This window comes from Ostrea edulis, chromosome 9, assembly GCF_947568905.1.
Source record: "Ostrea edulis chromosome 9, xbOstEdul1.1, whole genome shotgun sequence".
Lineage (NCBI taxonomy): Eukaryota > Metazoa > Mollusca > Bivalvia > Ostreida > Ostreidae > Ostrea > Ostrea edulis.
Genome location: NC_079172.1, coordinates 64,387,464 through 64,500,473, shown reverse-complemented (window position 1 = coordinate 64,500,473; position 113,010 = coordinate 64,387,464). Strand labels below are relative to the sequence as shown.

The window sequence follows — 113,010 nt, the reverse complement described above, 5'->3', positions numbered from 1 at the left end:
TTTAGGATATCACAAATTCGCTATCAAACAGAAAATTTTGGGATATCACAAACTTAATATAGAAGAGAAAGTTTTAGGATTGCACAACCTCGCTATCAAACAGAAAGTTTTAGGATATCACAACGTCACTATCAAACAAAGTTTTAGGATATTACAACCTAACTATCAAACTGAAAGTTTTAGGATATCATCACCTCACTATCAGACAGAAAGTTTTAGGATATTACGCCTTACTATCAAACAGAAAGTTTTAGGATATTACAACCTCGCTATCAAACACTATCAAACAGAAAGTTTTAGGATAGCACAACCTCGCTATCAAATAGAAAGTTTTAGGATATCACAACCTAACTGTCAAACAGAAAGTTTTAGGATATCACAACCTCACTATCAAACAGAAAATTTTGGGATATCACAAACTTAATATAGAAGAGAAAGCTTTAGGATAGCACAACCTCGCTATGAAACAGAAAGTTTTAGGATATCTCAACGTCACTATCAAACAGAAAGTTTTAGGATATCATAACTTCGCTATCAAACAGAAAGTTTTAGGATTGCACAAACTCGCTATCAAACAAAAAGTTGATAGCACAACCTCGCTATCAGACAAAAAGTTTTAGGATATTACAACCTCACTATCAAACAGAAAGTTTTAGGATATCACAACCTCACTATCAGACAGAAAGATTTAGGATATTACGACTTACTATCAAACAGAAAGTTTTGGAATATCATAAACTCACTATCAAACAGAAAGTTTTAGGATATTACAACCTCGCTATCAAACAAAAAGTTTTAGGATATTACAACTTTACTATCAAACAGAAAGTTTTTGGATATCACAACCCTACTATGAAACAGAAAGGTTTAGGATGTCAGAACCTCACTATCAAACAAAGTGTTAGGATATCACAAACTCGCTATCAAACTGAAAGATTTAGGATATCACAACGTCACTATCACACTGAAAGTTTTAGGATATCACAAACTCGCAATAAAACAGAAAATTTTGGACATCACAAACTTAATTTAGAAGAGAAAGTTTTAGGATAAAACAAAACCTCGCTATTAAACAGAAAATTTTAGGATATCATAACTTCGCTATCAAACAGAAAGTTTTAGGATTGCACAAACTCGCTATCAAACAAAAAGTTGATAGCACAACCTCGCTATCAGACAATTTTTTTTAGGATATTACAACCTCACTATCAAACATAAAGTTTTAGGATATCACAACCTCACTATCAAACATAAAGTTTTAGGATATGACAAACTCACTATCAAACTGAACGTTTTAGGATAACACAACTTTACTATTGTAGTATATAAAGGAGAGGAGAAAATCTTTGGTTGGACCGGGAATCGAACCCGGGACCCCTGCATTACTAGTCAGGTGCTCTAACCACCCTGATTTTACGCACAAGTACTCTGAAGTTGATGTTAGAAAGATGCTGGAGTTCCTCAATGACAATATCTTCATAGTCTTTGGTGATCAGGTCTTCCAACAGTCCGTTGGAAATCCCATGGGAAACAATTGTGCTCCTTTATTAACTGACCTGTATTTATATTATTACGAGGCAGACTTTATTTAAAAGCTTTTACACAAGAAGAAAAAATCTATTGCTGTGGCATTCAACCTGACATTTAGATATATCGACAATGTTTTATCCATTAACAATAATCATTTTCATTCAATGGTCGATTCGACATATCTCAATGAACTCAAAATAAAAGACATCACAGAGTCCTCTATATCAGCTTCATACTTAGATATTTTGTCAACAGCAAACTAATAAATCAGCTTTATGAAAAATGGGATGATTTCAGCTTCTCCATCGTTAACTTCCCACATCTGTGTAGCAATATTCCATTATCACCTGTATATGGTCTATGCCTCTAAACTGATTCAGTACACAAGAACATGTTCTGTGTATGATCAATATCTAAATCGAGACAGGCTATTGACAAATAAGTTGATGCTTCAGGGATATCGACATTTTCGTTGAAAGTTAGCATTTTGCAAATTCTATGGTCGTTATAATGATCCAGTTTGCAAATACAAGCTATCACTTGGTCGAATGCTGTCTGACGCGTTTCATACCAATTAATAGACCGTTCTTTACATATTGATTTTGACTAGGGATTACTCCGTTTACCTTCTCAAGATATAGGGCTCATGGCGGGTGTGGTCGTTCAACAGGGGATACTTGCTTCTCCCAAGCACCTGAGCTGGTCCGTGTTTTGCCCTTTTCTTAATTTTGTATTCTTTTGGGAATTTATGAGATTGATCACTGTTTGTTATCTTTCCTTGTTCCGTGCATAAGTTGACAGAATCGAATTTCTTTGAAATTTGATACATTTGACAATAAGGAAATGGTGGCACTTGGAGCACGGTAATTAGAAATGACACCACTTGTAGGATAGTAATGCGAAATGATGACACCACTAGTATTTGTAGGATAGCAATGAGAAATGATGGTACCACTAGTATTTGTAGGATAGTAATGCGAAATGGTACTATTTGGAGGTGGATTTCTGAAGTGACGATCTACGACTTTTGAGCATCTTGGTCATCTGTCGCCGATTAGCAGGTAAGATGTTATTTCCATCATGTCAACAGAAAGACCAAAATATCCACAGAGCCCCATCTCTAAAATATTTGAAAATCGGTAACATCCACGTTTAGCAATTACAGCATTTGAAAGGAATCCACAAGTTCTGACTATGATATACTGTGGGGACATCCTTGTGGCATGCGAAAGAGATCAGCTCTCGCGTCACCCCGAGACACCCGAAATAACACGTTATATAACGAGGAGGAGACGCGCTTAGCGCTCATGTTTATTCATGTTCTATAACATCACCATCCTCATCGGACATTGGTTATAGCATCATCGATTATCGTCCGATCATCGTAATAATAACTTATGTCCTTCGGAAGGTTAAATAAACAAATCGTGTCACATCAAATAAAAAATACATGATGTACATTTCATATGAAAGGTGAAGATAACAGTGATCAATCTCATAACTTCTTTATCATGTAAAACTTATACGGTACCAATTTTGATGCACCAGATGCGCATTTCGACAAATAATGTCTCTTGAGCAAATAATGCTCAACCGAAATGTTTAAAATCCGAAATGACAATAAAGTTTTAGAGCTATTACAGGGAAAAACAGTGTGCCAAAAAAGTGGAGTCAAATTCGTCTAAGGATAAGGGCTATGCGTGAGGGAGATAATCCTTAATTTTGAAATAAATTTCTAAATTTTATAACAACAATTAAATATACATCCGTATTTTCAAGCTAGTATTTCATATCAAAGAAAATAATGCAAATTCTTTACACGCAGTCCCAGTCTAAATCGAAAAAAGAGATGTAAAAGAAAAACATTACGCGTTCACTGATTGAGCGCAAACACGTCGAATGATTAATGCTCGTTTATTACCCATGACCCAAATGAGAGAATAATTCTATCCTAATTCATTAATTCAAACGAATTATGACTCTTGGATGTCAAGCGGAATTGGACAGGTTCAATGATAATCAGAGTCAGATTTGGGTTTTATTTTGCACGGGCTCCCAATCTCGTGTATTTGGATATACTTTTAATTTTTGTAACTGAGATGATCTTAACACAAGATACATTAAAGGACTGGTTTGTGGTGACAAGGTTTTCGCCAACCTCGCGAAACAGCTTATAAGACATAAGACGCACACAAATTAATTTTGGGAATAAGTGCTGTACAATTTGATGAACAAAAGTTTTATGTCCAAACGTCGTATGGTACCCGTCTAACGGGAAGGAATATCCTTTTGAGAGAAAATGTATTTGGACCCCTTTGCATAATATCCCTCCGTAAAACTTTGAACCAATAGCACGACTTTGCATTTTTATTTTACAAACTGTGACTCATTCTTTATATTTAGCAGTGAGGTTCTTCAATCTTCACTTGCTCCACGAAACAGTCCCGTGTGGATACGGGTTAGAATAGGTCCGCAGTACCCCTTGCTTGTCGTAAGAGGCGACCAAATGGGGCGGTCCTTCGGATGAGACCGCAAAAACCGAGGTCCCGTGTCACAACAGGTGTGGTACGATAAAGATCCCTCCCTGCTCAAATGTCATAAGCGCCGAGCATACACTGTATGCCTAAATTTTGCAGCCCTTCACCGGTAATGGTGACGTCTCCATATGAGTGAAATATTCTCGAGAGGGACGTTAAACAATGTACAATCAATCTCCCCAAAACATGTCTCTCACAAGTCCCCTTCACTCAAACGTCATGCTAATCCTTGTTTTAGAATATAGTAGAAACTGAATTCATAAACAGTCCTCATAAATTATCACAATTGCAAAGTTACAGCATGGTACAGAAAATCGGAAACTTGTTTTCTTTCCAAAAACCAACGCGTCTTGAACAGAGACATTTTGTCCTAAACATCTGATGTTTCATTACAAACGTATGAGAACAATCAAAATGGCAGTATCAAACTCCATTTTATTTTATGCAGAAAATCACATTGATACAAGTAATTGGCTTTACCAAAAAAACCAAAATGCAAGGTGTCTTGGGCAACTTTTGACACTTGGTAGAGTAAGAGAAACTAAACAGACAAATGGAGGAGACAAAACAAAATGATTCCCCAGGAAGAGGTACCTTTAGCACTACAGTCAGATTCACTCGCTACATTGTAACCGGAAATATAACGCAAAGGGAAATAACTTTTACTTGTCAACATAGCCTGGATTTCTGTTTCGGTTTAACCGAATTGTTAATGGTGTGTTTGCTAGGAGAAGGATGCTGTGTTTTAGGCACAGCATGTAAAAAATATACAATACTTGTCAATATTGGCAGTATTATAGGATTTCCTGATGTTTTGGAGGCCAGAGGGCGTCCTAATGCGAGACTGAGAGTTAATTTACCGTCAGCAAGAATGTCTGTACTGTGATAAATTATTAATATGACAGTTTTCATTGGAAGCATTAATTAATAGTGTTTATCAGCGACCATGATGCACTTCATCAGTGAAGTGTGATATATCTTACACAAGTACTCCGCATAGAAAATTGTGAAGTGTGATATATCTTACACAAATACTCCGTATAGAAAATTGCCATTTGAACATTTTCAACCCCACCATTAAAGAAATGCTATATCCACTCAAGCGATACATGTACCTCAGACATTGTGAGCCTTAAAGGGAAAAATTCTGCAGCCTACAGCACTAGGAATTGGCACACAGACACGAATCATTTCCCTTTGATGAAAGGCGAAGATAACGAACAATGATCAATCTCAGAACTCATATATATTAAGCAATTAAAGGACACAACGCATTTTTCTAAACTTTTTCATTTTTTCAGCAAAATTAACTCTTTTTATGCCTAAAACTACTTTAAATGTGTTTTAAATGAAATATTTTGCGTAGTTTTCGAGTTTGAAAGCGATGAAATTCAAATTTTGCGATATGCATATTTTCTTTCGCTAGTTTACGCGCCATTTTGTGTGACGTCATATGCGCCCTCGGGTTTGAAAACATCTATTAGCCATTTCATAAACAGATTAGATTTAATCGACAAAAAACCAATTGTCACGTTAACGGCTTGTAAATAATAATGCATTAAGATGTTTTGTGCCGTGCTCAGGTGTACTAGTTGTCGGTAGAAAGGATTTAGACTGAGTATTTTTCAATTTTTCGAAGGAAGGTACGAGAAAAAAGACGTGGATAATTTTTTTGTTGGAGGAAGAACTTTACCTTAAAAAACACACCCAGTCACCTTTTCAAACATCGCTTGGACAGAGACCCTGATAAACTGCGAGAAAATGGATATATCGAAGCTATAAGCACTGGTAGGCCTATAGCATACATTCTGTTTTGCTCTTCAAATTCAATACACACTCGGATCAACTGACCTTCACCTTGTAACAACATATATCGACGATACAATGTAACTTCTGCCAACTGGTAGATTTACAACAACAAAAAATAAAGATACAAAATAATTGAACTTTAAATTATACAAATAATAGAATATTGTATTTCCTAACTTTAAATTGAATTATAAAATTATTTCTTTATTGAACTCGTAGCATCTTGAGTGCGTCAGTAGGCTATAACACCGTGCTCCCACTTCGTACTTCCTAAAGACGTGCAGATCACCATTCAAAAATAGTAATAAGATTGCTTTATCAAAATAAAATAATGTGATTACCACTTTAAATTTGAATATTTTTATTGATTTGTGTGTGTGTTGTCTTTTTCTTTCTTTCCGAAATGCACGCGTGACAATAGCAAATAGTAAGTTGGGGGCAGTTTACGCATTTTAAACCGCAAAGCGGTATATAAAATTGCGTAAACTGTGCAAACTTCCTTTATATCGTATAAAACAAATAAAAAATTACTTTCATTCCTTATCATAATTTAATTTAGTAACCGCGTTTGATGTTATTTGATGGATAATTCTAAAGAAAATATAAATTTTATATGATGCGGACCAATATCGCCGTAGAAACAAATTGGAAACTGAACGGCCAAACGTAATATGACGTCATTCCTATAACGTCATATAGCGGAGTTCAAGGGCAACATTGTTTATACGATATCAAGCATACTGATAAAGTGGAATGAACTAATCAAATTGAGTGTAACAAGTAAAATTAATTACATTGTACTACAATATAGAGAGTAAACATGGACCCTGGACACACCAGAGGTGGAATCAGGTATACCTAAGAGAAATAAGCGTCCCCTGTCAACCGGATACACCCACCGTGAGCCCTATATCTTGATCAGGTAAACGGAGTCATCCATAGTCAAATTCGGTGTGCCACGAACGGCCTAACAAACAGTATGAAACACGTCAGACAGCATTTATCCTAATGATAGGTTGTATAAATTGGCAAACTAGATCGTTATAACGACCACGGAATTTGCGAAATGCTGACTTTAAATGAGACTGTTGAAACCCCTGTAACATCAACTTGTTTGTCAGTCTCCTGCCCCGATTTAAAAACGGACCATACGCAAAACAAGAGAAGATCTTGTGTATCGAATCAGTTGAGAAATTTAAACACCATTATGTAGGTGATAATAGAATATTGTTACATATAAAGGTGGGAAGTTAACGATGAAAAAAGTGAAATCATCCCGTTTGTCATACAGTTGAGTTGTTAGGTTGCCGTTAATATCTAAGTATGAAGCAGAAGTGGACGACCGTGGTGTCTTTTATTTCGAGTTCACAGGAATATATCGAATCAACTTATGATTGAAAATTATTATTGTCAATAGATAATAATACGTTGTGGATATATCTAAATGACGAATCGAAGGCCACAACAAGAGATGTTTTCTTCTCATGTAGAAGTTTTTGAATAAATTGTGCTTCATAAGCAAATAAAAACAGGTCAGCTAACAAAGGAGCACATTTCGTATCTGCCTCTTTAGAATAACCAATTAATGGGACTCAGATCATTTTTATGCCCCTGTCATGAAATGGTCAGATCATATACTACTGTATATTATTCCTTTCTGTCCGCCAATCCATCATAGCTTTCAAGCTTTATATTTTACTGTGCTTGTACATAATGAGCTGGTTTTTATAGTACCATATTAATGGATTCTTTGCTGTACCTGTATATAATGAGCTGGTTTTTATAGTACCATACTCTAGAATTCTTTGCTGTGCCTGTATGTAATGAGTTGATGTTTGGAATGTCTCACTATTTTGCTTACTTCCAGATTAAGTTAGAGCTTCATATTGATTGTCATTTTGTTCCATAGTTTTTACCCTTAATGTTTGAAAACGTTTAATTATCGTCTGTTTTCTGACTGTTGTTTCTCCCACTGTGCTTGTAGATAATGATCTGATATTTAGTACATGTCTTAGCATTGATAACTTACAGCTAGAGTTCCAGTTTCCTATCGATTGACATATTTTTCCAGTATAGTCATTGCCTGTACTCATTCAAAGTTCTCATTCTTTTCCGATTATTTTATTGCTTTTACTTCTGTTTGTATTTGCTCTGCTTCTAGTTAATGAACAAAATCTTTGAATGTCTCTTTCCATTGATGATATGCAGATGAAAAAGTGAAAATAATTCCAGCCACTCGCCGTTTTCCAGACTTTATTTTTTGTGATGGTTTCCAGATCAAATTCGAGTTTCAAATTGATGTACATTCTACTTTCATTTTACTAAACTCATTACCCTTGGAGTTTGAAAATTGATTATTAGCTGTTTTCTAGGTTGGTATTTTGTTTCCGCAGATAATGAGGTACAATGTAATATTTGGTATATTTCTTTTAAATTGATGACTACAGATTAAGGTCGAGTTTCATATCGATTGATGTATTTTCACTAAAGATAGTGCTCGTTATTGCCTGTAGACTTTGCAAATTTTCTCATTATTCGTCTTTTCTCCCCGATTTTTATGTTTTACTATACCTACAATGTATTAAAATGGCTTTCAGTTGTTTTGTTTTTTTATAGATTGAATGAGATTATATACCTCGATAGATGAACATGTTTATCATGTCATATACTTTGAAAAACTGAAAGGCATTTGTTGTATTGGCATTTTGATTACAATTTATACCCATGGGATCAGACTACCCGTACTTTGGTTTCAGTTAGTAAGAATGGTAATTGAAAAACACAGTGAGTTTAAATGTTTTTGATTGGCCTATTTTCACCCAGATGATTGCTTTCAGACTTTAAACATTTTTTACGGAGTTTTCTCCATCATCATCATTGTGGTTTTAGATGACCAGCGTATTTTTTAAAATGTTTAATAATGAGCTGAGTTTTGAAATGTCTCTTTATATTGCTTAAAGTCAGCATTTCACAAATTCTATGGCCGTTATAACGACCTCGTTTGCCAATACAACCTGCTGTAGGGTCAAATGCTGTCTGGCGTGCACATATGTATCATACCGATTGTTAAAGCGTTCTTAACAATGATTTTGATAAGGATTACTCCCTTTACCCGAACAAGATACATTGTATATGACTCACGGTGGGTATGACCGGTCGACAGGAGATGCTTTCACTACTTCTAGACTTCTGATCACACCTCTGGTATGTCCAGGGGTCCGTATTTGCCAACTTTTTTTTAATTCTTTATGGGATTTATGAGATTGATCACTGTTCTTTATCTTCACCTTTTCATTGATGACTTGGGGGGGGGGGGGGGGGGGGGGGTTCTTGTCATTCATGTTTTGGTTTACCAAAGTTATTGCTCTTAGACTGTGAGAATCTTTAAATTGATATTTGAGAGATCTTGTTCAAGTTTCCTTTTATTTAACTTATTTTCACCAAAGTTATTGCTGGTAGACTTTGAAAATTTCTATTTTCCCCCCGTTTTCAGAACTTGTTTTCTCTTTGCTGTGCCTAATAAAGGAACATGTATGACAATCCCTCGATCTGAGTATGAAAACATGAAGATAACGAACATTTATCAATCTCATAACTCCTATAAAGAATGCAAAATTAAGAGTAGGGCAAACACGACCCCATTTATACACTAGGGGGTAGGATTAGAGAAGTACATGTAAGCCTTCACCTATTGACCGGTCACATCCGCTGTGAGCCTTATATCTTGATAAGGAAAATGGAGTAATTCGTCGTCAAAATCAGTATAGAAAGAACGGTCTAACAATTGGAATAAGAGGCGTAAGTATATCATATATACCGGTATGTATGAACAGTGTGGAATTGAGCCAGTCTGAATTTATTGAATTTGTTAACCAATATCTGGATTGTAGAATTCAACACGAGGGCAAGGAAATAATAAGAATTTGACCGAGACAAGAACTTGAATTCTAATTTTATTGCAGTGTGTAAGATAAAAGAAGAAACATCCCCAGAAAGTTTAGTGAAAGTACATTCTATCATTACTTATTTCTAAGGCTAAAATCATTAAAAACTGTTTGTGTGATGTTGTCTGACCAACCTATCAAAACCTCTCCTACACAATCATTTTAAGGACAGTTTTGTGAAAACAAAAGATCATTTTGGTAAAAGTCTTAAATTTCAGTGTTGACACGATCAAAAGAAAGATGAAGATAATGAATAGTAATCAATCTCATAACTCCTATATGCAATACAAAGTAGAAAGTTGGACAAACACGGACCCCTGAATATACCAGAGGTGGGATCATGTGTCTAAAAGGATTAAGTATCCCCTGTCGACCGGTCACACCCGCCATGAGCCCTACATGTATATCTAGAAATAAAAAGACCTACCTACATACCCACCTTAAATGTTAGGGATTAGAGTAGATCAAATAAATATATTTTTAAGGATGGCCTTTTAAAATGATCTTAGTTCAGGTTTATAAGATGGATTTAAAAAGTTTAATTTGCATTTAAAGGTTCATAAAATTGTACAAACTAATGACAAGTCAATTTTTAAAGCAGTACTTTATGCAAGTTTGTCTTGGAAGTACAAATTAAAGTTATTTATTTTGCAAGATGTCCTTCAGAACGTTGCAATACAGTTTGTTATATTCTAAAGTTTTATTTGTCCCATCTTCATCTAGATAACGAGGACACACATGGTGAGATACTGAGAGGAACAGGTGGTCAATTGTAATTCCTTTTGTCTGATAAAAGCATATCAGCACTTTGAAGTTGTGACAAAAGCATGTTACCATCGCCTGTACAATATGACGATCTAATGTGTGCTTACCCAATACTCGTGGCACAAATATTACTAAAACACTGGGTGCAACTCATAGTTCTAAAATTGAAATACTTTGGATGTGTTGTGGTGTTGTTTTCACTCCAGGTAAAAAAATGTACTATCAAATTACTTGGTTGTTTTTTTTTTTTAATTTCATATGCTTCAATCACAATTCTCATGGTTTGTATATCCATTAATTCCTTCGGGAGATTCGCCAAAATTTGTTTTCTCGTCACCCACGGTATAAACCCTTTGTAGTGGTCATAAAGAAAATTTATCCAAGTATTTGAAATTCTTGAAACACATGTTGCTTACTCCTCCTAGGAACTTGATACCACCTCTGGTATATCCAAGGATTCGTGTTTGCCCAACTCTCTATTTTGTATCACTTGTATATGAGTTATGAGATTGATCACTGTTCGTTATTTCCACCTTTGTGAACCGATACAAAATTCCCATGTCTAGATTTACTATATGTTCTTAATTTTGAGTAGTCCTGGTAAAAATTAAAGCTCTCCTTACATACATTCAATTGATTTGATGATGATTAATAATATCTATACTTACTACTACGGATTACTTCATCTACCGATCAAGATATAGGGCTCACGGCAGGTGTGATCGGTCAACAGGGGATGCTCACTCCTCCAAGACATCTGATCTCACCTCTGGTATATCCAGGGATCCGTGTTTGCCCAACTATCTATTTTGTATTTCATATAAAGGTTATGCGATAGATTGCTGTTTGTTATCCTTACCCCTACTTGTATTTAATTGACTTAATGATCATGAATGATATCTACGTTTGGTGATAATGAATGTTTTTATACAATGGAATAATTTCGAACTTTTTCATTGAGAAGCTAAAATAGAAGGTTATGAATGTCATATTCAGGTGAATATAACATCGGATGTTCACAACGCTGGACCGAAAATAGATTCGAATTCCTAAAATTGATACAATTAATCATCATTTTTGGTTATTTAATGAAAACTCGCTTTTTTACCAACACGAAACGTACGCTGTAGCTGTAGAGAACATGTGACTTCTATCACTGTGGTAACAATTGTTGAGAATTACTAACATCGAACCCGATATGAATATGACTGATCAGGTATTGCTTGGTAAGCTTTGGTGCTTTAAATTACTCAATAATACAATGTACAAGAACACTCTCTTCGAATCACTTTCGACACGGCGTTGCACTTTAGATGTAAACAAAGATGACGAACGTTTCGATGGCTCTAATAGCCAATTCTGAATGTTTCAGATTATTCAATCACATGATAAACAATCATTGACTTTTTCTCGACTAATGTGATATTTTATCTACTCTTCAGATAAGAGAAAAATGGCAAGTCATAAGAGAGTAAATCTACATATTCTTAGATACATAGATAGTGACCTGTATATAAAGCTCTCTAAACTGCAGGGCACGTATATATCGGTAGATTCATTGCTTATCTCACACATCAGAAAATCGCTAGAGGACAAAGAAATATTCCCTACAGACTCTTGATTCAAATACATGGATACTGATTGCCGCATCTACTTTGTGACCTCCTTAATTTAGTGTTCCATTGAAGAAGGCATTTGGTTACAGGAGATCCATAGAGAGGCTTCCAATACCATGTAAATGAGCGTTCTAATGGCATGGATAAATCAGATCAGCCCGATCACTCTGGATCGGATTATCGGACCATATTGTTTGACAATGCCGTGGAGATTCGGGTCTCGGAATTTATTTTAACCCTGGTCATTCAATCTCGTTTAGAGACAAGAAGAATGCAGAATTCTTATGAAAGCGATTCTACGTGCGAGATAATTACACTGTACACAACGAATTTAGCAGACTTAGATGTATATTTGAGATATGAAATTCAATGCTTATATTGATGATTTATGGAACATTACAGTAAGATTTTAGCACATTTGCAAGCAGTCCTTTAGAAGAAGATATCGAATATGTCCTGTAAAAATCGGGAATCAAAATTATGTCATTTAAATCAAATGTGCCTCATGGCAACACTTCTGTACAGCTTTTTTCATGGACATACCATGACACAAGATTAGTGAGTTTGAGGTCGTGACCTGTTCAGAACATATCGTGACAAGGTTAGTGAGTTTGTGTCCCGTTCAGAACATGTCATGACAAGGTTAGTGATTTTGAGTTTGTATCCTGTTTAGAATATATGGTGACAAAATTAGTTTGAGTTTGCGTTCTGTTCAGAATATATTATAAAAAGGTTAGTGAGTTTGAGGTCGTGACTTGTTCAGAACATATTGTGACAAGGTTAGTGATTTTGAGTTTGCGTTCTGTTAAGAACATATGGTGACAAGATTAGTTTGAGTTTGTGCCCTGTTCAGAACATATTACAAAAGGATTAGTGAGTTTGAGGTTATGCTCTGTTCAGGAGGAGTGGGTTCAAATCGCCGACAGAGACTTTCCCAGGAATCATGGGATGGACTGATTCGTCATCGGATGTCGAAAACATCATCAGATTCGATAACATCCTAAAACACATAGCGTTATATCCAAAATTCACAGTGGTTTCAACCTGTGTAATCAAGTTTACCTGTGTAATTAGATGACCACAGTTTACCTGTGTTGTCAGATTACCTCAATTTATCTGTGTAATCAAATTATTTAGTTTACCTGTGTAATCAGATGACCTCAATTTACCTGTGAAATCAGATTACCTCAGTTTATCTGTGTAATCAGATGACTTAGTCTACCCGTGTAATGAGATGACTATAGTTTACCTATGTAATCAGATGACCTCAGTTTACCTGTGTAATCAGATCACCACATTTTACCTGTGTAATCAGATGACCACAGTTTACCTATATAATCAGATGACCCCAGTTTACCTCTGTAATCAGATGACCACTGCTTACGTATGTAATCAGATTACCTAGTTTGCATGTGTAATCAGGTGACCTCAGTTTACTTGTGTAATCAAATGACCACTGTTTACCTATGTAATCAGACGACCTCAGTTTACCTCTGTAATCAGATGACCACTGCTTACGTATGTAATCAGATTACCTAGTTTGCATGTGTAATCAGGTGACCTCAGTTTACTTGTGTAATCAAATGACCACTGTTTACCTATGTAATCAGACGACCTCAGTTTACCTCTGTAATCAGATGACCACGGTTGACCTGTGTAATCAGATGACCTCAGTTGACCTGTGTAATCAGATGACGTAGTTTGCCTGTGTATTCAGATGACCTCAGTTGACCGAGTAATCACATGACCACAGTTTACCTATATAATCAGATGTCCACAGTTTACCTGTATAATCAGATGATCACAGTTTACCTGTATAATCAGATGACCACACTTTACCTGTGTAATTAGATGATCACAGTTTACCTGTGTAATCAGATGATCACAGTTTACTCGGGAAATCAGATGACCTAGTTTACCTGTATAATGAGATGTCCACAGTTTACCTGTATAATCAGATGATCACAGTTTACCTGTATAATCAGATGACCACACTTTACCTGTGTAATTAGATGATCACAGTTTACCTGTGTAATCAGATGATCACAGTTTACTCGGGAAATCAGATGACCTAGTTTACCTGTATAATGAGATGACCACAGTTTACCTGTGTAATCAGATTACCTAGTATACCTGTGTAATCAGATGACAATAGTTTACCTGTGTAATTAGATGATTACAGTTTACCTGTGTAATCAGACGACCTAGTTTACCTGTTTAATCAGGTGACTATGGTTTACATATGTATTCAGTTGACCCCAGTTTACCTTTGTAATCAGATGACCACAGCTTACATGTGTAAAGAGATGATTTTGTTTACCTGTGGAATCAGATGACCACAGTTTATTTGTGTAATTAGATGACATCAGTTTACCTGTGTAATCAGATGACCTAGTTTAACCTGCGTAATCAGATGACCTAGTTTTACCTGCGTAATCAGATGACTATAGTTTACCTGTGTAATCAGATGACCACATTTTACCTGTGTAATCAGATGATCACAGTTTATCTGTGTAATCAGATGATCATAGTTTACCTATATAATCAGATGACTATATTTTACCTGTGTAATCAAATGACCTCAGTTTACCTGAGTAATCAGTTGATCAGAGTTTACCTGTGTAATCAGATGACCTAGTTTTACCTGAGTAATCAGGTGACTATAGTTTACCTGTATAATCAGATGACCACATTTTATCTGTGTAATCAGTTGATCAGAGTTCACCTGTGTAATCAGATTATTACAGTTTACCTGTGTAATCAGATGACCTCAATTTACCTGTGTAATAAGATGACCATAGTTTCACCTGTTTTAAATTTCTCACACACTCTCTCATTTCCGGTTTAGAAGATAGCGGTCATGGTTTAGGTGATGCGTCTCACAATTATTTTGCCGACTGAGTTCAGATGACGAAAGATGCAGGACATTGCTGTTCTCCAAAACATCAACACTCTAATTCTAACACTAGAAAAGCATGTAATATGTAGTACTGTGGGTGCCTTTATTCCTGTTTATAATGACACCACAGAGACCCCAGATGCATATTATACAGAAATACTGGTAAAGCCAATTGATTAATGTTGACCTATATGTACATAATTCTGTGCTTTGGTCCCATACGATCCCGCTGTTATTTTTCTATACCAATTTATTGAAATACAAACTACTCGGATATTATGTAATGTAAATTAAATAGATGACGGTGTTTGTCTTCTTGCAAATCAGAAAATACCAATCATATTATCGAAACCACCACTGAATCACAGATAGCGATGAACAATCTGTTGCACTGCCTAATGACACTCGGTGTTAGTTTTAATGTTTTTTTTTCAAGAGTGCTCTCAAAGTTAATACAAGGACCGTCACACTGCAGGAGGGTACACCACAGTTTATTGTGTGCTAGATGGAAAACGCTATTTCCGACAAATCAGCTCTTCTGTGATTGAGATACGTTTGGTATTTCATTAAACGCATAGAAGAGTGCAAAATGTCTATATATAGCATAAGCTGTTTACCTAGATAACGATGAAAGTTAATGCTGTCTGACGTGTTTCATACCGATTGTTAGGCCGTTCTTGGCACACTGATTTTGACTACGGATGACTTCCTTTGCCTGATCAGGATATAGGGCTCACGGCGGGTGTGACCGGTCGACAGGGGATGCTTACTCCTCCTAGGCACCTGATCCCACCTCTGGTGCGTCCAGGGGTCCGTGTTTGCCCAATTATCTATTTTGTGTTGCTTGTGGGAGTTATGAGATTGATCACTGTTCGTTATCTTCACCTTTCATATCAGCCATTCATATACATATAACTGACCATGTCAAGAATAATATTTTTGATTAGGCAATTAAATTATGAAATTATTGTTTACTTCCTCATTGAGTGGTACTTTCGTCAAAGAATGATGGCAATTATCGATTTTTGTTTGAATGAAAGGTGAAGATAAGGAAAAGTGATCAATCTCATAACTCCTATAAGCAACTATTTTATTATCAAATGCTCATAAATTTGTACTCACACGCATGTGTACAAAAACATATTTTGTGTCTCGCTGTGCGAAAAGTTCATCAAAGGGAAACAACTCCAGGCAAACTAGGAAAAATGTATATTCGTTGAACTTTAGAAGTATGTCAATAGGATACAAGGCTGTTTATTGTTTGTTAGATGGAAATCATTGAGCGTTAGAATACTTTCTCTGATAACAACCCTTTACGTCAGCTTGTATGACGGAATTTCAATCACTATTTACATTTATTTATTGATTCAAGATTTAGAAACCACACGCTAAGTTGAAAACAAAACAAAACACAGATACATCACATACACACGAAACTGAAATGAATATACTTGGGCATTAGTGAAGTATTTATACATCCAAGACAACTTAGGTTCTGATATCAAATTGTGAAAACGACCATGGCCTGCTTGTTGTCGTTCGGAACCTCTCATCACTCTTGACAATGAGTGGGGTTGATTAGATTTTGTGCGAGAAGTTTGATTTGAGTCAATAGTTCTTCACAATTTTCTCTGAATTTGCTGACCGAGCTGAAAGAAAAGCAGCCGAGAGCTTACAGATCTACCGGACTTCTATTGGAAAACTCTGTATAGGCTGAAGCGCGTTATATTGTTTACGACAAGAACCCATCGAATTCTGCTGACGGACCTAAAGTCAAAACGTACTGTTTATTCATAGTCAAAAGGTATACTGTGAGTCTTGTACAGTTTATTCATAGTCAAAAGGTATACTTTGAGTCTTGTACAGTTTATTCATAGTCAAAAGGTATATTGTGAGTCTTGTACAGTTTATTCATAGTCAAAAGGTATACTGTGAGTCTTGTACAGTTTATTCATAGTCAAAACGTATACTGTGAGTCTTGTACAGTTTATTTATATTCAAAAGGTATTCTGTGAGTTTTGTACAGTTTACATGTATTTATAGTCAAAAGGAGTCTTCTACAGTTTATTTTTAAAGTCAAAATATATTTTGTGAGTCTTGTACAACTTACAGTGTAATTATAAAGTCAAAAGGTATTCTGTTAATCTTGTAGAGGTTTTTTTTTTTATAAAGTGAAAATGTATATTGTGAGTCTTGTACGATGTTGTGATATTATTGTGAGTATTGACAATGACTCCACCTTCTCCACACCTCCGAAGTTCACGTTCAGCTCAACCCTCTCCACACCTCCGAAGTTCAGGGTCAGCTCCACCCTCCCTACATCTCCGAAGGTTAGGGTTAGCTCCACCCTCTCCGCATCTCTGAAGTTCAGCTCCACCCTCTTCACACCTCCGAAGTTCAGGGTCAACTCCATCCTCTTCACATCTCCAAAGTTCAAGGTCAACTCCACTCTCTCCACATATCCGAAGTTTAGGGTCAGCTTTTTACATTTACCCAAATTGATGCATATTTTAAAACTATTGAAGGAGTAAATACCCAAACGTTGACCTGAGAAATTCAATACTATAATCACATTTCTCGTGAAGCATATTGTCAAGAACACAAATCATGCCGATTTCCTGTATCTATTTTAGCAGTCACTGAGTGAAAAAAGATCAACTTTTCCCCCAGACAGAAAATTCAAGTAAATATATCGAGATCTCGTGCAGCTACGTTCTGCTGTCATAACGCAGATGTAAATGGTATATATCATGTTGTAAAATTGCGGGGAATAGAGGTAATATCCTAAAAGAAATAACAACTATACCAAACATGTTATCCTTCCATTGCATCAATAATAATCTTTGCATATGAATTTTTCATAAAATTAATGAAGACCATCGGGAGTTTTGTTAATTAGTTTTGCAGGTTTGTGGCGCTTTTTGTTTCAGAGCAGACGGGATAAATATTTTGACTAATTGTCTGCAGCTGTCGTCTGATGGCGATCGTGTCCAAGCTCTGTTGTTTATCATCAGACTCTTCTGTTCTGATTTCCGATGGGAGAAACGTTTAGTGTTCAGTGATTTGCAGTGACTTGATCCAATTTTTCAAAAACGTGTTCTGTAATTATGGATGAGATTACATTTTTTATGTTATTCATAATCATCCTAATATGTTGTGCCATTTGGATAGCATTAGAAAAATAAATTTCATCATTAAAAGATTGCATAAACCTACTTTCGACGGATCGTTTTAAAGATTGGGTACATCTAGATAATATATTAAAAACAGGATTAGACCGATTGAATGCATGGCTTGAATGATTAAATGCGGGTATGACAGCATATTCCTCCTAGGAACTTGATTCCACCTCTGTTGTACCCAGGGGTCCGTACTGCCCAACTCTATTTTGTATTCCTTATAGGAGCAATGAGATTGATCACTGTTCGTTATCTTTACCTTTCATTGAACCATTTAAACAATTTACATTTTTTAAAATCGTTTGTACTATTGATAAATCATTGTGTATGAGATGTTGACCACCATTATTTTCAAATTTTAATCAAAGAGTGCATTACAAAAGAAACGTTTGAGACACATTAAAGAGTAAGTGAATTTTAAAGGCGAGCCCTGAAATGGGGAGCGGGCAGTAAGCCAAGTCCATCATTACGGTCAGAATCGAAGTCTTAAAAGTACGAACAACGACAACTTAGCTGGGCTGCAGGACATTTCTGGAATGACCTTCAAGATAAAATCAAGACGTCAACATGTCTTGAAATTTAAAAAAAAATGTCTTAAAATTTATTTTAATCAATTAGCTTTTAAGATTCTTACCTGTATAAACTGTGACTGTTTTTGATTATCAAACACCAAAAAAGCTATCGATCTTAATCATAGTGTTTTATTTTGATGATTTTAAAGAGATATATGATCGTATGCCATACTGTCATTTAATTCCATTTAATTGTGTTTTATCGTTGCATTACTCTTCTTATCCTTGTAAAATGTGTTTAAGTAATTTGTTTGATATAAGGCGCTATATACATGAAAGGTGAAGATAACGAACAGTGATCAATCTCATAATTCCCCATAATATACATGTATATAAATTTTATTATCTAGGTAATGATTGATAAATGGTCATTAGGAATTATCTAATCGTTTAAATGATCTATAAATCATCTGTACATGTACAATATGATCATCAGTATAAGTTAGCAACGCATTTTTATCCAAATTTCTAAGACATGAGGCTTGCTGAGCTCTGTGTAAGGCATGAATGTTTCTGATACTCTCCTTTCTTGGGCTCGATCTGTTTCAGATACTCTTCTTTGTCGGGGTCGTTCCGTTTCAGATACCTTTCTTTGTCGGGCTCGTTCTGTGTTAGATACTCTTATTTGTCGGGCTCGTTCTGTTTCAAATACTCTTCTATGTCGGGCTCGTTCTGTTTCAGATACTCTTCTTTGTCGGGCTCGATCCGTTTCAGATACCCTTCTTTGTCGGGCTCGTTCTGTTTCAGATACTCTTCTTTGTCGGGCTCGTTCTGTTTCAGATACTCTCCTCTGGTCATGGATTTTATAATATGATAAACGATACACAGGAGAGCAAGAGAAACTGCCATGGTATCTTTCATCTCGAAGCTGAATAAAGCGCACTCGTTGTTTATGCATCTTGATAAAGAAATCAATGACAATCCTTCAGTAAATTTGACTTGAACTGACTTTACTAATTACTATTCTAAGTTTTGAGAGAAATCTGTTCATATACATGTATTATGATGCTGCGCAAATTTGGAGGGAATTTGTAATAAACCAACCTATATATATATATTTGCACCTGATTCCACCTCTGGTATGTCCAGGGGGTACGTGTTTGCCCAACTCTTTATTTATCAGAGGTGGATCAGGAGCCTAGGAGGAGTAAGCATCCCCTGTCGTCCAGTCACACCCGCCGTGATTCCTATGTCTTGATCAGGTAAACAGAGTAATCTGTCAAAATCAGTGTGTCAAGAAGGGCCTAATAATCAGTATGAAACATGTCAGACAGTATTTGAACCAGTGACAGGTTGTATTTATAAATGAGATCGTTATAACGACCATAAAATTTATGAAATGCTGGCTTTAAACGAGACTGTCGAAGCCCCTGTGTCATGAACTTTTTGTCAGTATCCTGCCTGGATTTCAAAACTGAGAAGCTTTTGTATATCGAATCAGGTAAGACATATAAACATCACATGCAGGTGATAATGGAATATTGCTACATAAATATGGGAATTTGACGATGAAGAAATTGAAATCATACATCAAAATTGAAATAAACATGACCTCACATTTACATCACTTGTACGATTCAAAGATGGGTGTTCCATGAAAAAGTGAAAATAACGTACAGTGATCAATCTTAAATTTCTTTAGATAATACAAAGCTAAGAGCAGGGCAAATACGGACCTCTGGGTACAGCTTAAGGCGGGATTAGGCGCCCAGGTGGAGAAAGCATCCCCAGTTGACCGGCTACACCCGCCGTGGGTCCTATATCTCGATCAGGCAAACGGAAATAAGTATGTATTGAACGACCTTACGAACAGAATAACATCCGTTCTATCAAGCATATAGATCCATGATGTAATTTTCGAAAAGAAGAAAGTCCACCGAGATTTGGTAACGGAGATAGTAATGATTTTTTTTACGTAAGGAACGAAATAAAGAGTAATGTGCACGTATTATTATGATAAGACGCTCATTTTATGAGAAACGAGGCGTCAACATTTTCGGATGCATTTAATTTTATCAATAGAGAATCTGCAATATGGCCACATAGAGGTGCTTGTCATCGTATTAATGATATCTTTAATTCCGTTAAAATCAATCGAGCGTGTCTCGTTACGATGTTATATGAATGATTTAGCACATAGTCTGAAACATCCAGTGACATATGGTCTAATGGGTTGATGTAATGAAGATTAATGTTTTCATCTTGATCCAAGGATGGTTCCAAAAAAATGCAAAGCTGAAAGGGCTGTGACCCTAACCTTGTACTTTCTCGACCCAAAAGGGCTGGGTGGCGTTTGAAACTTTTAAATCTGCCATTGTGATCTCATGTGCAAATTTCGAGCCCGTGTATTACATTGTTGATCAGTTACATGTAGGACTGTTCGTTATCTTCACTATTTACATCGTATGAAATATGGCTACCGGTAAAATGGAAATTTCCATTTAGCTTTATATAAACAGCGGTGTTTTCTGCACCTCGATTGATACAGAAATAGTGTTTTGTCGTCAACGGACATCAAAGCAAGCGGCTGGTGATTATTGTCCCGATAATTACTCTTGTGACGTAAATGCATTGCTATACGAACCATCCCAAATGCAACTCCAGTACAGAGAAATTCACTCCCTACATGCAGGGATATCCACTTCCACCTGTAGCCAGAGTTGAACTCACGACGGAGCCAAATATCCTAGCAGCGTGTGATCAGCAGCACCCTAGACCGCTCAACCATCTAGACAAATCATAAACTTAAATTCGATGACGATGGAATTTTGGCCACGCTGTCATACGTTAAACGGTCACTGAGAAAGGAAATAAGATACATTCATTTGACTGCTTCACAAACAAAACCTCCAAAAAACAAAACAAAACAAAACACAAAAAAAAAAACAACAACAACAAACAAACAAAACCCACACACAAATCTCGACATATCGACATCATTTTATCTATTAACAATCATTATTTTTATCACATCTGGTATGTCCTGGGACCCATGTTGCCCAACACTTTATTTTGTATTTCTTATAGAAGCTATGAGATTGATTACTGTTCATTATCTTCATCTTTCTTTCATTTGTTGAGTCGGCTTCATACCTGGATATTTCAATCAACATGTTAACTGGCGGCATATTAAGACCTCAATCTATGACAAACAGGGTAATTTCAGCCTCTCCATCGTCAACTTTCCATATTTATGTAGCAATATTCCATTATCATCTGTATTTGGTGTTCATGTCTTACAACTGATTCTATACACAAGATCATGTTCTGCGTATGAGCAATTTTTAAGACAAATACATGTAAGTTGATGTTGCAGGGGTTTCAACAGTCTTGTTCAAAGTCATAATTTCTCAAATTCAATAGTCGTTATCAATGACTAATTTGCCATCGCAACCTGCCATTGGGTCAAATGCTGTCTGGAGTTTTTCATATCAATTGTTAGTCTTTTCTTTACATACTGATTTTGACTACGGATTACTCCGGTTACCAGATCAAGATAGAGGGTTTACGGTGGGTGTGACCGGTCAACAGGGGATGCTTACTCCTCCCAGACACCTGATCCCACTATTAGCATGTCCAGGTGTCCGCATTTGTCCTAGTCTTCATTTTGTATTCTTTACAGGCGTTATGAGATTGATCACTTTTCGTTATCTTGATCTTTTTTCTTTCAAAATACACACTGTATTTGAAATATTTTATAAAGCAAAGAGATTGCAAAGAGGTCATTGCAAGAAACATGATCAATATGGAGCTGCTTGATGGTTATTTGACTACCTAATCCTTTGTTTCAACAGAGTTGATTTTGCATCATTAATTAACTCGTCCTCCTTGAGAATAATCACATCATTCATTATCACTTTTCGCACTTTGGATGAATGAAAGATGAAGATGACGAACAGGGATCAATCTCATAACTCCTATAGGACGTGTAAGAAAACATATTGATTAGTATGCCAAAAACAATAAACATGAAATTTGCAGTGTATATACGCTTGTAGATTCAGAACTAGCTTATTTTGTATATATTTCACTAACTTTATTCATCCTGTGTAAAAGTTTCCCGCTTGTCTTGAGGAAGTGGAAGATAGTATCTAAATTTGACAATCTAGTTTGTTCATGTCATTGGACATTTTAGTGTTTTTTGTTTGTGGGGCTTGTATTCACATTGCGGATCACACACTTATAGGTATCACGTCTTTTTTGGAATCTAGTGCTTTACATATAAGTTTGCACGGGCTAAAGAGTGGTTCATAATGAAACCGCTTCTTTGACAATCTGATTGTTCATGTCGTTGGTCTTTTTAGTGCTTTGGGTACTTTTTGTATTTGACTTCTTACGGTTTACGACAATTGGATAACTTTATCTATACCAGAGATTATCAATGAAAGTATACAATAGAATTAACTGGGTAGCTTTATTTACCAGATGTCATTAACGAAAGTGTACGATAGAATTCATTTTTATGATTTTTATAAAAGTTGTCAAAACTTTTATCTATTTTTACGAGTTTTGTATTTAAAAAAAAAGATTATTGATGAACTTCATCATCAATATTTTTTAAAAAACTGATGAGGGACTGGAATTTGGCAATTTAAACAGAATTATATACATTTATTGCATGATAGTGAGGGAGATATGAAGATTTATTCACCCAAGAAAAATCATATTCCCCGAGGGCAACGCCTAGTATAGATGAGCGGACTCCAATCTCAAATGCAAATTTTGTGGTTTTGCTTTGTTTCGGTATAATAAACAATTTATTGCATGAATGTTCGGGAGATATGAAAATTTATTCACCCAAGAAAAATCATATTCCCCGAGGGCAACATATGATTTTTCTTGGGTGAATAAATTTTCATATCTCCCTCACTATAATGCAATAAATGTATATCATTATACCCCAGTATGAGAATTCTATGTAACGAGTAATCTGATTGGTTTAGACAGTCACGTGCCAGGGATGACAAAACTTCATATCTCCCTCTTTTAAACATCATATCTCCCTATCATATTTTATCTCTTGGGCAGCCTCGTACATTTTCCATAAATTCAACGTCAAAAACGATGAAGTGTATTATGACATCACAATAAGTCTAAGGCATTAGTTTTTGAACCACTGAATAGAATTCATGTACTGAAAGACTCTCAAGGCACACAATTTGCACGTCTGATAAACAGTTTAATCGCCTGGTTTCGGTTGGTACAAAAACAAGGTAGTAATTCAGCATTCAAGGAGAATGGAAATACAGGTTAGCATATCACTGTATTTCGCTGTCTATGCCTACTAATATGTTGACGGCGAGGTGTTACTAGTAGTCGTCGCACTCTTTCTCTAACAACTTAAAAGATCGGTCACAAACTGGTCAAGGGTTTCTCTATTTATGTGATATCTACTATCGTTGAGTTCTTTGTGGAGTTTTACGAAGAGGCTGACTTTTACAATTTAAAGGGACCAACTCCAGATATGAAAATATTGGAAGTGGTATTTGCAAAATTCAAAGACTTTACCGCATTCAGATGTTGTATTTATTGTTTAACGTTCCACTCGATACTTTTTCACTCATATGAAGTCGCGGCAGCTCAGTAGTAGAGCGTTCGCTTTGTAACCGGGAGGTCGTGAGTTGGAGCCCCGCTCGGGCCATGGCCGCGTCAAGCCTAAGATTAATTGATTTAATATTGTTGAACGTCCCTCTCAATAATTTTTCACTCATATGGCAAACCTAAGGCGTTGAAATAGGTAGTGATTGCTCTTTGTCAAACGCTCGGCATTTAGAAGTGAGAATCACGGGTCGTTCATGTATGACATGCGTTGTTACGATAAAGAACCCTCACTACTACGGCGCTGAGCGCTAAACATAGGCCGAGTCTACATTTGTGTTACTTCACCTATAGATGGCGACCTCTCAATATGAGTGAGAAATCAAGGAAAGGACGTAAAGAAAAATCAACCAATCAATCATACGGAGACGTCACTATTGCTGGTGAAGGGCTGCAAAATGTACGCATATGCTCGGCGCTTACGGCCTTTGTGGGATGGATCTTTATCATGCCACACCTGTTGTGACAGGGGACCTCCGTTTTCCCGGTCTTATTCGAAGGATCGCTCTATTTAGTCGCATCTTACGACAAGCAAGGGGTATTAGAAAGGACCTTTTATAACCCGGATATATACGGGGTACGGTATTTCTAAAGGACAAGCACATGTCAAATGTTTTTATCAATAATGTATAGAATATACTAGTATACTAGGGAGTAATCGATTTTCATATGGGCCAATTTTCATGAGTCATTACCACAAACTCTGTTGATATACATGTATACAATTATACATCACTTATTGGTTGCCGTTAATTTTTTTTTTTTCAAAATGAGAGAGGGGCTATGAAAAAATGTTTCTCGACAAGCCTATTCCCTCGATGTTTTGGTCTAGTATAGAGCTGTCTTTCAAAGTTATGTATGTGGGTGGGTAGGGGTTGCTTTGTTCCTGGGGAGCCAGCATCCAAGAAGATGTGAGGTATAGAGAACATTTAAGCTTTCAGGGCTGATGACACATTATTTAGAAATGTCAGGATAACTAGAGTCCGCCTGCTTACAATGAGCGCGCTGTGGTACATGATATACAGTAAAGCTTAAAAACACACTTTTCTTTTAATGGCAATTTTCTGGGTCCCTTCATGCATTTCTCAGCTCATCATTCGCAGTTAATAAATTACATGTACATTTGAATATCGATACATTTAACTTAATGAAATATTAAAACGAGTAGTCAATTGTGAAAGTGTCGAACAAATCTAGAAAGAATAAGAGTTGCTAAAGAGTTTACAATATTCTTGTAATAAACACAATTGTCGGTTTTGGTGTTTTTACTGAAGCAGTCTGTATATTTATTTCGGTCCAATTTCTGTTGTTGGAGTTGATCCCTTTAAACTGTAAAAGTCAGCCGTCGATTGTAAAAGTAAGTCTCTTCTTAAAACTCCGTTAGGACGATCTCAGCTACATACATGTACAATATATAGATGAGCGGACTCCCAATTTCAAATGCAATTTTGTAGTCTTGCTTTGTTTCGGTGTAATAAACAATTTATTGCATGAATGTTCGGGAGATATTCCCCGAGGGCAAAATGATTTTTCTTGGATGAATAAATCTTCGTATCTCCCTCATTATCATGCAATAATTGTATAAAGAGGTACAATAAAACCATACATTATCCGTAACACTCACACAGAAAGCGAGGAATGCTTTAACTGCATTGTCATATCGTGTGTTATCGTGACATTTCATTGATATATCTGAATATCAATTTTGAATATTGAATGGAGTAAAGTGTGGGGAAATATACGTTCTGTATCCTCTGCTTGATATTATCTATTACCATTATTATTTGTATTGCCAATACAACCTATTGTTGAGTCAAATGCTGTCGGATTTGTTTCATACCGATTGTTGGGCCGTTCTTGGCACATTCATTTTGACTACGGATAACTCCGTTTACCTGATCAAAATATAGGGCTCAGGGCGGGTGTGGCCGGTCGACAAGGAATGCTTACTTCTCCTAGGCACATGATCCCACCTCTGGTATAACCAGGGGTTCGTGTTTGCCCAACTCTCTATTTTGTATTGCTTATAAGAGTTATGAGATTGATCACTGTTCGTTATCATCACCTTTCTTTCATCTATAACATTAACATGTATATAAAAAAGACAAAATGAAGAATAAACAATATTTTATAATCCGGATGAATAGATCTATACACACGTATTTCAGACATATTTTATAATCCGGAGATATGTTTTTATACAGTCAGAATTTGTCGGACTTGCAGCTGCAGTTGTGAGATTAAGTAATTAGCTATTTCCAATATTGTAATGTTTTCCTAAATTGAAGCTTAGACGAGGAAATTGCTGAATAAATGATCGATTATCCAATTGAAACGAGAGCATTTTAAGTGGAAAAACAATATTAGCTCTTCCATTTTGAACAACTATCATCTCTTCATAATCACACCACCCACAACAATGACATGTCCATTACTCTATCGATGGTACGGCATACGACATAGAATTCGTTTAAAAGCATGTCTAAAATCCCGATTAAACACGGTATAGATTATGGGATTTAATGCCGAGTTACAGTAACCGGCCCAGAAGAAAACGTTGAACGCAATGTCAGGAATACAGCTACATAGCGCTTTGATGACGTAGAGGGTGAAAAATGGAGCCCAGCAAACAATAAAAGTCGCCATCACTATTCCAAGAACAATGGTAGCCCGTCTTTCCCGCGCTTTGGCTATTTTGCGTTTTTGTCTTTCTATATCTTTGATGGTCTCGTTATTGTAAGAGAAGTCCTGTTTATTTTCTCCTTGATTTGACGTTAGGTGGGCCGTGCCTGTGATATTCGATTTTGTTGATTCCTTTTCGTCATTTCCGTCGTCTATGATGTCACGATTTTGATCAATGCATCCATTTCCCGTTTCTAACAAATTTCCTGATTCTTCCTCATTGGTAGTTTGTTTTTGATACATAGGCCAAGTACTTTCATCATCCGTCAAAGTCATACTGTTGACCTTGGCAGGCATATTTATACATTCTTGTTCCACGACTGCGATCTTCTCAGTTATTAATCCGTTCTTCTCTTTTTCGGATTTTTTCTCTTTTTTCTTCGGCTTTTTCTCGTTTTTGGTTTGTTTTCTTGCACGTTCGGTTGCTGCTACGTATATTTTGTAATAAACAACCACCATGATAACCCCTGGTATGTAAAACGAACCCATGCAGGAGCTAATGATGTACCCTACTTCACTGCTGAGTAAACAAAGTGGATAGTCCGTAACCGAAAGTGGATTTTTCCATCCGATCAGTGGAGGTACACAAATGATTAAGGACAATATCCACACGGCGGCGATCATGAGGGCCGCGCGGGTTGCTGTTCGTTGTCTTGGATACGTCAAGGCCTTGGTGATGCACCAGTATCTATCCAAACTGATAAGGCAGATGCTGAGGATGGAGGCAGTGCAGAGAAGGACGTCAATCGCTTTCCATAGATCACACCAGATGGAGCCGAAATACCAGTACCCCATCACTTCATTCGCCAGACTAAATGGCATGATTACCAAACCAAGCAGAAAATCCGCCAGGGCCAACGAAGCGATGAACCAGTTCTGTTTTGATTTTAGATTTTTATCTGTGTAGGTTGCAATCACAACAAGTAAATTTCCGACAATAATGAGTAGAATGATCACCGATACAATTACGACCGTCATGATGAGATGAATCATGCTATATCCGGGCGGAAGTTCTGTCCCCAACACCGAGCCCGATGTCGTGTTCGGAAGTTCTGTCCCCGACACCGAGCCCGAGGTCGTGTTCGAAGTATTACTCGGTATCAAAGACATGTTTAAAATCTACATGGCATGTTCCTCCGAGGGGGATTTGAAATCAATCTGAATATAAGACGAATGTCATTACTGAACCTGCAAGCAATGCTCATTCAGCTAACAAGAAAGAGAACAGGACTCGGGAGCAATATCAAGTAGTCTGAAGTGCACAATTAGACGAAAAATCCCCAGGGTTCCATTTCATAGTCCAACGATGAAACGGCTATAATGAGCGAAAAATAAGGAAACGGAACTTCATCATTATTCAACATGGCCTTAATCTCCCTGCTAGTTTGACTTATTCACCAGACATGATGAGGAGAGCGGGACCCTGCTCGTAACCATCAAAGCTCCACAAGCACCTGCAAAAGGAATAGGCAATTGGTAACTGTTAAACATAATAGACTGTCAATATATTGATCTTAATAGAGATTTCAACTGCGTCTACGTGTTCACTGCATGTCTCGTAATTCACGCATACAGACAATTTAAACATTGTTATTTCCGAGTGTCCAGCATGATTTGTAGTCTCCAAGGATCATAAACATTTTAAATGTTTATAATCAGTAGCCATATTTCAGCTTCAACATTAAGATGTATGGCACATAGTGGGATTAGCATATGACAAAGTGTAGACACAGTAGAATAACGAGGCCCGTCATCCCGTGCTGTTACAGGAGACTTACATTATGGTTCATTTATAACAGATTTCGGCACGGGAGATTCACTAAAAAGTCATATTTCATTCTCCTTATGCCGTTTGTTTCCGATTCGCTGTACATACTGGGCTTTTCGCACTCACAATTTCATGTGAATTTCACAATGATCTGCTTCTTGGTTAATTTAAATCAACGGAAAGAGGCCAATTTTAGCATTATTGAATTTACCCACGTAGGAGTAAATTTGTCGTCCTTCATCACTTCGGTAACTGGAACCCCCTGTACCGACGTAATCCGAGATAATTGTAGATATCTGCCTTTTTAGCGTATGTACTGTTATCATTGATGGTTGATTGACGGAAATATCAAATGTATTTTGTTACATTTCAAGCGTAAAACCCGATCCATTTACAGGTGTGTTGTGCATCGTCACCTGCATTCAGTAATCACAGATTGCTTACATGTTTACCCATGTTTTCATAACGGTCTATTGAATTATTAAATGTTAACGAAATTATAAACTGTGCACGTGTTTATTTTGATAATGATATGCTTAAATCGTGCAATTATATAGCTTGATTGATCACACATGTTAAGAGAGAGAGATGGCAGTTACATTGTATTAGTGTTATTTTAAGAGGAATGTGCTTCTTTTGCAGTATTGTACGTGGACTCTCTCTCTCTCTCTCTCCTGAAGAGGCTGGGTACCTAACAAAGCGCCTGCCATTTTAAATTTTTTGTGTGGTTCCCGTGCAGTATGGGGCATCGCTCGCAATGATTTATCTTCTTGTAAGCCGATAGATTTAACATAAAAATCAGCCAAAATAACGAGTTTATAGAAATCAGTAGTGTATTTGAAATATCCATCATTACATATTTACTTTTCGTATGTTTTTGCCTTTGATTTCATAGACATTTCCTCACGAATGCACCGCAGTTGTGAACAATGCGGGTATGGTCTTGATAAATATAGTACATGCACGTCTATTTCAGCAGCTGGGAATTCGGCAGAAACTGTAGTACAATACCGATGTAAAAAATAAATTTCAATTTCGAAAAAATAAATTTCATTTTTGAAAATACAGCAGGGTTAGAGCTGCGCTAATAGAGCGCTACGTGAAGTATATCGGCAAAAAGCGTGGCAGTTCACTCAAAACTGAAAATTTCTTAAAGAGAAATGTCAATTCTTTGGAGAAGTGTATTTTTTATTTCTACATTGAAGGCATTTTTGCTAGCCAAAGGTTTACGATCCGCTCCGGTACTCTACTGTAGAGAAGCAGAGCGGATCATAAACCTTAGGCTAACGAAGATGCATGGAAGGAGAATTAGGAATCAAAAGAACTAGACGGGTTGCGATGCTTTTTATTGAGCTTTTTATTGTTCTAAACATGACGTTTTTGCACATAAAATTGACTCAAGATTTATGCAATTTTTATCAATTAAACTTGATTTGTTTGTTGGTGTCAACACAACATAACCATAACAGAAGCAACACAAATCAATCCTTACATAAAATACATACATAATCATGTCTTCTAGCAATATCGTTAAAAGGAGTTTAATACAAGTAATGGAAATCAATATTGAGCTTTTTGTAATTGATATACGAAAAAATTCATCATATCAAATTTGAGATTTTAAAAAGACATTAGGAGTAATGCCATTTCAATTTCTAGAATTGCATATAATTGTCCAGGTCTTTAAATTGAAACGGAACTTTAAAATGTTGGTGTTAGAAATCTATTCTTTTAATCATTGGTGAAAATACTGAATTTTTAAACAAGATTTCGAGTAAATCAAAATTTTAACTTTTTCAAGAACCGGTGTTCGGATTGGAAAAATACATCAACCAAATGAATAAATTACAACATTTGAACTAGTTCCAAAGGCTGAACTACTTTTATCATAAATTATAAAACTGAAATACGCGTATAGGAGTATGAAAATAGAAGATATATTGGATGAAAACAAAAACTGTAATATGCAGATTTAAAACTTTTTGATTAATCAATCCTTCCGCCACAAAAAATAATCCCGGTCAAACCGTTTCAAAATTTGAATTGACACAAAAAATTTAAACTGGATAGGATACAATAATAGAAGTATAATATGTTTGCACCAATGGGATCAGTACTGAACCAGTAAATACTTGATTTAGCATCCTGCGGAGTTGTGTCCAAAAACTCCGGAGCTATAACTTCCTTAAGGTAGCTCTTTACACCAAAATTTTATTTAATGGCTCGTTAAAACACCTCATATGATTTCACTATCAAACGAGTGATACAAGCTCTCATTCATTTTATATGATTTTTGTGAATTTTTTTTCCGGAATGAATAAAAGGGTGTTTAGTGTGCAAGTAAGAGTTTCTATGTACAGCCCCGCTTTGGAAAATACCTACGATGTAGTTAGTCTTGTGTCTGTGCCGTTCACGAATTCGATAGGACATTAGTGGGAAAATTACACCTGTGTGGCAGCTTTCCTGAAATCAATGATTTCATTAACAATTCAACGAATATCAAAAATCACATTCTCCGAAAACTGCGACCGGATAGTATGGAAATGGCGTCCGATGTCCGTTAGAATGTACTGCGAACTGATAATGATAATGTTTGCTTGACTGTCTTTTCTTTTACGCAATATTTCACAAATCATGGCAAAAGTCTAACTCTATAATGTAAAACGTGTTTGATTTGTCAAAATGGATTACTTATCCAGTGTTCCGAAAAACTGACTGGTATTTCCGACCAAAGTATCAAAATGGGAAAACTCCACAGGACCGTTAGCGGTACGCGACCGAAATATGGATAATTAATTATTCAGGGTCGTAATTATGTGCATTGATTGAATCTGATGTATCCTAAAATTATCCCAATAACACCGACTATGAACCGACAGATGACACCCAATTAGTCCATGCTGATATGTGAAAATGGAGTAGCAGGGGTGAATTTAAAGCAATACCCTTCAATTTTTGAGACCAAAATTTAATTTCTTTTTTTTTTTAGTAGAACAACAGCAAAAGTATAAGATTTGACCTATACATACAAACAAGTTCATAAAGATAAAGAAATAAATTATTCATTGTAATTTATTGATTTTATTATGTAAAAAGTATATCTAGAATAGCACATGAAAATAACCTAAAAAGTTCTAAAACCCTGGAGTTTCCGACCCCCCAGTTTATTGCCCCACCCCTAACAAATCCTGGATCCGTCACTGGGTAATAGTACATCCATTGATTTCGACACGTGGACTTCTAAAACCCTGGAACTCCCGACCCCCAGCCTATAGCCCCATCCCCTTAACAAATCCTGGATCCGCCATGGGTAATATTAAATCCAATTGATTTCGACACGTGGACATTATCTTGTTAAAAGGGATTAAGATGATTTTATTAGCTTAGCAAAACCCATCATTCTATTCCATTTTGAGATGGCATGTCTCCCCATTAGAGAAAGAAGAAACAAATTTCGTGTTGTAGAATGAAATCGTCAGTTCATTGCGTCTTCATTCTTGTACATCAGTCCATCTTATTATCATCATTGGCTTTGTCAGGCAGATTTAAATTCCCCTGTATACCTCTACTGCGAAAACGACGAAAATTAGACTCGATTAAAATTCGTAGGTTTACGCTCCGGTTTGTGTTTATTAGTAGGCCTGTTTAACGTAGATATTTGACCAGTCTCTGGACTAACGGACACTATATAGATATTTGATCAGCCTCTGGACTGTCTGACATTATTTATATATTTGACCAGTCTCTGGACTGCCTGACATTATTTAGATATTTGACCAGTCTCTGGACTGTCTGACATTATTTAGATATTTGACCAGTCTTTGGACCTCAAACACTATGTAGATATTTGACCTGTCTCTGAACTCTCAGACACTATATAGATAGTTGAACAGTCTCGGGACTCTCAGACATTATGTAGATATATGACTGGACTCTCTGACATTATGTAGATATTTGACCAGTCTCGGGACTCCAGACACTATGTAAATACTTGACCAGTCTCTGGACTCTCAAACACTAGGAAGATATTTGACCAGTCTCTGGACACTCGGACACTATGTACATGTAGATATTTGACCAGTCTCCGGACCTCAGACACTATGTAGATATTTGACCAGTCTCGGGACTAGCAGTCACTATATAGATATTTGACCAGTCTCTGGACTCCCATACACTACATGTATGTAGATATTGGACCAGCCGCGTGACCTCAGTCACTGTTTAGGGATGTTTACTGATACGATGGACGGATACTTTAATTAACATGCATATTATGGCGAATCCTTGAATTTAGAATTTCTATCAGGACCAGCATTTAAACTTACAATCAGTATCAATAAACTTCAACAACACTTGAAATACAGCAAGGATTATTTAGTATATCACAGACAATTATATTGTATGATAGAGAGGCCGCAAAAATAAATAAATGATCACATCATAACAAAGACATTGATCTGACTATGAGAAGACAACGCGTCCTATGCAGAGCTGGACACTTTCTGGAACTCTTTCCCTGAGCGGAGGCTGTGATCGGATTACGACAGTAAAGAGGTCACTTGGAAGGTAATACCCTATAACCAATTACTGCATGTTTTCACTTATCAAGAAATCCCTGTCAGAAAAGTTTTATGACTAATCATTGTGACCATAATGGTAACATTTCTATTTCATCGTATAATTAAGGAAATCAAATAATCACGATAAAAGTTCCATTTTTTTTTTCATTGAAAGGACGGGAAGTATCAGAATTAAACCCTTCACCTGGCAGGAGAAAGAGCGATGCTTGTAATCTTGATATTGGTTCAATCTTAAGGTTAATTAAGCAAGATTAATTGCTAATTGCGAGGGAATATGCTGCAACTCCAGAGACAAGTTCTTAGCTAGCTGTGATTATGAGGCATATGTCACGACTAGGTAAAGTTCAATTGTGGCGAAAATTGACCTTTAATAACACTGAAGTGACCTTTTCTTATAATACATTTGACCTTGACAATTCAGTTCATCGTGGATGAAATCTATATGTTGTATTGTTGAAAAGTGATAGACGGGATCAAAGCTAAAGAGAGACCAAAACTATATGAATTTTTTTTTTTTTAATTTCAAAATCTTTACGAATATTCGAGGTAAGATCAATTGGGTTCCACACGATGTCAATATTTACTGTCCTAAATGAGCCATCAGATTTATAGGAGATTCTCCACCGCGATAACCGGTCTAATGCAGTTAGGCGGTGATTAGATTTTTAGAGCATTTTATTTCAGTTCATCTTACAGATCATCACCATTGAAAATTCATCAGTGATTTATGTCCCACACTCACGGTTTCTTTAAGGCTGTGTAAAATCTGGATATCGATAAGTAATATAATATAACTCTTTATTCACTAAACATTACGCATCTCACAATTAAGGAACATTAACAGCATCAGGTTCATTAGCATTAAACATCGAGAGTAAATTTTATGCCCTCGGGATCGGAGATCAGGAGCATTATTGGTTTTGGTTTGTATCTTTCCGACGTTAATTCCGGTACTAACTTCCACAATACTTCTTTTATACTCGATCAAGACTTCTGAGTTGATGAATGGAATTTCAAAGTCAAGAACAAGAGTCACCATTAGTTTAACTTGGCCGAAATTTTCACAATGAATTCAAACTCCACAGATAGCAGCATACTGTAGTGCTTTTGTATCGTATACAATTGTAATTCAGCACTGCACTACACCATCTTATAGAAATTCACTTAATCGTTATATTACAATATTTCACGTGATCGGTATACCATTGTAATTCACGTGTTTGGTATATCATTGTAATTCACGTGTTCGGTATATCATTGTAATTCACGTGATCGGTATATCATCGTAATTGATAATAATAAAATACATCAATATAACATCATATCTACAAAATACTGTAAAGTGCTCTACGATATACTAAAAATACAAACACCAAATCCTCCAAATAAATAGACATAAAAATACCAGATTTCTAAATAGCTTCACAAAAATTAAAGCTTAAACACGTTTTCGGTATATCATTGTCGTTCACGAGTTCGATATTTCATTGTTTGAATTTATGTGCATATGTGGGGTCATGTGCTTGTGTGTTTTTGAAGAATTGCAACAAACCTTGACCTCAGATGATCTTAAACATAAGATACAGGTATCGAGAATCTCCTGAAAATGTATTCATACGCCGTGCTACCTCCTGTTGGAATTCATAAAGAATTTATTATTCATTTTGATTATATTTCTATAGGGAAAAGAATGTAAATAAAAGCATCCTTTTAGTAGATTCTTTTCTTATCATATTTTTTTTTCTGTCAAGAAATTTTAACAATCGTGGAGGTCAACTTCTCCACCATCCCCACCCCTTGCACTTAGAAAAACAACAACACGATACTGCGTGGTTGTATATAAACTACACACGTTGTTTACAGTATATAGGCGTGGACAGAATGTTGGCACGATACAATGTCTACTTCAACAGCGATACGAAAATTTGTCAACATGGACAAGTAATTTCACAATTTCTAAAATGGCCACAGTTCATTCATTAGCGCAAAATGTACCTCGTCAAATTATAATAATAAAATATTTAATCGTTTAATCAACTGGTAGAATACGACAGTTTCGAGATACGAACTCTTCTGTGTAGGAGGTGCATTTAGTGGAACTTTGAATGACGAAGTGGGACAGAGTGGACCTACAGTCAGCGAGGAAGATTATGAAATGTATTAAAAGCGGCTTCTCTTTTAATATGTAAATGTGGGAAATACAATATACTATCGAAAGAAATGTTTTACTGAAGTGGAAACATAAAAACAATGTCATATTTGCAAGTAGTGTCCTAGATATGGTACTTATGACCAACGAAATAACGTGATATGATAAGAATTTTATGTATTTAATTACTCCCTAAATACTTATAACTTACTTAGTTTGTGTATCAGTCGAATTCGGGTGATCTAACAGTGTATGAGAAACTTACTGAGTACATTAACTTACGCATTGATAAATATTAGTCCCACTCCCGCGTGTAAACAAATTGTTTCGCGCCTCACTATATACGAGAGTTCTCCAAAGGAAAATAACTCGCGTGTATCTCGAAACCGGCGTATTGACTGGGTATATGTTTACTCCGGCCTCGTCTAATCAAAAGCTAAGAAATGTGTGTATATTATTATGTAGTTACAGATCTGAAGATGCTTCCATTCCCTGCGGTCCTGATCTTCTTCCTGCGACCTAAATCTGTCAGAATCAAAGGCAGCGTTTGGGTCGAGTATCACCCGTACAATGTTGACTGTCATAGATAAAAACGCACGTATCTCGTGGAGATCCAGGTTAGAATAGGCCCTCAATATCCCTTGCTTGATGTAAAAGGCGACTAAATGGGGCTGTCCTTCGGATGAGACCCCGAGAACCGAGGTCCCGTGTCACAGCAGGTGTGGCACGATAAAGTCCCCTTCCTGCTCAAAGGACGTAAATGCCGAGCATAGGCCTATAAATTTTGCAGCCCTTCACCGGCAATGTTGACGTTTCCATATGAGTGAAAAATTCTCGAAACATAAACTATGTATGTACAACTGTATGTAACCTAAACATTATTTGCAGTTTTCTTCCAGTGTCGAGTATCAACGTATAAGGTTGACGGTCGTAGATGAAAGGTGAAGAAAACGAACAGTGATCAATCTCATAATTCCTATAAGCACTATAAAATAGATAGTTGGGTAAACACCGACCCCTGGACACACCATCAGGTGCCTAAGAGAAGCAAGTATGTAACCTAAACTCTATTGACTTTTGATTATTTGCAGTTTCTTCCAGTGCCTTTACCTTGTGGAAATGACATAGATCTTATGATACATACACAGGTCCCAAGACTGAAACCCGTGTTACAGTATAAACCTCTCCTCACAGTCACTTCTAGTACCTCCACCTTACACTGCGCAAACCCGATTGTCAAGTTTGAGCATTTCATTCTTGTGAGAAACATACAGTCAGGGGGAAATCTAAATATTTTTCTCCGCCGACTTCCAAATGACTCTTATGTTTTCCCAGCGACCTTGACCTTTTGCATATGACCTAGACAAGGGCAATAACACATCATCAGGTGAGTATTATTCATGTTTTCCTCGGAGGTAGCAACAAGAATTGGCCCGTGACATCGCCAACCACGACGCGCATCTTCGATTTTTGTTTGACTTTCACATTTCAAGCGTTTAACACAGAACTGCGGTTGCTATCAATGTTTTTAAAAAATGGCTAGATTTGATCTATCAAATTTTAGAGCTACCTGACAACAAAACAAGAATGTTGATAACATTGGCAATTATCATTAGCCTAGGAAACCATGTCTGATTGGTACTCACCCGAGAAAATATCACAACAGAGGGCCGAGTCATTACTGCAGTATCAAGATGTGATAAATTACAGTAATGTCGTAAATTATCTCAGATAAACTATAAAATCAATAAACACATACAGTTTCCACGTCTTTAAGTGTTAAAGAGGTTAGTTACTACTAAGATCAGAAATTTAATATAGGCTTTGTAAGACTTTGCTATTCGGAATTCCCTGCGGAGTAATGTAAATGTTTAAGACATTACAAGGATCTAAACGCGATTGATATAGTCCGTGTAGCTCTGGATTTTATTTCCCGATCTCCTCAACTGAAGAGTTCCAACAGTAAACGAAACTGAATGAATTATTGATATGACGATATAAAAGGTTTTACATTTCACATATTTGTGGGTAAAATCACAGTGAAATGCTTCGAGGAGTTCAGATTTAATCTGTACGTGTACTTTTCCCCAGCAGTTATAAATTATGTAGTTAGAATTACTAAACCAATATGATTTTCCAGGAAATTTATTTATATTAAGAGAAAACAAGTATATTATTTTTAAGAAATATTTTCCTGGTGCAATACTTACATTGTGAGGGATATGGAATTCTACATTACATTTTCAATGTTTCTCATGATTGTGAATGGTGTGCGCATCATGAATCTTGATAAATAATTAAATATAGTACGACAATTTAAAGCTGACATGAATTAATAAATACGTACACCTTTTTCATCTTATCCGCCATATTTCTCTCAGGTAGCCTAATTTACTCTACCCGTATATACCCCAAATGTGATTGTCACACCTGAGTGATTTTTCTAGGTGGACTCGACCAGTGCACATCTCCGATAGTAATATATAGGGAAATGCGAAACAAATAAAATCACATTTTAAAACATTATGCTTTGCTCAAAGTTACAAAATATTTATTGTATACCAATGCAACATTCCGAAAGATTAGATAATTTAGAAAAAAAATGCACAAAAAAGTTTTTCTTGCATACTTGCAAGTGCAAGCAAGTATTTGCAGTTTCTTATGAAATAAATGCGAAGAAATCATTTGCCAATTACATACTGATAGAATGGAATAAGCAAAGAGCATAAAATATATTATTTATATCAATTCTTGCAAAATACAGGTCCATGCCATATGCATAATATCTAATGCACATGGCATATTCGCCACAAAAAACACCGTATCAAATACGGACGTCTATTCAACAGGTATCGGAGATGTGCACTTACCGAAAATATTAGATTCTCTTTATTCTGATAAATCCACGAAACAAAATGATAAACTCCATTTGTATCTCGTTAGAACTTTACAACGCGTTGTCATTCTATTATACAGACTGCGACACACTTCACCCGTGCCAAATAGGGTGTCTTCAATCAGGGGAGATGTCAGAGTCGAAATTTTTTCCTGCATTGAATGCTTGTCTGGTCGAAGTTTTGCAGTTGATAGAAACCGGGAATCTAATCATATACATTGAGCATCTGGTTAGATATATTGCGTGCTCAATTCAAAATTTATCGATGATCATATACAAATTTGGATATACAAATAAGGGAATAATGATCGAAAATATACATCTGTTTAAAAATGCGGGTATTACATTTGTAATCCATAATAAACAGTTGATTACACAAAGACACATATAAAAGGAAATGTATAAACGAAAATATAGTTTTATTGTTTCATTGGGAACCACATAATTATTTACGGTCTCTGTATGTCCATATTCATTGATTGAACAGGAGAGAGAGAGAGAGAGAGACTGTCCTACTTCGATGTACAAAATCATTTCACAGAAGGAAAGAAAATTGATCACTGATATAATGGTAAGCTTACAAGCATTCAAAAATTCCAGCTATTTAAAAATTTGTTATTGACAATATATTAAAAACTTACAGGAGTTGATGCTTATAATTGAATTCATTACAAATTCAAAAAATATATATATACCAGTTTAAACTGCATGTAGAAAATACTGACTTTGTATGTTAGAATAACGGGAAAAAGTAAATTGTCAAAAAAGTGGGGAGAGCAGACCAGGCCAGCCTCCCTGCCCACCCCAACCCCCTGTATACGTGCCTGAAACAACATATCAATTCGTGTTGAAAGAAAGGAGCATATTTGCATTTCATTAAATTCCAAAGGAGCTCGAATTTATGTGTTCCCCTATTAATTATTTTGTATGCAAGATTCGTTCCCGAATTTAGAATCATGCTTTCAGTCAGAGCAGAAATGAATTCATTTTGAAGTACATCTAGTTTGAATGCAAATGTGGGGTTCCTTCTTTTAATTTCATCAGACTCATTAGAACCCCCTCCCCCAAACTATGCAGCTTTGTTTTTATTGATATCTAAATCGGCATATGAATCCGGATACAAATTATATGATGTTTGTTCGTGATCATATAGATATCGATACTAGAAAATGTTTATACTCTTGCCTTTTGCATATCCTACTAATGCATTACAGTAGATTGACACTGCATCATATCAAATAAAACCTCAGCACGAATTTTACTGATTTATGAATACTAACATCTTATCGAATACATTTGGATATGAAATTTCGACGTACAGCGGTATGTCTATTTTCAGAATATATCCATTGCGCCAGATCTACGAAATGAAAATAATCATTATGGCATGTTACAGAAACGTTAAAACACACATGCTATAGTCCTGCAATGCATGCATGCGATTTTTCTGAATACATGTATTTATGTATTCGTGAATGAAGTTCCTACGCTTAAAACTATCTTGGCCTTTATGCATTATGTTTTGTGATTTTGGTTTACCATTCCTTACACTGTAAATGAAGGAAAAATTGGTAAAGGGTGCAATTCTACACCATACAATTAGTATGCATGTATGTGTTGAAAAGTAAAATGTACATGTAATAACCAGACATGTATCGTCATTTTTCATGGGGGGGGGGGGGGGGGGGGGGGGGGGGGGGTACAACAGGATGAAAAAAATGGAAAATTGGATTCTTCAAAATTTCTTGCCATTCAAAATAATAATTAAAAAAGATGAACGAAAACAGCAATAAAATAAAACAAAAAACCCAAACAAACCAAGATGTTTTATCCGATGTTCAAAGTCCTAAAGTGGGGGTGAAGGGTTAAAAGAGTCTTTTACTTTGACTGCCTCAATAATTTCCCCCTACACTTCATTTTCTTCCATCGTTGGGGGTGGGATGGAGTGGTTAGAATCCTCTACTATGAGTGACTCATAATATCTTCATTTTCTTAATTGGTGGTGGTGTGTGTCTTCTACTATTATATCAGAACTTTCAAGTTGGGGTCAAGTTTGGGGGGGGGGGGGGTTGGGGGGGGGGGTTGTCACCCAATATATTTTTTACTTGCATTACAAAATAACGACCTCTCACTTCTGTCGGCGCGGGTTCGAAACCCGCTCGCGCCGATTGGTGAGAAAGTTTCCCAGTTTACTTTCGGAAGGTCGGTGGTCTCTTCCCAGGTACATTGTATCTGGTTTCTCTCTTCCACCAACAAAAACTGGGTGCCACCAGATAACTGAAAAATTGTTGAGTGTGGCGGAAAACATTAGAAAAAAAATGGATATTGTTATCAAAAGTGGGGGACAGACACTCTTGTCCCCTCCCCTTGATTCTAAGTACTTTGTACTTGACCTTTGTATTTGGGGGAGGGCCTACATAGGCTATGCCTGTTGCCCAATCCTGTTGAGCTTCTCAATAAAATATGTTTAAATAAAAAAACAATTCTATGTGCTTGATAACTACGCATAAGATAAACTCTCAATTATTACATTTTACATTACTACAATTTGCGTCGAGTTCAACGCAGAATGTAATAAAGCAAAATGGCATAGATATATAAGATCTATTGAGCGCCGAATTAGCATAAAATGAAGTAATTGAAAATAACATTATTTAAAGATATGTTTAATTTTTAATTATTGCGTGCTTTAAATGAATCAAATAAATCTGTATTATCAATTAATGAGAGCAATATTGAGTTACTGTTCTCTTATATTGAATTAACGATATCATTTGTCTTAATAAGAGCGCGATTATTACAAGATCATCGTTTGAATCTCTCTCTCTCTCTCTCTCTCTCTCTCTCTCTCTCTCTCTCTCTCCATACACTCATGCAGTGTTGTATATGCAAATTATCTTTGCACAAAGGATTTATGTGCCTAAATGATATCCTGATTTATAAATCTGCAATACTCTGATAAGTAAATCATACAGTATAAGGATTCATGCACAATACAGGGTAACTATTCTACTCTGATACTTCCCCTGATTGAAGATAGCTGATCGGCACGGGCTAAGTGTGTCGCAGTCTGTACAATGGACAATGTTGTTTACTGTTCGAATACAAATGGAGTGTGTCGTTTTGTTTCATGGATTATGCTAATAAAGGGAGTTTTACTACTACTTTGAGTATTTTCGACAAGTGTACACGTACATTTGTACATCCTCGGTCCTTTACAGATATTACGAGTAGACCCAGGTAAATAGTCATCCGCATTCAATGCTTTTTCATGACGAGCGTACATGACCATGTCTTCTTTATACGTACAGTAGCATTTATGTATTTGCATTTTGCTTGAAGTAAGTGTGAATGGTATAGATTTTATACCCTTTGCTTATTCCGTTTCATCAATAGATCTAGATAATAGATGAAATATTTCTCCGCGTTTTTGTATAGTTTTGACATTTATTGCAAATGTACGCACATTCACGTAAAGAAAAGGCATTCTATATTTATTTATCCAAAGCTTTTAGAATGATTTACTACTGTACGATATGTTTATTGTAATTTTGAGCACTGCATGGTGTTTCAAAACGTGATTTCATTTCTTCTTGATGTCCTATAAATTAGTATCGGAGATGTACGTGTTACCTGTCGAAGCTACCCGCACAGGTAAATCGAAGACACTGATGTGAAATGAAGCGTAGCAAAACTCGTCCCCTTATATACCATGCGAACCCTGATACATATAACAATAGAATATCCAACTAATATGGCGGATTAGCAAAGAAATATGGCGGACATATAGAATTATACTATATTTATTAATTCATGTCAGCTTTAACGGCTGGTGATATGCCGACAGAACTAAAAGTAAAATGTAAATGTAACAAAAGAAGTTTCATTTGTGAAAATACATGAGGGCGTACTCAGTAACGATCCACGCCCGCATACTTTTCAAGAGAGGCTAACGCGCGTTATAAAGCATGCTGGCGAAGAGCGGCGCAGTTCATGTCCTCACATATTTTAAAAATTGAAATTTATTTCTTAAATATACATAAATGCATCAATTTTCTTCAAGTGAAGTAACCCAAGTACTGTATATATACTGACAAAAGAAAACCCGGGAATATACCATCCTCTCCCAGTGTTCTTTATGTAATATCCGGTTATAAAACATGACTTTACAAAATAACATTACTTTTCCATTGAAATCTACATAACATTCTGTCATTTGATCTCTTCCAAAGACCGCTGATGATGTACCCGAGAACAAGTCATGCTAGAACGAGTTACTGCTGCAATTATCCGGCGCTGTTTGAAACTTTTTTTTAGATATGTAATTTTGCTAAATATCAAAACGCGACTGTCATTCCAGGGTTGACACATGTAAACGAACACGTTTGCCGTTAATACAAATTTTTACTGTAAGTAAATGGTCCTATCTAATATCTATTAAAAGCTAAATCTATATCAATTTACACAAAATTTCACTGTCAACTGGATTGTTTTTCAATGATTTAGTATATGTTCATCTAATACTGAAATTGACGGGGTAAAGTCGTATTCTACAGGGTATATAACAACATACAATGTATAGACAAGATATGTCACTATAATCTTGTGTTTTATAAGAATGTTTGCTTGTATATTGGTTTTATACCCAATGGAGAATCTTCATTCATATAGCGACATCGCTAGCTTTTAGATGAAGTATTACTTTTGACCTACACATCGAACTCAGGGCCGTAACAGTGAGGGTTCTTTATCGTGCCAACGCCTGTCGTGACAGAGGACCTTCATTTTAAGGTCATTGTTCTAAAGCGACAGTTTTCTACAATCGGAATATCTTGACCTGTCAGTGGCGTAGCTTCCATTGAGGCAACCGAGGCAGCTGCCTCGGTAAAAAAAAAACCAACAACACCTTTTACGTTGTTAAAATGTCGATAGCTTCTGGGGGGCTGCGCCCCCCAGACGCCCTGCCTCGGTAATATTCGAACCCAAGCTACGCCTATGCCTGTTCTCCCCAGTGGTTCAGTTGAAGCATGTGTATGTTAAAGCTCGTATGCCGTTCTGGCCTTCAGTCAGCAATGCACTATTTCAAATATGCCCCATGAACCGCTGGGGGGGGGGGGGGATTAGTACCATTAGAACAAGTCTAGATCAGGGGCGGATACAGGAATTTTGGTTACGGGGGGCGCTACTTTATGAGTCAGTGGGTCCAGAGCGAAGCCCTCGTGGGGGGTCAAGGGGGCGAAGCCCCCGAAAGCTCATGGATTTTACATATTTTATGGGGCTTGAAATATTTCTCCTATTAGGTCATTTGTACTATTTTCTATCATTTTAATATGGTGAAATTAATAAAATGACCCAAATTTTAAGGGTTTTTTGGAAAAAATTAAGTTCTCCAAATAAAGTAATTCAAGAAATCAAAGGAATTTGTCATTTATTTCTCCGGGAGTGGAAGAAATTATTGCTTCTTTTATCGTTTAGTACATTTTCCGAAACAAGATACCGCAATTTACCTGCCCCCCCCCCCCCCCCCCCTCTAAATCCACCACTGTAGATTGTTCCTTTCCAAAGAAACTGTCGCTTTAGAACGACAATTCTAGCTAATGTGCGACATATTTACCTATTTAGCATGATATGCATGTACAACATTTGCACAGATAAGTAAATATCTGAGAAAATCTCCGGACAACGTTTATGATCGGACAGATTGATCGAAAAATATGCACCTCCCACCCGCCACACTACCAAACTTCCCACCTACCCGCCCACTACCAAACTTCCCATCCACCCGCCACACTACCAAACTTCCCACCTACCGCCCACTACCAAACTTCCCTTCCACCCGCCACACTACCAAACTTCGTTTGCGGGATGTTTGATACTTTTTTGTTTGAAATCATGAAACAGTTCAATTTTTAAAAATCTTTGCTCCTGAATGCACACATAGCATATGATAGCACAAATACTAAGTTCACATGTAGCGCATAAACTCAGTTCATACATGTACGTGACAAATGACATAAACTAGGTTCACACGTGAGAAATGACATAAACTAGGTTCACACGTGAGAAATGACATAAACTAGGTTCACACGTGAGAAATGACAAAAACTAGGTTCACACGTGAGAAATGACATAAACTAGGTTCACACGTGACAAATGACATAAACTATAGGTTCACACGTGACAAATGACATAAACTAGGCTCACACGTGACACATGACATAAACTAGGTTCACACGTAACAAATGGCATAAACTAGGTTCACACGTGACAAATGACATAAACTAGGTTCACACGTGAGAAATGACAAAAACTAGGTTCACACGTGAGAAATGACATAAACTAGGTTCACACGTGACAAATGACATAAACTATAGGTTCACACGTGACAAATGACATAAACTAGGCTCACACGTGACACATGACATAAACTAGGTTCACACGTAACAAATGGCATAAACTAGGTTCACACGTGACAAATGACGTAAACTAGGTTTACGCGTGACAAATGACATAAACTAGGTTCACACGTGACAAATGACATAAACTAGGCTCACACGTGACAAATGACATAAACTAGGTTCACACGTGACAAATGGCATAAACTAGGTTCACACGTGAGAAATGACATAAACTAGGTTCACACGTGACAAGTGACATAAACTAGGCTCACACGTGACACATGACATAAACTAGGTTCACATGTGACAAATGACATAAAGTAGGCTCACACGTGACACATGACATAAACTAGGTTCAGACGTAACAAATGGCATAAACTAGCTTCACGCGTGACAAATGACGTAAACTAGGTTTACGCGTGACAAATGACATAAACTAGGTTCACACGTGACAAATGACATAAACTAGGCTCACACGTGACAAATGACATAAACTAGGTTCACACGTGACAAATGGCATAAACTAGCTTCACACGTGACAAATGACATAAACTAGGTTCACACGTGACAAGTGACATAAACTAGGCTCACACGTGACACATGACATAAACTAGGTTCACACGTGACACATGACATAAACTAGGTTCACACGTGACAAATGACATAAACTAGGTTCACACGTGACAAATGACATAAACACTAGGTTCACACGTGACAAAAGGTATAAACTAGCTTTACACGTGACAAATAACATAAATTAGGTTCACACGTGACAAATGGCATAAACTAGATTCACAAGTATAGCCGTGACTACATGGCTCATATCCTCAAAATGCAAATACATCTTTAAAAATCGCCATTCCTGAGTATATAGATATAACAAGCGTAGAGATTTCTAGTATAGAGATGATCCCTGGGTAAGGGGTTCAGACTCTTGGACGGGTTATTAAATATCGTAATTATACTTTTAAAAATCTTTTAGATGTTCTAGTCGGGCCGCTCGTTCTGTCGTATTCAGGGGTGAGACGGTGAAGGAACGAGATCTTACTCATCTTGTCACCCCTGTCCACGTTCATTCGCCATAACATGCTCGTCCTCTGGGCAACAAAGCAAGTGCAAGGCCAGGAGGGCGAATATGTTAGATTAATCTAGCACTCTCACCCCAGAGGTCATGTTAGATTAATCTAGCACTCTCACCCCAAAGGTCATGTTAGATTAATCTAGCACTCTCACCCCAGAGGTCATGTTAGATTAATCTAGCACTCTCACCCCAAAGGTCATGTTAGATTAATCTAGCACTCTCACCCCAGAGGTCATGTTAGATTAATCTAGCACTCTCACCCCAGAGGTCATGTTAGATTAATCTAGCACTCTCACCCCAAAGGTCATGTTAGATTAATCTAGCACTCTCACCCCAGAGGTCATGTTAGATTAATCTAGCACTCTCACCCCAAAGGTCATGTTAGATTAATCTAGCACTCTCACCCCAGAGGTCATGTTAGATTAATCTAGCACTCTCACCCCAGAGGTCATGTTAGATTAATCTAGCACTCTCACCCCAAAGGTCATGTTAGATTAATCTAGCACTCTCACCCCAGAGGTCATGTTAGATTAATCTAGCACTCTCACCCCAAAGGTCATGTTAGATTAATCTAGCACTCTCACCCCAAAGGTCATGTTAGATTAATCTAGCACTCTCACCCCAGAGGTCATGTTAGATTAATCTAGCACTCTCACCCCAGAGGTCATGTTAGATTAATCTAGCACTCTCACCCCAGAGGTCATGTTAGATTAATCTAGCACTCTCACCCCAGAGGTCATGTTAGATTAATCTAGCACTCTCACCCCAGAGGTCATGTTAGATTAATCTAGCACTCTCACCCCAGAGGTCATGTTAGATTAATCTAGCACTCTCACCCCAGAGGTCATGTTAGATTAATCTAGCACTCTCACCCCAGAGGTCATGTTAGATTAATCTAGCACTCTCACCCCAGAGGTCATGTTAGATTAATCTAGCACTCTCACCCCAAAGGTCATGTTAGATTAATCTAGCACTCTCACCCCAAAGGTCATGTTAGATTAATCTAGCACTCTCACCCCAGAGGTCATGTTAGATTAATCTAGCATTCTCACCCCAAAGGTCATGGAGCAACAGAACACCATATCACTGAAGAGACATTATTTGTCGAAATGCGCATCTGGTGCATCAAAATTGGTACCGTAAAAGTTTTACATTATGACCCCTGGGTCGAGGCCTCTGCTGGTGGACTGTTAGTCCCCGGGGGTCTCTACAGCCCAGTAGCTAAGTACTTCGTTACTAGCTTGAAAATACAGATGTATATTTAATTGCTGTTACAAAATTTAGAAATTCATTTCAAAATTAAGGATTATCTCCCTCATGCATAGCTCTTATCCTTGGACAAATTTGGCTCCACTTTTTTTGGCACGCTGTTTTTGGCTATATTTAGCTCTAAAACTTCATAGTTATTTCGGATTTCAAACATTTCGGTTGAGCATCACTGAAGAGACATTATTTGTCGAAATGCGCATCTGGTGCATCAAAATTGGTACCGTAAAAGTTTTACATGATAATAGTTGCAGGCTTCAACTTTTTTTTTTTAAAGTTGTCGTTTGCAGTTACTTGTAATAAGTATATGTTGGTAAACTTTTTCTCGTATACCAAAAGATGATTTGGTTCCGAGCGAAGCGAAGGACCAAAAAAAAAAAAGTTGTAAATAGTTAAGTATTTTTCTGCGCATTTAAAATATCTTCATTCTGTGTGCCATATCTTTTCAAATGGATTTAAGCCAAAACTTATTAATGATTGTTTTTTGTACATGGGGAGGATTTGTTTCGGGCATGTCAGAAAAGACATCCATGCGTTTTCTCTATATTATTTCTGACTATATATTATTTCTGAAAATGTTAGGGTGACCTGAGCGACCCATAGCAGAATGCTGAACTGTCCCTGCCCTGTTCTAATTATTTCTAATGACGAGTTTGATTCTTTTTTAACTAAGCTTGAAAACAAGATGGTGAGTACTCATTTCATGCTAATTTAATGAAGTGTTAGGGTATAACACACACACACACACACACACACACACACACACACACACACACACACACACAGAGAGAGAGAGAGAGAGAGAGAGAGAGAGAGAGAGAGGACAAAACTTCTGCCCTTACAGTGACGTCCCCATAAAACGCGACCCACAGAATGTGAAAGATCCTAGATCAGAGGGAACAAGTGGTGTGGGGACATATCCTTACTGATATTCTCCATCAAAACCATTTTTTTTTCATAATTCGAAAGAGAGTATAAGGTGAACTTTTATAGGTATACTTATAGCTATACCTAACATTCATGTAGTACTGTTTTACGCGATTGTGTATTCTCTTCTAGACATTATGAGGACGTCCTTGCTTGTGTGTGTGTGTGTGTGTGTGTGTGTGTGTGTGTGAGAGAGAGAGAGAGAGAGAGAGAGAGAGAGAGAGAGAATAACTATTCTAGATAGAATTCGAGTAAACAGTAGGGATATATTGCTCTATTAACATACTTATTCAATCTCCTGTTTCTGTTGGTTGCCCAGGCCACCCAAACATCGACTAATGTTTGTGTGTTTCTATACTCAGCGTTAACTGAACAAGTGAAAACACTCACTGTATGATGTGTATAGGGAATTATGATGAGTATAGGGAATTACATAGCAAAAAGCATTACTGATATAGGCCAAGTATGTACAACCTGCCACATCTATTGTGTACAGAAAAGGACAGTGAATTAGTAATTTAGGGAAATTCCTACAGAAAGCAGAGACACTTAGAGACTCGTTAAATGTTAACTAAGATCTTTTTTTCTTTTCTTTTTTCGAACTGGTAAACATTGTTTTTGGTATATAAATGTAATTTACTCTTGTCATCATATGCTATGAACTAACAAAGGGAATTCTGTCCATGTATTACTATTAGATTCTATCAATATAATTTTTTTTCAATCTTCAGTAAGCGTGACTACTTTTTGCTTATAAGTCAGTGAATGTACAGTGTTCAAGTTATGATAATATGACTACCATAGCACTAGGGTGTTGTGTGCGCTAAATATCGTTCCTAGAATTCGGTATGCTTCATTTGTATTTAATTCTTAACTTCTGAAATTTGTCTATTTATATAGTATGCGTGTAAATATGTATATGTGTTTTTACATGCTTAATTTGTGATATTTGTATTTTATTTTGTCTGTGATAGTCGGTTTAAGAGTTCTGTAGAGCTATGTTATATGTCTATGTTGGTACACAGTGCCGACTTTAAATAGAATTTACTTACTTACTTATCCAGTGTAACTGATTAACACATTGCTCAAAGTAATAAAGAAACGAAACGAAAATACCATGTTCAGGGAGCATGACCCTTTGACCTTGATTACTGCCAATCATTAATGATTATTAGTTTAACAATCGGGAATACAATGGCATGATTACCCGTCCCTGTAGTTCGGACAGGGAATGTACCGAGTGATTTGGTTATAGCAAAATATTTTGTTCGAGGTGTGAAAATTTACTACATAGTTTATAAATATGATTTGAAGTAAAATTGAATGCTGCATTTTCTGTTACATATTTTTGGCTGAAAGCAAATACCTTCATGCTTCAACGCAATAAAGAAGGTGTAGTGTGTAGTTGTAATAAAGCTGTATTTATATATTGTTAATTGAATTCCGCATTTTCTGTAATTACCGTTAATATACCGGATGTTTACAATTTTTTAGAATGTTTCATAAACAATGAAGGCATATTTAATGCCCGAAAAAAAAACAAAAAACTTTCATCCTCGGACACGCTATGTGTGTGTTCATAGTTGAATCACTTTATTTCCAAGACCACTAGAGACAAGTACCGCAGACCGTTTTGCGGAAACACTGTACACAATTTACATCGTTTTTGTAAATCACTATCACAAATGCTGTTGCTTATTTATGATCTATAGTAAACACGTAAAGAGAAGAAGCACATCTTCCTGAAACTCGCGCCCTAACTAGAATCCATGAACCGGCGAGTGATGCTGCTCGAGGGGTTCTGCAAATGAAAGCGGCATAATATCATCTACGCTGAAATACGCCTAACTTTGATTTGAATTTATTTTTCATTATAAATCTTGGGACTTAAGAGACAGAATTCATTTCAGTAACATGTCAAACCTAAGCGATGTATAAGTGCATGAATTGCCGGGGGATTTTAATCGTTTTTGCGGGGGGGGGGGGGGGGGTTTCTGTTTACATCGACATATTTGTGACATGGATCTCAGCTCTGTAGATTGAGATCGCTCAAATTCCCAATGCATCTATCTTTTTGCATGTAGTGAACATTTGGTAAGAATAGCAGTAAAGTCATGGTTGTCCAAACAATGCGGGGTGGTTTTCTCGGTTTAATCCCTCCGGGTCGTATCTTGAGAAATGTAGCAGGTTCTCTCAGTGTAAAGAGGTCATATCATTTACACCTGGCACCGAAATTGGCTCAATTTAATGTGATCGTTCTTCTTTTAGAACAATTCTTTTTTGTTGTTGTATCGCTTATCAGTTGATAAATATAGCGATAGCGACTCCTGAAAAAGTACGCCGGAGTGAAGTGTTTTTGTTCACACGAAATAGTTACTTTTTATTTAGATTCCAACTGTCGCAATATCCAGTCGTTAAAATACGCATACCATATTCATGAAGATTCATAGAGAATTGTTCACAAATGCATAGCATTCATTGAGGAAATGGGTGTCAAATTATAAAAGAATTGCGCAAACACAGACCCCTGGACACACAAGAGGTGGGATCAGGTGCCTAGGAGGAGTCAGCATCCCCTGTCGACGATGACACCCGCCATGAGCCTTATCCATCCTAGTTTATCAAATATATCAATATTTCTAAATTTACTAATTTTAAGACATGAAAAGAGAAATGAATCAAGCATAATTATAATTTGTCATCAAGATTTAAAACCATATCAAAGAATAAACGTTCATAACAGGTTTTGTAAATTGGAGAATTCAATAAATTGTACTTAATTTTTCCATGAACAAATTTTGTAACCCTCTGCTTTGAATATTGAGTGCAGGAATTTCTGTTGGTCGTTGATCAGGACAACGGATTTGTCGAGTGTTTTGACTTTATAATTGACAAGGGGCAGAACACTGAAATGGCAATGTGTAGCGGCCAATGCATGGAATCTCGGAAAGAATGAATATCGCGGCTTCAATAAATGAGTTTTATTTCTTATGTTTACATGTACATTCTTTTTTCATTTCTGTTAGAATTTCTAGCCGATCAAAAAGACGTATTTTATTTATCTATATTCATACGCCTATTGTTAACAACTACAATGCATTCATGAGGAAATGGTTATTATTACAATAATAATTACAAGGGGTACCAACGGCAAAGGCATTGGAAATATAAATATAATGATTTAAACTCTATGATGTGGATGGTGTCATCATTTGAATTACTAATTAATTTGTTGTACATTCTAATTGCTTGAAATGTATTTAGGGTATTTATATCAATCACAAACAAAAGGCCCAAGGGCCTAGAATCGCTCTTCTGATAAATTGTACAACCCCACCATTTCTATTCTTAGCCTCTTAGTATTCTAAATCTTTAGTTAAATCCTAAGAATTCAAAAAAGTAGGTCAATGTGACCTACTTTTTGGTTTACACATTTTGAGAACCCAAGAAATATCAACTGACAAAGTTTGATGATTTTAAGCCAATTAGTATCTGAATATTGAAATATAGCTGTCAAATTCCAATCGTAGGTCATGGTGACCTACTTTTTGGTCAGCGAACTCCGAACATGCAAGACCCATCAACTGACAAAGTTTGATGACTGTAGGTCAAATAGTATCTGAAATATATAAATATAGCCGTCAAATTCCAAAAGTAGGTCAAGGTGACCTACTTTTTCGTCAACACCCTTTGAACATGCAAGACGCATCAACTGACAACGTTTGATGACTGTAGGTCAAATAGTATCTGAAATATATAAATATAGCCGTCAAATTCCAAAAGTAGGTCAAGGTGACCTACTTTTTGGTCGACAGACTCCGTAGACTCAAGATGCATCAACTGTCAAAGTTTGATGATTGTAGGTCAATTAGTGACTGAAATATATAAATATAACTGTCAAATGCCAAAAGTAGGTCACAGTGACCTACTTTTTGGTCGATACACTCCGAAGACTCAAGATGCATCAACCGACAAAGTTTGATGATTGTAGGTCAAATAGTGTCTGAAATATAGTAATTTAGCTGTCAAATACCAAAAGTAGGTCACGGTGACCTACTTTTTGGTCGACACAAACCGAAGACTGAAGACGCATCAACTGACAAAGTTTGATGATCCTAGGTTTTACAGTACCCAAAATATGCATCTAAAGTTGAAAATGTGAAATTTGAATATCTGCAAAATTCAAAAAGTAGGTCACTGTGACCTACTTTTTTATAAATATGTTTCAAGGCCTCAAGATGCATCAACTTACAAGATTTGATGATTCTAAACCTCTCAGTATTTGAAATAACAACTTAAAATATATCTATAAATGATAAGCCATAAAATTCAAAAAGTAGGTCACGGTGACCTATTTTTCAGTTGACGCATTTCAAGGTCCCTTGATCCACCAACTGACAAGTTTTGATGATCATAGGGTTCAAAATGTCCAAAATATGCATCAAAATTAATTTTAAAATAAATACCTGCAAAATTCAAAAAGTAGGTCACCGTGACCTACTTTTGAGACATCTTGACACAAAGTCCTAAGATGCATCAACTGTCAAAATTTGATGATCCTAGTCCTTATAATGACTAAAATATCAAAGATTTAAGGAAATATAAATTTAGGTCAACTTTGAAGTGACCTTGAGACCACGCCCTTTGTCCCAGGGTAATGCCTTGAACAATTTTTAATCTACAACATATCCTCATCCTTATGTGTAAGTTTGGTGATAATCTACCCAGTGGTTCTTGAGAAGAAGATTTTTTAGCAACCACTACTTTTGTTTGTATTTTCCTGATTATCTCCCCTTGTTAAAGGGTCACATCCCTCTATTTAGTATGTATGAAAGCCCTTGGGCCAATGATACCCTGTAACAAATTTGAAAAAAATTGGCCAAGGGGTTCTTGAGTTATAGCCCTTTTTCTAAAAAGTTTACGCACACCACACACCGCACAAATGGCCATAGCATTAGCTCTTTGAGCCTTCGGCTCAGAAGAGCTAAAAACCCTGTTGTACAATATGATACTTTTTCCTAAAACAATTAGATAAAAAAGTGAAGATAACGAACAGTGATCAATCTTCATAAATCCAATTAATAATACAAAATGAAGAAATGGGCAAACATGGACCCTGGTCATACCAGAGGTGGGATCAGCTGCCAAGGAGGGGTAAACAAAGTCTGTTAAATGGCCACACCCTCTGTGAGATGAAATATGAGGGAAATAATATACAAAACGTGTGGAAACTAATATGCGACCAACTACTTTGGGAATAAATTGCTTTACATCTAAGGAAAAACCAACCCTTTATGTTTTATTAAATCGGTAGTAGTATTCCCTGAAGTAACAAAACGTCAATAAAATCCTCACCTTACAGATAGCGGAACATATATATATCACCATAATAATGGAATGACCAATCATAATTTATTGTTGTATCAGATATGAATTGGATGAACCGGTAATTTACAACATAAATGTCCATTCATTGCAATCCCTTCATGACCTTCATTAGTAAAGATATCAAGAGTTTGTGATGAGCAAAAAAAAAAAAAAAATAAATTAAGATTTCCTACCAGATCAAAGACTGACATCTCTAAGATCAATACTATAAAACATGGCCCTCCCCATTACTCTTTGGTATACCAGTTTCTGTTGATAGTTTCGCGGATAATGAAATGCGATAGAAATCAGTTACTAAATAAGAAAGCTCCATTATGCGTTACGGGCTGTATAATCCAGTGTGTCTGTTCGGAAATTAATCCTGATCTATCGCCAAAAGATTCAGTAAAAATACAGCACCACGACACCACATGAAGATTCGGAACACCCCGGAATCCTACATCCTGATGATGATGTTTCTCAAAGTCTTAGAGAACATCCATCTTAATGAATGCCAATAAACTGTGAAATTTTTACTTTCATTATATTGGTTAAACAAAGGGCTTTATACAATTATACTAACTGCTGGAAATCGATCGCTCGCTCGACATATTATTTCTTTTTAGCTAACAAGAGACCAATCAAAGAGCAACTTTACCCTGCACGTTTAAATTACAGAGCAAAAAACACAAAGTCTCATGTAATCACATTCTATTTCATTGAAAGACCGAGAACTTCGTGGAAGGAAATGAAACCAGACATGACCTGATGGAATGTGTCATTAAGTCTGGTAAAAATCAGAAAGCATCAGGTCTGCGTTGCGAGTTGCAAATTAAAAGGATAAAAAAAATCACACCTAAAACAGTTTCCATACTATGCATAGGTTAATTAATGATTAATGAGGGGTTTTTTTCAACGATGCCACATCACGAAAAATTTAAAGAACGTAATCAGGATAACACCCCCCCCCCCCCTCCCCTCCCCCCCCCCCCCCCCCCCCGCCCCGCTCCCGGGATGCTGGTAAAACAAAGTGATATTCTTTGATAACAGAGACAAATCTAGTTTTTGTCGCCTGTGAGGTAGAGCGACAACTAGGGATTACTTTACCCGTCCGTCCGGCTGTCTGTTCGTCCGTCTGTCTGTCCATCTGTCTGTATGTCTGTCCGTCTGTCTGTCACTCTGAATTACTGCAACTTAAGAGATAGGGATGACATATCTAGCGTGTGACAGTCATTATGTACGTCAACAGCAGGTGATACACGGGTTCCTTCAAACACAGAAGTCTACACAGCTAAAAGGGTTAATTCAAAATTTCCGTCTGTTTTGCTTGAGTTTGCCTGAAGATGAACTCAACAAAAGATTTAATTTAATGCGTATGTTCGATTATCTAATCCTCACAAATATTTTTTTACGAAGACAATTTGATGATTTTTGTTTGAACTATTTCGCTACGTGGTGCATAAAGTGGTCTTTTAAAGCGTGCGTCGTCTGTATACAACACATACCGGTAACCTATATATATAACACGGACCGGTAACCTATATATATAACACGGACCGGTAACCTATATATATAACACGGACCGGTAACCTATATATATATATAACACGGACCGGTGACCTATATATATAACACGGATCGGTAACCTATATATATAACACGGACCGGTAACCTATATATATATATATATATTTATATATATAACTCGGACCGGTAACCTATATATATATAGCAAGGACCGGTAAACTATATATGCAACACGGAAATGTAACCTATATATATAACACGGACCAGTAAACTATATATACAACACGGACCGGTAACCTATATATACAACACGGAACTGTAACCTATATATACAACATGAATCGGTAACCTATCTATACTACACAGACCGGTAACCTATATATATAACACAGACCGGTAACCTATATATACAACACGGACCGGTGACCTATATATACAACACGGACCAATAACCTATATATACAACACAGACCGGTAACCTATATATACAACACGGACCTGTAACCTATATATACTATACGGACCAGTAACTTACATGTACAATAAGGACCAGTAACTTACATGTACATGGCGGATCGATAACACAAGAGTGTACAACACATACCACTAACCTACATCGTAATTCTCCTACATTTCCCGGGGGATCCGGGTTAGATTAGGTCCTCATTACCCCTTGCTTGTCGTAAGAGGCGACTAAATGGGGCAGTTCTTCGGATGAGACCACAAAACCCGAGGCCCCGTGTCACAGCAAGTATGGCACAATAAAGATTTCTCCCTGCTCAAAGGTCGTAAGCGCCGAGCATTGGCCTAAATTGCAGCCCTTCACTGGCAATGGTGACGTCTCCCATATGAGTGAAAAATTCGCGAGAGGGCTGTTAAACAATATACAATCAATCAATCATTTTCCTACATAGTGTTATCTCTTCGATCTAAAATCCATAGTACCGAGTCATGGTGAGTTATCTCCCATAGTGTTGAGATAACTGTTTCATCACAGCTTAGACGTGGCGTTTTACACATTAGAATCAAAGAATATGACACAAAAGATCTAACGAAGGGGGGATATCCATGAATCCGTATACTCCATCAATACTAAAGAGATGTCAATACAAAAGAGATGTGAATACAAAAGAGAAATGGAAACCATACAGAGAAATGAATACTCAAGCGAGATACATATTACTTAAAGCGAAATGTATAGTAAAGAGAGATAGATATTAAATAAAAATGAAAACTTAAGAGAGACGAATATACAAAGACCTGCATGTACAATGGAGAGAAATCTGATCAATGAACTTCTCAATGACTCTCGAACACTGGAATATTCCGTTTCATTTAGTCCGAACATATCGCATTAAAATACCATTAGTAAGAAATAAATCACGTTTTTCCGTATTTTAAAGCCAATAAATTCATAAAGATCCTCTCCGTGGATAATTGTGCCACCGTGATTGAATTTACTACAAAGTGACCAAACAAGAAAAGCACTTAAAACAGAAAAAAACACGTAAAGTTATGATATTGATGTCAGGTTCTCGTGATGCGGGGCGTTTCCCGTGAACATACGCTCAGCCGTGTCATATCATTCAACAATAAATGTGTATATACGTATATTTAAAACAGCAAAGCTACTAGCGTATTTACATAATACTACATGTATACTATTATCTGGGAATGAAATTATCTTCCACGGCATGCAAAATAACAATAAACATAATCAATTTAGTACTGCTGTGCGCAAAAATGTAATTACAAAGGTTTTCTAAATGTTTCAGGATTGTTTTTATGTTTTCCAACTGCGTGTAAAGAATTGCCAATTTTGTTCATAATTAGATGTTATCTTAAACACACTAGGATGTCTCGTACTGTTCTTGGGGGGGGGGGGGGGGGGGGAGGTAAAACTTCATCCTCACGTATCTTTGGTTTACTGAAAAGTTCCGCAGCTCAATGTACTATTTCACAGTAGTCTTTAATCTGACAGTACTTATAAGTTATTAGTGATCTTTAATCTGACAGTACTTATTACAGTGATCTTTAATCTGACAGTACTTAATGCAGTAGTCTTTAATCTGACAGTACTTAATGCAGTAGTATTTAATCTGACAGTACTTTAATCTGACAGTACTTTTAAAATATAACTTATACAATAAATTAAATTAGTGGAAACATTCTTTGTTTAACTTTTTAAAAATGCATAGTAAATTCGAACTTTTCTCATCTGGGAATTCTATTATGAACTGAAAATATTATGAGATGGATAGATTGATTGGATATTGTTTAAGGTCCCTCTAGAGAATTTTTCGTTCATATGGAGATTTAAATCACCATTGCTGGTGAAGGGCTGCAAAATTTAGGCCTACAAGTATGCTCGGCGCTTACAGTCTTTGAGCAGGGAGGGATCTTTATCGTGCCACACCTGCTGTGACACGAGGCCTCAGTTTTTGCGGTCTCATCCAAAGGACCGCCCCATTTAGTCGCCTCTTATGACAAGCAGGGGGAGGGGGGTACTTAGGTCTATTCTAACCCGAATCCCTACGGGAATTATGGGATGGAAGAAAGACGTTACGCAGACCGGGCAACACAGCAGGGTGTATACTACATGTGAGGATGCCCAGGGAAAATACAAAACTTAAGTGAATTTTCTAAATTATTACTGCAAACACATTTATTATCCACAGTGTAACGAATAGTAAATCATCCCAGCGAATAAAGCAGACATAGAAAATAATTAGGCTTAGAGTTGAAACTTACACCAAATGGCAAAATCAACATTCGGGATTACTATTTATTTGTATTCGAATATTTGTCGACGTCACATGTAAAATACAAATTTCTAAGTAACATGGTGCTTTGTATCGTTTTCAGACGACAAGAGTTTCGTTGCTATACGTACACTCGAATATTTGTGGTGAAAGTATAGAGATATAGCTACATGTATTGTACTTCACGTCTCAGTATTTTTTGAGAACGTAAAGTAACATTCTGATCACAATCTTGTCATTTTCCCACTATAAATTCAACTGGCATTCTGATCACAATCTTGTCATTTTCCCACTATCAATTCAACTGACAACTACATTTGTTTTAATATTGATTATCTCTGAAGGAAGCAAAATTGTCAACTCCGATACAATGTTGATTCAATAATCTCCAGAAGAATTTGTTTTAAAGCAGTTGTAGCTATCTAAGACAGGCAGTATAGAGCACGTGTAGAGTAGTGCACGTGTTGAGTAGTACACGTGTAGAGTAGTGCACGTGTAGAGTGGGGTTAGCGGAAACACAACTATTTCTATTTTATATCCAATATGTTATTTACCATTAGACAATAGACATTCTAGACCCCGGCTCGAATAATTTTAACCGATTAAAAGCCATGGCGGCCAAAATAAAATTCAAATCGCTATAAAAAGTAACAACATCTCTGCCGGACCACTTAAAGGGACTGATTCACGATTTCCCCCCAAATTTTGTTTTTCACTTTTAATGATCAAAATCGTCTGTCTAACGTGTTAAAAGATTTCACATAAATATTAAGGTTATACATTATCACAGAAGCTCATTTTAGATAGTTTATTATTTTTTTGGTAAACAAAGATTGCGGTATGTTATTGTTCACGAAATTTTCAAAAGAAATGGATATCGATCCAAGTTTCTTATATCTTTCACATTTCAAGCATTTTTTGGGTAAAATGTGTCATCTAACTGATAAAATTTGTAACTATGCAAAATGAAGATACTTTAGATTGCAAAATTAATATTTCACTGGTTTGTTTGTTTATTTATATAGATTCGAGTCTTTGTTTGCATAACACAGATTTAAGACTGAAATATTATTTTTATTCTTGTATTTAGAAGGTAAACTATTAGGCTGTCAACATTAATGTTTAATATCAAAAATGAAAAAAAAAAAAACATTCTTCAAAAATCGTAGGTAGAGCGCTTGCTTTGATTGAAAGGTGAAGTTAGCGAACAGTGATCAATCTCATAACTCCCACAAGCAATACAAAATAGATAGTTCGGCAAACACGGACACCTGGACACACCAGAGGTGGGATCAGGTGCATAGGAGGAGTGAGCATCTCCTGTCGACCGGTCACACCCGCCGTGAGCCCCATATCCTGATCAGGTAAACGGAGTTATCCGCAGTCAAAATCAGTGTGCCAAGAACGGTCTAACAATCGGTATGAAACACGTCAAGACATGCAGCATTTGACCCAATGCGAGGTTGTATTGACGAACTAGATCGTTATAACGACCATAGAATTTGCAAAATACTGACTTCAATCGAGATTGTTGAAATCCCTGTACCATCGACTTGTTTGTCAGTAGCTTACCTCGATTTAAAAACTGACTATACGCAGAACAAGCTCTTGCATATCGAGTCAGTCGAGATATATAAACACCATATGCAGGTGATAATGGAATATTGCTACATAAATATGGGAAGTTGACGATGGAGAAGCTGAAATCATCCCGTTTGTCATACAGTTGAGTTGTCAATTTGCCGTTAATGTCTACTTTCAATAAAATATCTAAGTATGAAGCAGAAGTGGACGACTCTGTGGTGTCCTTTATTTCGAGCTCACAGAGATATATCAAATCGAGATATAAATGAAAGTTATTATTGTTAATAGACAAAACGTCATCGATATGTGTGGTTCAACTCACAGGTATTCTGTTTAGTCGTATAGTACCAGGGCTCAGCTAAAATACGACCAAAAAATAATAGGCATTTTTCCGAATTCATTTCTGTATATATTCGAAAGTAGACGGAATTTCGGGATGAACTTTGGTAGTAATATTGATTGATTATGTATGGATATATTAAAACACAGGGCAGCATTTTATACCATTTAGTTTATTGTTTTTACATCGGCAAACTTGTGTACCCTATATTTAGAGTTATATACCTTTACTCTTTAAAAGTAAATTCAAACCCAAGCGATAGAATTGTCTGTGGTTTAACTGAAGGCTGTGAAAATCCTGGGATGTTTTAAAATATACTTAGCGTTCCTTCGCCGAGTGACCAGCGTGGGAAGAGTATGTAACAGCCATTTAAAGCGGATGATATCTTTTGAAAAACCGAAGTGCATCAAAATTTGTGGCACTTCACTGAAAATTGGTGTCGTGGAAAAGTTGCGTGATATTGTGCTATTACGGTTGTGTGCATGAAATCGTGTTAGTGACGGACACGTTAGCGCGGTGGTATCGTGCGTGAAATCGTGTTAGCAACATGTCAGACGACCTCGAGTTAGCGCGGCGGTGGTCTATGTGAAATCGTGTTAGCGACGAAATGTCAAGTGACCTCGAGTTAGCGCGGCGGTGGTCTGTATGAAATCGTGTTAACGACGAAATGCCAAGTGACCTCGAGTTAGCGCGGCGGTGGTCTGTGTGAAATCGTGTTAACGACGAAATGCCAAGTGACCTCGAGTTAGCGCGGCGGTGGTCTGTGTGAAATCGTGTTAGCGACGAAATGTCAAGTGACCTCGAGTTAGCGCGGCGGTGGTCTGTGTGAAATCGTGTTAACGACGAAATGTCAAGTGTTGTGCGTGAAACCGTGTTAGGACGGATTGTCCTGTGACCTCACGTTAGCACGACGGTGCGTTTTTTTCCTACAGCAATGTTACAGTTTTGTGAAGTGTGCACGATGATGACGAAGCCTCCTGGGGAATTATTGTAATTTAGAGTATGTTTATCTATCATTATAAACAGTGATTCAATCACTCCTGAGAATATGTCCTCAAATGCATGTAATATTTAATGCGGTACCCAGCAGCTTCGACCTGAACAATATACCAGTAGTGCATTTCTAATAGAGCAAGATCTATCAGTTCTCCAAACCCTCTGTAATAAATCAGCCGGTCACTCAGCCAAGGTTTAATCACGCTCACCGTAGCCCAGCATGATCGAAGGAGGCACTCTACCACAATGATTTACAAGTAGCTCACTAATAAGGCTATGTAATTACTCCCAAAATTTAATCAGCCCTTGTCAGTAAGCAAAATTATCTTTCGTAAATACTTGATTAAAAGTAATGTCGCAGTTTTGCATATGATATTTTTAACAAATTAGCAAACGTACTTACGAACGCGCGCGCGCACACACACATACACATTAACAGACGCACAGTTTGAAAACATAAGCCTTTTGGCAGGGATAATTATCATTCATATTAACGGTGTCAATCTCCACATAGTTCTATCAAATATCTGCGTCAAATTTCCTTATCATGCCTGAAGACAGTTTACCAATTCCTCCAAGAGATTGGGAGTCATATTCCATCACGACAAATTGCCTCAGAAAATCTAGATGTGGTGTCGTCTATACGTCATGCGTGTGTAATCATTTGCGCATGTCTGTCACGATTACCATAGAAGTGCTATGTACATGCGGGTTTGTCGAACACCGTCCGTTAATGAGGAAGAACTACCAATTATCGATCAGATTAAACTTGAAGGAAAAAACCACATATTTGAATTCTTCGCGTGTTTGTTTTTTTTTTTATATTTTTTTTTTTTTTTTTTTTTTTAGTTTTTTGTTTATTAAGTTTTTTTTTGGTTTTTTTTGTTTTAGTGAATTTCTTCTGAACGATGTGTTCAACTATTTTCACCAATCTCCCTAGATTATTTTCTTCCACAGTTGTTTCATAACTCACCACATTCAATAAAACAATTATATTGGACTACAACGCCATTCGTTTCCGCTTCAAGAGTTAATATTCGAACACAATATTCCAATGACGATAGAGATGGTGACAGAAAGATTTGTATGATGTCGGTATATATTCATGTATTTCAGATGGGGATAAACCATTTTTGCATTAATAAAACAGATTTCACACACTTATGCTGATTTTTTCGTTAACAACTGAAATCCATATTTGAACATTTTTGTAGCTCATTTTATGTAAGTCAGGCAATTTATCAAATCAAACAATCGCGAAGAAATAAGCATACTTCTTACTGTGTTTTATCGAAGAATTATCAACTGTAAAATATAAAATCTAGAAAATATATTTCACTGTTCATTAAAATGTACCTGTAAATTTTGACCATATGTTAATTTTCTATGCTATTAAAATTCATTCTGTGAAAATTGATAATTTGTGGACGAAGTTTTATCTTATATACATATATACCCATAGAAAACTTTAAATATTCAATTATATATAATTAAATACCATTAATTGCTTCATTAGATAAACCACGATGCATTTGAAATATATGCAATAGTGCTCACACATCTACCTTTGTAATCCACCATTAAAGAGTGCTACATTTAATAATTGATTTAAGGTAATTTCTCTTAATGTAACTATGCAATTAAAAAAAATCTCTTTCCTCAGAAACATTCAATAATTAGTCCTTTATTTAAAAAAATATATATTGAATCTACAGAAATGAAATCACTCCTCGAAGACGGCCTAAAACCGGAAAAAAATATTTACCGGGTATTTAAATTTATATTTGACAGTTAGATACTTTTTCAGGCATCATGACCATAAATGTGATAAAATGATTAAATTAGTATGCCCTGGTTGTTTCAGGTGGTCATGTCTGCAATATAGTATAGCTGCTTACCTTCAGTGAGATAGCTCCGATAGATCCGGGATCTCTACAATACAGCGGCTGGGTCGTTGCTGTCTGTTTTATCATTTTTCCCTGATCATTCAATATGACGGTCTCGGAGCAAGAATCTCCACACAGCCTTGAAGCATCTCACACTAATAATCTGAAACGATGCAAACAGTAAACTGAAGTGAGAACTTATCAGGCTGGAAGTGACCATCGGTCACCAAAAATAACCGCTGGATTTCCGGGTATAAAGCCTGCCCCGAAATATTAATGCGATCATTGTAAATGTTTGGTCATAATTCGATTCAGAATCTTTTCATTTCCAAGCAGCAAAACCTTAATGATTCGGTTCTTCTTTGATCACAGGATTCGGATTCGGTAAGGGGTTTTCCAGCCAGCTTTTAGAAACCGTTGGTTGCATTTTGACTACGATAAAACCACGAATCAAAATAAAGGACACTTTGCTATGGTCAGCCGTTCCGTATACATGTATATACATGAATAATAGTGAATTTCGCTGTGCTTTATATATCAGAATATTTCTTCACCTAGGACAGTTATTGTTTATTTAAGAGTTCATTGCAATAGTTGTGCTTAATAGAATATTTCAAATGTTGTGTGTTTCTTGTATGGTCCTCTGAAATTTACGTAAAATTACTGTATTCCATTCCATTGTCAATGACCGTGTAGAATGGGGCGGCATGGTGAGAATTCCATTGTCATCAACGGCAAGTTCTAAGATTTGCCTAAATAGGCGAGCGGTCTAACGAGTTTTTCAACTCAAATTTTCGACGAAACCCGCGTCCTTATCAAGAGACATATATTGCATAAACAATATATCACACATCACGAAAATACGACAAGTATCAATAATCTACATTGTTTAAAAAAAATGATACACTGTTGTAATGAATGAGAAAAATAAACATACACACACACATTTTCGTCGAAAATTTGAGTTTTAAATAACCAACAGTGCCGTTTCAGTGCTTTTATAAATTTATTTATTGGCCTTGCATCTCTTAGATTATATATATATATATATATACATATATATATATATATATATATATATATATATATATATATATATATATATATAATTGTGATTTTTAGGGAAATGAAACCTGCTTTAAACAACAAAAGGAACTTTCTGTACGCCCATCTGAAAGCAAGTCAGGTTTTGTTCACGGGGAAATATATCGCCGGAACTATTGCCGACAACTTAATTTCCAAGGATTATCAACGAACTAACAATTCACACTAATCAAATAAACCCAGTTTTTTTCCAAGTCGGTGTTGATTGTGCCAAGCGAGCGATTGATTTCTGCTGATATAAACAATAAATTGCTTTCCTTTGGATTAAAAAAAAACTAGATAGAAATACACGTATATTGTAATGGAAAGATGCTACTTTGACACCCGACAATAAATCGCACGCACATGCGAGCACGCACGCACACTGTGCTCACCTGACACAGGATAACAACCATTATATCCTTAACCCAAAAGTTAAGCAGATCAGCATGCTTCCTTCTATTGCAATATTTACACAAAAGAAATGAATTTTGCAAAAGTTTCCTGACAATTTTCAAACAGTTTTCCTCTAAGTGTTAGGGGAAGCAGAGTTCCTCGTGCTCACGTTACACAGCGCACGTGAAGACACTTGGTCCGACACCTTTTTCTCCAGTAATGGTTGTACTGGGACTACGAGGTCTCTCTTTGTCGTCTGCAATCTTTGACGTCATTAACACCAATCTCGAATTCTTTTAAAGCTGTCAAGCAGAAGATACACTAAACTACAGACCTAAGAGGATTAACACAGCGGGGTAAAAAAGTAAAAAGCTTGAAACACTTCTGAGAGCCAGGATTGGGTCCAGATGTTTTAAAAAGGGAGCAGTGTGACTCAACGTTGTACCTTGTCCGTCCAAAACGAAGGTGGACGGGTGAGGGTGGGGGTACGACTCTTCTAACACCCCAAAATGGAAGAAAATGACCTTTATTTGTTAAGAGTAGAGGGAGTTTACAACCACTACCCTCCTCTCAATCCGTCACTGAAGCTCACCTGTCATTGGAAAAATCCACACTATGACAGTTAACCCGGTCATATTAATGAGAGAAAAAGAATGATAAAAATACTGCTTACTATATGGACCTTGTTGAAGCTTACATAGAAAGTCAGAGGTAACCGATAACATCTCTGTCTATCTTATAGTAATCAATTACAAATCGTAACTTCACTTACATAGAAAGTCAGAAGTAACCGATAACATCGCTAGTGACCATGATAGTGACCGTAATAGACAGAATGTCACGTGATCGTGGTATACAATGTCACGTGACTGTGATAGACAAACTATCACCTCTAGTGACCGTGATAGATCACGAACAACATAAAATTTAAAATCTCAATTTTATGAACTATTACTGATGCCCAGGGTTTGTTGGGAATTCTCAACAACATTTACACGAACGAATGAATAGTTTATAATACCCCTAAGCTACTCTTTTGAGAGACGAAAATAAAACAGTTACTGAAAAACATATTAAGACAAAAACTAAAATTGAAAGTATAAAGTAACAGGTGACATTGATTTATAAAGCAAAAAGAAGGAATGATCGCTAATTCAACAACAAATGGAGATGACGTTAAAAAACCAACAAGCGTTGCTGCTTTATTAAACTATTACGTGACAATCAATCTTTGTTTTTATATAACTCTGTCAGTTTCATTTGAGAGCTTCCTGAACAGGTTGCTTTGTGTCTAGCAGACAAATATACCGTTACTAGAAACAATAATAACCGGTTTACAGATTGATGTTGATGCATATGAAAAAAATGTTCATACAGGTTTAGAACTCTGTAGCAGCAGATTAAAGCCAAATCAAGAATTGAGCTTAAGAAATTCTCAACTTTATGAATCTCAATGAAAAAAAAAGTCTATTGATGTAACGCCACAGACAACTAAAACATATCCAACATTTCTTGATCTGATGTACATGATATCTGCTAATTAGTCGATACAAAATAGTTGTAAAGAATTGTGCTTATTAGTCGCTCTTCTCTCGTGTTGTAGGTTCAATTTACGGAAATTTGTGATATTTTAATGACATTGAATTTTGCCTTTGAACAGCTGATTTAGTTGTACAATTCGCCTGACAATTAGGACAACACTCGATACTAAAAGAAGCAAAGTAGATTACCGGGGTTCTTAAGGATATTTTATAATGAAAAAGCCATATGTTGGTTGCAAATGTAATCGCAAAATGCTAAAATGTTGAAAAATAGCTTCTACCGTCTTTAGTAAAATGTAAAAGATCAATTTTTCAGGAACTAAAACAGATGCCATTCCTTCTAATTTTGTTTAATGATTGATGGGTGGTTCGTTTTAAGACATTTATATGCCGCGAAGAATAATGGTATTCTATCTACACAAAACATTGAAAGCAGTTAGTTTTATCAGAGAGATGCCAGATCAACTGAAATAATGTCCAATACGTCATCAAGAAGAAATCTAAGATTCAGATACTAAGATCCAACGTATTTATAGACACCGGGGTATATTGATACATGTAGGAAACACCCACGTGTAGAGTTTGTAGAGAATTCACAGGGAACGCCCGCGTGCAGAGTTTGTAGTGAACACTGGGGTATATCAATAGGGAACGCCCGCGTGCAGAGTTTGTAGTGAACACTGGGGTATATCAATAGGGAACGCCCGCGTGCAGAGTTTGTAGTGAACACTGGGGTATATCAATAGGGAACGCCCGCGTGCAGAGTTTGTAGTGAACACTGGGGTATATCAATAGGGAACGCCCGCGTGCAGAGTTTGTAGAGGACATTGGGGTATTATACTCTATTAATAGGGAAAACTCAATGTGATCACGCGCTCGTCCTTTTCTGTAACCGGTAAAAAGACTCGGACGTGGATCGGCGAAAGAATTGCATCAAATCGATGCATTTCTTCGCCGGAAGCGCGCCCGTGGATGAGGTTAAAAGGCCAGAACCGAATCCCTGAATAATATGTTATATATATTTTCACCACAGATTCAGTTTTAGTATCATTAACGTCTTATTCACTCCAATACATAAACATATAAGTGGAAATTGATAGTGGTACAATACCATAGATGTGTATAATATTTTTTTTAATGCATTTGACAGATCGCGTTTCATAGTGTAACGTACGACTGTGACGTCAAAGTTACGTTTATGTATACGTAGCAACCAACTCTGATGTCGTCGATCCACATACGAGGTTCATTTGCGGTTACGGAAATAGCCGAGTAGTTACGATTGAGGAGAATACCCCCGTGCAGAGTTTTTAGAGGATATTGAGGTATATTGATAGGGAACGCCCACGTGCAGAGTTTGCACGTTTGCGTTTCTATTAATATACCCCAATGTCCTATACAAACTCTGCACGTGGGCGTTCTCTATCAATATACTCCAATGTCCTCTACAAACTCTGCACGTGGGCGTTCCCTATCAATATACCTCAATATCCTCTACAGACTTGGGGTATATTAATAGGGAACGCTCACGTGCAGAGTTTGTAGAGGACATTGGAATATATAGATAGAGAACGCCCACGTACAGAGATTAATTGTAGAGGACAATGGAGTATATTGATAGGGAACGCCCACGTGCAGAGTTTGTAGTGAACACTGGGGTATATCAATAGGGAATACACACGTGCAGAGTTTGTAGAGGATATTGGGGTATATTAATAGGGAATACCCACGTGCAGAGTTTTTAGAGGATATTGAGGCATATTGATACGGAACTCCCACGTGCAAAGCTTGTAGTGAACACTGGGGTATAGTAATAGGGAACACCCACGTGCAGAGTTTGTAGGGGACACTGGGATATATTGATTTATCCTATATTTGCTATATGATAAAGGATTTCTACATCCCTGATATGAACACAGGTACGCATCGTTTATTATACACCCTGTATCAGTACCCTTTATTTCACCCCTATTATACGTTTCTGGAACACCCTGTAGTTTTCATTCGGAGTACCTGGAAAATTTTCCGCTTGGAAGCAGACGATATTTGTAAACAAATTGGAGAAAGGTAGAAACGGGAGAGAAAATGAAAAAAAAAATCTTTAACGAGGCGAATTGGAGAACTACGTGTAGATGAATTGATAAATGAAACTAAAAAGAATGGAAACAATTTCCCTATTGTTAGCGGCGTTTATCTGAATTGTTATTTTATTTCATAAATTCATTGAATATCTTCTATCACACACATTTAATAATTTTTGTAAAACTTTTATCCGTCAATGAACTCTAAATATGTATTGTATTACTCACTGATACCACTATATGCATGTGAACTGTGGTCACTATTTACAAATATATAATAAAAACAATATATGGGAAAGTCTGTATCATTCAGCCCTTCGGCTGACATTGGAATCTCGAGTTACGGCCCTTGGGCTGATATTGGAGTTTCGGGTTACGGCCCTTGGGCTGATATTGGAGTTTTGGGTTACGGCCCTTGGGCTGATATTGGAGTTTCGAGTTGATATGGGAATGATACAGATTTTGCAATGTATTATTTTCTATTGAGGACATCCCTATTCAAAGGACACAGGGGTATATTGATTGAGGACATCCCTATTTTAAGGACACTGGGGTATATCGATTGAGGACATCCCTATTCAAAGGACACTGGGAGTAGATAGACAGGGAACACTCACTTACCGAGTCATCGGAGACAAAGAAGGTGGACAATCGTCAGTTAGACAACCTCAGACGGCCCCCACCCCACCCCCGAAAAAAAAATCTGTTAGACAACACCCTCAGACCAAAGAAATAAAAATATCTGTTAGACAACAACCTCAGACAAAAGAAATAAAAATATCTGTTGGACAACAACCTCAGACAAAAGAAATAAAAATATTTGTTAGACAACAACCTCAGACAAAAGAAATAAAAATATCTGTTGGACAACAACCTCGGATCAAAGAAATAAAAACATTTGTTAGAGAACAACCTCAGACCAAAAAAAAATGAAATATAACTGTTAGATAACAACCTCAGACACCCCCCCCCCCCTCAATAATATCTGTTAGATAACACTCTCATACCCCCAAAAAAATTGTCTGTTAGAATAAAGAAGAAAAAAAAACATGTCTGTTAAACAACACCCTCAGACAGAACAAAAGAAATATCGGTTTCGTCACAGTGAATGAACTATTCAAACAATCTATTTCGGAATTGTCAAGCCGCGGTGAATTTCAGATGAAGTTAATCAAATTTGCCTTTTCTCGGCATTGTGTATATGATATATTTATTAAAAATGAAATTGATTACATGTTAATATAACTCATTTCGCTCGAACTCTATAATAATCAGAGAGAGAAAATGCCCGAATTCCTGGAAATTATATGTTAGTGATCGATGAGGCAGAGAAAAGTCATCGCAAGTTCTGAGAAATATCATCTCCGTATTTGATACACTTTATTGCAGCTTTAGCGTTAAGGAATTATCATTATACAACCTTACTCTGTAAGAGTGTCATGTTTCCAGTTATTATTTGACCTTCTTTTCAATAAATATGGCCATTCCTTTCATCCTAAGCTATCAATTTCTGAGGGAAAAAAGCATCGCTTCATTATATGATGTTCGTCTTCAACTGCTGTAAAGGAATCTACATTACGCAGTCCTTGTACATCAAACAGAAACGCGATGAAGTCCTGTATGTAAAAAAAACAACCCACCCCAACATTTAAGTCCTTCACGAGTTTAGGAGGTAACACTTAAATTGTTAGATTAAAATTGACGCGTGTTTTATTCCTTGCAAATGACGATTTTATCGGCCTAAAACATGCGAGCTAAGTTTGAATAAAATAAACAGCTTGTAAATCTTCGCCAATTAGTTTCAAATTCATGCAAAAAATTAGAGATTTTCAAAAAAAACCATAGTTCAGTCCTGGGGCACAGAAGGCGTTGGCAAGATAAAGAAATTGAAAATTTTAAAATTTGTTGAACTTTTCATTTACCTATATACATGTAGGCCCTGACTAAACCAAACTTGTATGGATTTATCATCACGTGAATGTTAACCATCACTCTCCAGAAATGTAAGCCATCATTCGTCATGTCAAATTTGATGATTTAATCCGGGTTATATACAGTGTGTGCAATACGAAAGTGGGATTCTTGATTAAATGCCTAAATTCGCTGCACGTTCCGAACGCGTCACGTTCTTACACCATTCAAAAAAATAATGTCACAATTTTTGTAAATCATTTAGTGTGTCATAAATACATTCTCTCTCTCTCTCTCTGTGTGTGTGTGTGTGTGTGTGTGTGTGTTTCTCTCTTTTCAGTGAACCCATTTACAATCAATAGTTTTCTGGTTGCGGATCACAATTTAGTTTTTTTTTTATAAAGCTGTATGAGACACAAAGCTTCTTACATTATTTACGTTTCAAAGCTTTGCATCGGTTCTCTAGAGGCAGGACACCAAGAACGATATACCTGTGACGTCACGTGATGTGAAAGGAGCAATCTTCATATCAATTTCATCATAAAGACATAGAATCAATTTAGCATGATTTTCAAAGTACTTATTGATGGGAATTTTTCCCCGGGTTGATGAATTTCTTAAAAGGCAATTTATTTTCGTGTTGTTTGATTGATTCCTGTCTAAAACAATTTCAACGCAGTTTAATAGAAGTATTTTCAGTGACTTCTTGGTATCAATTTTACTACAGTTGAATCCGATTTGAATGGAAGTAATTTCACGTTTTCATCACCGTAATTTCTTGATGTCAATTTTACTACAGTTAAATGGTTTCATCACAGTGATATCTACATGTCAATTTTATTACAGTCAAATCCAATTTAAATGGAAGTAATTTCATGTTTTCACCACAGTGACATTTACATGTCAATTTTACTATAATTATTTCATGTTAGATGGAAATAATTTCATGTTTGCATCACAGTGACATTCACATGTCAATTTTACTATGATTAATTCATGTTAGATGGAAATAATTTCATGTTTGCATCACAGTGACATTCACATGTCAATTTTACTATGATTAATTCGGGTTAGATGGAAATAATTTTCGCCACAATGAACATCACATTTCAATACCTTCTTTTATGTTTATGATTTACAGGAATCAGGTTGACCGGATTTGTGTAAAAATAATTGTTCACCTAGATGGGAAACTTTGAAGTTTTATCTCCGATATTTATAGACTTAATGTCGTTTACGAAATTTTATTCTATGTAGATTTTTATTAAGACAATAAAGAAGAAAAGAGACCCACATGAAAACCTTTTTAAAAAATCGCGTATGGTATATATACAATTACACGGATACACATACAAAAGGGATTTTCGTGGCGGAATTCTTTGTTCGAAGATTCATTATTTCTTCGTATAAGAAAAGAACACATAAACAAAACTGAACAAGCTCGTCGTTCCCTGACATTTAGTACTATTAGTTTCAAAACATTTTTTTTGATACAAGTATTATGTTATGAATTTTTTAAATCATAAATCAATATACAGTGCATGCCTTACGTGTGTTTTAGAATCTAAATTACGCTTCTTGACAACACTGCACGTTTCACGTCACGTTTTGCTTGTAAAAATCTTAACAACGTTTAGGAAATGGATGTCACCATTTTTATGAAGCTTTTAGTATACCATAGAAACAAACGAGGGAACAATTTTGCAACAGGACAAGTAGATGTGGTAAACAATAATGATAAAAAGAGTAACTTAATCAATACATGCTGTACAGACATTTTAATGACACACTTCGAGACATCCCCACGTCTTCAACTGAAAGACTTCCAATATAAAATTTTAATATTGAAAACAGAGAACTAAATCATGAACATGTACACTGCTAATGGTTTTCATTTCAGAAGCTTCAGTGTGAAATTGCACGTAACCATGGTACAAGGAGTTCCATTTCAATCTGAAAGTTTTTCTTCACAGTTACAAATTACAGCATTTGGTTTGTCAAGAAGTTGATGTATATGAAATATGTTGTTTACACTATAAAATCTTCTCGTGCACCTGTTTTATCAGGAGAAATACAAAGTAAATTATTCTAGTTTGTGTTTTTCGTACTGAGGCCTTTCACTATCTGTTCTCTTTTTTTGTCTACAAATAGATTGATTGAATATTGTTTAACGTCCATCTCGAGAATATTTCACTCATATGGAGACGTCACCACTGCCGGTGAAGGAAAAATTTAGTCCTATGCTCAGCGCTTACGGCCTTTGAACAGGTAGGGTTCTTTAACGTGCCACACCTGCTGTGACACGAGGCATCCGCTTTTAAGGTGGATCAATCCTCATGTGACTTATCAATAATAACGGTTAAAAGTGCAAAATCTGTATTAATTTCCATTCAATATAGTTAAATTTAAACAATAACCATAGAAAATATGTATGTTGCCACATTTTTAAAGATGTCAGACATAAAAAAAAATAAATCGGAAGTATATGTTAACATAAGAAAATCACACATTTTCGTTGTACAGATTAATCAAAATAGATAAAATCTTGTTGAAATGACAAATTTTAAATGTCAACAGTTTAAAAAAAACTGTTAATTCATAAATAGATATAAATTTATTGTGGATATTAGGGAAATCATGCATAATAGACATGCAGTAGAAGAAATACCAGCATGGGAGTTATTGCCCTTGACAACATTTTTTTTAATTATAAAAAATTATTATCTATAGAAAATATACACTTTTTCAATATCAATAGTTTACCAAATTTTTTATTTTATGCAGTGAATAAAATTTCACTGAAAATATATTTCTTTCATGCGCAAAGTTTAATTTGAGAAAGATTTTTGCAAAAACCTATGACATCACACGAGGATCGATTAACCTTAAGGTCATCTCCGAGGCACAGCTGGTGACGTCCCCTTGTGAAAGGTGAAGATAACGAACAGTGATCTATCTCATAGCTCCTATAAGGAATACAGAAAATTAAACAGAGTTGGGAAAACACGGACCCCTGCATATATCAGAGATGGGATCAGGTGTTTAGGAGGAGTAACCATCCCCTGTCGACCGGTCACATCCGCCGATGAGTGAAACATTCTCGAACTGATATGAAACAACAAATAAATCGAATGAGACGGGTAATGTACCAGACTTTATTTGAACAATATTGATATAATACAATAGATTAATGCTATAAATATCCCGGGGAAAATAAGTTTTCCCGTGACCTTAAATCTCATGTACGTAAATTCAAAGAAGATCTGATTTGTCGAGTAAGAACTAAAAATGTCTTAAATTTGTCTTGGACGCTTTTCAATGATCTCGTATATGTACTGATTTATTAACAACATTATAAATGAACAGATGCAACATTATCTTTGTGTCTAATTCAACTGTACGACCGGATACTGATACTGGGTACCAAGACAATACCGTACATTTGCATGTCGGTACTACTGTGTCAATTTATACCGATACTACTGTGTCAATTTATACCGGTACTACTGTGTCAATTTATACCGGTACCAACTACCGACATTGCATCTACTTAATATTAACAAAAATAGTCCTTAAAAACAACTAAAACCTCTTTCATATGTTTATTTGATATTGCCTAATATAAGATTGATTTTGAACCGATGTTAAAAGTAATTCCTTCTTTATCGATTGATTGTATATTGTTTAACGTCCCTCTCGAGAGTTTTTGACTCACATTGCCGGTGAAGGGCTGCAAAATTTTTGCCTATGCTCGGAGCTTACGGCCTTGTAGTCCGAAATATCTAACGTTTTCCTGGCTTTTTTCTGGAAAATGTCAGAACCGGTGCCATCATGTAAACTGGAAATTTCGCGGCCTCCAGTTGGATGCGGCATTCTCGGACCGGTTTTAAATACTTGCGGGCTGAATTCCATGTCAAAATCACAACTAATCAATAAAACGATGTTTCTTGTACTTACTGATATCGATTTTATAGGTTCTTTCATCACATAAACAGCCAGTCTCTTGAAAATATTTTAAACTGTCGAGCTTTGTTTTGAGTCAATTGACTCGTTCGCTCAAATGACAGCGACAATTCGATTAACTACAATTGTGTGCACCTGTTATCGAATTTTGGAGTGATGTTTTGTTTTAATCGACATTAGTAAGTACAAGAAGCATCGTTTTATCAATTAATTGTGAGTTTAACATTGAATTCGGCTCGCAAGTATTAAAAGCCGCCTCCAGCTAGAGGCGGCGAAATGTCCAGTTTACGTAATGGCGCCGGTTCTGACGTTTTCCTGGCACGGTAAATATCAAAATCACAAAAAGCCAGGGAAACGTAAGGTATTTCGGATTAACGGCCTTTGAGTAAGGAGGGATTTTTATCGTGCCACTCCTGCTGTGACAAGGGACCTCGGTTTTTGCGGTCTCATCCGAAGGACCGCCTAATATTTAGTCGCCTCTTTCGACAAACAAGGGGTACAGAGGACATATTCTAACCCGGATCCCCACGGGACTAATTCCTTCTGTAGTATCGATAACTGTACCATTCAAAATATGGAAGTAGTCGTGGTAACTTAGATCGTTCTCAATCCGTTCTGATTTGATCTATGAAATATATGTATGTTCAGAACACATACATGTAGCTCAGTGGTAGAGCGTTCGCTTAATAACCGATAGGTTGTGAGTTCAAGCCCCGCTCATACCATGGCCACGTCAAACCTATACTGTAATTAAACATACGTAGTGATTGGATCCTTCGCCAAAATGTTCCGCAGTGAGAAGTGAGAAACACGGGTCTTTCGGATATGACCTTAAAAACGGAGGTCACGTGTCGCGGCAGACGTTGGTATATTAAAGGACTTTCAATGCTACGACCCTGAGCACTAAGTATAGGTCTAAATTTGTGGTATGCGATTTCAAAAATACCGTCACGGTATCGGACAGTTCCTTCCTTAACGATATCCAACCATATTCAGCGTTGTATTTTGTTTAACTGAGTATACTGTCATTATTTGAACAAATGAGCTATATATTCGTAAAGTTACTGTGGCGATTTCAATGTAGAAAACTGACAGGGTATTTAGGGTCCCATTGTCATTCTATGTGACCTTGACCTCTAACTGCTAGCCACCAGGTACCATGTGAGCATCGCGACTGTGTCTCCAGAACTGTTCAATATAAATTATATAGCATCACGTAAAATTGTAACGGAGTGACGTTTAATAAATAAAATCGGAAGGGCGGGAACAGCTAGTACTACAGAGCGCCTTTAATCTTGGAAGTTGTGCCCTATCAATATCAGACGTAGACGCCATCACTGAAGACCTTTTGAGACAACTTGATCTGCTCGACTACAGGGAAACTACATTCAAAAAGGGGTCAATAATTTAACGTCTGTCCTACTGCCTGAATGATCTGTTCTTAATCGAAATGTGTATGTTTTCTGGTTAGTATTATACGGATGAACATGCCAACTCTTTCTGCTTCTGTCAAAGATTAATATCAACAGATCGTCGCGGTCAGGAATGGCTTGCTTTCATGCAGGCCTGCTAGAGTATTGGGGAAATCGTTGTAGTGCTTAATCAATTTCATTATATCTTCACTCAGTACAGCATGCAATCAGAAGAGAAAAGACGAAGAAAACCTAATGGGGGAAATCGTTTAATTATTTCTTGTGCAGCGATTAAATCTTAATCTGTAACATCTAGACTACTTTATACTGAAAATAGAGACTCCATTTGTTTGGTCAATCATCAAGGTAAATTAGAGATGTTTTCGTGTGTATCTTAACCAAAGTACTGAAAAGCGCTAAGCTGACTTCGAAAAAAAAGTTCATGCGTTATTCTTTATTTTCGCACTACTAAATAATACATTTTCTGTAAGGAAATAACAAATATTGATGGGAAACAATGTCCTGAAACTTTTCAACATATCTAAATATAAACTTTATATGATGTTGTTAAAACAATGGTCACCTTAATAATTTTGGTCCCACCCGGAACTAAAACCCTATCCCTGGATTATGAAATTTACAATTTTGGTAAAGGACACCTGCTTCTCTTTAAATATCTATTTAATCAGAATTTAGTATTAATAGCATTACCACCGCTGCGGTGGTCTATAGGTAGAGCGTTCGCCCTGCATGCGGACGGTCGGGGTTCGAATCCCGGCCGCGAAAGACCTAGGTCGTTAAAACAGGTAGTGACAGTTCCATCGCCAAACGCTCGGCATCATGTGTGAATGTCACGGGTCCTCGGAGATGGCATTAAAAACGGATGTCCCGTGTCACAGTAGGTGTGGCACACTAAAGAAGCCTCACTGCTCAATGGCGGTGAGGGACGTTAAACAAGATACATGTACAATCAATCAATACAACCAATAGCATTAAAGGCGATGTTATTCAAATATTTTACACATAAACACTATAGACCAGTTTGGCCCCCACCCTGGATCATGAAATGCTGTACATGACTATGCAATTTGTTTTCTTACAGATGTGATGTTGTACAGAGGAATATTTTTGGAAATTAGTCAAGTTTTGGTAGAAAATGTGAAAACAGTTGTAATGATACATGCGTAGTTTTCGCTAAAAAGTGTTCATTTGTTATTACGCAAATAACTTATTGTTGTGTTCCAGATTAATAGTGTATGAAACATGTTTAGATTACAACTAAAATGAAACAAATCAGTAGTTTGATACATATATGTATGTCAAATAATAATAGAAAGGAACAAACAAACAACTGGACAAAAAAGAAAAATACACATAACCACATATACTAACTAACAAATTCCAGAGATATTCATGTCTAAACACACCAACATAATAATAAAGGTCTATGAAACACTTTACATCCATTTCATCACCTCACCAGAAATCATTTAAATACATACATGTACATAAACATGCATCTGTATGACTTGTACTACAAAATCCAGTGCACAATTATCTGTACATAGCAACCAAACCATGAAAGTGGAATTATTTTTGTAATTAATAATGAAGTTGATTTCAATTCAAAATCAGGTTGGAGAGAATGTGAATCCAAATAAGTCAGATAAATACATGTATAACTGAAAACAAAATCTAGGAAGTTATTTAAAAAAGATGTTCATCATACATGTGCAATATTGATAGCTTTGAAACTGAATGCTGCGTTATAAACAAGAGTAGAAAGAGCTCATTTTTAACATGAAAGTTAGTGCAAAAGGATATAGTAAATCGAATATGATAAATTAGACTAACATATAAGCATGGATTTACATTTAAGCATTGTAGTGATTGTTTGTTATACGTAAATCTAAAACAAATCCTCCAAGAGTTTGTATACAAGTACATTAAACACTGTACTCATCAACATGTGTATATTACACTCCTTGTGTAAAACCCCATATTCATATTGCAAAGGAAACTCACCTGTTTGTCTGAATGAGACATAATTCACGTTGCTATTGTTTGAATTTCATAAAAGAGTTCTTTATATGAAAATGCAAATAATCTTAGCAAAAAAGCATACGATTCACAGCTTGTGGAGTTCTAATATGAAAACAAAAAACGTAACAGAAGTGATTCGCAATAAATATATGATATTTACAACATGTAAATGTATAAGCTCAATGAGAATCCCAAGCTAGGCACTTAAAAGTTACAAAAGTAATTTTCAAACGGTAATGTCCAAACCGCTGTTAGAAATAATGAAGAGGCATCTCGCCGAATTTTTATATGAAAAGATTGTTCATCGAGCACACAATGTGGGGACAGGGAACAACGACAGTAAAACCATGCCCCTTCCCATCCTTCATCCTTTTGTACGTTCGGAAATACATGTAGCATATACCTGTCATTGTCAATTGTTTGTTTGAAGTACAAACAAATTGAAAACACGATTACTTTTCATTGTGTGTAGCGTGCTGTGAACCGCAAACCATTTTACATTCATGCTTGGCACAATGATAACGTTTATCTAACACTTGTTCTAACCATATGTATTTCAGTAAACAGTCCTCGTAAAATTCCAGGTGGTGTTTTGAAGACTTGAAATCGGGGCGTTGTCTTCCGTAAACGCAGACCTTTATATATATATTTTTTTTTTACCTTTTGTCTTTCCCCTCCCCCAATATCATTATTTTCAGTCTTATTTTTGAAATCAAATTTGATTGTGTTGACGATGATTCAGAAGAATAGCATGGTCGTTTAGAAATGGTAAGGTAAGCCTAACACCGTTGCATCCTCTAAATTTCTGCATGACCTACTGACATATAATATATGATATTATGATCGGGGGAGGTGTAATCAGTTTAATACGCAATATCGTCCCTCTGAGACATCGATCTCTGTCCTTCGCTGTCAAAACATAATTGTGCACAAGTTCTTTCTCGTTCACGATCGACGCGGATCTTACTGTGCAGTTATTTTTTTTTACTGTGTTGCACACATGTTTGCTGTGTCGGACAACATTTTCACTGAGTCGGAACAGCAGTTAAAACACAAATGGAAAACCCCCATGACTCGTGTGTAGCTTAATGAGGTGACTTCTTATTATAAATTGCACCATGCAAAAGTATTGATTTTCTTGACCTCTAAACGTTATGCGAAGGTAACAATGCAAAGACACCCTAACCAAAACGGTTTCATGTTCAGATTCTTATTCATGTTTAGATTCTGAATTGCTTAATAATCACTTTAATGATTACAGCCGCAGATATTAAACGGGAATTTTAACTGAAGAATGACTTGCTTCTGTGTCCCACTTTCCCCCAGAATGAGGACAAAAATGTCACCTTTTTATACATATTTTATCCACTATCCAGCAAACTGTATTTCCGAAGAAAAATAATGCCCCTGCGGATATTAATGTAAACGACGTACTAGATCGGTTGCAAAATTTACGAATACTTTAAACACGACCTCTTTACTACAGCGATGCATAGATTTGCCTATAGGTGGCGATAAACCGGAAACGCGATGACGAAAGCAAAATCCAACTGATGGCAATACAGCAGCTACGCGCTTTGAAAACGTCGGGTCAATATCTTCTCTATCCATCACAGCTTCAAAATAGCCCCTGTTTAATCAAATTCAACAATAATTAATTAACTTTTCCAGATATTACCCTGGTTTAGTTCGGGACTTATATGCCACCTGCGTGTCTGACAATTTTTCAAGCTCAGTATATCTCCGTGGCCAAACTTCATTTAGATACAACCATTCCTACGCAGGATACAATCGTGCTTTTAACGCAGAGTACAAGCAACCCTAACGGTGATTTAATATGGAGAGTATAGGTATCCGTGAGGAGGGGTTAGAAAGTGGCCCATATTTTCTTTATACAGATAATTCTTAAGAATTATATAGCCTATAAGGTGACGCAACGAATTCTAGTTCGAATGATATATAGCATTCGGTGAGATCCCCTACCACTTGCTCAAACACTTCAACAAAGAACATTTCGTGTAAATTGGTCTCAGTCGTTCGTTTTCTTCATTTTGTTAGAAAACAGAAAACCCCACATAAAATTCAATTACATCAGTGAAAAGACAACATAATTGCAAATGTATACCGTAAACGTCAGGAAGAAAGCTTTGCAATTGAGACGGTTATTAATGATAATTAAAATATAACGCTGGATACAACCATTCTCTGAAAGTGTAAGGTAGGATACAACTATTCCTAACATATTGACATTTCGCAGTTATGAGATGTTGTACACTGCGTTAAAAGCACGATAATTCACAATAGCCAGCAATTTGTTTTGTTGTAGGGAAAAAAAAAAAGATCTAATGAAAGTCCATTTTCTTCTTAATCTTTCGAATTTCTCAATCATTATAAGGTGCAGCGAAGAACCTTCGAGGTTAAAGATGTTTTCTTGAATATCGACAAGAAAAGGTTGCATTGTACCTATAAGAGATGCATTATATCAAAGAAGTACTCCCTCCGCCGTCGACATTTTCTGGGTGCGCCTTTATTAATACTGGAACGAGGGTATCATCAAAGAAGGCCAGTTCAAAAATTTCCCTCTGAAGGAGTGTATGCAATAAGGGTTGAGTTTGATTGTGTCAAAAGTACGTGCACTTTGCGCAAGAATCCCGTCACATCTCAGGTGTCATTTGTGATGAAGATGACGTAGATCCGAAATCATGACATCATAAACACGGTGTTTTACCTCATTTCCGGTATCTTGACATCAAATGACTATATTCATTGATTTATCTTTCTATAAAGAAAATTCTTGTTTAGCCAAGAAAAAAAAATACCAAAAATTAGTCTTTTAATCAAAACTGATTTAGATCAAGAAATTGCATCACTTTAAATGCTTTGTAGCCTAAATGACTGTAAATATCAGAGACAAATTAGGCTATGTGAAAGACTTCAACATTATCATTTATAGCCATTTGTCTTACAGTTCCTCGCGCTTGCGCAGGTCGAAAACTACACGTAAACTCTTTTCAGTATGCTATTTCAACGTATACACGAGCTACAGGTATGTAGAAAACATAGGGACTACATTGCAGATTAGATCAATTAACTTTACCCCAAATAATATAATTCCCGAGAACGCAAATAACTACAGACAGCATGACGTCACAGAATGTGTGCACATCCATGCATAGTTAGCATAAAAAGTTTTAAATAGGAATTTAAATCTGTATATTTGTGAATGAATCTTATACGCACTTCAAATTTGAAGGTTATACCTAAACTTGTATAGTTACACTTTCAACAGGGATATATTGTAATTTATCCATTGAATAAAAATTGATATTTTCACACTGAATTTACATCCGCAAAATACATGATCACATTCATTAATCAAAACTCCTGATTGCATCTTTCTGAGGTGCTATGTTTTCTGTACAATATTGTTTTGGACGCCAATAAAAGACAGTTAAAACAAAACTTAAGGAAATGTAAACATCTTATAACTATTTATACTGACTAGTACAGTGATGTTTCTTACGAATGCTCCATGAAAAATATTGGAAGATTCGCGAGGTTTGAAAGACACGAACGTGAAAGTCGTTCATGATTTTTTACGTTATTATTTAGAAAATTATCTTTTTTTTTTTGAAACATTAAAACAATTGTTTAAACAAGTGCCTCTCAACATTTGATACAAATCTATGTAAACACAATTTCAGAAGGTTCTTTCTCATCCTCTTTCTCTAGTATAGTTGTGTTCTTAATTATAACATTTAGAATAACAATATATTCTGATTATACAAAAACTGTGTGTCAATAACTCCTCGCTGCCCGTACGCCATAACGGGCATCAAAAACATCTTCATCGATACTTCAAAAATTACTGCATCATCGTTAAAATTCCTCAGGGAGTCTTCTCACTAAAAATTATTATTTGTCATTCATCTTCCATTTGTCATCATAATCATGTTTAGGTAACCTTCCGCAAAACAGATCAGATCACGTGATAAACTACTTTGATGGTGCGTTCGATTCTCACATAAGGCATAATGGGTATTAAGTAATCCCTCGTCTACCTTAGCACGGGGTGGAAAATATAATTAATCAAAATTTGATTACTTGCCTCACGCGAGGACTGGACGAATATAGATAGCCGCTGCCCATGTGTTTGCTCTTTATTATGACAATGGAGCTTTTCATCCTGCCGTCTCCTGACGATACTCATTAAAGACATGTCAATACAGGGACATTGTAATTTTCTAGGTCAGATCAACACGGAAACTTACACCGGGTCGTGTACTCTGACAGCGTTACTGAAGACTAGAATATACGTCACCATCAATAACGTTTGTTCGTCATAAAAATTGAAAAGAACATAATTTTAAATGAAATGTTCAATGACAAAAGTTGCAAAAAAAGATAATTATTGAAATGAAAGCGATAAACGTAATGCACGTGAGGAGACGAGCTGGTAATGAGAAGTATTTAAAGGCCATCAATCTGACAAAAGGCAGCATCAAATCCATTTTTACTTGACTTTTGACGAACGTATTTATGATGGATGTATTTCTGATGAGGATTTTTAGTATGGTAAGGGGATTTGTCAGGACACAGCAACCTTCTAGATTCTATATGCATGACGATATAATAAAAAATATATTACGTTTCTCAACTACGAAGGGACACGCCCATCTAAAAAAAAAAAACCAAAAAAAAAAAAAAAAAAAAAAACCATCCCTCGGAACAATCTGCGTCATGCATCATCTTGAGTTTCACCTTTTAAGAAAGGTATTATACTACATCATCATAATGCTTAACATGGATGAAAATATAGATATAAGCAATATTTGTTTATCCCATCCCATTGAGATTTAATTATTCGGTTGAGTAGCCCGTGATTTACTGTTAGTGTTTAGCGGTCGACATGTTAAGCGACTGCTGAACGGTAGATCGCGGGTTCGAGTCCGCCAGTGGTTTTAATTTTTCATTCTACTAAAACTGCATTTTTTTACTTATCTAAATGAAGTCAATTTTGATTGGTTGGTTGTATTGTTTAACGTCCCACTCGAGAATCCCTCATTCATATGGAGACATTTCGAAAAAATTCCATTTCAAAATATTGTTGTACATATTCTCCACTTTTCATCCATATTAAATTCCTCTGGTGTAGCATTCCTCCTTAAAATAATTTGAGTTTTCAGATAATATATATAGCGTCAGAAGAGCACATAGTAAGTAAAGATTGTTTGATTGAATATTGTTTAACGTTCCACTAGAGAATTTTTCACTCATATGGAGACGTCACCACACCTGCTGTAATACGGGACCTCAGTTTATGAGGTCTCATTCGAAGGACTGATGATATCCGGTATTTTGATATGTTTTTGTAATTGTAAAATATAACGGAATTAATCTCCTATTTGTTCCCTGTGACATAGAGTACATAATCATTCAATGAGTGAGATACCATACCACCCCCTGTCTCAACGGGTAGGGGAGAATTTGATGTACGAAAGTTCGTCGAAATTTTCGAAAATTTATCTAATCGGAAAGCACGCCTAAAATTAAAGTTTTTGTAAATTGGTCTTTCAAGAAATCATTTATATACTGCATATCAGACAGTCATATCTGAGTGTGTTGGTTCTATCAATCTTTTGCAGTAGTAATTATCCATTCTACATCCAGATAATTTAATTTAAAACAAGAATTTTTTTTTTACAAAATGAATGGGATCAGGCAGCAGGATCAGCCTATTTTAGCCCTCTCCTTACATCAAGGTCAGAATGGAAGGAAAAACTCAAAATAAGTAGAAATATAAATATACATACAATGTACATGTACTGAGAGAGAGAGAGAGAGAGAGAGAGAGAGAGAGAGAGAGAGAGAGAGATGTACATAGTATGAAGGAAAAAAAAAAAGAAAAATGAAATAAAATCGAAAGCATAGTTTAACAGAAAAGGGAGGTACCGGTAAAAACAAAAAATAATTCCATAATTGGCATGTATACATATATAACTGTATATGATAAGACACATATAAGAACCTTTTAGTATCTAGAATATAATATTGAACAATTAAAAAAAAAGTAAATAAAAAAATCATTATCTTTAAAACCTAAGGCATTTTTCACCATATAAAAGTAGATTCTAGATAATCTTTCTCATACCATATAATTGAGAATCCACATTTTTAAAATTCTTTGAATTCAGTAGAACAGTGTTTGATTGACGTTCACAATTCAAAGGAATATAACTTGAGAAGATTACCTATGTATATAAAATTTCTGCGATCTCTCTCTCTCAATCTATGTCCGTCTATCCCTCTCTCTGTCCGTCAATCTCTCTCTCTCTCTCTCTCTCTCTCTCTCTGGTTGTACATAAATCTTGTACATGTATTAACATTGCCTCACTCACTTGAAGAAATAATCGGCATCAAGAACATCTCGCCATCGTCTAAGACTTACACAAATCACCACAAAATCGACAGAATTTAAACTCTAGCATAAATCGGTAGGACGCTAATTTAGTTGATCAATCAACGAAGGTAAATGCTTACTTTTAATATTTGCATTGTTACCAAGGAGAATTCTTAACGATGAACAAAGAATCAGAATTATGTGGTTGCTTTGTGGTCTGGGGGGATTATGGTTTTAACAGGATTGTGCTCCGGGGACATTGTTTTAATGAACGTAGAAGTGTCGTTTGCTTCATTATATCTATATATAGATTGAGAGCCACGAATCTCGTGAAGATTCCCCGTAAAGGCAGGAACGGATTTCGTTGAATTTTCTATCTCTATATAACGTATAATAATTTCATGCCACCAGCTCAGATACAACAACCACTTAGCGTCGAGTAGAACACCTCACAGACACGTGTTTGTCTTTATCATTAAACATTTATACAACTACATACACCAAACTCCAGTGGGGACCCGGGTTAGAATAGGTCCGCATTACCCATTGTTTGTCGTAAGAGGCGACTAAATGGGGCGGTCCTTCGGATGAAACCGCAAAATACCGAGGTCCCGTGTCACAGCAGGTGTGGCACAATAAAGATCCCTCCCTGCTAAATGGCCATAGGCGCCGAGTATAGGCCTAAATTTTGCAGCCCTTCACCGGCAATGGTGACGTCTCCGTATGAGTCAAATACTCTCGAGCGGGACGTTAAACAATATACAATCAATCAATCATACAGCACACAAGTGGTCATATTTATTTTATGCAAAATTCCATCCACTCATAGGCTTCAACAGGCATTGGGATGAAAGAATGTGTATTATCACTTAATGCTATAATGGTTCAAATACCCACTTCTTCCTTTTTTGTACTTCAATCCTGTTATAGATGAGAATAGAACATGAACCACGAGCGTTAGTTTCACAACAAATGCGGTCAACGTATTTGATTGGTTGTAGCAAAATACAAAGGGCAGATAATGAGAATCGTAAACTTTTATTCTATAGTTCGTCATGTTTCTGTAATTACAAATGCAGATCTATATCAATTCTAAATGAGTGTAAAGTTTAGATTTAGGGTCAATAAAACCATTGACAGTACTTGGTGCGAATCTGCATAACATGCATGAGTAGACAGCTGAGTTACATGTACATTGATTTATGTCATAGTACACATTTTTCCATCTCAAAGTTTGTGGAGGCAAAAACACAGACTGATTGCTAGGTGGTGAAATTTTGCAAAACTTCAACATGGAAACCATGCATGTATTGTAAATGTATGTGCTTGCATAAAGTTTTTTTAGGATATAAATTTCATTTTTGAAAATACACGAGGGTATGAATTACTAGGCATGCTTCACGACGCCCGTTTACTAGGCTACTTTTGTTGCATTTCCCAGTCGTGATTGATTGTATCTTGTTTAATGTCCCTCTCGAGAATTTTTTACTCATATGGAGACGTCACCAATACCGGTGAAAGGCTTAGGCCTATGCTCGGCGCTTACGGCCATTAAGCACTTATACTGTGACACGGGGCATCCATTTTTAAGGTCATCTCCGAAGACCCGTGACATTCATACCTGATGCCGAGCGTTTGACGATGGAACTGTCAATACCTGTTTTAACGAAAAAGGTCTGTCGCGGCCCAATCGGAACTCCTCGAATGTCTCGCACACTCGACATAGATCTCAGATGTAATACGATGGCATCCATGAGCGAATTTGATGCATTGCTGTGACGTCAAAATTGACAATGCATCAAATTCGCTCATGGATGCCATCGTATTACATCCGAGATCTATGTTGAGTGTGCGAGACATTCGAGGAGTTCCGATTGGTCGCGGCCGGGATTCGAACCCGACCTTCCGCATGCAGGGCAAACGCTGAAGAGATACGGACTTTATTTATCTATTTTATACGCGCATTGTGTACAACTGCAGCATCAAGAGGAAATGTTTATCATTACAATTTGTAGATATATCAAAGACAAAAACATAGAAAATGTTAATAATATGTATACGGTGTGACCGTTGGACCGAGCGAAGCATGTAATGGTCATTGGAGTGTCCCAAGTGGTAATCATAATTCCTTTAAGTACAGTAGATTATGATTCATTTAAAAATATATATTTTTAATGAAATTTTCCTTGCGTTAAAAACCCAGTAAGATCTCAATATTCAAGGGGTTTATATGGGGAGAACAGTTTTTCAGGATCCGCCTATTCATTGAACGCGGGAAATAAAACGCAGGGCGACGTCAACTGTGCATTGTGACGTCACATTTAGCCTCGACTTTTTTCTCTTTTTCAAAGCAAACAATTATAAACAACAATAATACATTCCGTATGCAATGAAAAAGGCCGTTATAAAACTAAATAAAATTAACCAATAAATTCAAAATGGTAAAAAAGTAACCGTAATTTTATCGTATATTCTTATTCAAAGAAACTCATGAACTCGTTCATCTATTTAGTCGTATTACGGTGTTATATGTAATTATTTGCTAAAACCTGTTATAATGATAATTATACTATTCATTTTGAACAAATTGGGTGTTTAAATTACGAATTGCACGTCAGAGTCTTCTATTATTGGCATTCAAAATAAAACACGAATAACTGTTGAAGCAGGTAATGAAAAAATAAATGGCGGCGCCCATATGGATCACGAAAATTTCAGTGAACGTATATAGAGATTATCTCTTTTTCTTTTGCTGAATTTGACTTTTTTTCTTTTACATACGTGTTACCTTTAGAGCCTTGCTTCGCGGACGGGCCTTCGGCCCGTCCGAGCTTCGCTCGGTAATATGTATACGGTGTGACCGTTGGACCGAGCGAAGCATGTAATGGTCATTGGAGTGTCCCAAGTGGTAATCATAATTCCGTTAAGTATATGGTAGGTTATGATTCATTTAAAAAAATATATTTTTAATGAAATTTTCCTTGCGCTAAAAACCCAGTAACATCTCATATATATGGGGACAACAGTTTTACAGGATCCGCCTATTCATTGAACGCGGGAAATAAAACGCAAGGCGACGTAAACTGTGTATTGTGACGTCACATTTAGCCTCAACCTTTTTCAAAGCAAACAATTATAAACAACAATAATACATTCCGTATGCAATGAAAAAGGCCGTTATAAAACTAAACAAAATTAACCAATAAATTCAAAATGGTAAAAATGTAACCGTAATTTTATCGTATATTCTTATTTAAAGAAACTCATGAACTCGTTCATCTATTTAGTCGTATTACGGTTTTATATGTAATTATTTGCTAAAACCTGTTACAATGATAATTATACTATTCACTTTGAACAAACTCAATGTTTAAATTACGAATTGCACGTCAGAGTCTTCTATTATTGGCATTCAAAATAAAACACGAATAACTGTTGAAGCAGGTGATGAAAAAATAAATGGCGGCGCCCATATGGATCACGAAAATTTCAGTTAACGTATATAGAGATTGTCTCTTTTTCTTTTGCTGATTTTGACTTTTTTCTTTTACATACGTGTTACCTTTAGAGCCTTGCTTCGCGGACGGGCCTTCGGCCCGTCCGAGCTTCGCTCGGTATAATCAGAAACACGTTTCTGTGATTGAACCCCTACACCTCGTGCCTCCTTACAGACGTCATAGCCATTTTTCTATGACATCATGACTATCTTTCTACATCGGTCTATATACATGAAGTGTAGTTATTCTTACCCGTGGATGCTCTCCCGGGCTGGAATCCCTTCAAACACTGACAGCATCGTCTACAAAATAAAGGCAAGCACGCGGGTAATTTCTAATTAAATACGCTTGACAACACCGTGTCCTCGGTTACCTAGACTCCCCGGGATTGGCGACAATAAAGGGATGAGTTTACAAAGCTTAAGATTACACAATTAATCCTGAAGATGATAAATCAGCAGGAAATGACGTCAACAGAACGACCGAGACTTAGCACGCAAAGACACACTCAAAAATATATTCATTTGTGGTTCTGAATCTCGCACAACACGTTTTTGTTTTTTTTGTTTTCAGTCTATTTTTCTCTTTGAAAATTAAATATTTAGTCATGCACTTTATGACAATATGTGCACTCTGAGACACAGCTTAAATGACTGCGTGGTATACTCATTTCAGGACATATGACATTGTAAGACATGGATATGATATCAAACATGTGGATATGTAAGAGCATTCACCGATCTCTGAACATTGGTAGCGAAGTCACAAGTCTTTCTGATGGAACCTTAGAAACGGAGGACGCATGCATGATAAGGAACCCTCACTGCTATGGCCCTGACCGCCATAAATTCGTCAACATTCGTGGTATTTTACCTTTAGCTGCTGGGGTATCTAAGTAAATAAAACCCCTCTTGAATTGGACGCAAGAAAAAGAATGATATGATAAATACCTTCACAGAATAAATTCCATATACATGCTTTCTATTTCACCAGAAGTCAACATGTCGAATCAAAATGCCAATTTTTCTTGTTTTATTGATTCTCATGATAGGATAATTATCATAAATACAAAGTCTATTGACAACTTAGTTGCTTTGCAGTAAATCTTAGACTGAAACATAAAATGGTCATCAAGCAATATTACGTTAATATTTTAATTCTTCGTTGCCATATAAAGTATCCCCCCGTTTATTTCCCGCTTAACCACGTCAGTAATGGATAACAGGAATTATCTTATTTTCTTGATGTAAAGCCCAATTTTGGGAGGATGTATATTTCATATAGATCGTCGAATCAGCAGAAAAATATCTCTTTAGGAGGATTTTTTAGCCGTATAAAATGAGAAGCCGGATCTTGTCAAAGTTAGAATTAAGGATTGGTAGAATATAATGGACAGAGATTTCTCGTTGAAATTCTGTATTGATTTATCGGAATGTTTGCTTGTATAGTTTAGAAAAACAGAAACAAAATTCAAATAGAAATTCTTTTTCAGACATCATAAAATTACTGCATGAAGAAAATAATTGTTCTAATAAGCTAGTCTCATTAGTAACTCGTTAGAACGTAATGACGGTAATTCTCTCTAATAATGCCACGAGGGTGAAATATTCATGAATATTTTGCCAGGATCAATAGTTTTTTTTCTTACTAGGCTTACAGATAAAAAGTTCAATTATCAGAAGTTCGTCAACGAACTATAAAGGGAAAAAAGCGAAGAAGACCGTTACTTTCATTCTGAATTACGTCAAAAACAGATCCAATCATTTTGGATTCTACAAATGTCAAAACGAATTTACTTCTCCGTATTGACAAAAGAACCCGGAATTTTGTGAAAGTTTCAATTATTTTTTAAGACCGGATAGTGATAAGAAAAAGAAAACTAATTATCAATGTCAGTTTAATCAATACTGATGATTTTGTGAGTTTGGGGAAATATTCCGGGTAAAAACGATTTTTGTATGTTGTTTAGTTGAGTGATGTGCCATGTAAACCTATACATTACGTTCAGCCTCCTCCTTACACTACTTCCACGATCGTAGTAAATTATAACGGTCGCATCCGAGAGACCGGTGACGTTCACCGGGCGCCTTTGGAACAGTCCCTGCCTATGTAAAACGACTTACTGTGAGTTTGACACGGCGTCGCGTTAAGAGATTCAAACCCGGATCTCACGGTACATAACGAAAGTTCCGCTCTTACTATTTGACCACTGAGGTCAATTATCTCAATTAGAGAAAATAGATACCAAAAAAAAAAAAAAAAAAGATATACGTTTACTACAATAAGAAAATAACACAAATGACTGACATCCGTCTGAAAAAAAATGTTCTGGTTTACTTTAATTCACGATGCAACTAGTTTATTTTAATAACTCAGTCCAAAATCTAGATGTGTAGATGGTTTTGCGAATGAATTGAGATTTGTTTGTTGCTTTAGGTCACCTTTGACAATATTTTCACGTATGTAGTGACGTCACCTGCTATAGATGAAGTCCTAGAGATGGCACCCAGGGCTGTAGCAGTGAGGATTCTTTAAACCCGCAGGGATCCCGGTTAGATTGGATTCTTAGTACCCAATGCTTGTCGTAAGAGGCGACTAAATGGGGCGGTCCTTCGGATGAGACCGCGAAAACCGAGGCCCCATATCACAGCAGGTGTGGCACGATAAAGATCCATCCCTGCTCAAAGGCCGTACGCGCCGAGGATAGGCCTAAATTTTGCAGCCCATTGCCGGCAATGGTGACGTCTCCATATGAGTGAAGAGAATCTCGCGCAGGACGTTAAACAATGTCACGTGTCACGGTAGGCGTGGAAACGCCTACCGTAGGATTGGGAACGCCTACCGTGATACGGCACATCCGCTTTTAAGGTTATATTTGAAAGACCCGTGACTTTCTCTTCTATGCCCGGCAAAGTAACAGTCACTTCCGGTGTTGCACGATTTAGGTTTGACGCGGCGCCGATGAATGATATATGAACCTGAGTCTCCAGCTCGCAAAACGAGTGCCCTATCCAGAAAGCCACCTCGACTGGTTGATATTCGACTGAGGGAAATAAGCAGTACTCGATTACGATCACCCCTGTAATAAGATTTAATATTAACATTTATATACAGGTAGGGTTGTCATGATCATTTAATATTAACATTTATATACAGGTAGGGTTGTCATGATCATTTAATATTAACATTTATATACAGGTAGGGTTGTTACAATGATCTCTTTATAAAGATTTAATATTAACATGTATATACAGGTAGGGTTGTCATGATCATTTAATGTTAACATTTATATACAGGTAGGGTTGTCACGATCATCTCTTTATAAAGATTTAATATTAACATTTATATACAGGTAGGGTTGTTACAATGATCTCTTTATAAAGATGTAATATTAACATTTATATACAGGTAGGGTTGTCATGATCATTTAATGTTAACATTTATATACAGGTTGGATTGTCATGATCATCTCTTTATAAAGATTTAATATTAACATGTATATACAGGTAGGGTTGTCATGATCATTTAATGTTAACATTTATATACAGGTAGGGTTGTCACGATCATCTCTTTATAAAGATTTAATATTAACATGTATATACAGGTAGGGTTGTCATGATCATTTAATGTTAACATTTATATACAGGTAGGGCTGTCACGATCATCCCTTTATAAAGCTTTAACATTAACATTTATATACAGGTAGGGTTGTCATGATCATTTAATGTTAACATTTATATACAGGTAGGGCTGTCACGATCATCCCTTTATAAAGATGTAATATTAACATTTATATACAGGTAGGGTTGTCATGATCATTTAATGTTAACATTTATATACGGGTAGGGTTGTCACGATCATCCCTTTATAATGATTTAATATTAACATTTATATACAGGTAGGGTTGTCATGATCATTTAATGTTAACATTTATATACAGGTAGGGTTGTCACGATCATTTAATGTTACCATTTATATACAGGTAGGGTTGGCACGATAATTTAATATTAACATTTATATACAAATAGGGTTGTCATGGTCACTTAATGTTAACATTTATATACAGGTAGGGTTGTCACGATCACCCCTTTATAAATATTTAATATTAACAATTTATATACAGGTAGGGTTGTCACGATCACCCTTTTACAAAGATTTCATATTAATTTTTATATACAGGTAGGGTTGTCATGATCACTTAATATTGACATTTATATACAGGTAGGGTTGTCACGATCATCTCTTTAACAATATTCAATATTAACATGTGTTATCAGACGTCCACTTTATTAGTATGACCTCAGAAATGGGAAACGCAGAATATGATTGGCTACCTTTTAGGGAACAGATCACACAAAAAATTACACTCGCAGAAAATATCCGTTATACGGTATTCATGCGCGCAGTGCGTGTTGGTCTAGGAAAGTTGAAAAGTTCAACTCTAAAAAATATAGAAAAGGACGCAAAACAACCAAGCAATAAACCAACATCTTTTGGTCGCCTTCGGAATAGACTGCACATTTAAAACTACTAGTATTTTTTACTAGCATTACCCCGAATTAATGTTACCAAAGTAAGAAATTTCACACAAATCCGGTTATCGTTCATCAGTACTTCCAGTACTTTGATTGAATTTAAGTAACTGTATTCAGAACTGATTTGACCGTGAAACAAAACGGACAAAAGGCTGTCTTGTCTTGTAGTGGAGTGTTTTTTCTTTGGATAATCATAGAACAAAAGGCTGCCTTGCCTTGTAGTGGACTATTTTTTCTTTACATAACCATCGGACAAAAGGCTGTCTTGTCTTGTAGTGCAGTATTTTTTCTTTACATAACCATCGGACAAAAGGCTGTCTTGTCTTATAGTGCAGCAATGTTTTTTGGATAACCATTGGACAAAAGACTGACTTGTAGTTCATTTGTTTTGATTCATATATACATAACCATCAGACAAAAGCTGTCCTGAAGGGCAGAATTTTTCTACAATAATTAACATTATTTGAATGAGGTGTTTATCATATCCACTTAGCATAAGAGAAACCGTTGTTGAGCTCCGCCATTTTACATCCTTTTTATATATATATTAGCTTCAAAGTATATTTCATCACAAATATGTACATGTATAAATGATGTAAAAAGATCAATTAGATATTCAGATATGACATTTAATTAGCTCTACGAACACTTAATCGGATTGGAATAAACCGGAGTATTTTACCATACAACATTTCAGAGTTTTTTCCTCGTGGGGACTCATTAAAACGGTGATCTCCTCACCGCATGGACTGCCGTAAGACAGATCCTTACAAGTGTTATTGAAATCGGAAGACGAGGGGATTTGGAGTTTTCATTCCAGCAAACTGAAATTGGCCATTTACATTCAACCTTGAAAATAATTAGGAACCAAAATCTTTGTGTAAGATGGCATCATTTCTAAACCTTTGCCAATAATGGGTCATAAATATATTTAAAATCTTGTCTAAAGGTTTCCAAAATCCCTTTCCAGTGACATTGCATATCTAACATTGAAAACCAAGATCCGTACTATACAAAACACAAGTCTCGTGAGAAATATAAGTCTCGCGAGAAATCTAAATCTAAAGCTTGGAAACAAAAATGTTCGGAAATAATTTTCCGATTGATAACATTGACCTTTCACCTGGACATTAACCTTTCACCTAGAATACGAACAGAAATCAGTTCCTTTATGACAGTTCCATCATGATTGATTGATTGTATTTTATTTAACGCCCCCGTCGAGAATTTTTCACTCATATGGGGACGTCACCAAGACCGATGAAATAGGTTCCACATGAGTCACCATCTTGACCACTAGTTAAACAACGTTTTTGAAGAAAAGAGTCCAATTTGACTTAATACGTTATGTTATTATAAAGTGTTCTGTTGTCATCTTGGTATCTAAATGGATCAGTTGTTAGAGTTATATTTTCCTGAAAGATATTATTTACGATCTCAATCAAAATGATCTGCGTACCCCTGTGTTGAGAACACCTTTGTACGACTCTGGAGTCATATATGTGACATAATCGGCCTCGAGTTCAAGTTTTTTAAAAATATTGTACGATGTGTTTTGTGTGGTTATGAATACATGTATATTGTGTTGAGTCTCATCTATTGCGAATCATTATTGTCAGTTGATTTATTCACTGTACATCATACTGCGTATACATGTAGCTATCGTAAACTTTCTGACATTTTGAGAAGAGTCCAAGTCTTGTACATCAGCAAATACACGAAACGAGACATAATTACTAGGTGGTTGACAGTTGGGTCATTAAGATGAAATCCAGACTGATATTTCAATTGAGATTTCGTTGTCAATGATAAAATTGTGAAGATGTTTAAAAAAAATGTTTCCCATGACTTTACATATTGTCATACCTGTTATGGATATGAGTTGATAGTGAGATCCATCTTAAGAATCCTCTTTACTATTAGATATGGGATTAAATTACCTAGTTTCGAAATGTTTAGGAGTTTTCGTGTTGAACTGTAAGATTAAATAACTTGGCTAGTGATATTTTAATTGAAGATTCCATCGGTTTAATATTCTAGGAAAAATTAGATCGGGTCCAGGTGGGTTAGTGGTATCTAACGTACCGAATTGATCTGCAAAATTCTGTTCTCTGATAGTTAAACTCGTCTAACACAGAAGTAGATGATGTATCTAGAGGTGGATCAGGTCCATGTCGCGGTAGTTCGGTCCATGTCGCGGTAATTCGGTCCATGTCGCAGTAGTACGGCTGAATTTGTACTTTTGTAATTTATGATACATTAGCAAAATATGCATTAAATGAAAGGGTAGAAAGGTGATAATAACGAACAGTGATCAATATCATAACTCCTATAAAGATTAAGAAATAGAAAGTTGGGCAAACACGGATCCCTGTGTATATATATATATATATATATATATATATATATATATATATATATATATATATATATATATAAGAGGAGTAAGCATCCTCTATTGACCGATCACACCCGCCATGAACTCTTCATATTGATCAGGTAAATGAAGTAATCCATAATCAAAATCAGTGTTACAAGAGCGGCCTAACAATCGGTATGAAACATTTCAGACAGCAGTTGACCCAAATGATAGGTTTGTATTGACAAACTAGATCATTATAACGACCATAAGATTTGCGAAATGTTGACTTTAAACAAGACTATTGAAACCACTGCACCATCAACTTGTTTGTCAGTAGCCTGAAGTAAGCTATTGTGTTTGATAGTTGACAAAGGTTTGTACGACTCATTTAATTTAGTGAGGGATTTAATAATTCTTTCTATCTATGCGGGAAGATAGATTTTTATCGTATCGGTCCCTACATTTCCTTATTTCATCAATGACCAAGTTCTTAAACCTCTGTATATTTTCCGGTGACTAGCATTGTCTGTAGGTTTGGCTTTGGGATGTGCTCTATGTTTCTTTCTCATCGTTCATCCTATTTTACCATCTATACAAACATCCCGTGATCTTATGATAAGTGAAGATAACGAACAGTGATCAATGAAAGGTGAAAGGTGAAGATAACGAACAGTGAACAATCTCATAACTCCCACAAGCAACACAAAATAGAAAGCTGAGTAAACGCGGATCTCTGGATACACCAGAGGTGAGGTCAGGTGACTAAGAGGAGTAAGCATCCCCTGTCAACCGGTCACACACGTCGTGAGCCCTATATCTTGATCAGGTAAACGGAGTTATTCGTGTTCAAAATCATTGTGCCAAGAATGGCCTAACAATCGATATGAAACAAATGAGACAGCAATTAGTTTTGAGGAAGGATTATCAATGTTTGCATTTAATGTTGCGATATGCTGTTTTTATGTCTATACTCAGACAAAACTCTATACCCTTCACAAAACAGGTCTTTTCCAAGTTAGTAATTTTCTTGTCTGTCGTCAATACACAAAAGTATAGATACAATGTTGTGCAGAATGGTCATTCCATTCTTCCGTCTCCCATAGTGCAAACTTTTTTTATCATAAAGGATAAAAGGAAATAAATTATACAAACCAAATGCAATTGTGTAAAACATTTTGATAGTTTTAACTGTAACCTTTTGATGTAACTGATTTGTGGTTGCCTGACGACCTCTCAATACAGTCTTGGAACTGTCAGGAATTGAACATGCCTGCACTCCTATAAAGAATACAAAATTGAGAGTCGGGCAAACACGGACCCCTGGACTTACCAGAGGTGGGATCAGGTGTCTAGGAGGAGTAAGCATCCCCTGTCGACCGGTCACACCCGCGGTGAGCCCTACATCTAGGAGTAAACGGAGTAATTCGTAGTCTTAAACTGCTGGATCAGCTTGTCTTGCGATGAAATACAGACCTCTGTATTGTGATATAGTTTTCATGTCCAAGATATCGCTTCCCGAGACGTTGATACACTGTGATAATTCTTTCATTTTATGAAGATATGTCCCCCTAATGGGACCTCACTTTTTTCCGTACATCTTTTTCAAGATTGTGAAAGGTTATTTCAATGTATCATATCCATTATTGTACTAAGAAATGATAGAAATGTGTGCTTTCAAGAACGGGTTGCTTGTTTGACTTTCAAACGTGGAAAATTTACCATACAGTTTGACTGCTCGGATTGAATTCATTATTCGACGCTAGCCAGAGTACGACCTCACTTCCGATATTTATTCTTGCCTTGTTGTAATTTCCGGTTTTTTTTTTTTTTTTTTTTTTTTTTGGCGGGATCTGTAGGTGTTTGTTTGCGACCTCCTTTTGCCTCGTCCGACATGCGCTATTGCAAACAATGCATTCGATATTGATGCTGCCGAATACAGGCCAACAAAGGTCAGATGAATATAGGCGAGGTTAGTTTTTCTTCTTTATCAATTTGTCTTCCCGACAAAAGGAATCTTTGATATACTGAGAAGTTGAGAACGTAGAAGTTACATCATTTTAAATGTACAGCTTTGTGAAATAACACTAATCTTTTTTAGCTTCTTTTGCGAAATATTATATATTTTGTGGGTAAACGCATAACCACTATTTGTTTAAGAACACCTGTACTTTTATGAGAAGGATTAATTGCTTATGGAACTGTATCATTGTCTGGCAATCTCGACTTCAGACATTTCGGTGACGTATCTTGTTTCTAAGCGAAGTAATTATACTTTTATCGACGACGGCAGTGTTATTAAAGGGCAATTAACCCGTGATTATTTGAGAATATTTCTCTATTTTCCCCGGTACCGGGTATTATTTAGTAGTCTTTTACGTGACTTCGTATTTCATATAAAATAGATAACCACAAAAAAGTGAAATGATTATCTTTATTGTGAATGTCGAGGTCTCTGAAATGTCAATAAATTCCAAGAAACATTTTCTCAAAACCACCTAATTGATCAAGGAGGGTACTTTATATTTCATGTTATGTTATTGCAGAAGATATGTATCTGATAATGGATATAGCGATTTGGGGTTAAAAAAATGAAATTATCTTTATTGATATTTATGTGTTGCTGGTTTAGCTCCAAAATGATAAATAAAATACAGAATGTCGCTGTGAACCTCGTGGTTCCGGCGACACACAGCTGACATTTATTGTTTTCTAATTATCAACATCTTTGAGAATTAGACAAAAGGAGCGACAACTAATTTTGTTTCACCTACTGTGTTTATGTATTTCAATTACATTTTCAAGAACATTGTCTTCTTCCTAGATTACCAATTTACAGCATTGTGAACATGAACTATGACATAGATATATACTAAACTACTGTGCACTGACGTATTGCTGACTGTTCTAAAGTACAAATAATCTATATCTTCCTAAGAAAGCACGACGTTCATTGAATATAATTATATTAGACGTTCATTACACAAACCAGAAAAAGGAGCGTTATTTAGTGCCCTCTTTTCATCATGCAACTCGAAAAATCAAATCTGCTTTTAATAATGAAATATCGCTGTCAAGCTGTCTCTTAATGTTAACAGTAGTATATATAGTATTGTACAGGTGATTTATGTTATTACCTTTAAGATGACAGACGTAAGGTTACGGCAGTCGTGACCTGTACTCTGTCTGAACAGGGACACTTCTTACCGCAGTGGTTGATGCACTACTTTTGATTCTAACCCCGGCAACAAACTTCTGGGAGGGGGGGGGGGTACTGGAACCAAGCTAGTTATCCGTCCACTGACGGACTGGTTTCACCGGGAGTCAACTAAAGGTAGCTGCAGAACTATAGCTCTCTGGGCTATTGGTTTCACCGGGAGTCAACTAAAGGTAGCTGCAGAACTATAGCTCTCTAGGCTATTGGTTTCACCGGGAGTCAACTAAAGGTAGCTGCAGAACTATAGCTCTCTAGGCTATTGGTTTCACCGGGAGTCAACTAAAGGTAGCTGCAGAACTATAGCTCTCTAGGCTATTGGTTTCACCGGGAGTCAACTAAAGGTAGCTGCAGAACTATAGCTCTCTGGGCTATTGGGATATCCCGGAGAGTTACAGATCCACCCGCTGTAAAACCTTCGATTTACAACGCAACTTCTTCTGCGCACGATTGAAGTCTATACTACAGTATTTTTGCATCACCGCCTCAGAATTTTAATATAAAGAAAATCTCACTGAAAGTGTGTCAAGGCATAACTTCAAACACTCATAAAAGCTCCATGTGAACCAAACACCTCTTAGCTTTAATGAATTTCGTTTGTTTACGGAGTCATGCAAGGTTGACAGTCAATAATAAAATGTTGAGGCGGCGAAGCAAGACACCGATAATCTCAATCCTCTCCCAGAGAGTTACAGATCTGATGCTAGGAATTCACATACTTTACACGCAGACTCATTGTACGATAATCTCATTTCTCTCCCAGACAGTTACAGATCTGGTGCTAGGAATTCACATTACACGCAGACTCATTGTACGATAATCTCATTCCTCTCCCAGAGAGTTACAGATCTGGTGCTAGGAATTCACATTACACGCAGACTCATTGTACGATAATCTCATTCCTCTCCCAGAGAGTTACAGATCTGGTGCTAGGAATTCACATTACACGCAGACTCATTGTACGATAATCTCATTCCTCTCCCAGACAGTTACAGATCTGGTGTTAGGAATTTACATTACACGCAGACTCATTGTACGATAATCTCATTCCTCTCCCAGAGAGTTACATATCTGGTGCTAGGAATTTACATTACACGCAGACTCATTGTACGATAATCTCATTCCTCTCCCAGACAGTTACAGATCTGGTGCTAGGAATTTACATTACACGCAGACTCATTGTACGATAATCTCATTCCTCTCCCAGAGAGTTACAGATCTGGTGCTAGGAATTTACATTACACGCTGACTCATTGTACGATAATCTCATTCCTCTCCCAGACAGTTACAGATCTGGTGCTAGGAATTCACATTACACGCAGACTCATTGTACGATAATCTCATTCCTCTCCCAGAGAGTTACAGATCTGGTGCTAGGAATTTACATTACACGCAGACTCATTGTACGATAATCTCATTCCTCTCCCAGAGAGTTACATATCTGGTGCTAGGAATTCACATTACACGCAGACTCATTGTACGATAATCTCATTCCTCTCCCAAAGAGTTACAGATCTGGTGCTAGGAATTTACATTACACGCAGACTCATTGTACGATAATCTCATTCCTCTCCCAGAGAGTTACAGATCTGGTGCTAGGAATTTACATTACACGCAGACTCATTGAACGGTGAGGTCGCCTAACGATCTTGGCTCTAAAGGTTAAAGGTTAAGTGAATTGGACACTGATATAGACAAGAATAGATATGGGTTACCCCATATCCAAGATATTCGACTTTTAATTTACTTGAATTTTCAATATGCTCAGCTGATCTCTAAGAAAAGACTGCACTTGTTATGAAACTGGTGTATAGTCCTTCATGTCCGTAGCAAATACCGACACCAGTCTTTTGTCACTAGCAAACAGTGCACACACCGGTGCTTGCAAGACATATGAAGAAAATGGATAGATGGCACAAATACGGTACAAAGATATTTATGCTTTTTTGTCGAATGATAAAGAAGGAAATCAAGGAAGTTGGGGATTAGCAAAATTATTAAAATACAGCAGAAAATTATAGCTTTAAAAATACTACATGAGAATGCGTATACCTATTAATACAACTTATTGGGGCACATACTTTGTGCAGGCTAAAATGATAATTTTTATCACAAAATTTCCTTATCAAACCAGTCTTATTTCATCATTCTTCCCAAATTTTTCCTTTTATATCTGTGTGGAAATTCAAAGCAAAGACATGAAAAAATTCAAATCTCTCGGAATAAATATAATTGTACTCTAATTTTTACCATGTAACAAATTAATGTGAACTTTAGAATGGCAAAAACAAGAAGGATTGATGTAATCTACACTTTCTCCAAATTTTGTTTATGGTATAACCTTAACAGCAAAGAAACCCTTAAAAAATAAATAGACTTGTATATGTCACACTGAATACATTGCAAATATCTTCAGACTGGTGACCTTCACCTTTTAATTGTGGTCCGAATTCAGGTGTTGAGTGTTGTATGCGCATTCCGTCATTAAACAACGGGAAAACCCCAAATAAATTAATGATTAACATTCTCTCTCAGAAGAAATTGTATGATAATTAACGAACAATATTAATCAAAGTAATATAATTGTTGCAATAGTATAATCAATCGTGAAAAAATTATCAATCGAAGAATGACCTATATTTCGTGAAAAGACGGAGGCAGCTAGCGTAGGAATATGAACACTTCTTATATACATTTCTGGGGGAAAAGTGATTTTTCTTAAAAACATTTGACTTTAATTTTGTTTTCTCCCACGTATTACATACACATCGATATTCTATACATTTGTTGTAATCCTGTATCTGCTGATCATGAATGGAACTATATTTTTTCAGAGCAATTGTGTGAAGAGTACCCGAATCCAGTAATATATCTTGAATAGATAGTATGCACTGATCGAATATATTAAAAACGTTTACGGGCGTCAAATGATTTCCCAATCACTTCTGCAGTCACCATACTTCATACATTCACCATTAGAAAACGATCCTGAGTTATTTCGGGGTCAAAGGTCAAGCGAAGCACATTCTGAAAAAGGGAAACCAGAAGTCGCCATACTTCACACGCAGACTCGCCATGGAATGAGGATAACAACTCTAATATGTAGAAGATCAGAGGTAAAGTGACACTGACAAAAGGAAAACAGTTTCCGAACCTTAAGAGCTTTTTCCCTACACCTAGAGTGACCATAATTCAACGAGCAACTTATCACATGGTGAGGACGATACCTATCGATTTCAGGGTCTCAAGGTACAAGTTCAGGCAAAATGAACACTTATGTGGGAAAACGAGTTCTGGCTTTTGAGCGATTTCTTCTTTCACGTTAAATCACCAAACTACAGTCAGACTCACCATGGAATGAGAAGGAACCCCAGAAGGTCATGTATACACACTTTTAAAAAAATGGTCCATGTACATAGGGCCGTTTCCAGCACCCAATACCATGATTTTTGTTTTCTGTTCAATTGTGTTGTCAGCTTGGGCATGTCAGTCCATATAGAACAACTCTTGTTTAAATCATTGGACTCTGAACAATAAGTCTAACCAAAAACGTTCTAGAGCAAATCACTTGTCATTAAACATTCACTCTATCTAGTACAGTTCTAATTTAAAACACTGATCATTAAACATTCACTCTATCTAAAGACAGTTTTAGTTTAAAACACTAGTCACTAAACATTCAATCTATCTAATACAGTTCTAATTTAAAACACTGATCACTAAACATTCACTCTATCTAAAGACAGTTTTAGTTTAAAACACTGGTCAGTAAATATTCACTCTATCTAGTACATTTTTAATTTGAAGCACCAGTCACTAAACATTCACTCTATCTTGGACAGTTCTAATTTAAAACACTGGTCACTAAACATTCACTCTATCTTGGACAGTCCTAATTTAAAACACTGGTCACTAAACATTCACTCTATCTAGTACAGTTCTAATTTAAAACACTGGTCACTAAACATTCACTCTATCTAGTACAGTTCTAATTTAAAACACTGATCATTAAACATTCACTCTATCTAAAGACAGTTTTAGTTTAAAACACTAGTCACTAAACATTCAATCTATCTAATACAGTTCTAATTTAAAACACTGATCATTAAACATTCACTCTATCTAAAGACAGTTTTAGTTTAAAACACTGGTCAGTAAATATTCACTCTATCTAGTACATTTTTAATTTGAAGCACCAGTCACTAAACATTCACTCTATCTTGGACAGTTCTAATTTAAAACACTGGTCACTAAACATTCACTCTATCTTGGACAGTTCTAATTTAAAACACTGGTCACTAAACATTCACTCTATCTAAAGACAGTTTTAGTTTAAAACACTAGTCACTAAACATTCAATCTATCTAATACAGTTCTAATTTAAAACACTGGTCACTAAACATTCACTCTATCTTGGACAGTTCTAATTTAAAACACTGGTCACTAAACATTCACTCTATCTTGGACAGTTCCACTAAATTGAACACAGAACCATAATAGACCGACTATCATATTTGTTTAGTCTTTCTTATAAGCACACCAACTCTTTAAGATATATGTATTTGGGTTGATAAATTTGTGTTTGACGTCCGCTTAATCACGAAATTTAAATCGGAACAATAATTCTATATCATAATTGACCCAAGTCACAGTCGTACACAGTCAAAAGCCGTTAAAACAGAATCAGCATAGTCATTGAGGCTCATTACAGTATATTTTACCACTAGACGGAAATATTTTTATGACTGTGTTTGACTGCAGATAATCTGTGCACTGCAGTAAATCAAGTCCGCTTGAGATAGGATTGGGGAATAAGCGGAGACAGGAACATGCTTTTGTTTTAGCTTGTTACAGAACTTACAAATCATTTTGATTTGTCTAGAGAATCAATGTCAGACAGCAGTTACATATTGTTTGCATTTTTTGTAAATGAAAAAGGAATCTTACTCACGCAACTGGAAATGTTTATAGTTTCGGCTAAATTAAAGAGAGCAATAACTTTTATGGGGTTTTCAGGGACAGGATTCTATGAGCATTTTTTAATTACAAGTCCCTCCCACAACAGTAGCGTGATTTGTTTGGGAATTGAGGAGATATATTTTAACTGTACCCATGGGCGGATCCAGGATTTTATTGTATGGGAGTTGTGGAAAAAATGAGAGGTAGGGGATCTGAGGTCCGCCTTCATACCTCAGTGTGTCCAGGGCAAAGACCTGGGGGGAGGAGGCAACGACTCCCATGTTTTACAATATGTAGATAACGAAATCTGGCGAAAAACTTAGTGCACAGTTTTACGTTTACTTTCTATAAGATTATGATTTGTAAGCAAATAATATATTTAATTTCATGACAGATATTTTTTTAAAAACCTTTTTCAGCAAAAATTGTTCTGAGAGGAAGGGTGGAGGATTTTAGTTGTTTTTTGTTTTTTTTATCAAAGTATTTTTTTTTTTCAAGGGCTGTTTTACAAAAAATCGGTCAAATGTTAAATGGAGATGGAAATGCGCTTAATCTATCAAATAATTTCTTTTTCTGTCTTCTTTCTAATTACTTCAATTTTCTTGGTACGTTTGCTTCTTTCAGTTTATGTTTCGGAAATGGCGTGCTGTGTACTACAAAAAACCCTGTCGATATCACTGCTGCAGTCTAATATGGAAATAATGTATATTCTAAACTTCATCCAATCATGTCTAATCATGCTGCTGGCTGCCAGCGTCTGGCATCTTTTTTCACAGACAGAGACGGTGATGTTAATAGTTTACATGTATACCGAAAGGTAGAAGATGGGGGTAAAGAACTGATCTGTAAATCTCAATTTGACATCTGATAAAGTGTGAATTGTTCAAGGACACATATCGCGGTGATCTTATTTATTCAGCAATCATTTCACGAACCGAGACTTGTTTTCTTCATGAAAAAACCAAAACAAAACAAAATGATTGATGCTTTACGAAAAATAATATTCTGAGACACTAAGCATGTTGGCAAATTAATGTGACAGATTTACGAAGCCCATTACGACATTTATCACGAACGTTTTGCTGCATGTAGCCTGTAGATAAAAAAACAAAACATGGAGGCCATAATTCAACAGATTGAATTCAATGAAAGCACATAGAAATTCTTTCAAAGCATTGTAATGGTTGTCATAAATCAGAATCAAACGCAGAAAATCTTTATGGGAAAATAAAATTCGAAAATTTTCAGCACCAAACGTGCCCATGTCCCTTTAAAATCCAAGCAATTTATTGATCCGAGATTTTTCAGTAGTCCAACAGGGTAGTTGGTGAGACATGTTCTACCAGCCATCAGTCTTGCGGAGTCAAGCTAGTTATAATTATAATTACAATGTTCAACTTTCGTCAATATTGTTCATGTTCTAATGATTTGAGATTTTTTGAGTCTTATTTGCTATTTTAAAAATATTTGTTCATGTTCTGCTACATGTGTAAATCGGAAACGTCCAATTAAAACTTAAGCCAGCATACAAACCAGGGGCGGATCCAGGAATTGCGTTTATGGGCGCAACGTTATGAAGAAGGGGTCTGAGGCCGCCTTGAGACCCCCAGTGGGTCCAGCGCTAAGTCCTGGTGGGGGAGGGGGGGGGGCAGGGGGTAAAGCCCCCGGAAGCTCCCAGACTCTCCAGATTATATAGGACTTTAAATATGTCTCCTATGTAGTCATTTTTACTATTTTCTCTCATTTTTGATAAGGTGGAATTAGTAAAATGTCGCAAATTTTAAGGGGTTGTGGAAAAATGTATGTTCCCTTAATAAAAGTTTAACGTTACTACTACAGGTGTACATCATGGACATCTCGCATGGATATAATTGACAAAAAAGCTCTGATACTTTCTACTGACTGTATGTGATTGTATGTTATTGGAAAGCATAGAGATACCTGCCTTTTGTGTGATAAGACAGCAACTTTACGTTGTGTCGCATGCCTAAGGACCATACTACAAATCTCCGTTAAAGTGAAACAAAAAAGAATAAAAACGTTCCTTGCCTTTTCGTCAATAAAACACCATTTATTTGCTTCTTACATGGAAAGATAGTTAGCAAAAACATAATGATGTAACAAAAATCCAATAAAGAAGTCATTCATCCAAGACGACCATAAAATAAATAAAGATTATGTTCGCACATAATGAACATGGTTTAGAATATCGTCTTTCGAAAGATAGACGCCAAGTGTAATAAAATCTATTACATCAAGGAAGTAAATAAGGTGTGTTCGTGACTCTCTTTGGGCCTACACCTTTGATATAACATTTTTTGACCGATTTCACTCTCCTAAGAGTCATTGACCAATTTCACTGTTGTACATAATCAATCAGTGTTTAATTTCAATTTGTTATCAAATGTTTGTAAGCTAACCAATACCGTCTCTTGGGTCAGTTGGTGTATTTAAAACATAATGACCGCATATTGCATATGGGAGCACCGCCTCCGTCTCGAAAACCAGCCAACTCCCGTTTTTTTTACATGAAAAAATATATGGTTATACCAAGGGTATTATTGCTTGTCAAATGCGATGATAAATTCGTTATTTTGATTCTAGTTAGAAAAAGTTTAAAAATATTCACAATATACTGGTCCATAGGAGATGCTTAATCCTCCTGGGCACCTGATCCCACCTCTGGTGTATTTAGGGATCCGTACTTACTCCTCCTAAGCACCTGATCCCACCTATGGTGTATCTAGGGGTTCGTGCTAACCCAACTCTCTAATATTATGTATTGCTTATAGGAGTTATGAGATTGATCACTGTTCCTTATCTTCGCCTTTCATAAATTGTTAGGTGTCCAAGCCCATGCTTCTCCCAGCTGGTCGCTTGAACGAACTAAATTAGCCGAACTGTTCACTGAGACAGCTTGTGGTTGAAATTAATTACAATGTATTTTGCATGTCAGTGAACATTCATTCCTTGTATAGCATTGCATGATACCCTCATATTCACAAGTTAATCTATGTCGTATTAGATTAGAACGAAATTTAATCTGGGATGTTTGATTATTATGGATTTCTGAAACATAATCCGGGTTAAAGAATCCACGATGTTGTCTCCAGGAGTGTATTATGGTATGAAGATCCAAGATGGCTGAAGTATTGCCATGGATGAGTAACAGAAGAAGAAGAGGTGGATGGGGTTGTCTTTTAAAGTTAATTTCATAAATATAAAGGGATTATCGTCCGATGAATTACATTCTAACCAAAAATAAAACAAAACACAGCTAATTTGATGGAAGCAATGATTTAGTTGTCAATATGTTTCTCGTATACACGTATTTAGACATTTTCACCGTCCTGACTTAATGAGTGAATGAAAGCATAGAATGTCAAACTATAGATAATCAGGTCGAATCTTTTAGGAGTTATTACGCACCGTTTCCTTAATAATTTTACACTAAAACTGCAATATACTCTCCAATCGACATGTACATTTTACTAAACATATCTCATAATGTTCATCTGTTTCATGTTATAATGGTTTTCAACTATTGATTGAATGTATGGTAATTATATTGAAATAATGTAGACACTTATGTAGCCTCTAACTTAATCATGGGAACGTACAAAGAAAGCGATCCGTGAGACTGATTCAGTGAGGATGAAAGGAATGATAGACATCTTGAGTGGAACTTAGGCATCGCAGCAGAATCTTCATTTCTTACACGCATAACGCAGTGGTATACCCACAGAGATTTTTATATCATACACTGTACACAGACAATTGTGGCTCACGTGATTCTCAAATGAAATTCGCGTGAATTTCATGCAAATATTTCGAATTACAAGACAAGGAAAAGAGACAGAAATGAAATATTCATTTGCATTTGACATGATATTCATAAATTTAATTCATTTCTAATTGTTTTCCCTGTGATTATCATTTGATTGATTGATTAAATATTGTTTTACGTCCCTCTCAAGAATATTTCACTCATATGGAGACGTCACCACTGCTGGTGAAGGACTGCAAAATTTAGGCCTATGTTCGGCGCTTATGGCCATTGAGCAGGGAGGGATCTTTATCGTGCCACACCTGCTGCGACACGGGACCTCGGTTTTTCCTGTCTTATCCGAAGGACCGCTCCATTTAGTTGCCTCTTGCGACAAGGAAGGGGGTACTGAGGACCTATTCTAACTTAGATCCCCACGGGACGCGATTATGATTTGAAGCTCCAATGTGTTATATAATTAGTTTCCCATATACTACATCAACATGTATATTGCTCACAAGCATGCAAATCGGCACCTCCTCATTTCGTCAGTGGGTGGGGAATATGGAAATTAACAATTGTGTATATCAATTTCTAGTTGGTAGTAATTTTCATATGCCGATTTCATATTTTTATTTACATTCACTGAATATTTTCTCCTATGTTTCTTTTGAAATTGACATTGCTTTCATCATGCAATAAATACATGTTTCTTGTAAACTAGTTCTATCCGGTTTTCTCGTGCCACTTGTCTGCAAAATAATTACCAAATATGGAGTGTCAAAGGATGCATTGGGTGTTCTATTTGACGTAACAAATGGTTCAACCATATGCTATTTAGATCTTAATTCTAGTTCATATTTTTAAATAATACATAAAAGTATAGATATGAGCAATAAAATGTCTATTTTTGTTGTTTCATCGGGTTACCGGTACACATTTTTTCTGCAATGCTAGCTACCTTCATCACCGGATGAAACAGCAGAGAAAGCATTTTATTGTTTAATTCAAATATAAATACAAGGACTCACTATCTGGTTTTGTTGGCTATGTCAACCCAGTCTCCTTTAAAGTCAGCATTTCGCAAATTTTAAGGTCGTCTTAACAATCTAATTTACCAATACAACCTGTCAAATGTTGTGTAACGTATTTTAAACCAATTGTTAGGCCGTTCTATATACATTGATGTTGACTTCGGATTACTCTGTTTACCAAAAGGCTCGCGGAGGATGTGACCAGCCGACAGGGGATGCTTACTCCTCCTGCGCATCTGGTCCCACCTCTGATGTGTTCAAAGGTCCTACTCTTAATTTTGTACTCTTAATAGGATACCGGTACATGAGATTGATCGCTCTTCGTTATCTTCACTTTCCATGGATGCATTCTTCAATATAACACTCAAGATCAGAAATGTCTATGTCAGCTTGAGTTTAATATTTTACGTTACACATAGCAAAATCGATCATGCCGCATATGAAATCACAAGAAACATACTTTACTAGTATATGCATCAATAACTTCATTCTCTGATTTACGTACATTAAAGGTTTAATGTCCTTCACTGCTTAGACCGCTTTCTTGATAAGAAACCCCAAAACATGACTGGAACCTAAATTATGAATTATTTTTATTGCTTCTTGCTCTGTGACTTCAACATTTATGCGAATATCACACATTTATATTGTAAAAACAGAACTGAAGCAAAATATCACGGATATCATGCGAAAAATATGATGGTATGAAAATGGAATGAAATTAACATTATAGTTGTACGTGTGGATTTTTATGAAAAGTGAAGATAACAAACATATAATCTAATATCGCACGACATTTTCTTGATTTTCTGACAAAAAGGAACAAGTATGGGAATCATGCGAGCCACGTTTTTTCTGTTTATACTGAAACATACATGCAATATAACGTTCAAAGGCAGGCCCGTTGGTACTATTAGATATTTCTTTCATGAATGATGGTTGAGGATTTCAAAAGGAGGCAAATTAATCAAATACCTTTTATCTCTGATTAATGAATTATAACAGGTCCATCGGGATTTACATATCAAAGACTTCTGTATTAATTAGTTATTTTTTGAACCACGTGATACATTGTCAAAGACACAGAGATAACAGAAATTCAAGGGGACATCAAAAACCAGACTCCAGCCTCGATAAACAAAAATAGCATGCAAGCCATATAATCATGTATCAAACCTTAGACACGCCCAATTAATCCACCATCATTATCTATTACAGTGCTCCTCTAGAAAGTTACAAAGTTGTTAATTCATGAAAAGGGGACGAAAGAGAAATTGCATCACGTCTGAGAATGAAAAAGTAATGAGAAACGTGTATGAAATACGAAGTACCTGTATGTATATGAATTTCATTCTATACATGTATAATGAAGTTTAGTCTGAGAGCTACCGCCCTAAATCGACTTGCAATGTACGGAAGCATATTAGGGCCACAGCAGTACCCTTTTTTAGTTTGTTATAACAGATTATTAATTTGTTATAACAGATTACTAATCTGTTATAACAGATTACTAATTCTTATAACAAATTATCAATTTGTTATAACAAATTATCAATTTGTTATAACAAATTACTAATTTGTTATAACAAACTATCAATTTGTTATAACAGATTACTAATTTGTTATAACAAATTAATAATCTGTTATAACAAATTAGTAATTTGTTATAACAGATTATTAATCTGTTATAACAAATTAGTAATTTGTTTTAACAAATTATCAATCTGTTATAACAAATTATTAATCTGTTATAACAAATTATTAATCTGTTATAACATATTATCAATATCAACGACAAGACATTATAATAGACAATTGTGAATTTTCTCTCTATAGTCTCCACATATCAAAGGTCTATGTCAAAAGACAAAAAAGCTATGACCCGGACAAACTTAGTATGAGAATCGGAAGAAGATGAAGAATTCATACTAAAACAATATGTCCCCTTTCTGGGAAGGGGAGGTATATTTATATTCATAAATATTTTTAAAGAAAAAATGTGAAATACCACCGGTACAAAAACTTTTCAATCAAGAACATGCATACATTTTCAAAATGGGTTTCCTGCAAACTGAAAGTTATGTGCTCAATATCAGATCTAGCACCATGTATTAGAAGGCTTTTTAAGTTACAATTATTCACAGTTGTAACTGAAGTGGCAATAAAGCAAAACAAGAGGTTCGTGGGCCTTAAAGATCGCCTGAGTCTGAGCTAATCTGCAAAAGCTAAATATAATATGAATAGAAATTACATATATGTAGCTTAGATATGCAACCAGGAAAATTAGTATCGATTTGATAGTCCTTTGCATTAGTGATACTTTTAACTATTGCTCAGGTTACCACTAAAGCATGTGAGCCTCTTGTTAAATTAATGATTTTAAATAGCAATTTAGTAACTTGAAATAACAAATTGATAATTTGTTATAACAAATTAGCAATTTGAAATAACAAATTGATAATTTGTTATAACAGATTGATAATTTGTTATAACAGATTAGTAATTTGTTATAACAGATTAGTAATCTGTTATAACAGATTAGTAATCTGTTATAACAAATTAATAATCTGTTATAACAAATTAATAATTTGTTATAACAAACTGAAAAAAGATACTGCTGCGGCCCTAATATGCTTCCGTAGCAATGCGACAATAATGAGACTCACGTCAGAAATAAACGGCGACTTGTCTATTTCCCAGGAGTCGTTGTTGATAGGGACCGGGGAATGTCCCGTCAAAGTTTCCGATAGATGTCGAAACAATCGTCGGATTGTTTAGTGTTCACATCGATCACGGGTATTCCAGGGTCAGAGGTTAAAACTATGACGCTAGCTATATATATATATATATGTTCACATCGATCACGGGTATTCCAGGGTCAGAGGTTAAAACTATGACGCTAGCCATATATATATATATATATATATATATATATATATATATATATATATATATATATATGTTCACATCGATCACGGGTATTCCAGGGTCAGAGGTTAAAACTATGACGCTAGCTATATATAGAGGTCAAAAATTGATCGCAATATGAACAGTCCCATATCATGTATCACGGTGACTTTTTCTATACATGTCCAAAGAAGATAGGTGAACAAGGCGAGACAAATTCATATTCACGGAAATAATACTATAAACATATTTTTATCAAATAATTTTTTCTTGTGATAAACTGATATTTGACATTTTTATTGTTTGATGATATATATGAAAATATGAAATATTAACCAACAAATATTTATGAAACAAATAAGAAAAATTAGTGGTATCAAACGTTCTACTTACACATCACCTTTGTTCTCATCGATTTAGACCACTCGGCCAGTATATGGGTTTTGAAATCCTGCATGATACACTGTATTCATGTAAGGGGCTTGAACTCTATTAGTTTGTAAAAGTTGTTACATCCTCCATCTATAGTGGGTCATTGCTACAACTTTTTGAAGACTGAAACATTAAGTTTTTTTTTCTGTTAAGCAATTGACATAGAAAAATAATGAAAGAAAGAAAAACGAAAAATGGTGAGTTGACCTACTCGCATTTTTAAAAACCAAATTAGACTATAAAATGGTCGGATTTGACAATTTTGAACGTGTTTTCATTTTCACGGTCCAATATTTCAAATGGTTTAATTGCTTGTGTGTTTCATTTATATTCTGTGGTAAATACATGTATATATACTTTAAAACTAATTGACGAATCAAAACATTTTTGAGAGAGATTTTATTTCAAATTTGTCTTTCAAATCCACTCACTGGTGGGCCCTTTTCTCGCCTTGTTCACCCATCTTCTTTCGTCTGTTCATTCTCACAATAGATTCCATTAGATTTCTGTTTCTTTGTTCACAACTTTAACCTCGGTAATAACTCTTGAGCTATATCGTATAAAGTTTCAGTTGATGTTAGCAATATGATTTTTAAAGTTCATTCATCAACTACAGTTGAAAGTTAGCCACGTTTGAAGATACAGTTTTCATTATTTATTGTTTAATGTATGCGTTCTGTATGTCTGATTAATTCACAATCATCTGTTAGCACTCTATATCAGACGGTAACTATTTGTAGCCAGTGTCTTATGCTAGCGCTTCTGTGGATCTGTGAGCGTAACCGACACGGGAATCCTAGCGGCGGAATTTGGCATGGCGAAAAGTACAAAATTGAGTTGATTTTATATTTTAGAATTAAATGTTTATAATTGTAAACAATATTTGCCCTTTCTATGAGTTTCTGTGCAAAACCTGTCCATTTATTTCATAACCCGTACGCTTATAATAATTGATACTCCAATACTAGTATCGCAAGTATTCACATATGTAAAATGCTAATTTTATGTCAAGGTTGTTTCAACAGGTCATGCATGAGTTAGGAGTTAGACAGTATAAGTCGTCTGCTTATCATTTCGAGTCTAAGATGAAAAGATATTGTGACCAGTATGATGCAGACTGGGATGAAGGGGTTCACCTAGTTTTACGTGCGGCATGAGAAGCAGTTCAAGAGTCTCTAGGATTCACCCCCTTTGATATAGTGTTTGGCCATACAGTTAGAGGTCCTTCGAAATTGTTGAAAGAAAAATGACCAACTGAAACTAGAGCTCTTAATCCTTCAGACTATATATCTAATATTTAAAGAGAAACTTAATAATGCTTGTAAAATCTCAAGCCCCCCCCCCCCCCCCCAAAAAAAATATTTGGTATAACAAAGATGCAAGGAACAGGGTTTTGAAACCAGGTGATAAGATTCTTGTATATTTGACTGTTCCTGGTCATCCTTTGCAGACTAGGTATTATGGTCCTTAACAAATCGAAAGCAACCTTAGTGAGTGAGACATGAAGTTAAGACACCAACCCGGCGTAAAGAAAAACTAGTTCATCATATTAGCATGGTGAACAAGATGTGCTTGTGAAACACAAATGCCCCCGATAATGGCCAATTCCGAAGATGGCCAAGGTCACAAGGGCAAATATCTTGGTACCAGTAGAAAGATCTTGTCAAAAGAAATGCTCATGTACAATATGAAAGCTCTAATATTTACCATTTAGAAGTTATGACCAATGTAAAAAAAAAATTAAAGTAGGTCAAATGTCAAGGTCAAAAGGTTCAATACCAACGGGAAGATCTTGTAACAAGGAATACTCATGTGCAATATCAAAGCTCTATCTCTTACTGTTCAAAAGTTATTAGCAAGGTTAAAGTTTTCACAAAGTAGGTCAAATTCCAAGGTCACGGGGTCACAAATGTTGGTACCCACGGAAAGGTCTTGTCACAAGGAATACTCATGTGAAATATTAAAGCTCTATCACTTACTGTTCAAAAGGTATTAGCAAGGTTAAAGTTATCAAAAAGTAGGTCAAATTCCAAGGTCAAGGGTAAAAAATGTTGGTACCCACGGAAAGGTCTTGTCTCAAGGAATACTCATGTGAAATATCAAAGCTCTATCACTTATTGTTCAAAAGTTATTAGCAAGGTTAAAGTTTCAGACAGAATGACAGAATTACAGAATGACAGAATTACGATTCCTAAAACTGCATTGCGAAAATCAGAAATGCGAAATCTGTCAGTAAATCTGACCTGTTAAAATGTTACTGGCAAGTGCCATTTACCAAACGAACCAAAGAAATATCAGCATTTGTGACTCCTGATGGCATCTTTCAATACAAAGTGATGCCGTTTGATACGACTTTTCAGCGGATGATTCATTCCCTTCTTCATGACCTTCAAGGATGTGAAGCCTACATTGATGATGCTATCATCTTCAGCGACACATGGGAGGAACATCTCCAAATCATATGTGCATTCTCCGATATTCTGGTGAAAGTAAACTTAACAGTGAAAATTGCAAAGAGTAACTGTTGTCGTGCTACTGTAGAGTACTTAGGCCATAAAGTAGGTCAGGGTTATGTTACACATAAAGTAGGTAAGGGTTATGTTACACATAAAGTAGGTCAGGGTACTTATGCTACTCCTATTATAGCTAAAGTGGAGGCTATTGCAAAGTGTCCGATTTCTACAAACAAGGAAGAGTTAATGAGATTTTTGGGCATGATAGGTTTTTACAGAACATTTTGTCCAAATATTTCTTCAACAATTGGTCCACTTACCAACTTATTTCAAAAGAGGGCTAAATGTGATTGCACAAAGGTCTGC

The 113,010-nt window shown here is 36.1% G+C and overlaps 1 protein-coding gene across 2 annotated transcripts; it reads right to left on the bottom strand.

The window, feature by feature from the left end:
* Window positions 1–26,559: 26,559 nt before the first annotated feature.
* On the bottom strand, window positions 26,560–87,363 carry LOC125659769 (5-hydroxytryptamine receptor 1D-like). Of its 2 annotated transcripts, none has more exons than XM_048891549.2 (3): window positions 87,238–87,363; window positions 62,671–62,821; window positions 26,560–28,585 (listed from the first exon to the last, which is right to left on the bottom strand). In XM_048891549.2, exon 3 carries the CDS (start codon window positions 28,239–28,241, stop codon window positions 26,886–26,888), a length of 1,356 nt encoding a protein of 451 aa, XP_048747506.2. In that variant the 5' UTR covers window positions 28,242–28,585; window positions 62,671–62,821; window positions 87,238–87,363; the 3' UTR covers window positions 26,560–26,885. The 2 variants fall into 2 exon arrangements, with proteins under 2 accessions (XP_048747506.2, XP_056005874.1); XM_056149899.1 differs by lacking the exon at window positions 87,238–87,363 and adding an exon at window positions 69,185–69,482.
* Window positions 87,364–113,010: the final 25,647 nt, after the last annotated feature.

What these genes read in the sequence shown, in the direction of transcription:
- LOC125659769 (XM_048891549.2), bottom strand. Translation starts at nt 28,241, where the DNA reads ATGTCTTTGATACCGAGTAATACTTCGAACACGACCTCGGGCTCGGTG.